The following is a 144,179-nucleotide window of genomic DNA, read 5'->3' as shown; positions in this document are numbered from 1 at the left end:
ACACTGAAGACAAAGTTAACACAGCGCCACGAGAGAGAGTGAGAGAGAAAGAGAGAGCATCAAATGTTGACGGATGTCACTTCTAAAAGTTTGTTTGTGTGTGCTTATGTGCATCTGTACAGTCATGGTTTGTGACAAAACAACAAAGGTTATAGGTGCCATATTGTATGAAAGGTACAAACTAAATGCTACTATAGTATATCAGAGTTTACAATATCAAACATGCTCTTTTTCTCTTGCATTTTTAAAGCCAAAATATTTATGTTCAAATCATTTCCATCCATATGTCCATTCACCCATCCATCACTTGAGGGTTATGGGGGAGCTGAAGCAAATTAAGAAAGGTAAAATAAAATAAAATCACATTATCTCATTTCAGTTGGCTGCTAACAAGTAATCTGGCCACCTTCTGCTGCTGTGATGGGGAGGATGCAGGGCATTCAATCTGCTCTGAAACATAAAGGAACTCTTTACATGTGCTACTGAACTATGTCCTCACCTCAGCCCCATAAAGTATATGTATACACAGGGGTGAGGTAGAGCCTAAAAGCCAGAGGATGAGTAAGGTGGTGGAGAAACACTCAGAGGAGAGGGTGTGTGGGTGGGTGTAAGATAACACGGGAGACGGAAACCAGATTGCGCCCAAATTGTGACAGTGTGTGGGTGAATCTGTCACAGATAGGCAGAGAGGCTGAAGCAAGGGTGAGAGAACAGGCACAGGCCTCAACCAGATACACCTGTAGGCATCAGGGGTGTGATTGGCAAACCCCAACCCTAACCTTTAATTCATCATTGCAGTCCTACTGGTTCTACTGTTCCTACTGTTCAACGAATATAACCTGATCATAAAAATCATAAAAAAACGACTTATGATATATAATGCTGGGTACCATAAGGCGTTAACGTTAAAGCAGGACGCAATTCCATGGCAACTGACCGGAAAAAGACACACGTGACCTGCAACCCCTCACCACCCCCCCCCCCCCAAAAAAAACCCTACGGCTCATTTTCAGGCCAAAAAAAAAAAGGAAAAATAAAACCCCTGAGGCTTGGAAAAGTAGCTGCATCAGTCTTCTGTGCATAACACATAGAAGCACACACAGGTTTGTGCACCTATTCTACTTAGGACACTGCATTGTCTTCCAGCATGACAGCCTAAACAAAGCCTTATCCATAAAATTAACCATAACCATTAATGCCTCACCCAAATCCTAACCAAACCACATTTCACATCTTAAGCCTAACTAGGTCAGCGCTTATGCCAGAAAAGGTCCTAAAACGGTATCAAATACAATAACACAAAGTATACCAAATACATACCTGAACTAGTAAAGTATAAATAATTTGACTTGGCTTTATTAGCAGCAAATGGTTACTTTAAGTGTTGTGTAAGAGCAATGCTTCACTTTGATTTTTAGCATCTACATACAACTACTTTAACTACTAGAACTCTGCTTTAACGTAAAACACGATACCCACACAAGAGCACAATATCCGCCCAAAACGTGTTAGATACAGAATAGCAAGTGGTACAATACCAAATGATTTGGGTTTTAATTGTCAAAATGTGTGAGAGCATTTCAGAAGTGAGAGTGTTTCCAAATACACCTCAGTAGTGTATGTCAGAATGCATTTCAGTAGTGGGAGAGTGTAAGAGTAGTGTGCGTGGAAGTGTTTCAGTACTGTCTGAGAGCGTTTCAGTAGCATGTGTGTTGGAGTGTTTCAGTAATGTGTGTGAGAGCATTTCAGTGGTGTGTGAGTGTGTTTCAGTGGTGTGTGAGAGAGTGTTACAGTAGTGCATTGGTTCTCAAAGTGCGGCCCGGGGGCCAATGGCGGCCCGCAGAAACATTTCTGGTGGCCCGCAATGAATTACAGTTGATAGTTTTAATCCAGGAGCAACTAAGCTTATTAAATGTTTATTGGACATTACTGGATACAGATCATTACAGGGTCTCTGCAGGTTTCAACAAGTCAAATTTAAGACTTTTATAAGATCATAATGAATACAATTCAAGACCCATTTCAAATCCATACTGGCAAAAAAGTACAAAAGTCATGAAGGAAAATTGGAGCCACAAATCGTTGAACTTGCAATTCGGCTTAGCTGTGGGCTTTCATTAAGTTTTCTCCGCTGCTATGCTAAGCTGTAACACACCGCGGCGCGCGCACAGCACGCTAGCTAGTGGTGCTCGATAAATTGTCCCCGGGCAGCACAGGTGACCTACTTTAGTTCCGTGTTGTAGTTCTGTTATCACAACGCGAGACTTAAGTTTATACATGTTTTAAATAAAAGTAACGTTGATAGATCTATCTGACCTTTCAAAATTTTATTTAACACCTTTTATGAGATTTTAGGAGAATTTAAGACATTTTAAGGCCTTAAATTCAAATTATTGGATTTAAGACTTTTTGAGACCCTGTGGATACCCTGCAATAAGTGTAAACTGTACAACTGCAATCTGGTCATTAAAATTATTACAAATGGGATTTCTTTCTGTTTATTTTCCTTTGGCGGCCCTCAGTCCAACGTTGGGTTCCTAAATTGACCCTCGGGTATCAAAACTTTTAGAATCCCTGCAGTAGTGGGAGCGTTTCCTCTATGCTGGTTTGTTCTCTGGACCCGGGCCCCGAGGCTCATGGCTCTGGCCATGGCCTCGGCATGCGGCCCTCATCCCATGCAGCACGAACTGCCCTTTTTGAAGAAGCCGTGCTAGTTTCACACTCGCTGCCCGAGTGTGAAGCTAGTTTCACACTTACTTGCTAACGATGATAATTGGCTCAAAAGATTTGGGTCAGGAGTGAGCCAGTCAACCCTGAGCCGAGCCATGCCAGCTGTGTGGGACGGAATCATCCGAATGTCATGTTATGATGGATGCCTTATGTAACTTGTGAAGTATAAAGCTGTGTTCCAAAACCGAACCGTTCAAACATTACAACGCTGCCCTAACTTGCAATGGAACTGCTGAGCTGGTCACTGAACGCAATAGACCGGATTTTTTCTACGCGAAAAGCGGGCTCTGATGAACCTGAATGTCCTGGAGGGACATTCCCGGCTGGTTACACTAGAGATGCATGGGGGAAATGGCAAATCTCATGCCTGGCTGCACTAGACATAGAGGATGTCGAAGATGTGTACATATTCACATTCATGATAATTGGAATGTTATCCTTGGCATGTGGAATGTACATCCAGATTCGGAGGCAGAGAAAGGCCTCCATGGAGCAGCTTGAGACGAGGGTGATGGTTCGACAGGGACACATGTACGGCCGTGCATGTAGCCTGTTGACTGCCTTGAGATGAACTGCAGCCTTATGCTATTGTTGCTGCGACGTCCAAAATGTCGAAAGTTAACATGAAAAAAAAAAAAAAAAAAGGAAGAAAAAAAAAAAAGAAGTAATAAAATTGTATGGGTAATGGGGGCGGGACTAGATAAGCTTTGCTTCTCCCGCTGTCCCTTTCGGTCATGTGTATGAATATAAATGATGATGTATGCAGATGTTGATTACTTGTCATGCCCGAAATAAACGATTCATTCATTCATTCATTCATTCATTCATTCATTCATTCATCCAGGTACATCAAATTCCCATACAATGCTGTTAAACAGGCCAACATTAAAGCGCAATTTTCAGCGAGAGCCGGTTTCCGTAATGTAATCGGAGCTATTGACTGCACACACATTGCTATAAAAGCGCTGTCACAGAATTTGTTTACGTTAATGGGAAACATTTTCATTCCATCAATGTTCAAATCATATGTGATGCGCAAATGCAGCAAACATCGTGTAAGGTGGTCTGGTCCAACGCATGATTCATTCACTATGACTAACAGCAGGGTGGAAATAGGCTGGAGGCTGGCACAGTGCGCGATGGGTGGCTTCTGGGTGAGTAAATAGTTTATAATAGTTTATTTTAATTGTCCCTTATGTAAACCAGCGCAATGCACATTTGGGCATGTGCCCATTCAAATATCATGTTTTTGGGTTTCCTTATTTTCTGCTGGTGAAATTAGAGCTACAGAGCTTTCTAACAAGCCCCTGATCGTCTCCCTGTGTTCAGTATTCATGTCAGTAAAAGCGGGCGTAAAGTTGGAAATGTCAGCCGCGGCGCACTTCTGCATTCATTAATAGTGAGAAAAAAAAAAAAAAATTAAACATGAGTCAAAGTGTTTAATATCCTGCCATATTTACGCACGAGCGATGTGTGAGCAGCTGATTGTATGACCTGTTGCGGTCACTTTGCTTCGGCGGTGAGCAGAAACCCTCCGCTTCACCTCCACCTTGAGATCTGACCATTTCTTTATAATCTGTCTGTCTGTGTGTGTGTGTGTGTGTGTGTGTGTGTGTCTTGCTCAGACTGTGTGAAATTCCTTTACTTTACTTTGTTCAGTGCGTTATTTGTTCAAAGAGGTGAACCGCATGGGCCTATTTAAATTGATTTGCATATGTAAATGGGGCGCGGACAGGGAGGAGTTTAGCACCTCTGCATGTGCGCTCAATTCCACGTTGATTTGGGATGTACAAAGGGAACGTGCTTGGATTCCATGCGTACGCACACTTTGATACATCTGAATTTATTCGTGCGTACGACAGTTTCTGGGTTTTGGCGTACACCACGATTTAGTAGGAAATTCACGCAAGTCTTTGTACATGAGGCCCCAGGTGTGGTGCTTGCTCAAACTCACAGTGATGCAGAGCCTATCGAGTTTCAGCTACTGCGCAACCCAGGTTGACAGTCTTCCCGTCCTGTACATTTAGCCCGCATATCAACTGTGATGGACAGAGTGGGTACAGCCACATTGTGGGGGGAGGAACTGGTATTGAAGATGATAATATAGTCCATGGTCTGGAAAATATTGAACTCTCCTTCAAACACTTAGATATATTTTATTTGATATTTGAAGTATGTGTCTATCTTTCACCTTTCTTGTTTCTCATTTTTATTCAAGTGCTTTTTGTAACAGAAGAATTTCCCTCTGGGGATCAATAAAGTAAATTCTGATTCTTATCAGTCCACTGAAGTACTTAAAGGGGAAATAAGTAGTTTATAGTGCCATCTAGAGGAGAGGCTGAAATTTACAACAAAGACCTGCTGCTCTGCTCACCCCCTCCCTTCCCTGAGCGCTACGGTATCCGCAGCTGGTCAAATGTCGTCCTCGTTGTCTTTCTCCGTGTCAGCAGATGAGGTTCGTGAGGCGAGGGAGAGGGCGAGCTACCACGGCCGTAGCAGACGAAGCGGAGAGAGAGGAGGCGGGACTTCCGCTACAAGTAAAGAGACGCTTGTTTTGTTCTCTCGCGTTTGTCCTTACAGGCTCCGGTAGAAACATGGCGTCTCGCTGCTAACAGTGGCTATGCAACCACGGTCCGCGGTCATGTTATTTAACATGACTTTTTGAAACACTACGAAAATGAAACAAAAACTATTATACAGCGACTAGACAATGCAGGAGCACATAATATGTATAAAAAAGTGGATTTTGGGTTATATAAACCCATAAATACTACATATTGTACCTTTAAGGCAAATACCACTACATTGACATGAACTACATTCATTCCTTTGTTTTCAAACTGCTACACTGTTTCTGTCCTGTGGGCTAACAGACATCAGATGTCACTGACAGCTAGACTGGGTGGGGGGTTGTGACCATGTAAATGTGATGCAAATGAGCAGCTATTGGCCTGGCTCCTCAAGTAGGTCAACATCTTTCAAGCTGAATGTCTCCCTTATGCAGTTTGAGGAGTGCCTACATTCAAATGGCCACATCTTCTTCAAAAATTATCAGATTCACATGTGTTTGACATTGTTGGGTTGCTTAGAAATCACACTTTCAGGATGTGTAAATAACTCCAAAAGTCCCGAAGTAGACTTGTGACCGCTTTTGCCATGGCTGGACACAATTATCATTATGCTTTAATGTTCATTGACTTAGATCATCCAATTAGCCTCGGATATTTAATGGTGGTGAATCAAATTGTTAATTGATTCTTGTTATTTGATTTAATAAATTGTTACTTTTGTTCACTTAAAGGAATGGTCTGTGTCTTTTGTACATGAATATTGTGACAAATTGGCTCAGTGCTCGGATTCATACCTTCAATACTGTTCAATTGGCATATCTTTGATATTATAGTCAATTACAGTGATTATTTAGACTGTTTTTAAAGGCATAGATTGATTGTCTTTTCCCAGATTACAGGGTGGTGCCCCAAACTAAAGTTTATTATTAAATCAATTAATTAATATTTATTACTTTTATTTTAACAATCAAATTATTATTTTTCATCCCCAACGTAATTGGTGCACCGTGAGGCTTTTAAGAAAATCATAATTAATTATTACAATTAATTAATAATTCCTATTCATATTTTCTCACCAATTACAACATTAGATCCTAACAGTAGTGTGTGTGAAAGTGTTTGAATAGTGTGTGTGAGAGCATGTCAATAGCATGTGTGAGAGTATTTCATTAGAATGTATGAGAGCGTGGTAATGTTTAGAGAAAACACAGCTATGGTTATTGAATGAGGTAAAAAACAACATATTTGTATATTTGTATAACACCTCAATCAGATTCTCAGAAGACTGAGCTTGAAAACAAAGAACCTCCATTTAGAGCCGATGTGCTGCAACAGAGACACCAGTATATCTAACCCTGAACACAGTATGTGTGCTTTATGAACTGGAAAACCAAGTTTCCCTGTACATAGGAGAAATAAATGGTGAAGTGAAGGAGGTGTGAAGAGGAATTAGATGTCAATGTGACTGCTAAAATAAGAAGACTCAGCAAACCTCCTCAAAACAACACACGTGTTCAAGGGGATTTTCAACAAAACAATGCAATGAGGATTATCTCCTCAAACAAAGGAGTTTTATTGAAGCACTGAGCTGAAGAATTAAACATGGGGACAATATTCCATTGCACATGTTCAACAGTGTTCTGTTGTCTACTTAGTCCAGAGATTTGATTTCATGAACAACACTGCGATCAGGTATTTAGTCTTCAAAGAGTAAGTCCAGCTCATCTGTATTATATTGTATATGTTATGTGGTGTAATTGCAAGTACATGTTTATTTGTATTTTGTATGTGTGTTTGTATGTGTGTACGTCCAGCTACTGTAAATATGTGTGAGTGTCCATGTATGTAAACAACTGAGCAGGTTTGGGGGGTTTTTCACCACCATGTGTATTAAACTATTTCAGCTGTGTATTTGTTGTGACTCCTGTTGGTAGGTGCATTGATAAGAACATGGATTCCTTTAACTCAGGGGTGTCAAACTCAAATACAGAGTGGGCCAAAATTTAAAACTGAACAAAGCCACGGGCCAAGGTTGAACAAATTAACCTTTTAATAGGGACCCAAACAAGTTTTGCATTGAATATTGAACAAGCAAGGCTTATATAACTTTATAGTGACATGCAAAATCGAGTTTCAAATAGTAATAATAATAATAATTAAAAAATATCAATGGCATATCAAATAAAATTTAAATAAAAATTGAATGCACCTTAAATACAGGATAAGCAGTAGATAATGGATGGATAAAAATTGAATGCCTCTTTTCTATTTGCAGCCTTCTGATGTAAATATCAAAATAAACTTTTTCCACAGGCTAATAATAAATTTGAAAACAATATAACAATAATGAATGAATCAAACATTCAAGCCTTGAAGTAGCAAGAGAAAGTGCATGAATAAAACGTTAATTATTGCTCAGTTTGCTCCACTGATTTGCTTTAACACTGAATATGGAACAAGCAACGCTTATATAACTTAATAGTGCAAAATCAACTTTCAAAAAACAAACGAAAAAACATCAATGGCATATTAAATAAAATTTAAATAAAAAATTGAATGCCTCTTTTCTATTTGCAGCCTTCTGAGGTAAATATCAACATGAACTTTTTCCACAAGCTAATAAATTTGAAAATAAAATAACAATGAATACAAAACAACAGCAGAGCATTATGGGATTTGTAGTATTAGCGGTGAATGCGGTGTTACAGCAGCAGTGCCGCTGTATAATACCGGCGGGCCAGCTCTAATGTTAATTTGATATTGCCTCAAGGGCCAAATGAAATTACACGGCGGGCCAAATTTGGCCCGCGGGCCAGAGTTTGACACCCATGCTTTAACTGAAAAAGATGACTGACGGAAAGTGCTTTTTACACCGTGCCACCCTGCAATCGCCTTTCACTCATCACTCGGTTTGTCTTTGTGAGAAATGAATGTGGTGCAAAAGGAGCAGGATGGTTCACACATTTAAAAATCTATTTGAACCTGCTTCTGGGCATAAAGCACAGGGCCTGTTGATCACACATGATCAGAAATCATTGAACGGCATCCTCAGTTTCATTTGGTTAAAGATAAATAATAACCCTTTTAAGCCAGTTTTGGCAATAAAACAAAACAATTAATGTACATAGGAGCAGACCAGTGGCGCAGAAGAGGCCAGGTCTGCTGTTTTCTCCTCTTGTCTTGGTAAATATATTAGTGTGTAAAAGAGAGGGAGGTACAAACAAATTACAACCAATAAAAGATCTACTTAAGATGATATATTGCGGCCAGGGTGAACTGTAACAGACCACAGGAGTAAGGTCGTCTTTAACCTGGAGTAGCTGTGTCTCCGTGGATACAGATACAGATAGCCCAGAGGTCACCAACGTGGTGCCCGTGGGCACCTGGTAGCCCGCAGGTAGCCAATATGGTGCCCTCAGGCTCACGTCACTTCACCTCACTTGCATGTATCCATATGATCACTCAGTAAAATATCATTGATATTATTTATAAAAACCGATAGTCGTTAGGAGTCAGCACTGTAATTAATGTGTATGCAATTGATACTTTTATACTATAATATTAAAGGTCACATAGAGTGGTCCTGTTGCACATATATGTTAGTTATAGAGGTCTACTTACATACATTAACTTGTTTTTATGGTCAAAAACCTCCTAGTTGCAGTGAACTAGCCGATAGAAATCCTCTTTTCTGACAGTGTATTTCTGCTGCGAAATTTCAGAGTGAACTTTCACCCCCAGAAGACAGAGTCTTGTGATTGGCCAGTACTATCCAGCACATCCGTTCTCAGAAGCGCAGCGCCCCCCTCTGGAACGGCGGATGCACTGCTCCTCATTATCAAAACATTGTTTTAACAGTGTTTAAAAATAGCTTCTTCACGACTCCCCGCCACAGTCACTTTTATGACTTTAAACCGGAGTCAGAAGACACTGTCGCTCGTGAAACACCTCCACAACGGACGTTCTTCTTCTTCTGCGGTTCAATGTACGTAACCGGATGTGCCCGGACTAGTGCCCGGAGCAGGACGATCGGTTGTTCAGGAGAACCGCTGCTTACGTAACTATTACGGGATTTTCAGAGATCTCGTTGAGCCCCGAGATTACAATAAAACACAACGTTCTCAGCAATGGCTGAACTGTTTGTTTCGAATCGTCAGGCTTCATAAAAACAAGGTAATGACGCAGATACACACCAAAAAAAACAGCGATTAGGAACTTCCGGTCTAGTTCCGCTTTAATATTTTAAATGGTAAACAAAAAATGGTGCATAAAATGTTTATGTGGTAGCCCTTTCTCTGTCTCAAAAAGGTTGGTGACCCCTGGAGTCTATAGTCTATGGTCATTTGGTCATATGGTCATCATCAAAAGCCCATGCTCCGGGACAAGACACTTAACCCCACATTGCTGCTGATGTCAGTATCAGCTGCATGTGAATGTGTACAAACACAGACCATGTAACTTGGCAGTTACCTCCACTGGACCATATCTAACCCTAAATGATCATTAGGCTTACTCGCTTTGATTTAATTGATTTGCTATTTCAGTTGTGTGAATATATTTGAAAAATTCCTCACTAGATTTACTCAACTAACCTCACATTGACTCAGTGCTGAGTTAACAGCGGATATGACAGCCTCATTATGGCATCAAGGCTTACTTTTGTGAAAATGAGAGAAATTAGAAGTATTTTTTATTTTATTTTTTTATGTTTTTGTTTCTGCTTGAACTGTTGCATAAACAACAAATGGATGTCACACTATGGAAAGACTTAAGAGTGTTAAAGTGTCTGTCCTCATTTCATGTTACCATTGTTATCAGTGTCGGACAGCATATCGGGAATGCTGGGACATTTCCTGAGGGGTTGTTGTGTCCCGTCATCAACAGTCAACCAGCGTTGACAAAACAACAAGCAGGAATCAGGTGACAGACCTCTTGCATCAGACATAGCTCTTACCTTACCTGTGCGTGACCACGCTGGTTCTGCTGCACTTGTTTTTACTAGTACTGGCTTTTCACAATACATTTGAATTGAATAATAATAATAAACAAATCAGAAAATGACAATTCATATTCTTAATTGTTGTGTTACATTTCACATCTAAATATGGTTAATATTGTAGATATTATGGTATACAAATATGTTCTGTGTGTCTGTAAATCGAGAAATAGCTGTTACAAGCTGCTCGCATTAGTGAAATGCACCCGTGCAAGCACACTCTGCAGTTCGCCCCCGGAAATGCATTCTAGTTTTATTTCAAACCGCTATCGTGCCGTGAATTGTTTTCAACAGGAAATAGTCATACTTCGCACATGCACATAACAATTAGGGTTTCCCGTACAAATCGGGTAATAATGATCCACTGTTGATCAGCACGATGAAGAGCTATGACAAAAACAAGACTTTCTATTAAATAGCAGAGCTGGGATCAGGTGAGTTGAGAATTTCTGCCTTTCAAGGTGGTGCATGCATCTAAATATACTCTGAATCAATGTGGTTAAACAAAGAACATGAAGGAGGGTGCTCTATCTTGTTTTCACTATACCAGCTGGAAATCTCTGGCTGCTGGCTTTCAATGCCTCCTGCTGTTACCCCTAGCAGTATATTGATCAAAACACTTGAGTTAGGATTCAAAGGAAACACATTTTTTTATTAGTTTTGTATTGTTTCACCATTTGCGCTATACACTGCATGAAAAGTGGGATTTGCGGCAGTTATCGTCCCTGAGAATTGCCGTGAAACTCCCAGTCAACTGGGTGTTTCAGTCAGCTGCCCATAACTGCCAGGAATTGCCGTAAACTTGCAGTCCAGGTGAGAAAGTCACCCAAGTTACCCAAGCTCCTAGGAGCGGGTAAGGTTTTCACATGTAAATGACCACGCTGTGATCTGTTCAAATGCAAATCCGTGTCTCCATGGAAAAGATAGACAAGTCTCAGGAGCCATTGAGTTTTGCTCAATAGATGCAATTTTTGTACTTAGTTTGTTTCGCTGTAGAAGGAATTTCAGTTTACATTTTAAAGAGGAATTACTTACTTACACTCGGTAACAGCGAGTGACGCCATTTTTACGTGATGTAGCGGCCACCTTTTGCAAACCGGAAGTGGGAGGAGCGTCGCCGTGACAACCGTCACGTCAGAGACCCCTCCTTCTTGTTTACCTTTTGGCTTTGTTTGTTTACAGGAACACACACACACACACACACACACACACACACACACACACACACACACACACACACACACACACACACACACACACACACACACACACACACACACACACACACACACACACACACACACACACAAACACACACAATTCTGCACTCATGTCCATGTCCCTTTCCTGCACATTTGAACACTTCTATCAGTAGTATTGTAGATTAGAGGATTGATGTTTGTTGTTGTTGTTATTGATCACTTTAATACTTTAATAAATGTTAAACCTTTATTTTAAAAGTACTGTTTCTGTATTTTGTGCTTGCTTGTTTGTGACAAAGGGTAATTGAAAGAAGCCAGTGTACGATCTCACACCTTCTTTGTTAATTATTAATTAATATTAATATACTTATTATTAATTAATTATAACTGACAGTCAAGAGACACTTGAAAGTTGTAAAGTGACAGTTTCTCTGTCATTCTCCTCGCCCTAAGAGGAGTGGTGCCCCGAAATTAATAACAAAATTAATTATTAAAATAATCAATCATTTGTATTAATATTTTCCCACCAATTACTTAAGTTGAATCACAACAACAATATAATTTTGACCCCACGGGATGAGATCTTGCGTGATATTGAGATGAACTTTTGTTATGACCAAATACTTATTTTCCACCATAATTTACAAATAAACTCTTTAAAAATCCTACAATGTGATTTCCAGGATTTTTTTTCACATTCTGTCTCTCACATTTGAAGTGTACCTATGATGAAAATTACAGACCTCTGTCATCATTTTAAGTGGGAGAACTTGCACAATCGGTGGCTGACTAAATACTTTTTTGCCCGATTGTATGTTTCCTGTCTGTCAGTAAGTCACATTTGTCAATTGTCTTTCTTAATACATTCATCACTGGACCTAAAAAGTACCATTTTATTATCAAGACTAAACTCAGTGTTTGTGATTTGGTTAAGGACAGTTTGGAGATTAATTAATTTGGGGTATTAGGATTAGGATTTTCCCCCGTATCAAAAACCTTACCCAGTAACTTATTGTAACTGCTTGGTGAAGTGAGTCAAACAGTAGTATCAGTTTATCTTTGCTTATCTATTAAGTAATAACAGTAATAACATGATCACATATGCATCAGCCACTGGCATTGGTTGAGATTGCATCTTCCTTCATGCTTTCTCTGAGTGAGGATCCACAGTCTCAGACTTTACTAGATAATACACAAGTAGCTGTCATATTGTTTTGTGACAGTGGCCTGAAATGGGGTCATTGACAGCCAGAATTGTTATTTCAGTCTGCTCCTGGTTCTTGCTTGTATCTGCAGTGGCTGTTGATTTTATCATGCAAATTGTCATAAATACGTCTTTATATTGCTCTAGGACACATTTATTTTTCCTTCACTCTTATACTCTCAAAACCTCACACTGTCTCTCTTTAACACTGGCTCAATCATAATGGCTGCAGTCGCCCCCTTACACTCGCACATAGGCCCCCTCATCACCGAACACTGAGCTCTCTTTATCTTGCTCTCTCTGTGCACTCCCTCCTTCCCTCCTTATTGCGCTGCCTCACATTCATAGCATGCATACCCACGCCAATGTCAGTCTCCATCCCTCCTCTTTTCCACACATGAACACCGACACGCTTGCTACGGCAGCAGCAGCTTGTTTGATGTTTGATCCACCATGAATGCAAGTGTGGAAATGGAAGCTCATGCCATGTGTGTGTGTGCATGCTCAGTGTTTGTGTGTGTAGAAATAGTGGAGGGATTTAAAGAAAACCTTAATGGTAGAGAGTAATTATACCATACACACAGAAGAAAAAGAGGTAAAAGACATCAGCTCAGGGTGGTAGTGGTTTCAAAGCACATGCATGAAATCACATACAAACAGACTGAGAGAAAGAGTGTGAGAGAGTCAGATATGGAGGACATAACAAACACTATTAGAGCATCACAACTAGAGATGTTCCGATACCATTTTTTCCCTCCCGATTCCGATATTGTGCTGTGGGTATCGGCCGATACCGAGTACCGATGCTGATACCAATATGTTATAATTTTCATTCTTTTCTTTCTTCCTTTGATAAAACTTTAGTGCTGCTGCTAAAGAATACATATTATAGCCTATTTTTACAAGTTAACCAACTTCCCTGGTGTCCTAATGAACATGTCTGTGACATGCCTTGGTCAAAATACCATAAGGATGAAGCACCGTAGCATTTCAATCACCCTGGCAAAATAGCCCTGTTCAGAAAGCTCGCTTTTGAGTGCATGTCTCTTTAAATGCAAATGAGACACAGGGAACTACGTCAGCATCACTGAGGCTGCAGTTAGTCCGTCTTTTCCTTTGTGTTCTTTAGCGTGGCGCGGCTTCAAATGTTTGATTAAGGTGCTGGTGTTAAAATTTGCAACACTCGTCCCACCCCTTGAAATTGCTTCTTTGCATATGTTGCATGTCGCAGTCTTACTGGTGGGAGCATCCAGTGTGAAATACTGCCAAACCGCCGGTATTATGCGCTAACGTTAGCACAGCGCAACTGTTTTAAGAGCGACTAAGAAGAACTGTGTCAGAGCTAACGGAGCTAACCATTAAATGGATTGCTATTTCTAATAAGTTGCGTGGTATCGGATCGGTGCCTGGACTCTAGGACTCACTGATACCGATGCCGGCATTTTCCGTATCTCGAATTATCTGAATTGGAACAACTCTAATCACAACCCCTCTTATCTTTCATCCTCTCTGTTGCTTTGCTCTTCTGTCTGTCTGTCTGTCTGTCTGTCTGTCTGTCTGTCTGTCTGTCTCTGATAACAGAATCCAAACAGTAGAGTACAGGGAGATCTAAGAAGTGTCAGAGTGTATAAAATGCAAAATGTCACACATTACATGCACTCAAAAATATTGGGTCATTTGAAAAATGATATTGTGTTTGTGTTTATTTCTTATCTCTTTTCTGGCCTAAACACTGACCTCATTGGGACTAAAAGTCCTCGTAATTAGGTTTGGGTTAGGCCTAGGCATTAACTGGTTAAGTTGACCAATTAGGCCGATTAATTATTGGAGGATTTTTTTTTTTTAAAAATGGGCATTGGCTGGTTATTATTCATTAATAAGCCAGTTATTACAGATGTTTTGTTCTCAGAAAATTGACAATTGTTGACAAATCACTAAAACAAAATGTTTGATGACCTGTGGCACCTGTGACACATATATAATAATTAGTTTTGAGACAAAAATCAGCATCAGTTATCAGCCACCAGCTGCCCTGATTTCTAAAATTCTGCAACAGCCATAGAAAACCTCATATTGATCAACTTATTAGTGAATTGAAGTCAATGCCTTGGACCTACATCCTGTACCTGTTTAAGCATGTTAGCTATTAATACTGTGTCTAGGAGCAAAATGAGGCAGTATCAGAAAGTTAACATCTCTTGGAATGTGTTTTGTTTGCATCACAGCAGTAGTGAACAGACAAACAGGGCATAGGAGCAGTGGGCAGAACTTATCTGTGCCTGGGGACCAATGGTGGTTGGGTACCTTGATCATCAAATTCCTAATGATAATCACAAACAAGATGGATATTTTACTAACTCGCTTAATTCTCTCATACACACACAGACACACACAGATAGCATGCTGCACTTGTCCAACAGACCAGTGCTAAGCCATTAGGCCGCTTTTGCCACACATACAATCTTAAAAACAGCCTCCAGTTCCAATCTGTCTCTCCCAAACTGCATGAGTCATGCTGTTTTGGTTGCAGTGGCTGTCTGTGTTTTACATGGATGCAAGAGCCGCCTCGTCATCATTATGAAAGATCCATTTATCTGTATCCGTCTTTTTAAGCTCTGCGGGACAAGGTGTAATTGGTTTCTGCCTGGTGCCATCACTCTTTAACCCTCCTAAACGAATGTGTACAAGTTAAGTTTTAGCACGGAGGAAGCAACTTTATATACCGCCTCCAAACAAAGTACTTCCGCAAACTGGATTCATGTGTAATGTCAATTGCCTTGACGCTGAAACGTTGGGGTGGTCCAAGGAAAACAATGACAAAACAGCAATCACAATCAAGCATCGCACTATGGTGAGTTTCGATCTACGTAACGCTTTTTCTTGTTATTGTTATTCACTAACTCAGCACAAACATGTGCTGATGTGCTTGAATCGTGTGTGAATGACACAGCTTTGTGTGTGAGGTATTGACTGTGATGTTAATGATTTGAGTTGAGAGTTAGGACATCTTCAGCTCAATCAGGAACAGACTGATACATCCACACGACACCACAGAGCCACTTCAATGTATTTCATTTCATTTGATATTAGAAATATGTGTCTATCTTTGATCCTTCTGTCTTAAGTATATAGTATATTGTGTTTTCATGAAACAACAAAAACAGATGATGGAAATACAGTGGAATGCAAAAGTTTGGGCACCCCTGTAAATTTTCATGATTTTCCTTTATAAATCATTGGTTATTTGGATAAGAAGTTTCAGTTAAATATATCATATAGGAGACGAACACAGTGATATTTGAGAAGTGAAATAAAGTTTATATGATTTACAGAACGTCTGCAATATCAGCAGATTCTGGAGAACAATGTCCAGGAATCAGTGACAAAGTTGAAGTTGTGCCGGGGCAAACCATCAAACTGAACTGGAGGTGATTTGTAAAGAAGAATGGTCCAAAATACCTTCCTCCAGAATCCAGACTCTAATTGGAAGCTATAGGAAGCGTTAAGAGGCTGTTATTTCTGCAAAAGGAGGATGCACAAATGTTTTCTTTTGTGGTGCCTAAACTACAAGCTGGAATCTCTCCACAAAGCTCAGAAAAACATGAGGGCAGCTGCAGATTTAAGTGAAATTATTATTAAGATGTTGATTCATTTTATATCATCTTATTGTTTTCACCTTGGGATTTTATACATAATTGTGTCGAGAATCCTGGTGCTCTGTTGACTGGATACTTTGTCAGATGTGAATATGAATTGACTAAAGCAAAAATATTTGCTAAGAAGAACCCCTGAAAAAAAAGAAAGAAATGCTGTGAACATAATGTAATGAAATGCTTGCTTTAATTAAACACTGCTACTACTGTAATTAAGAGCACCATCAACTAACATAATTGATTTAGTTTGCTTTCAGATTAGGTGTAAATGCACATTGTTTAAGTTGATTATATTATCAATATATCTAATGACATATACCATAGGCAGTGACGTGCGGTGAGCTCGAGGGTAGGGTAGGCAGACCAAGATGTACACACACTGAATGAGTATTTCATACATTGCAGACAGTGCATCACGCAATCTGAGAATATCAAGATTGTAGTACTGTACTATTACAGAAAACCTTTACATGAAGTAAAGTTATCTGAAATAAAAAAATGAAAAATCTTACCTTACATGAACTCAGCCTCAAATTTTCCCTGACAACCTAGGGTTGGCACTGCCTATCCTGCCTACCCTGACTGCACGTCACTGAATTATATATAATCTTGATTATATATAATTAAACTTCGACAACAATGGAATTAAATTAAATAACCTTTTAATGCTAACTCTCACTTTGCAATGTGCATATGGTTTGTTCCATATCCACAGTAAAAGCTATTTGTTTATGTATGTGGAAGCAAATTCCAGATACTGCACAACAGGAGTGTATCAAAACATGAATGTACTTCCATTCGACTCAGTGGAAACTTGATCACAAACTTGATCCTACTCCTGAATGTATGTGGAATTAGACATCACACTGTTCTAAACTCAGGCTCAGACTTTGACCACCATCTCAAAAGCTTTTAGGATGCAAGTGAGGTGACGATGTCCCTTCATCTATCAGACTCTAGCAGGAGGAGGCATGAAAAATACGACCGTTCCATCGGCAACTTCCTAATGTGAGAGATGTGGTGCACACTCATCAGGACCCCATGCGATTACGCTCACCTCTAATAGATTAAATCTTGCACAACCAGCAACAGGCAGGCACTAAACAGCAGCATGTGTGACTGTTGTGCAGAGCAGACAGGCTTATTATAACACAGCAGATTTTCACTGATTTTCAGCTCAACTTTGAGTTGATTTGTGACAGTGGGATCATATTGTGTTGAATATTAATGAAATTAAGTAAACTGTAATTTTTGTAAATGAAGAGCTGTTAGTTTTTGTTTTTCCAATTTAGAGTTGTTTTGATGACGTTTTTTGGCAGTGGAGCACACACACCAGTCTGATTATTACCTTCCCCAAAGTGGTTGTTTTTTTTTTGTCTGCATTTGTTTGTCTTTAAGCAGCATAACTAAAAATTGAAGAACAGATTTCTGTGTAGATGGTTGATGTAGGTTATGACCCAAGGAGAAAAAATATTACATTTTAGTGGTGATCTGCATCAGGATAAATGTGCTCATGGGGGAAAGTAAAAACATACAGTATACTAACTCTTGTTTATGAATTAAAAACTTTAATTCTCCACATATTACTTCCATGCTTACTTTTCCATTGTTTTCTACACCCATACTTTTAATCATATATTGTTACATACTGTTGCATTCTAGCTATCAACTCTCAGACAGCATGATGTAAATGACTTGAGTGTCGCGAGCACATACTTGTTTAAAATCATATTAAGGATCACGTCAAGTTCAGTCATGTGGCCTGGGTTAACCCATCCATCCATTTTCTACCACTTTATCCTCCTTCACAAGAGGGATGTGGGGGGGTGCTGTGCCAATCTCAGCTGACATAGGGCGATAGGCGGGGTACACCCTGGACATAGAGACAAACAACCATCCATACACTTTCTCACTCACACTTGCGGTCAATTTAGAGTGTCCAATTTAATTAATAAAGACTTAACATATTCTGTCTATGATGGCTACAGTCTGGTTAGTGCTACATGTTGTTTACATGACAACATCTCAAAGAAATTATTTCACTTTAGGGAACAAAACATTAGAAAAGTTAGCTAAGTAAAGCTACAGATGGAGACCATGGCTCCCACAAGTATGGGAGATGTTCAGGATTGTTTGTGTCTGGACAGAGGAAACCATACATCCATCATCCATATTCTAGGGTAGTGGGGGGTACTGGTGCCAATCCCAGCTGACGTAGCCTGAAAGGTGGGGTACACCCAGGGGTCCATCACCTGGCTACAAACAACCATTCACTCTCACACTCACACCTAAGGTCAATTTAGAGTGTCCAATTTGCACGTTTTTGACAGTTGGAGAAACCCAGAGACAACGCATGCATTCTGACCGGCTTGCAAACCCAGGTCTTCTTGCTGCAAAGGTAAGGGTGCTCACCACTATCAGAGGAAACCAGATTGGGCCAAACTCACCATATACCAAAAGATGATCAAAATGGACACCCGTCTATATAAATCATCATCATCCCATTGCAAATAGTGGTCAAAAACAAAATGGGGCATCCTCACCATCATGGTAATAAATAGTCTCAATGTCTAAATGTCTCAATGGTGGACTGACCTAATGACAGTTTAGGTTCATGGAGATTTTTAGAGGAACTGTGGCCAAATAAGAAGATGCACCTAGTAAGCATTAATATTTGACTTCAGAAGTTCACAGTGAAGCACAACTGGGAGTGCTAATTGGGTCTAATATGAGCCAAGAACACATTTCCCACATCATTACCCCACCAGCAGCCTGTACATTTGACAGCAGGAATGTTGGAAGCATTAATGTCCATTTCTCTCATTAGCACATGGCTACATGAGGACAGTGTTGCACCTCTCTAGTCCACTCTCCAGTGCTCAGGATCATGTGCGCAGTGTCATACAGTTCCTATTAAGTGACAGGACCGGAGGCTGATGTGGTGCTCTGCTGCTGGAGCCCGTTCACTGAAAGGTCTGACAACTGTGTTTGAGTCAGTTTTTGCATGTCACTGTCACAATGTTTCAATTGCATACTTGTTAACTTGAATGAGCCTTGCCGCACTGCCTGACATCCTGCGTCAGCATGGCAGTCATGCCCTCAAGACAACTTATCACACCAATCTCAGTAAGTTCTCAACATTGTAGAGCAAGACTGGCAGCTATTTACTGAGAGGGCGAAACCCAGTGATCACATTCAAGATCATTTAATTCACACATTGAACGACACTCTTACAGAGGGCAGTGGATAAAGCAACAAAGTGTGGGGGAGTAACAATGCATGGTTGTTTGAATAGAAACACCAGTTTTAGCGGAATTTCTAGAGTGTGGTTGACCATGTGACTGTTTTTTCTGATGTATTTCAAGGTCAGGTGTGTAAGGCCACTTGGTAAATGAATGAGGAAATCTATCAGCCACAGAATGAGAATCCTTGGTCAATTGATTTCTGGAAGTGTACTGAATAGATTTTGATTCCCATGTGGAATAGATTGTAGGAAAGTAGAGCAATAACACTGTATGTCAAAGGCTCATTGTCCCACATAGTGACTCCCATGTGTGTTCCGTCTATGTCTGCCACACATCCTGAACTTGTATGAGACCCTACTTGTCCAACAGGTACTCTAAATCAGTGATTCTTAACCACCATAGGGCCGCGGCCCAAACTTGGGCCGCCAGCGCCCCCTAGAGGGCCGCAAAAAGTTTTCAGTTTTGCACCTGTGGCCCGCGGGACTACGTAGAATCTACGCTTGATAATCTACGCCGTAGTTTTCGTGGGAAAGCTGGTGGAATATTTTAAGAGGAAGGAAAGTGGGCTGCAGATGCAGAAAAGGTCTGTCGTGTCACTGACAAGCAACTTTAAATGTGCATTGAAAGCCAGCTACCTCGTAGCCAGACGTGTGGCACAGAGTAAGAAAGCATTCACCATAGCGGAGGAGTTGGTTCTACCTGCCACTGTTGATATGTGCCGTGAGATGATCGGAGAGGCTGCTGCAAAAAAGCTGCTGACCATCCCACTCTCAAACGACACTGTGAGTCACCGTATCACGGACATGGCCTCAGATATACAGCATCAACTTATAGAAAGACTAAAAAGTAGCCCTTTTTTTTCGGGGTGTGCAGTGACGGTGCAGCATCAATGACTGGCAGGCATCATGGTGTCATGAGACAGATACTTGACCGTGCACCAGAAGCTAAATGGACGCACTGTTTTCTCCACCGTGAAAGCCTTGCAGCAAAAAAGATGTCACCAGATCTCCACTAGGTGATGGATATAAATGTGAAAACCATACACTTCATTAAAAACAATGCTGTGAACTCCAGATGTTTTGCTAAGCTTTGTGAGGACAGAAGCAAATCATGTCCAGCTGCTATATCACAGTGAAGTGAGATGGCTCTCAAGAGGACTGGTCCTCAATCGTTTGTTTGAACTGAGGAATGAGGTCTTCTCTTTTCTCACTGAGAAAAAAAATCTAATCTTGCACATTACTATGCTGACACAATGTTCACAGCAAAACTTGCCTACCTCTGTGACATTTTTTTCAAACCTCACCTGAACACCTCACTTCAAGGAAGAAACAGCAACATATTTTTTGTTGCAGACACAGTTGAAGCTTTCAGGAGGAAACTTGCTTTGTGGCTACTCTGAGAGTGAGCCTTTCTCCCATTCCACAAGTGTCTCATTAAGAGGTGAAGATAAAAAGGGAGTTGGATTATTGTTGTTAGTATTTGTGTCATTGTTCATTTGTCACAGATATAAAAATTCTTCTGATTCTGCCATGCAAAAATGGAGACTGCTGAAGCAATTTTCAAATGGCTTTGCAGATTCTAAGGCTTTCATTTGCACTTTATTTCAAGTTTATTTATTTAATTATAATAAAGTAGATTTATATTATTTGAATGCATTTATCTTATCATCCCCTTTTGATTGATTGAGTAAAATCCTAATATTGGTCTTTTTTTTAATTATTATTAAAAAGCCTTAGTTTATCCTACTTGAATTATCAGCCTTTTATGTGCCTTGATATTGTGTGTGTGCAGGTTTAGATACACATGTTTAATAAAAGTCTTTGTGATGATCACATTTTATCATGTCATTTTATTTGACAAGGTTTTTGCTTGTTAAACAGTTAACTGGATTTGCTTTATTATTGAAGACAAATCAAACCGAGAGTGAGGTCAGTTAAACCTATAGGACAATAAGTCAACTGTGGCTGAACTTCTTCACAAAGACAGAGAGCACAGAGACTGCAGGTTTGTGGACTGTTAGCATTTTAAGCTAGTGATCTTTATGCTAACGTATTAGCAGACTTCATCGTCACAAAAACAATGAACGGATGATTATTCAGCGGCTGAAAGAGAGCAGGACATACACAGTAGTTGTCTGAGATGATGACGTGACGCCAGCGCCGCTCTATCTCCTTATGGTGAGTTTTCATATACGTAACGTTAGTGTTCAGATACATACAGGGACGTTTTTTCTTGTTATTGTTTTCACTTGCTCACAAACATGTGCTGATGTGCTTGAATCATGTGTGAATGACACAGCTTTGTGTGTGAAGTATTGACTGTGATGCTAATGATTTGAGTTGTGAGTTAGGACATTATCAGCTCATTCAGGAACAGACTGATCCATCCACACTACACCACAGAGCCACTTCAATGTATTTCATTTGATTTGATATTAGAAATAAGTGTGTATCTTTGTCTCCTATATGATATATTTAACTGAAATTTCTTATTCAAACAACCAATGATTTATAAAGAAATGAAGATTTACAGGGGTGCCCAAACTTTTGCATACCACTGTATGACTATACAAATGATAACAGAACAAGACTTGTGATCAGTTTTGCCATGGCTGGACACAATTTAACAGCTTCTGGTCAGTGAATAACGACCAAACACTGGCAGGATAACAGGTGATCAGGAGCTTGCACTTCACTGTGGTGCTAGGTGTTATTAAGACTTATAAACAAGCCTTAACATGGATGCAATATGGAGGCAGGCAATGTTTTTGCGGCAATTCCATGTACAATGTGGCCCTGGCTTCAGGCCATGCAAACGTCTCAGGTAATAAGCTCTGTCAGCAATGATATGAGAAAAAAAATGGGCCATAATCAACCAGACACGCTAGTTGCCTTTCACTGCATTTCAGTCAGTTCTTGTTAGGGAGAACCAGCAGACAGTATTCTATAATTAAAAGGCTTACCTGCAATTCATTTGCCCCTTCCAAAATGGAAATCCTGGCATTGTGCCTGCATCACATGGTTTCACATCTAGTATATTCAGCTGAAAATGTAATTTATATGTTGACTTTAAAATGTTGTAAACAGGTAATTACATTTTGCCGGGAGCATCATGATTTCAACAAGGCAGATCAATCTACAGTATGTGAACATGAGGCTCTATGCTCCTCTCATTGATATTAAAATATAGCTGGTTGCACCAGGGTAGATGGCTACTTTCCAATCAACACCCAGAAAGGAGTCTCCTGTGGTTTTAGAAAAAGGAGGACACTAAATAATAAATATTTACAAATCATTTACATGGGGGGAAGCAGAGCAGTGTTGTTTCATAAATTAAAACATATATAACAGTTTTAGGGAAACCAAAAAAAACAACAACAAAATACTTAATATTTTTGAATTTGCTGGGCCTGCTTTTTTCCTCCTGCAGACACAAGGTTGCACACACACACGCGCGCGCACACACACACACACACACACACACACACACACACACACACACACACACACACACACACACACACACACACACACACACACACACACACACACACACACACACACACACACACACACACACACACACACACACACACACACTTTCACAGCACGGTGCTTGGTGCTGATGAATACAGTAACACCTGCTCAATGAATGATCTAATTGCTCTCAGCAGAGCCCCATTTCCTCACTATTATGCTGTTAAGAAGCACCGATTAACAGGTAAGAAATGTTGCCGCAGAGATCTGTCCCCTATCTTTCACCTCCACTCATTTAACATTCAACAGCACAGAATTCACATCCCTTTTTCTCTTCTGTGTACATTCATGTTCACCATGGTTCGTCCATGGTGAACATGAATGTATGACTTGAGGTGTACACTTTTCTGCAGCTAAAACAACACTTTTCCTGAACTTTTAGAATAATTCCTCACGTAAAACTCTTAACCTATTAACTATGATAGCCTTTATCTTGTGATAATCAATACAGTTTACGACCAAAATAATCTTTAGTTGTAGCCTTAGTTAATTAAATATGAATTAAATAATGGGAAAATAGTCTCTAATCAATCATTTTGTGATGAGGTTAATTGTGAAAATAATTTTTTTTTTTTACCTGCCTTTTACGTGCCTGGGACAGCCCTTTATGAGAGCAGGAAGTATGGCACCAAGAAGACTGAAGTTTCCATTTGTTTTGAGCTGTACTTGCTATTGTCATGGGGCCCATGTTTTGTATTGAACAATAATGTCACTGACGACATCATTCAAAGGTCTCGCTCCAGCTTGACAGGCACTGCACCCGTATATTAAAGCATGAACATCGATGTTAACTTTCCAAGGATTTTTTCTTTCTTTCTTGATTACCCTAGAAGAGTCAAGCTTATTCATGCAAAATAGAAACCTTATTAGGAACTGTTACAGTATTTCTCTCTCTCTCCCTCTGTCTCCTTGTTTGTGTGTACCACTTTTAATTATTTTCTCAATCATATAACAATATTACTATACTAATATTATTGCTTGTGGCTGTTGAGATACACAAAAAGTAAGAAACAAATGTGCTTTACCATTTGAGCTGGCTTCTTTATTGAACAAGAGTTCAATTTAAATCCATGGTGATCGACACATTTATTGCAGAATTGAATATATCTGACCCTTATCTACGGTGGCCCAGAGGTGTCAGGCCAAATACAAAAGCCACAACACAAATACAAAAGCCACAACACAAATACAAATGCCACAATACAAATACAAAAGCCACAAACGCAACAACACAAATACAAAAGCCACAACACAAATACAAAAGCCACAACGGAAGTGACTTACAACGGAAGTGACTTACAACGGAAGTGACCCACAACGGAAGTGAACGGTAACGGATGATGACAATGCGGTGGATTGTTGCCATGGATGTATAACATGAACTGGATAGAGCACCGCCCCCTCTGCCTTGAAGACAATTCTTACATGGTGGCCACTCTGGGTACTGCAACAAACAATCCCATGGGGCCCAAAAAGCAATTTTCCCATTGACGCAATAGTAAAAGAGACGCCTGTAAAACACCTAGAGACATGGAAACGGGCTTTTATAGATCTTTATATTCTATATTTTTAATTCATGGAGTTTCATATTTGAAAAACATTCCTTAAGGCCATAAAAAGCCCAGACAAATCTTATTTCTTAGAGTGACCGTCTCGTGAACGGCGCTACTGTCAGGGAACCGTACGACATGAAAACTTTATGAGAAATGTGAATAAATGAAGACAATGCCGGGCTTTCCTTTACATTTTTAAAAATATTATGATAAAGCAGGTTTTAGTGTGTTGTATTCGTCGCTCATTAAAATTTATTTTCAAATGTATTATCAATGTATTAATGAGCTGCTATGTGGATTAATTGAGGAGAAGAGACTGACATGCTGCACTTTATCAATGTGTTCAGTCCCGGACATTGTGACACTGATGACGGTGTGGACTGTGTAGCTGTGACCGTGTGATGCACTGAGACCTGCGGTCACTTCACCACTGATTCCCGGGGAGGCTGTTCGTCTTATCGTCACTATCAGTTCATGAAGTTACTGTTAAATGTGATGAACATGCGAATTAGAGTTGAATATAAACATGTGAAGAATCGGGAGTTAACTACTTTAACACGTTGTTATTGGTCCTAATAATAATAAGATAATTATATAAGGGAAATCAGTCAAAAAAAACACAATTCCTGTAACACATATAAACTAATAGTCACGGTCCAAACCCAAATAAACCACTTTTATTGATCGTTTTCATCTTTAACTACGTCATTGTACTTTTCAGCTTACTATATTCACTTCACTATCGTTGGTTCTGCATTTATTAACAAATCCATGGTTTAAAGCCGAAGTTAATGTGACGTCAGTGTTCATGAAATCTTGTGTTGTGTCTTTTGTATTTGTGTTGTGGCTTTTGTATTTGTGTTGTGGCTTTTGTGTTTGTGTTGTGGCTTTTGTATTTGTGTTGTGGCTTTTGTATTTGGCCTGACACCTCTGGGCCACTGTACTTTTCAATACCCCTGACAAGGTTAGAAACAGCCAGAGAATACATTATTTTGTACGGTTTGCAGCCAAGTGCGAAGCAGCTGGGATGAGAATCAGCACCTCTAAGTCCGAGGCCATGGTTCTCGACCAGAAAAAGGTGGCTTGTCCCCTCTGTGTCAGTGGAGAAATCCTGCCTCAGGTGGAGGAGTTTAAGTATCTCGGGGTCTTGTTCACGAGTGAGGGAAGGATGGAGCGCGAGATTGACAGGCGGATCGGGGCAGCGGCCGCAGTTATGCGGTCGTTGTATCGGTCTGTTGTGGTGAAGAAGGAGCTGAGCCGAAAGGCAAAGCTCTCGATTTACCGGTCAATCTACATTCCTACCCTCACCTATGGTCATGAACTTTGGGTTATGACCGAAAGAACAAGATCCCGGATACAAGCGGCTGAGATGAGTTTTCTCCGCAGAGCGGCAGGGCGCTCCCTTAGAGATAGGGTGAGGAGCTGCTCCTCCACATCGAAAGGAGCCAGCTGAGGTGGCTCGGGCATCTGTATCGGATGCCCCCTGGATGCCTCCCTCGGCGGGTGTTCCGGGCATGTCCCACCGGAGAGGAGACCCAGAGGAAGACCCAGGACACGTTGGAGTGACTATGTCACTCGGCTGGCCTTGGAACACCTTGGGGTCCCCCCGGAAGAGCTGGAGGAAGTATCCTGCGAGAGGGAGGTCTGGGCATCCCTTCTCTGACTGCTGCCCCCGCGACCCGGCCCTGGATAAGCGGTAGAAAATGGATGGATGGATGGATATATATATATATATATATTTATATTAGTGCTGTCAGTTAAACGCTTTAATTAATGCGTTAACGCGAACCCATTTTAACGGCGTCAATTTTTTTTATCGCGCGATTAACGCTGTTTTTTCCGAGCAAACTTTGTCGTTTTTTTCACATGCTGTTGCAGCAACTAGTAACGTTAGAACAACTACAACACCACACCGGATCTAGCTAGACCAGAAACAAAACAACAGATACGCCGGTCAAAGAGTAGTCGGCTCGCGTAAGTAGGAGTAAACGTTCCGCTGTGCGCTTCTCCGCTAGCTCCTTCGGCTCGGGTTAGCTCGTTACGGCAACAACACATTAAACCACGGGACTTCGTCTGCGTTGAAGAACATTCTTTATTCACAGAACTGCAGGCTGATGCACAGCCTCTCTTATTATTGTGCGGCTCTATCACAATAAGAGGAAATACTCAAAATATGCAGTGACAGTGATATTCACCTGCGGCTCGCTAATGTCAACACACGGAACACATTACTTCCTGCTTCACCTACGTCACACTTGAACGTCTCATAACTCCTAGAGCACACACACACATACATAGCTCCTCACACACTCACACGTTACACACACCAGGTTTAGCCTGTAACATCGATTAGTTTGTTTCTGCCAGGGTGGTTCAGTCTGTAGAATAAGATGTGTAATAATAATTCATCTAAAATTTGATTTTGGCTTGAACAAATATTATATTATAAATATTGTGTCCAATGATTTATAAAGGAAAATCATGACGATTTACAGGACAGGGGTGCACACCACTGTATGACTACACAAATGATTGTGCTGGGGATAGTTTGTGCTGTAATAATGATTTTAAAAAGAGTGAACGCAGTCATTTGACAATAAATGGCTTCAGCCAACCACTAACCATGAGTGAAAGAAAAGTTTTTTGTCTTATCATTCACATTCTCTGAAAAATGGCCAAGAATTCATAAATTCTGCCAGGGTCTGTAAACTTATGAGCACAACTGTATATACTGGACAGCATGTAATATAAACTGCCTAGTTGAATCTGGCATGGGACCTTTGACAATGTTACCATTACCAAATAATTAGAATATTCAGTTTTGAAATTCAAATAGCAAAAATAACAGCTTCAAAATCATGTTGTTGACACACTGAATTATGATTAAAAAAAATAAGCCTGTTTCATTCCCACTCTCTGGTCACAAAAATACAAAAGACTTTGTGAGTGAAACCCATGGGAAATCCAATACATGTACACAATCACTTTTAGCTGATGACTCGGTCCTAAAAAAAACAAGTAAAAAAACAGTGCAAATTCCATTAGTGTTGATGATACAGTATGTAAACAGCATTACTGTTTCAAAGATGTGCTTTATGAAGTGTTCACAGTCATGTGTTCAGAGCAAAGGATTTAGCTGTGAGTAATTATCGCTGCCTTATGTAAATATCTCATATCCATATTGTAATTATACCATCAATCAGAGCCAAGCTGGGATCAGAGTGATAGAATATGCTCTGTCAAAGCTCTCTCTTCTCTCCTCCTCCTCCTCAATCTGTCTTTCAATCTATCACTCCCACTCACTTTCCATGAAACCATGCACTCTCATTCATTCTCTCTATACAACTCACACCAACATCATCATAAATTGACAATAATAGAAATTACTTCATATTAAGACTCAGATCCAAGTGGAACTTGGACTTTTTTGGAGTACTTAATTTTCCACATTATAGCGTAGACACAACATACAATACTAGCATACACACATACAGATCCCTTGTGAATTGTCATGAATTTATGGCATGGTTTTATCTCAGCATCAATTGTTGTTGTTGTCTTTGGATTTATAGTATGCAACTCTGTTCCACACCTCAAAAAAGAGTTTGCAAAAAATATCCAACATTTTGTCAAGTACAAAATTGTTTGAAGGTTTGAAAATCTGGAAGATTGAAAATGTGTTAATACTAATGCTCATCACTGCAAGTGTATGGAGACACTAGGTTTAAATAAACAGTGAGGAAGATTATTTTGCAGTGATAGCATAAACTAAAGCTTACAAACAATGCCATCTCTTTCTCTAGATATTTGCTGTCAAGCTGGGGGCAGGTACACTGACACACACAAACATTAACTCATCACACATAACACACACATTAGCTCTGTCAGTTCTTGTAAACACACACACTCATATGTACAGTGGGCGCATCATTTGAATGGACGGTTAAGTCGTTAATTTAATAAAGAAATATGTTATTATTCAGTATTTCTGTGTGGTTTAGTGAAACAACCCAAGGACAGCAGAGACAGGCTGTTGTGGTCTCTCCGGACATAAGGTAGGAAACAGGGAATTAATTAATTGCTTGATCTGATCTGTGTGTTTGTGAATGGCTCTCATCAAGGACACAAGGAATAGGGCAAGATGGAGGCAGATGAACCGCTGTGGTGACCCCTAAAGGGAGAAGCCGAAAGATGAAGAATATTTTTTATCATTCTGTGATGGAAGTCTGTTTCTGATCTGAGATGCAGCTGACTCGTTCCATTTTAATGTGATGACTAGTTTAATGGTTTTTAGCACCAGCATACAACAGCGCTGTATGTTGTATTTCTTGTGCACTTCATTAAAGGGATACTTCACCGCTGGGAAGTTGAATGTCTATTAAAAAAGGGTCATCTATGGAGTAGAAATGTGAAATAATATTTGAAGAAAGTGCCTTCTTGGCCGAGAAATTAAGAAAAATGTATTGATCGCTCATGTACACAAACGACCACAACTCCCAGAATGCTCTGCGCGCCGTGATCACTTTCGGCTGTAAAATCCCGCGCCGCTGCCTCGCCTCCAGTATCACGGTGAAGCGGAAACAACTCGCGTCTTGATGAATTAGTTGGCGAATACATTACTGACCTGCAAATTACACAGGTTTGTTTTCTATGGTGCTAAGTTGGGTTAGGACTGGAAAATATTCCTTCACACACTTAGATATATTGTATTTGATATTTGAAGTATGTATCTATCTTTCACCTTTCTTGTTTCTCATTTTTATTCAAGTGCTTTTTGTAACAGAAGAATTTCCCTCTGGGGATCAATAAAGTAAATTCTGATTCTTATCAGTCCACTGAAGTACTTAAGGCAACACTACATTGACATGAACTACATTCATTCCTTTTTTCAAACTGCTACACTGTTTCTGTCCTGTGGGCTAACAGACATCAGATGTCACTGACAGCTAGACTGGGTGGGGGGTTGTGACCATGTTAATGTGATGCAAATGAGCAGCTATTGGCCTGGCTCCTCAAGCAGGTCAAAATATTTCAGGCTGAATTTCTCCCTAAAGCAGTTTGAGGAGTGCCTACATTCAAATGGCCAAAATATCAGATTTACATGTGTTTGACATTGTTGGAAAGCTTAGAAATCACACTTTCGGAATATGTAAATAACTCCAAATGTCCCGAAGTAGACTAGTGAACGCTTTTGCCATGGGTGGACACATATGATATATTTAACTGAAATGTCTTATTCAAACAACCAATGATTTATAAAGGAAAATCATGAACATTTACAGGGGTGCCCAGACTTGCATACCACTGTATGACTACACAAGTGTAAGGACAAGAAATGATAACACAATAAGCCACCCCCCCCCCTGTTTTTTTTAAGTTACTTCATTTCAAATCTTAAGAGGATATTATGTCCAATTTTTTAATGTATTGTATTTTAATTGTTCTGTGTAGCAGTTTAGCTCATAACAAAAGTATCTGTGCTCATACAGAGCAGGGTGTGGTTTCACTGACAGCTTAGACCAGGAGGGGGTTGTGCTATATAAATGTGATGATTCCGTCTCTTGGCTCTCAGAAGGTGCAAATCTTTGAGGCTAAATCTCTAACTAAAGCAGTTTGAGGAGTGCCTACATTGAAATGGCCATATCTTCTTCAAATATTATCCGATTTGCATGTGTTGGACATTGTTGGAAAGCTTAGGAAAATCACAGAATCAGAATCTGTAAATAAATCTGTAAATAAATAGAATCAGAATCTGTAAATAATTCAAACTGTCCCGTAGTAGAATTGTGACCGGTTTTGCCACATATGGCAACATATTTAACTTTCTGAAAAAAAATCAGTGGAGACAAACACCCTGGACAATTTGCCATGCACTGATCAAAGGCAGAAGAAATTCCTGACCACGGAAGCCTCGGCAACCCAGATCAAAGTCAGATGAGGAGGAAATAACATCTTCCTTGTCTGGAGTTTGAGAGCCCAGTCATCGTCCTTCTGTCCGGCAGGCTCTACGGTGAGAGACCAACACTGCAAGTTGCATGACTTATTCCTAACCATGTCATTGCAGTGATATCATCAATTATGCAGCTGACTTTGATTATAATAATGATAAAAGGAATGCTTATTTAGTTAACCCATTTTTTGACAATCTGACCTTGGATTTACTGAAATATAAAAGATAGGGCGTAACATCAATATCACGTTTTTCTTTTTACAAATAGGTGATTTTTTTTCAACAGCAAAATAGCCCAGCTAAACTTAACATATTCGACATACAATAGAAGTAGTCATGCCGCGTAGGAGTTCTCGTCTGCTCAGCTTAGGCTACTACAACTCAGATGAAGCTTTGGACCAAAGCAACAAGTCAAAAATAACCTACCGTGAAAAACCTGTCAAAGTTTTCAAACGGAAGCCAAGAACCCTCAGGGCCCGCCCCTTCAGCACCACTTATAGCAATACTCTCTCTCCCAGCCAAGAGCAAGTCATCACCGAAAGTCAGTCTGTTGAACTGACTCAGGCTTCAGTCACCAAATGGACAATGAGGACGTTTGGTCTGTCTCTCATAATCACAGGACTCATAAACATGTTCCTCTTTAATACCGTGTTTACCTTTCCCAATTGCCCCATGTGCCATGGACATAACATGCCACCAGTGGAAAATCCAGCAGATGTGCTTGCTGTTGTAGAAGCGAGGATGCAGCACCTTTTTGCAGAGATGCAGCAGGAGAATAAACAGCTTCTTTCCCAGATGAAGAGAATGGAGATGTGTAAAGATACACGTCCCATGGCTGACAAAATGCCTGATTTTGCCCTGGAGAGTCAAGGTGCCAGAGTGATGACTGACAGGAGTTCAAAGACGTATCATTCAGAGACCTTGTTTGGGTTCCCCATTTGGAACACACGTAATGGCCCATACACTGTTATTCAAGGAGAATCAGTGCTGCTCCCGGGGAAATGTTGGGCATTTAATGGCTCCCAAGGAACTCTTGTCATCTCTCTCTCCCACCCTGTGCAGATAACTCACGTGACACTGGACCACCTGCCGCGCTTCCTCTCCCCCAATGGCCACATCCACTCTGCACCCAAAGACTTTGAAGTTTATGGAATAAAAAGTGACTCAGAAGAAAGAACACTGCTGGGGATATTCACCTACGATGAGAACGGAGATTCGACGCAGACGTATAAGCTTCCTGACCCCACAAATGACTTTTATAAACTTGTGGAGCTGCGTGTCCTCAGTAACTGGGGACATGTCCAATATACCTGCCTTTACCGTTTCCGTGTACATGGAGAGATTGACACAAGCACATTTCCACTGAATGAAAGCAGCTCATATTACTTTTAACATGAAGCCCCAACCACATCTTTTCCTCACCTTAATGATTTTAAGGGACTCAAAATCACTTTAACTTGCATGTATCCAAATCAATTCTTAACTCGTTTGTTCATTAAATTGTTGTTGAACATTATTACTACATGTAGCCGGTTTGGTTCCCTGCTGGTATGTATGGGAGTTGTTGTCCCAGGTGCAGCAAGCTCCGAGTGTACAGTTTTATAAAATTACAAAATTTGCATTTAAAACACAGCTCACAGCATTGCCTTCTGACCCATATGTGATTGGTCAAATTGGAGCGAAAGTGAGTGGCAGTTGAGAGAAAACATCTACAACTGGATGAATTCCACAACTAGCAAGTATAGGCTAATCTGCATTAAAAACTGTCCATCTTGCCCCATCCATTTTGTCCTCTTCTGTCCTCATGTCATCCTTTACAACATCCATGAACCTCAATGCCAATACCCCATGCATTTTTGTCAATGTATTCCACATCTTTTGCTCTCCACACGGACCATGTCTGCATAAGTCAACCATATTGTCAACATTTAGCTTATGTTTGTGTGAGTGAAAGTGTTTCGGGGGCAGACTTTGCTTTGTAAGAGTTCAGAACGAGTCTGTGACAACTGACACTGAGTGAGATGTATTAATCGTGCAGGTTTGCATCACGACCTGAAAGTGTGCTACGCCTGTCTTGTGCTGTGTGCCTCAGGCGAACTAACAGCTGGCAGCAACTGCTCAGTCGCAAGAGCTGCAAGACGTGATTACCCCAGTCCCATTAGACAGCTTTGCATTACCATATTTTATTTGCAGCTATAGCATTTGGAAGATTTTCCCTGTGGTGACTGCATTAGGTTATGATCGTCTGTAATTGTTGTAAGGTTCTATGAGAAGCCGTTTTGCAAATAATTCAGTCTTGCGCTCAAATACTCTCTCACAAACACTACTATAGTCATGCACACTCTCTCACAAACTACTATAATCACGCACACATACTATAGTTATGCACACATACTACTATAGTCACGCACACATACTACTATAGTCACGCACACATACTATCGTACTCTCCCACAAACACTACTATAGTCACACACAGATACTATCGTACTCTCTCACAAACACTACTATAGTCACGCACACTTACTATCATACTCTCTCACAAAGACTCCTATAGTCACACACACTTACTATCATACTCTCTCACAGGCTATTATGAATGCAACAGCATGATAGTGAATGTATGAGAGAATGATATGCAATGTGTGCGAATATAGTAGTATGTGTAAGAGAGTTTGAATGAAACGGAAGTCAGCTTGAATTTTCAGTTTCTAATTAGCTTATCCGGATGTGTCCCTCCAGCCTGATCTCAAGGACAATGTCCCACCTCCTCTGGATGTAGTATTGTGAAAATGGTTGACCGGGTCCATGTCATTGAGGCAATTGGACTTTTAAATTACATTTTAACCTCTTCCGATGTGATAACAACAATGTCGGAAATTTCAAAACGTAATCAACAGCCCTCACAATGAGGAAATGCGGCAGATCTTCAGCCCTTGAGCAACAGGTGTATCAGGGCGGAGCGGATTCTCTCAAGCTAACCTTAATGGCAACCAAGCATATCAACCTCGATTTCAAACACAACAGTACAGTTACGCGAGAGCAAGACTGAATTATTTCCTCAAACGGCCTCTCATAAAATTCTGCATGCATTTGGTAAATGTAAATCTCTGTATATATTCAGCACATTTTCTGTCACTCATCATTCATATGCATTCACATGCTGCCGGCACAACCATCAGTAACAACGGTATTAAGTGTATTGCCCAAGGACTCATCAACATGTAGACTAGCAGAGCAGGGAATCAAACCCACAACCTTGTAGTTTAAAGTTGACTGACTCTTTCACTGATACCATCACCCTGTGCTTGATTTGCTTGGAGGAAATTGTTGTTGTGTTGTGCTTTTACTGTTGTGGTGTGATGTTAAACCATCAGTAACACACATTTCAGTTACATACGCCACAGGGGAAAAATCAATAGCTGTTATTCTGTCATCTTAATTTCTTATTTTGGTCACCTGCTACAAACACTGCAGCCCCCCAGTCACAATTCTCTGGCAGCTCTGCTGACTGTAATACATGTACATAAAGATTTATTAATGTTGAATGTAAAACAAGCCATCATTCCAGGCTAATCAAACTCATTATGTTGTGAAGTGTGCCGTATAACTGCATGTTTGTATGAGGAAGGGAGTTTATGTTTGTGTGGAACACACAAAGCGCAGTCTGCCCAGTCATTCGGGGCTGGGGCATCAATATGCTCACAAGCAACCGCAACAGGAACACTTCTCACCACTCTGTCCCATATGAGATGAATATAATATCAGTTCCACAGACGTGAAAAAAACCCTTTAACACTAGTGACATTTTGACAAGGCACTCAATTCCAGATCTCTCCTTCAGCTGCAGGATCTGTGCACGTCAGCCCACTGTCATTCTGCCATTTATTTTCTGACGCACACAGCCATCATTAATGTTAATGACTTCCTCTTCACTTCGACTACATTGACTTACAAAATGTCTTTCCGAAGACAAGGTCGACCATGTTCTGGGATTGTTTGAAAGTCAGTCAGTTATGATACTCTCAAATGTCTAAATCCACATCTGTACAAATTGAGCTGAAAACGGGACATGTGTGTGGTTTATTTGGTACCAATTCAAACTGAGGCCACAGGAGGTTCCCACTGTTTTTGAGTGCTATCTTCGGCTTTCAAAGCTGTCAAACTTGTATTAACCACAAAAGAAAAAAAAATGGCTGTGTAGACCCACCAACTCTGATGACTGTTTAATCACCTCTCCTTTAATGCCTCTTCTGCACTAGAACAGAAAAGTGAACAAAGAGAGATTGAGTACATTTTGTATCTTATTTTCCTGTCAATAATAAAACAAACCCAAAGCTGGAACATCTCTGGAAAATCAATTAATTCAGCAGAAAAGAGTTTCAAGTGGGCAAAAACCAAAACAGGCCTTTACAGAGGGGATGCCCCATTTATTTATTACTTTCCCATTTGACAAATTTACTTTGAAATGAAATGACAAAATTTCAGAAATGCCACAGCCTCAGCTGTTGTGTTAATGGCCCCCAGTATTTTAAATGTTTGTGCTGACGCCTGCTCATTCAATATTTATCGAAGGCCTTTTTCAAATTGCCGAAGAGAAGAATAGCAAGTGAAAACACAACAGGGTAACATGCCGTGACTTGTGAACTGCTGAGTTTGACTTGTTTTTGAAGGAACGAGCAAACAAAAGTGTGCGCTGAAGCGTTTTCAGGTGAGCTTTTTTCCCCACCAGTGCTTCTGCTACCTTGCAGCCTTCTATGGAATTCATTTTTCACATGCAAGACAGTTTTGCAAGGGGCCATTTTACACCCTCTTTTCCATTTGTTTAGTTTTACTTCACAATTTAAGGGCAACACACACAAGTGCAACCACATTATGTAAAGAAGGAGAGAGCTTAGCAGGGAGTAAGTTCTGGCAATCTGTGTGTCATTTTCAGTGACAGCAAGGGAAGCTCAGCTTCCTCTAAAATTACATCAGATATGTACTGTTTCACATTTCAATACTAAATGTGTGGTAGAACACAGTTAGAAGATGTAACTGGTTTGTTCCGAATCAGCTGTTTTTTTTGTGATTTTCTTATTCCAGTAGCAGCCTCCACGTTAAAACCACTTGAAGCTCAGCTTCAACTGTTCTCTGAAAATAATAGTTTTTTTTCCCTGGCGTGAGCTTTACAATGATTGAACAAATGCAGCAACAATGTCACTTCCGCAGAAGCTCAACTTCTCTTGGATTCAATGAAGCAGCAATGATGATTGAAGGAACCGTCTGAAAGGCGGAACCAGTTTTTGATTGATTATACGACACATGAGCCTTTTCTGCCTCAGTCCTATGTGGATTTTGCGAGAGAAGTCTGTAGACCACTTACCACTACAACCCACTGGTCATTTAATTCAAGGTATTGTTAACACTGCTGTTGGTTGTGGATTAGCACTTGCATCAGCCTCAGTTTAGTTGTCAGCAGTTGTTAAATTGACATATGCCTTCTTTGCACCAGTTGATGTTTCCCTTTCAAAATAAAGTGTGGTCAGCATTATTTTGAGCCCTTATAATACTTAAATTATAAGGAAAAGATGTTGGATCTGACTATATGTGACCCTTTTTTTCAAAATTAGGGATTTCCGTTTTTTTTCAAAATTACACAAGTTGAAGTTTTGAAGAAGCCCCTACATGCTTCAAATCACAGTATTGTGGGTCTTAAAACCATAAACTTTGTGTTTGAATTAAGGTTGTTTTATCGCTGTGAATCGCTCCTAGTTTGGGTGTGGCGATCTCACATTCCAGAGCCTTTGTTGCTTTTTCAGCCAATCAGCTGACGATCACGGAGAATACACATGGCTAATTAATATGCACGCACAAACAGAGAGAGAGAGGGAGGGGAGGGGGAGAGATAGAGTGCCTGGGCTGCGTGTATGTGTGTGTGTGTGTGTGTGTGTGTGTGTGTGTGTGCAGTGCGAAATTAAAGCGTGATTATCATCAAAGCAGTCGTCATTAAAGCTTTGTTGAACAAAGGAAGGCAAGGAGAACAGGACAATATCTGAACTGTGGCTGAACGTCTTCACATGGACAGAGAAAGCACAGAGACTGCTGGTGTGTGGACTGTTAGCATTTTAAGCTAGCGATCTTTATGCTAACGTGTTAGCAGACTTCATTGTCACAAAAACAACAAACAGATGATTATTCAGCGGCTGAAAGAGAGCAGGACACACACGGTAGTTGTCTGAGATGATGACGTGACGCCAGCACCGCGCTATAGTTTTATGGGTGAGTTTTCATATACGTAACGTTAGTGTTCAGTTACAGACAGGGACGTTTTTTCTTGTTATTGTTTCACTAGCTCTAGCACAAACGTGCTGAAGTGCTTGAATCATGTGTGAATGACACAGCTTTGTGTGTGAAGTATTGACTGTGATGCTAATGATTTGAGTTGTGAGTTAGGACATTATCAGCTCATTCAGTGACAGACCACACTCCACCACAGAGCCACTTCACGTCTCTTGGCTCTCGGAAGGTGTACATTTTTGAGGCTAAAATTCTCCCTAAAGCAGTTTGAGGAGTGCCTACATTCAAATGGCCACATCTTCTTCAACAATGATCAGATGGACATGTGTTTGACATTGTTGAAAAGCTTAGAAATCACACTTTCAGAATCTGTAAATAACTCCAAATGTCCCGAAGTAGACTTGTGAACGCTTTTGCCGTGCCTGGACACATATGGTAAAACCTGTGTGGTTTTCTGGGGAACAAGGTACATTGTCATGACAGATCAGGCCAAAAGGGATAACTCTGGCAGCTTTGCACACGTGAAAATGTGTGGGTTAATACAACATGAGCCAAAAAAGACAAGTCTATGTCAGGGTGGAATGATGGTGAATAGTGACCTACTGGTCGATGAGGATGAGATAAGTAGCAGACACAAGGCAAAAATATATATTTTGTCCTCGCTCGCAGTGGAGCCAGGCAGTTTTACGTAAAATGACTGAGTGCTTATTAATATGGACATGTCACTGAACAGTTCTCAACCATTTCCTGCTATTTAAAAATATCCCAGTTCGGGTGCTGACATCTTGTAATACTGTTTTTTTATTTATTTATTTACAACCAGAGCCTGTGCAGTAATGGTCAGATAATGAGCATCAGAGTCCTGTCTGCACATCAGCCTGGCCAGTCAATCATGATGACACATGATGATAGCTTAATATTCACTTAAATAAAAGTCCATACACTACGAAACATTTTGCCAACTGCATAATATTTTGTATATTATGAGGACTGTTAGGCTTTCACAAAATGGCAGGTGAGAACCCAATAGCACGACACACCAGATGGGGACAGAGCAGTCAGATGTAGCAGGTCATATTTTTTCGGCAAAGTTAAAACCAGGAAGTCAGTCCGCATGGCAAACAAATCCGACAAGGAGACGACAGGCAGGGATCAAAACCAGGAAATCAGTCCACGAAGCAAACAATTCCGATAAGGGGCAGGCAAACGGGAAGGTTCACAGGTCAAAAGCAGGTTCAGGCGAGATCAAGGCAGAGAGAATATAACGCTGGACTACTAGGGTTTGAAGCTAGACAATCTGGCAGAGAATAAGGGGAAATGGGCCAGTATATATGGGAGTAGGGTGATTAGCTGATGAGGGACATGGGTGTGACATCGGTGGAGCAGATCAGGTGACTGGGAGTGGCAGGAGGAGTGAGTGACAGGGTCTGAAATGACATGAGAGTTAGTGAACATGTTTAAACAGACAATGAAATGTTATTATATAGGTTGAAACTGTGAGAGAGGATATTTTTTACTTTAATATAGTGACTTGGAAGCAACTTCCACCATGATGCAGTGAAGTGTGAGAGAACCAAAATGCACTGAAATACCACTCCAAGTTGAACTACGTCTCATGTACTCAAATCCATTTATCTTGACTTATAAGGAGCAGCTGCTGCCATCACACAACGGGAAAAGTATACCTTTATGCAGACCATCAATAACACAAACATTCCCATCATGATATGCTGGAAAACATTTACCATCCTATCACAGAGCCATTTTACTATTTGCATGTCATTACAGGTGAAACATTATGAGATCAGAACTTTTTTTATTTCACATCCGATGTATCCAAAATCAGAGGAACGTGGCAGCTGTACCAAGTCATAGATCCATCTATCCATCCATTGTCAACCACTTAGCTGAGATTGGGTCACTGGGATAGCAGTCAGATTTCCCCTATCCCTGGCCACATTGTAATTTTTATATCTCTATTAACAAAGAAAATACTTAATTTGTATCGCACTCGCTTCGCTGCTTTCGACGCCATCTTTCTTATGTGAAAACACGCAATGCATTCCGGGTAGCCCTTGCTTCCAAGGGTGGTCTTGGAAAATCTCAATATTGAGGGCGATACAGCTCTTAAACTCGCCCCTCAACTAAATTTTTCTGAGAATCGGGACAGCACTTGCACTAGCGGGAGCGCGCATTTTTGAGATTGAGGGTTAAGCAAGGAATTGGAATTCACCCATAATCTCTCCACCTAGTCCCTGGTCTGCCCTGAGTTCTCCTCCGAGTTGGGAACACCTCCCTAGGGAGGAGACCCAGTGGCATCCTGAACCCGAATCACATTAACTGGCTCCTTTCCATGCAAAGGAACAGCAGCTCTACTCGAAGTCTCTCCCAGATGACTGAGATTCTCATCCTTTAAGTCTCTCAGACCCCAGTCTCCCTTCTGAGAAAACCCATCTTGTTCTTTTGTCATGAGCGTTGGGTCATAGATGAAGGTAGGATTCAAAAATCAACCAGTAGATCATGAGCTTTGCCTTTTGGCACAGTTCCCTTTTTCGCTACGACTGTACGGCACAGCAAACGCAATATCACTCCCACTGCTCCGATTCTCCGGGCTAATCTCACGCTCCATTGTTCCTTCACTCATGAACAAGACCCTGAGATAATAAAACTCCTTCACTTGGGGTAAAGACTAAAATGAAGGAGTTTAACTATCACTGTCATAGATGCAACAGCAACTCAGTTTTGTCTGATTTGTGTGAAGTTTAACCTGCAGTTAAACCCTGAGCGATGCAAACATCAACAATATTAGCAAACAAGCTAACGAACGTAGCTTCTAAATGACTGCTGTCTGCTGCTACAAGCCGTAAACAGATAATAGGTATAAAAGTGTGAACTCCGTGGCACTGGTAAAACTATGCGCACTTATCAGTTAGTGCTGGGACCAGTTAAATGAGCACAATCCTCTGTGTATTTTTAAAACAGTGAGCTTCGCGGGGGGGCGCCGGGAGCAGAAAGGCAAACAACTTATCAGGAGACGTGACTTGATCTAGTCTAAGTATGACGCAAGTACATTTAGGTGAGTCCTCATTGAAAATGCATTGGAGAGTCATTTTTCGGAAAATAAAAGTTTAAACATTGGAGAATGCTGGGGCGATTCTGCTCATTTAAAACATGACTTGAATCTGACGATTCTGATTGGACAATGACAGATAATATAGTATGTCTAGAACACTGATGATAACTACTTTTGCTGGCAGAGATGGCTGAAAGGAATGTTAGTACTAAGGATCTTTGGAATTGGTTAGGAAAAAAAAAAATCTTTCTCATCCTAGTTGTTAGGGCTTCGCCCAAATCACCCCTATACACCGTCCGTCCACCCATGCATAGATGTATACTCAAAATGCACTTATCAACTGACCATAAAATAAGTCACAGTGAGCATGTTTTGTCAGTCCTCTCTGCTGCTCCACCATGACAGTGAAGACACATTATATAAACTAGTGTCCATGTTTCTTATACAGGCAGAAAACACTGTAGGTGTATACTCACCACAAACCCATACAGAACATTTTCTGACTGTAGCACAGCCAAGAGCTTCAGGACATTTCGCTTGGCATGCTCAACATAAAAGCACTCAAAGGGTGCAAACACACATACGCATAAAGCCGCTGTGTGTGTACAGTGGTGATGAGCCTGAAGATATTCCTGCTCACATGACATGAACATATGACACACTAAACCCACACACAGCGAATTACACACAAAACACAGCTGCTAAGAAGACACCACTAAGCCTCCGTATGTCAGATCACGTTATTCGATCAGACGGCATACTCAAGTATTTCCTGGAGTGCATTTGGTGGATTCATAATTCTTCATTCTTAATGTGGATAGCAGGTCACTCACACACACACACACACACACACACACACACACACACACACACACACACACACACACACACACACACACACACACACACACACACACACACACACACACACACACACACACACACACACACACACACACACACACACACACACACACACACACACACACACACACGCAGAGGTTAAGCGCTGACTATAATGAGATGAGCAATCCTTTTTCTCCTCCTTCTCTTCCTTTTCTCAATTTCCCTCCTCTTACTTCATCTCTCAGTTATTTTGATGAAGGAGAAAACGAGTATGGAACATTGTTTCCCCCCCAGGGAAACAGAGCAGAGAAGAGCCTTCTTCCCAGATATCACACCTCCTCTCCATTCTGCCCTCCTTTCTTCAATGTTACATCTGGGAGGGACATCTCCTCATCTGTATCCAGAAGAGACAGATGAGGGGAATTGTCTGCTCAGTGCACATTTGACAGACAGCAGCAAATACACGATGTGCTCATGTCCAAACTCTTCTGGGCTATCATGATGTGTGGTTTCACTTTTGAGCCAGAGAAGCAGAAAATATCCAAAATATGATATTGTGGTTAGAAAAGTCACATTCAAACAGTAAAAGCGATTCAAAACCTCTACAGCTGGATAATCACAAGAATGAAAAAAAAAAAACCTCTGTGAATAAATGAGGTTAGTGACACCTGCTCTCCTCAATAGATGCTTCAGTGGGGACCGTACCAATGTTCCCCGGGTCCTATGTTCCCCGCTTTGTATGTGACCGGGGAACATAGGACCCTTTCTCTAACCCTAATCCTAACCCTACCCTTTTTCAAAAAAAGGGTCCTATGTTCCCCTGTCACATACAAAGTGGACCTTTTTTGGGAAAAACGGGGAACATAGGACCCGGGGAACATAGGTACGACCCCCTTCAGTGTCATGTTTTTAAAATATATTTCACAAATTCTCCAGTGAAGTAGCAGCTGCAGCACAAATGGTCATATTGCCAGGATTTCATTTGATGCTGTTATCACATTCCAGAGCTTTTGTTGTTTTTTCGGCCAATCAGCTGACGGTCATGGAGAACACACATGGCTACTTAACATGCACAGATCCACGCTGGCTCTCTGTGTGTGTGTGTGTGTGTATGTGTGAGAGAGAGAAGAGAAGAAGAATATTGATAATATTTAGTGCCACCCAGGTTTCAAAGTCCTTGGCCTGACCTGCACAAACAAGCTAAAGAAGTAAATTGCTCAGAGATATTTCACCTCTGAAATTATCCAATTATCCGTTAAAAACTAGAGAACCCACTTCCTAGCAAAGCATATTGATGAGTCTTTTAATTATTTATGATCATATGGTAGAAATGATTTAACTATGTCAGAAAATGACATCATATGAGTATAGTGTAGCAATGTATCAAATGTTGCACCCAAGGTGATTAGAGACACAATCTATAACTTGTTTGGTTTAAGTCATCAGTCATCATAAAACTCACATTATATATGAAATGGCATTATTATGGCTGAAATATGTTTTCTGATTCTGATTTCACCTCCTAAATTGTGATTGTTTTTCTTTTCTATGAGAGTAAACTGCATTTGAGTATGTTGTAATTGTGCAATTAAGTAAAACACTGATCAAACTTTCTCTGATGTTTCATTGACCAAACAAGTTATAAGTGAAGTTAGTTGTGGAGCTTTCTAACAGTTATTGAGCATGTGCAGTGTGAAATCAACGCGTGAATGTCATCAAAGCAGTCGTCATCAAAGCTTTATTGACCAAAGGAAGTCAAGGAAAACCGGACAATAACTAAACTGTGGCTGTACTTCATAACAAAGACAGAGACAGACACAGATCTCACTTCTGCTATGTGAGTGGACTCGTTAGCATTTTAAGCTAGCGATCTTTATGCTAATGTGTTAGCAGAGTTCATCGTCACAAAAACAACAAACAGATGGATTATTCAGCGGCCGAAAGAGACCAGGGGTCCTTTTCACAAAGCAGGTTCAACGAAACTCTGAGTCTAACCCTGAACTCTGAGTTGATCTACTAGGAAACTCTTGAGTTTTCAGTTTCAGAACAGCTGATTTGAGTTAGTTTGATCAACTCAGAGTAGTTTCACCTCGAGTTAAGCGCGTGCACCACAAGTATAAAAAGACAGCATGAATGGAGCCCCGTTTCGACGAGTCACCATGACAACGGGGAAGCGGAGGGCGACGTTATTCACCCACTGGAGTTGGAAAATATTAATGCGTGAGTTTGAGCATGTTTTTAGAAGGAAGTGTAACACAGCAGCAAAAGAGAGGGAGACGGCGCCGGAGAGAACACTGCTGCTGATGCGGAAGTTTAAATGTTGTCCTTTGCACAATCACAATAATATTACAGAGGGAAACTGCTTGAGTTGTAGACTATTAATTTATTTCATTTAGGTGTAATCCAGAAGCGCACTTGACAGCAGTTTAAGATGAAACATAAAAACATTGTTCAAACAGGTAAGACCTCGGCATAATCTCATGGGATTACCTCATTTCGATCACGTTTTACATAAAGTAAATATGAAGTGGCTGTTTGACTGTACACTGTAAAAAATGTCCGTAGATTTTACAGTTAAAAACTGTCAATCCATGACAGAAAAAGACCGTAAACTTAAAAAGACTATAATACAGTTTTTGTAACAGTGAATTACCGTAAATATATGTATTTCCCCAAAATTTTTTGCATATTTTTTCCTTATATAACAGTATTATTCTACTGTTTTTTATTCTAATCTTGCACTGTAGTAATTATGGAAATATCCCGTAATATTTTTAAGAGCCAAAACTGTATCTTTTGCAGGTTTTTTTTTGTAAAAAATACATTTTATTACTGTTAAACTTGTTAACCATTGTGTTAATTACGCAAAACCTTTACTTATACAGTACTTTTACATTAAATATATGGCCAGGCATAGTTATGGTAGAATATGGAAAAATTCTCCAACCTTTACGGTGATAGAAGAAACTATTTTACCGTATCATGGTAAAATTCTGGCAACCATAGCTGCCAGTTTTTTACCGTTAAAAATACGTGTTATTTTTTTTATTTTTTTTAATGAATAAAGTGGTATTTTATGTTAATACAGGCTGTTTATTTCACATTACACATTATTTCATGGAGAAATGCTTTACTTATACAATATTTTCATGTTAAATATATGGGAAAAACACTGTTACTTTCAATGAAAAAAAAAGTTATTTATATGGTAGAATATTGAAAAAATCAACAACCTTTACCGTAACATCAGCAGTAGTTCTTCAGACTCAGAGTTTTCACTAAACCTGCTTTGTGAAACAGGCCCCTGGTCTATGGTAGCTTTAAATCTGGAAAACCTCACCCACTGTACACAAGGTAGAGCGAGCATTATAGCTGGTTAACATAAAAGTGCACTCAACTTGAAATGCTGCTCAGACTCTTCACATGGCCAAACTGCTATGTTTCCATTGCATTGAGTTACTCACACTGTATCTTGTACACGGTAAAGCAAGCAACAGGCAATGAAATCATGTGATGCAAATAGGCACAAGCCAGTAAAATCCTGTTCATGCCAAAAGTGAAAAACATGTTGCCAATTACTAACAGAAACTCTTGAAAGCTCCCGAAAGGCTACACATTATGTTCATGTTCTTTGTAACTGTAGCATTTAGCAGATAAATAGATTTGCACACCTTTTCAAAAAGTGTATGGCGTGAGAGGAAGTGGGAATTCTTGAGTTTGAATGAGGAAAAACTAAGAGGATGGAGAATGAAAAAAAATGGTACAGCAAAGTGTGTTTTGTATTTTTTATCATATCACTCGTCCACCTCCTCCTTAATATCCCTGCATGGATTTGTAATTCCCACAGATGGCAAACAAAGAAATGGTTCAGCTGAGTTGAAAGAAAGAAAGGAAGAAATGGAATGATTTGAAGATGAAAAGGGAGGAGCAGGAGAAGCAAAGGATTTCAGTCAGGCCTACTGCCTTAGCATGACAGGTGACATAGAAAGAAATAAAGAAATAAAAAGAAGAGTTGTTGGGGGGAGTAACAGAAGGATAGAAAAACCTGAGAACAATGGGAAAGAAAGTGGGAGAAAGAGATATGAGAAAAATAGAAAGGAGAGATGAGGGATAAGAAAAATGAAATGCAGGCAACAGAGAGAAAGATGGAAATGGAGAAATCATGTAATGATGGAAGAAGAGAATAATTCTTCTGTCAGAGAAATTAACATCTGCTCTGCTAGTGAAAAGACTGCACATAAACCCACACAAACAAAAGCACACACACGCACACATTCATGCAGGGTTTCACCTAGATGTTTTCAGCTTTCTGCAAACACTGGCCCTGCTGGGCGCAGACTTGAAAATGAGTTGTTACATTTTTGAGCACAGAGGTCACGACAAACAACATATGATTTTCTTTCCAACTTGCAAGATAGAGAAGCAACTGTAAATGTGGGGAGAAGAAAAATAGAATGTCACTGCAGAAAGAAAATATGAATTGTATGTTGTGTGGAGGAGGTAACCAGACAACATCAGAAAGAGACAGAGACACGGGTCACTTCAGCAAAGGCTGCATTTTACCTTGAAAGCTGGCTCATGTTTTTTTTTTTTTTTTTAAGATGCAAGATTTGTATTTGCCATTTAAAGTCTATGAATTATTGTGCAGGCTTTTAGAGACAAAAGAGATAATAAGCAGAATTAAAAAAAAAAAAAAAAAAATAGAATAAATAGATATAGCTATAAAATCTACACATAAACATTACACATTAATCTACACATAAACATTACACATTCATTTACTCAATCAGTATAATCAAATACACTTGCAGCTACAGCAGCAGTTAAGCGTACTGCATCATTTTCAGTTGTATCACAATTATTTTCATCTGATATAGAGATTATATGCTGAGAAATCACCCTGTCGGCCCTGCTTTCACATCATTGCCTCTTGACTGGAATCCCGAGAAGGGAAATTTTTCCTTGAATTGCTGTTAATTTTGGACCTAGACCTTGTTTAATATCTGATTAATGTGTCTTTTACAGCAGAGAACAACACCACATGGTTTAGTGTGCACTCTGGGCCTAGTCATGATCCACCACTGCTCCATTCAAAGGCATATTGTATTCCAATACAATCCCATTGACTAGGCAGGCCACTTCAATTACTTAAAGGAGCTATGTGATAATCTGGGTAAAGATAAATAGATTTTCCCTTTATATGGTCACTGCTCTGCACGGGGTACCAAGGGGGCAAGGGGGAATAAATGAGGGAAGAGAACCAGAGAAAGGGGGTGGGTGAGTGTGCGAGTAAAGAGCAATGGTACACATTCACACTCATGCCAGAGGGGGGAAAAGGGGACAAAGTGTGAAATTCAATAAAAGTCTCTAAAAAGCAAAAAAAGAAAAGGGGACACATCAATGACTATTCAGCACAGCATCAATCACTTGATTGCTAGTCAGGCTGGATTACAGAGTATAGTTTACAATTATTTTATATGGACCAGACTGGACTCGTACACACACACACACACACACACAACCAGAAATGATTGTTTTAGCCAATTACAATCATCATTTTGAACTATTTCCCTTCTTTATTGGGATCAGAATTTCTCATGAACATCAAGCCATTTGCTCTGTCAAATCAGCAGTCAGACACTATTGGCCTGGCAGCAAGCCAATCACAATGTCGCACTGCAGCCACTCAGCATGCCGCGGTCACCTACTCAGCACCTTAAGGCCACCGTTTACCTTATTTTGCCAGCTCACCTGTTGTCACCAGTTGCCGAATCATTAATTGTGTCATGCAGGCTTGTCAGTCCTAATGTTATCTACCAATTAACTAATTCTTCTTGTTGGTCACCTTGCAACGAATGTCAAGGTCAGACTTTGTGATCTTTTGGTCTTTGAGTCACTGTGTCACATTAGGAGAGGGGAAGGATACAGAAAGCTATCTCAGATATTTGAGCTAACTGTGAGATACATGTGAGGAATTGGAAGACCACAGGCACAGTTCTACTAAAGGCCCAATTGGCAGATGAGGAAGAATCTCATATAAGCAGAGGCGAAGGACGGTGAGAGCAGTCACAGTCAACCCACAGACCAGCTCCAAAGACCTACATCATCTTGCTGCAGATGGTGTCACTGTGCATCGTTCAACTATTCAGCGCACTTTACACAAGGAGATGCTGTATGGAAGAGTAATGCAGAAAAAGCCTTTTCTCAGCCCCCGTCACAAACGAAGTCGCTTGAGGTATGCTAAAGCACATTTGGAATATGGTGCTGTGGACTGATGAAACTAAAATGGAGTTATTTGGGCTAAACAAGGGGCGTTATGCATGGCGGAAAAAGAACACAGCATTCCAAGAAAAACACTTGCTACCTACAGTAAAATTTGGTGGCAGTTCCATCATGCTGTGGGGCTGTGTGGCCAGTGCATGGACTGGGGATCTTGTTAAAATGGGGGTTGCATGGATTCCACTCAATATCAGCAGATTCTGGAGAACAATGTCCAGGAATCAGTGACAAAGGGGAAGTTGTGTCGGGGCTGGATCTTTCAACAAGACAATGTCCCTAAACACTGCTCAAAATCTACTAAGGCATTCATGCAGAGGAACAAATACAATGTTCTGGAATGGCCATCTCAGTCCCCAGACCTGAATATTATTAGGTTGTGGTGTGATTTAAAGCGGACTGTCCATGCTCAGAAACCATCAAACCTGACTGAACTGGAGATGTTGTAAAGAAGAATGGTCCAAAATACCTTCCGCCAGAATCCAGACTGTAATTGGAAGCTATAGGAAGCGTTTAGAGGCTGTTATTTCTGCAAAAGGAGGATGCACAAAATTGTTATTTTGTGGTGCATATGCCTAATTGTGTTTAAATAATTCTTGCACACTTTCTGTAAATCATATAAACTTCATTTCACTTCTCAAATATCACTGTGTTTTTCTCCAATATGTATTTAACTGGAATTTCTTATCCAAAAGACCAATGATTTCTAAAGGAAAATCATGAACATTTACAGAGGTGCCCAAACTTTGCATACCACTGTATATTGTGACACGACCGCGTGAGACTTGACAAACTACATGTTGGTCAGGTTGTACCTGACCTGACCATGGGACAGGGTTAGATAACACCTGGAAAGAAGATGGTAAATTCTCTGTATTCACAGTATATAGGGTTTTTTTGTCTTGATGATCAGTGAAAGCTGATTTACGGTCTGAGCTGGAGGCTGTGCCCACAGGTGCAGGAAGTCTCACCCTTTGTGACTCATCATCTTCCTTCTTACCATAATAAATGTCCTTTAGACTTGCTGAGGGCTGGACTTATGACTCATAATACTCATTCATGCCATCTTGACCACCCTCATAGTCTGCATAAACCTTTATCTTGGCATCTGAAGCAGAAATCTTGGCTTCCAGCTCCAACTCCTCTTTGAGTGCCTTTAAGCGTGCTTCCTCCAGCTCAATGTCTTGCTTTTTCCTTAAAAACGCAGCACGTATCAACAGCTCTTCACGTTCTGCCTCTAGCTTCAAACGAGCAGAACTTGTACTGGAGGCCGGGGGCCCCGCTAGAGTCGCTCCCCGGTGAGGTGGGGGGGGGGGGGTGCTCGCTGCGGCGCCCCGGCAGTGCCCTGGGGTGGACCGGCGCGTCTCTTTTCCCCTGGGCGGGTATAGCGGTGGAGGCGGGTGGGCTTCCTGGCATGGGGGGACCTGGGGCCTCAGGGCCTGCCTCGGCGTGTGGTGGGCTGGTCTGTGCCCGTGGTGCTGTCGCCTCCTGCCCCCTCGGGACGGGCTCTGGGCAGGGGGGCAGGGGGGCAGGGGGGCTCCGGCCCTGCGGCTCCCTGCCCTGGTCTCGTGCGTGGTGGACTTGCAGCTGGCCCTGGGTCGGGCGGTTGCGGGTCTCTCCTGGCCCGGGGGGCCGGTGGACGCTCCATGGGCCTGGGTTACTGCCGGTCAGACTCTACCTGTTGAGGAGACTGAGGTCTTTTGGAGTGCAGGGAGAACTCCTGAAGACCTTCTAAGACTCGGTAGTGGCATCAGCCATTTTTTACGCAGTGGTCTGCTGGGGCAGTGGCATCACAGCCGCAGACAGGAAGAGGCTGGACAGGCTGATTAAAAAAGCCAGCTCTGTCCTTGGATGTCCCCTGGAACCAGTGGAGGTGGTGGGAGAGAGGAGAATGGCTACCAAGCTATCATCTCTGATGGACAATCTCTTCCACCCCCTGCAGAACACCATCGCAGCACTGGGCAGCTCCTTCAGTCACAGACTAAAACATCCAAAATGTCTGAAGGAGCGTTATCGCAGGTCGTTCCTCCCTGCAGCTGTTAGACTGTACAACAAGTACTGCTCTCGGTAGACCACACACACACACACACCCCCCCCCACACACACACACAACCACTCTCCATGTGCAATATATTGTCATTTTTCATACTGTCAAATGTTTTATACTGTAGTTTTTCTCATCAGTGCAATATCCATAACCTTATTTAATATCCTTATTTAATAGCTCAGCCTTGTTTCCTTACACTGTAAATACCATGTGCATACTGTGTATATTCTCAGTTATAATGTACATTCTACATTCTATTTTTAAACCTATTTTTATAGTCAGTGTTAATATCTTTATATATTGTACTTTATATATTCTATTTCATTTTGGTAATGCATGTTTATTATTTATTATCCTTATCTTTATTGTCTTGCTGCTGTAACACTGGAAATGTCCCCACTGCGGGACTAATAAAGGACTATCTTATCTTATCTTATCTTAATTGTTTTACTTTGTCATGTCTCCTTTGGAGTCGGTCATCATATGATCAAAGTGTTTGTCAAGTCATTAAGTCACCTTCTCAGAAATCAAATCATCATCAGTCACTACCTAGGTATTCATGGGGAACTCTGGTCAGAAATTCCACCCGCGGCCTCTTGCCCAATCAGTAATCTTGGCATCTACAGTTGTCATGCATGCTGCACTATAGGTCAGTTATCAAGTCTATTAAGTAACTGTACAGGTCACATAGTCATTGTTAATTAATATTAATTGTTCCTTCAACCATGACTTGGCTTCTCGACAGGTTGCACATAAAGCTATATAGTAAGCAATTCACATGGTCAGTGATTTAGTCACCCGATGAGACATCTATCCAATCAGTTTCTCTGTAATTAAGTCAAAAAGTCATTTACCAAGTCATTTTCAAAATAGCCATTAGAGGACAGGCTTTTGCAAAGTGATGTGATTGCATTCACAACCACATTATCTCAACATACAACTTTATGTATCCACATCTGGCAACCTTGAACAAATGAATACTGGATATTTTCTTCATGGCAGGTTGTGATAGTGCATGCATGTGTTACACCTGTATTCTATATTTGTGTTTTATATGCTGTGTTCATCTATTCCAAGTCACTTTCACCTTGGCTTAAAGTGTAATGCATCTCTGAAACATCCTTTATATCAAACCCCTTCAGGTCCAACGTGTGATTTGGACAAAATGTAGCATAACAGCCACAAAGAACAATGATTATTATGAAAATGTATACACGCACATGGTGCATGGGAAAGAAAATCTAAAGACATTGTTGAAGATGTGTGAGTGTGCCCTGTGGTTCTTTTGAAGTGTATGGTTTATGTCTTAAGTTCATGTCTCCAGTTGAGAGTGTCTCTGTGTGAGCTTGGCTGAGAAACGACACAAGTGGCACCATTAAGCCACTTCTAATAACATCATGTTCACCATGGAGTCTTTAAGACCACAATGGTCTCAGTGGTGTATTTATGTGTGTGTGTGTGTGTGCGTCCGCGTGTGTGTGCGCGCGCGGTGTGTGTGCATTTATGTTCATTAATTTATTATCTGTACATTCCTGTACGCATATCTACACATCCAGGAGCCTGAATGTACCTGTGTCAGTTGTTCTTTGGGTGAGACAATGAGTGAGAGTGACTGTAAGTCAATGATTTTATTTTAGAATATTTTGACGGTACACTGGTATGCATTGCCTGCATTGGCACAATGTAACTTCTGGTTTCAAGACCATATCACAAAAAAAGCTACACCATTCTACTTTGAAGCATAATTTAGGCAAATTTAGGCGAAGCAACAAGGTTACACCAGTGGAACTACTCATTCATGGCGGAAGCAGCACAAAAAATATAGAGGGTTAAGATCAGGGAGAATATTGGTCCGGTTTTTCCTTGCTGGCATTCGCTGTCGCAAATAGTTTGCTTCTCATCTATATTTAGAGACTTTGAGCTTGTTGTGTGTCAGGTCGTGTTATTGAAGTCATCTCATCCTTCTCGTTCATAAATAAAGTGATTCAAACAATGAGTAATTGGTTATAAAAGACGTGTTCAAAACACAAGCTACACAAACTAAGGGACTATTTGTTCTTTTGTCATTTTTTTCCGTGTTAGTTTTCATTACTATCTTGCAAAAATAAATCAATATAATCATATTTGTATAAAATGCTCTAACATAGGCTACAGTACCTGGTCTGAAGATATAGTTGTGATCCTGCTTTGGAGTTCACTGGTATCGTTGCCTCAACAAATGCATGTTACTACTGGGGGGAGACCAGGAGCAAATCTTACATTGTGTTGCTTTAAAACCTACATTTGAAAACAAGAACTAATTACGAAGATGCTGTTTACAGTGGCTGTAAAGAAAAGTGACTGCATTACTATGACACTGAAGAAAACTTTCAACCTGGTGATTGTCTGAAAAGATTTAAATCATCTTTTTTAAATGGTTTGTCACTGAATTTGTGGGTCTCTATTGCTGATGTATACACATCATAGATAATGATCTGCACTTTTGAGCCAGACTGAATATTAATATCTGTTTCATGTCATTGTGTTAAGACTTGAGTGAGTTTTCACTCAATTATTTCTTTTATTTCAGGTCTGTACCAGATGTTCTCTGCTTGGGGGCAGCACACAATGGAAGTTATCGAGGGTTAGGCACGGCCAAATGAAATATTCAGCAATATTCTTTCATTTAAATGGATACATTCTTCCTGCAGGTGTGAGTTACGTCATCACAGTCTCATTGTAAGAACCAAGTGCTATGCAGATGGTTCAGACGATTTTAACTTGATACCAGCGACAAGCGGTTGGATACTTGAGAGTGATGGTTTTAACATGCATTTTCTTCTACATGATCATACTATATAGTTTTTGCACTCATCTGTGGCTGTTAAACACAGTGATGTTGCTGCACACCTGGGTCTTAACTGGTGCATACTTTTTCCAATGCAAATGTAATATTAAAGCAAGTTTGGAAAAGTACATTTGAAATGCCTACTCTTGCATTGTCAGTGATGTCTGTGAATTTTTCCAAAAAGGATACACATAAGCAGTGGAGGTGTCAACTGGAACACTTTTTGTTTGCTTTAGACATCACATAATTGAAAACTTTAGCAATTAGAGCAACATAGTGATGTCATCATGTGCATCCCACGGCATGCAATGCTATGGTAAACGATTTTTCACCATAGCCATTTATTGTAGATCCAAGTGAGACCCAAAATCCCCAATTCCCAAATCTTTGATGCACATGCGCACTAGTTACCAGGAGCAGAACGAGAAGCAACAGGAGGGAGGCGGCTGAAGCGACGCTATTGGTCTGGAAACGTGATGTTCATAATCCGACGACTCGTCGACTATTTAAATATGCATTAGTTGCAGCCCTCTGGAGTGAAAGACCAAGCTGCATCCAGATTCCAAAAACCAAGGAATTCACAAGAAAAGAAAATCAATTATGAAAAACAACGATGTGGGATATGATGAAGACAATAGCAGATGGAACATGTGAACTACGTAGAGGTTGCAGAATTGAGATTTCACATAGACCATTATGTCCTCATCAATACAACACTGATTCATAAAACATGCACACACACAGTTTGCAAAATGACACATGCGGCTGCACAAGCACGCATGTCCACACAATTGGACATCAGGGCAACACACATACACACACACTCACACAGTTTAGCTGGTGTAATGGCCCATTTGGCATTGAGCAGCATCTGTTTAGCAAATGAAGACGTGTAGCTGGGATGTTAGTAATTTTCTCCCTGACAGTGAGCAAACAGGGAAGGCGCAATCATATTTAGCACCAAGATCCAATGGCCTGTCCTGTTCCACCACCACTGCAGTGTCATTCCTCTCGTCACTAACTGCTCCAACAAACAAAGAGAGAGAGCAGGGAACATGTTTTTTTTATTTTTGTTTGTTTCGTTTTTTATATGCACTTAAACATTTACAAAATGCACTCAAACCTTTACACCAAGGCACCGAAAGGTGTAATAAAAGTCACGACAATGGGGAAAAAATGATTTTCTACACTAATAAAAAAAAGAAAACACATCTTCCCAAATTATCCTTTCAGTCATGTTGCTTTTTATATTTTCCCTTCCCCTCTTGCACTTCTCGGGGGAGTATCAGGCAGTGACAGCCTGTAGTTTCTGCCCTGTCATTATCAACCAGGAAGCAGTCTGAAGAGAAGGATGGCAACCTCCTCCTGAGAAAGAAGGCTCCACAGCTTTTCTCTCCACCATTACAAAGTTATAAATACAAAGAATATACAGTACGAGCGAAAGGTATAATGATGTAGACCCAGCAGGTGAGAGGAGCAGGGCTCATTTAATGAATGTAAAGCACACACAATCCATTTATTATTTTTTTGTAATTTCTTTGCAGTGCTCTGTTGGTGACATTATTCTTTCATTACCCTTTATTACCCTTTACCATTTTCTGCTGTATTTTCTTACTTATTTGCCCAAAGGAATAATATATGGTTTACACATATAATGTTAAAATAAATGTCACACTAAATAAGTGTGCAGTTCTACCTCTCTGTGTCCCTGAGTCTGATTGGTTGTTGAGTCCTTTTGACACTGGAAGTCTATAGGTATAACTTATAAATCATTTTATAAGGTTGCTTTGCAGTGTGAACAGTTGTTATCAGTGCAATCTTATGAAGCTGCTTAGTTAAACAGCCAATAGGAATTCCCCTTCTCTCTGAACTGCCCTGTGATTGGTCAATGTTTGTCACTGGCCAGATTTCCCCAACACTGGAAACAGAACTCCGAGCAGTTTATGGATTTCTACTGAATTATTGGTAAAGAACAAAAACATATTGCATACTCCAACATAAGGAACATTTAAAAACAGCAAATCTGTAGTGAGTATTCTTGTAAGGACTATATAAGAGGTCAATTGCTATAAAATAAACTGCCGTGAATTGAACTAAGAGATGTTTAAGATTTAGTTATCCCTATTTCTTCATAAAACAACTGGGATCACTTGGTCAACTGAGTGTGTAAGAAATGTCTGATTGATGTAGTCGCCTCAACACTTTTGATAATTTTCGCCCCACAAATCTAAAGGAATAGATTTCGATTAATGCTCCAGTTTTAATCATCTCCATGTTGACCAACCAACACGATCCTCCAGCAGACTCATCCTGATCAGTTTATCCTTACACTTGTGTATTTATGTCTATTTCTAGGTTATGTGCTGATAATGGCTCTATTTGATAAAGTTGTTTGATGAAGATTTTGAATTTACCTTTGCTGAGTGCAAAAAACGGAGGTGGTCAGTGTGTCACCAAAACTATCAAGAGAGAAGAGAGAGATAGTTCAAACACACACACACACACACATTCTTGTACTTACTGCATACTGAGGACCAGCATTTCCACTTTATAAATCAACACAATTACAAATATCTACATCATGAATGACATCTACAAAGAACTACTGCTTGCAGTACCTAAAAATGTCTGCAGGTGGAGCCCCAGAGCAAAAAGGGGTGGAAAACTTATTTGATTTTTTTTTTTTTTTTTGGTCCAACATTTTACAAAAACTTAACTTATACCGTGTCGACCAAATTATTATTATTTTTTTAAATAGACCAAAAATGTTTGGTCCAAAATTTGAAAAAAAAATTTGACCCAAAATTTAAAAAAAATGTTTTACCCAAAATTTGAAATAAAAAATTGACCCAAATTTTTTGGCCAAAAATTTGACTAAAACGTCCTTTGTCGTCCAAATTATTATTATTATTATTTTTTTGACAAATTGAGTATAGCATGTTAAAGCAACCTCAGGAAGGGATTTCAATGAAAACAAAGTGAGGACCGGCCAAAATGTCCTCACTCTGTAAAAATGACCTCACTTTGTTGGTTAAAAACCCTCACTGGTCCTCAGTATGCTGCAAGTACAAGAACACACACACACACACACACACACACACACACACACACACACACACACACACACACACACACACACACACACACACACACACACACACACACACACACACACACACACACACACACACACACACACAATATACTAAATGACCCCTCAAGTAATTCTACATATCCTGTCCCTCTGCGCCTTCCATCTTTTCTTTCTATCTTCCTTTAAGAGACTGTGTAGAGCTCCACTTGTCATCACACTGATTTCACCCTCTCCATCCAATTCTCTTCTTCTCCCCCTGTCTTTTCCTTTCTCCGCGTGTAATGTTTAATCGCTGTAAATCTACACGTTTCTCTGACAACACGAGACGTTCATGACTAATAAATGGCTGCTCTGCCACGTCCCATTACTTTGTGACGTCTTATGTTGTCTTAGGAGATATGAATATGGACTCTCGGGGCGTCACAATGATCATGCCATGTTCTGGTTGTGCAAGCATGTTTGTTTTATATTCGCATAAATCGGGGAGACGTCGAGTTCCTATTTGCCAGTTACTTGTTACGCGACCCACTGACTGATTATGTCAACCACCTAACGGACATTTGTAAAGCTCCTTGTGGGACAATGTGTTGTTAGTAAAACAAATATTGAGGCAGACACTGAGAACTGACAATGTTATCATGTATAGTGTGCAATGAATTGAGATGAAACTTTGAAATTTTTCTCTTGCTTAAGAATTAAAAAAAGATACCTGCCAAACCTTATGCATATATATATATATATATATATATATATATATATATATATATATATATATATATACACACACACATATATATCTTTCACAAACGTTTCCTCCATGTTCCCCAATGTCTAAACACAATACCCTTTTCTAAAGCTACATAAGCACAACCACACCTTCTCACTTCAAAACTCAAATGCAGCTCGAAGCTTTCAAAAATGTAAACACTATACACATCATTACACACTACAGCAAAACCATTTAAAACACAATGCTCAATTTGTGAGAAGGTTCTTTGTTTCATAACTGCCAATGCATATTTTTTTAAAAACTTTAGAGTAACGGATCTTCTTAGATCTCTGCAGAGGATTAGGCATTTAGAGTTGTGAGTTTCATATGAAGAGTACAGAAAATTCTGCAAGTACACTACTGTAACACAACTCAATGCAAAAAACAGAATCTATTGCACACAACAGTACTCCTGAAAACATGATCAGGGTGTGAAGTTTTTTTTATTTTCTTCATTCACACCGCAGGCTATATTGTCTCTTGCTAGGCACCGCGGGAAAAACGCCCGCTTTTATAGGTGTGGTCACAGCATTAGCAACGAATGTCTTAATTTTGGAGTTGTGTGTAATAAATGATGCCAGGTGTGTTCATTGTGTTCAATTATTGCTGACTGTGAAAAAGAGGAGAGTACGCAAAACAAAAGTTATTACTGGATTTACCGTTTTTCATATAGTGTTTTTCCAATTACATTACATTATGGTTCATTATAGGCACTGCTTCTCAGGACTAGGATATTAATAAACTGCTGGGGAGTCAATGCTCCTGTTGGGATTTGAATTTGAATATAGATGTGTCACTTATATATTGGATTTATTGTAGGAGCCTCTTGGTGGTGCAGGTGTCATTTTCACTAAGGATGGTGAGGGTTTGGTAAAAAAAAAATGATGAAAGAAAAGTGAAAACACTTATCTGAACCTAATTATATTATTATTTATGGGGTAGGGGTTGACACAGCATCCCCTCGCCTTCCTATCCCAGGAAAGGAGACTATTTGAACCGCAAGAGTCCATATTCAAAAAAAGCTTATTGTCTTAAAACAGAAACAAAAAATACAATATATAATAATAATAATAATAATAATAAGAAGAAGAAGAAGGATACATGAGTGAAGTTCATTCAAATAAACGTTTCTTTATAAACCTTGCTAGTTTTGGTTTGAATTAACTCAATATAAGTCATTTTATTTATGTTTGTCATTATTGTGTTTTTTTAGTGTCTGTAGTAAAGTTACAAAAACAAAATATTGATGATAACGTATCAAGTATTATGTTTTCGTTTACTTATTTGTGCCCCCTCCTCCTATAATTCTGAAACAAGGACACAGTACACATTAAAAGTAAAAAATTTAAAGAAAAACTAAAACTAAAAAATATTTTCCCTTCATGTTTGCCACAGTTACACACAGCAGAGTTCATTAGATCCAGAGCTACCCCAAATCATGAAGTAGAAACTATGATAACGGAGAGCTTTCTGGTTCTGACCATAGCTCGTGCCAGTGTGGAGACTGAGGTGCAGCTCAGCATTATAATGTTCCAGCTGCAACCAACACAGTGTAGCTATGCAGATAAAGTTGCATTTTCTCCAGTCATGCAGCCTTTACCTTATGTCTAAACTAAACCAGTATGCTTGAAAATGCCATTCATCAAAGTCTTTACATCTGCTCATTCATCTCATTAATCCCTTTGACAGATTATATTGTGATCCACTGTATGTTGCACTTCTCCCCCTCTTTCCATTAGTAAAGTCATGGCTGATGTGATGAGGCTGACAGAGATAAATGGAGAGAGTGTAAAGAAAGAGCAGAAAGAGGAAGGGAGGGAAGGAAGGAAACATGAGATCAAGAGCAAGACACCAGGGGGATGAAAGAAACATAAATTCTTTATATTCACACACAGGTCCCTGCACTCACACACACATGCTCACACAATGCCTACTGCAAGTTCTAAATCACACTACTTTGGAAATGATAAACAAATTAAAAGGTGCAGTGCATAACTTTTAGTGATTTTTTGTTGTTGTTGATCTTCATGAAAAGAAATGATGTAACATTATATTTATGCTGCATCATTCATCTGAAAACAGGCTCTGATAAGCAATACTTTTCAGGCTTGACTGAGAAAGCGTTTGTCTGAATACACCACCAACAATGCAGGGGCGGGCGAGGACAAGAGGCATTTATCCCCTCAAAGTGTTGACAGGTTTTTCGAGCAGCAGAATTCCCTTCTGAAACCTTCCAATGGGCACTTTCTTTGTTGTTGGCTCCGTTTGTCTTGACATGGAACAAATCACTTCCTTTGTGCAGCATGGGAATGTGACCAGGTGACACAAGATCTAAACAGTTGTATGGCACCGACCAAATTGATCAGCATCGTGTGAACTCATTTGATGTTGATTTGAATCTCACAGATGTCCATCCGTCCATCCATTGTCTACCATTGTCTATCATTATAAAATTCCAGCTGACCTAGGGCGAAAGGCGAGATACACACTGGACAGGACACAACATTCAGAGACAAACAACCATTCACTCGCACATTATCCAATTCACTCCTGCATGTTGTTGGACTGTGGGAGACCCTGTTGCTGCAAGGCTTACTACTTTGCCCTGGTCTTGCAGATGTCGATTTATATTTAAAGCAAACCTAGACTGGAAGCTCCAATTAACCCTGTTTTTTAGTGTGTATCTGCGTCATTACCTTGTTTTAGAAGCCCTGAAGGTTCAAAACAAACAGTTCAGCCACTGCTGAGAACGCTGTGTTTTATTGTAATCTCAGGCTCAGCGAGATCTCTGAAAAAACCCGGTCCGGTTACGTAAACACCGGTTCTCCAGAACAGCAGATCGTCCTGCTCCGGGCACTAGTCCGGGCACATCCGGTTGCGTACATTGAACCACAGAAGAAGAATAACTTCCAATGTGGAGGTGTTTCACGAGCGACAGTGTCTTCTGACTCCGAGTCAAAGTCATAAAAGGGACTGCGGCTGGGAGTCGTGAAGAAGCTATTTTTAAACATTGTTAAAACAATGTTTTGATAATGAGTAGCAGTGCATCCACCGTTCCAGAGGGGGGAGCTGCGCTTCTGAGAGCGGGTGTAGTTCCGGGTACTGGCCAATCACAAGACTCTGTCTTCTGGGTGAGAGAGTTGAGTCTCAAATCTCGCGGTTGGGAAACAGCGTCAGAAAAGAGGATTTTTATCGGCTCGTTTACAGCAACTAGGAGGTTTTTGACCATAAAAAACAAGTTAATGTATGTAAGTAGACCTCCATAACTCACATATATGTGCAACAGGATCACTCTATGTGAGCTTTAAAGGTCACATACAGTTTTTGATGAAAAACTATCAGGAGGTACAAAGGACATAACTTTAACACCTTATTTCCACAATTTACGGACTCCTGTGTCCTGGTGACCAACACACAGGAAAGCATTTCTTTTCTGATTGATAAAGATTAGTGACTCGTGGAGAATAAAGCGGTAGGCAATAGACGAATGCATGGACATCCATGAGCTTTAAATCATCAGAGCATTATGTTTTTTGTTGCCTTATGATGAGTAACATTAAAAATATCACACTGTTTAGTTTATATTCAATTATCCAATTGCAGAGTTTGACATTCACCATGCCAAACTGAATTGAATAAAATAGCATATCAGGTACTTTTTTTTTGGTAACTTCCTGTGAGACATATGCGTAAAGTCTGTCTGAAATCTTTTTAACATACAGGACAAGAGGAAAGATATGAGGGCAGTTCTGCAACACGTCTGAGATCATGGAGGTTGCCATAGGAACAACAGCACTTGACAGACTTGCATATGGATAAAGGGCTGCATGTGGAAACAAGGCACACATAAGTACATGCACCAACACTTGTCGGATAGCTGGGCTCACACTGGTTCTCGCAGTGATTGTGTCAGGCCTTTTGGCTTGAATTACCCCTTTATCAACCAACTGTGATTTGTATAGTGCACTCCCTGCTGTGTAGCTGTGTTTAATCAGAGTTACTGAAACAGCTGGGAAAGGTATGAGAGGACGTACAAGATCTGCTGAGTCAAGTTTTGTCAAAGTACTGGTATGTTAATTTTCACACAGAATTCAGGGACTTCCAAAAGAGACACACATCACAAAATTAAATTATATGTATATATTATACAATATGTGAAATAATTTCTTAACTTCTGCTCTTAATTCAGCAAAATAATGTGTCGCAACGTAAGATGCATGTAGCAAACTGTGAAAATGGTTTCAGAGGCAGCATTTAAATACAATGGATTCGTTGATAAAAATCCAATGACAAATGAAAAACTAGCTTTTTAATCATGACAATTCATAATCTAATGTTAAAACCAGCAGGAACCATCACAGCTCTTGGCATGAGACTTGACTCAGCCAGGACTTGGCTTACTTGTAATTAGCAAAACAATACTTTTTTTTTTCCACATGCAACTCATAGTGTCAACCCAAATATAAACCTTATGGGCCCACGTGGCTGGGAGGTAGACAAAAACATTACCCAGCATAATCTTGTCAGGTCTGCACAGCTATAAGCAGTACAGTGACACGTTTAACATTGTTAACAGGGTTAACCAAAGTGGCTGTACATGTGTTGCCCATTTTATAACAATTTCACCAAACATTTGCCAAACAAAGCATGGCACAACTTTGTAATTGGTGTCCTACCTTCCAGGCAGCCTGTACTGTGGAAATCCACACTCAGACGAAAACCTCCTCAAGTTTTAAAATCCATAAAAGTGTAGGTCTTGCATCATGTTACGACCACATGGTCGTGACTGCTTTTTCCTTCTGTGCATGTGTCTGAATGCGAGTGTTAGATGGGTTGCAGGTGTGCAAGTTTGAGTGAATGATGTGTGAGTGAGTCTAGGTGGATCCTGGGAGATGATTGGTCCTGCACAGGAGTATTCTGAATCTCAGCTGCAGTTGGACTTCCTCACACCTCTCACAGCCAGACAGCCAGCAGACATTTTGTGCTAGGTTTTAATAAACCTTTAAAATGGTTTGTTTGATGTGTTGCTGGTGGTTTCTTGGGAGTTGGGTAGAGGGAGTCTCATTATTCTTGTTGCGATCAGGTTTTACCCTAGGCCTAGTCGTAACACATCAGAATTTAATTATTTGTGCATGACAATGGTGTTGTAGGAGACTGAAGACAATTCCCTTCCTGTTGGTGTGGTCAGGGACATTCTGGCACTTTCAGTTTTGATTGTATCACCCTGTTTTATTTGCAATTGTGAATGTAAACAAATTGAAAAGTCAAAATTATAACATTTAATGTAATAAAAAATGTGGCCCGCCACTGCAAAAGAGGGTGGTAGTCAGCCCAGCACAAAACGAGTAAAACATGAAAAAAGAAAAATATATTATTTTTTTCAAATTGAGGGATTTTCGTTTTTTTCAAAATTGTTCAACTTGAAGTTTGTAAGAAGCCACAACATACTTCAAATCACAGTATTGTGGGTCTTAAAACCAAAAACTTTCTATTTGAATTAAGGTTGTTTGATCGCTGTGAATCATTCCTAGTATGGGTGTGCCGATCTCACATTCCAGAGCTTTTTCTTTTTTTTTCGGCCAATCAGCTGGAATGTGTGTCACAGAGAATACACATGGCTACTTAATATGCACGCACAGAGAGAGAAAGAGAGTAGCACTTTCTAGCAGTTATTGAGTGTGTGCAGTGCATCAAAGCATGATTGTCATTAAAGCAGTCATCATCGGGGCTCCCCGTCGCGTGAGAGCCAATCAGATCGCGTATCGCTACGAAGAATGCTACCACGAATTGACCAATCAGACGCAGCCCTGCTACCAAGAATGGCGAGAGCCAATCAGCTCTCGCCGTCGGCTACCACGATATGACCAATCATAATCGCTATTGCTACCAAGATTTGAGCCGCTGCTTCATTCAGGACAGACATCCATGGGACAGACCGAGAGTTTGCTGCATTTACGTTTGTTTACGTATAAACCCAGTGATTTTGATCTCCTGAACTGTGCTACCTTTAAATAAAAAAATAACAGCCGGGTGACATTATGTTTGTTATTTTTTAGATATATTAGATATGGATATACTGGATATGTTCGTTTTTGAATACCTACCTATTAAGGGCCAATACCAATTCCTATCTTAACCCTCAATCTTAACCCTCAAGCTCAAACCTTAATCTTAACTGGCCCTCAAAGTGGGTTATTTTGTGACTTAGAAATGGGACACCCCTTACATGCAGATACGTCTTCAGACTGTGGGGGGCAGAATAACGCCAAAGCTGCGTCCAGTCTGTCAACTCCAAAAAGGAAGAAGAAGAACACATTTACGTCACGATTATTAATTACGATCCGTTTGTCAGTCAAGTTATTAGGTTGTCAGTTAGTTATAAGATGATACTTAATACAATTACCACAACCAGGGACATATTCAGCTGACAGTTACCACACACCACGGCTTATTGAAAAGTAAACGATAGCAAACGATCGCTTGTGCGCACAGTGGTAGCCCTTGCTCCCAAGTGTGTTCTCGGAAAATCTCAATATTGAGATACAGCCCTTAATCTTGCCCCCTCAACTTCATTTTTCTGAGAATCGGGACAGCACTTGCACTAGCGGGAGCACGCATTTTTGAGATTGAGGGTTAAGCAAGGAATTGTAATTCACCCCTAAAACTTGTTATGAGAAATTATGAGAGATGAGAGAATCACTGACTGCAACTGCGTTATCATAGCACGATTCCTGAAGCAGAATCGTTGATCCCCACCAAGCATTAAAACTGGATTGAATTGAACTAGAGAAAGCCCCTGCAGTGGGCTCCATGTGTGTTACCTGTAACACACACCATGACTCTGTAACCACTTTAAAAGAAATTGTGTGCAGCGATGAAGAATCAGCAGATAAACGGGTCGAATCAGTTTTGCAGGACGCTGATCTTGGCCATATTATGGCTGCTGTTGTAGCAGGCTAGGGCTGCACTGTTGCTGCTGTGTACACTATTGCTCTATTTGATCAGAATCCATAGGGATTGACCTGTCAGAACGTGTTAAGTCAACTAAGGATCAGCTACACACACTGGTAGATGTGCTGAGGGGTGAACTCGAGTCACAGTGAGGTGGAGGAGGGGAGAGCCATGAAAAGAAGAAGAGAAGAAAAAGAGGCATGCTGAGAAAAAAGTGAAACAGATGCCCACGGTTTATTGCTGTACTTGTTATTCTACATACATTTCTTGTGTAATTCAACTCACATATGCTTTGGCAGTGTTTGAATAAGCTGCATACTTAAAATTCAACAGAACTGAGCAGTGACAAATACTGGAGTGTAAGCAACACAGAGGGGGTGGGATAGAGAAGGATGTTGGCATTATTAATAGAAAGAGGAGGATGATGAAACAGAAAGGGAGTGTGTAAGGCTTAATGGCAATACATTTGTCACAAAGATAAATGATTAAATGGTAAAGACTAACTAGGCCAATGTGTATAAAGTGTCTCTATCCAAATTCCTGCAGATGAAAATTAAACCAAGTATAGCTAATTATGACCTTATAAATATATAAATAAAACCGTAAAGTAGCTATTTTTAATTTTTCATTAATTCATTTAAAAAAACAGTTTGCCTGCTGCAAATGCAAATATCTGCTGTATTTGAGGCAGACTGTGTATAGGGACGATTTGGGCGACTATATGTTCCCCGATGTTCCCCGTTTTTCCCGAAAAGGTCCTATGTTCCCCACTTTGTATGTGACAGGGGAACATAGGACCCTTTTTTCAAAGGGGATTCCTTTGTTCCCCGCTTTTCTTTAACAGGTCGAAGCGCAGGCGGCGCAGTGATAGTTTGGCTGACCAGTGCGCACTTCACCAAAACCTCACAGGCAGGTTTCCAAAGTTCCAGGCACATTTAACTGCAATACATAATCTCAACAGCCACTATTTATTGTAACTATCTGAATAAGCACATAGATTTATCTATATCGATTGTCCCGTCGCATCTGATGTCTGATCAAAGGCTGTTGGCACACGTAATGGATACTCGGCCTGACTGAATTAACACAGATGAAATCAGGGACGGTTGCTTTATTTATTTATTTATTTACTTATTTATTCATTTGCGGGCGACCCTATAATCTCTCTCAGCCAACCACAAACAGCCTCGGCATCAGATAGGGAATAGATGGGGAGTATTTTTTATTATTATTTTTCATTCATAGGTCAATACAAAATAATTATCTATATCAAAGCATATTACTGCTTTCTCTTCCCCATCTCTCACGCGCGCGGCTGCTGAAAGGAAAGCAGCTTGATTTGTTAACCGTGTCTGGTTTAGCCTTTTCCCCAGGCGTGATGGTCACAGCTGTGTGGACAGTGATCAAAATGCAGACATTTTTTTTTGTTTTGCCCTGGTTGACAGTGAGTGATGCGTTGTCACTGTTCAGCACCTGTGTGGTGAACAGCGGCATTTGCGTATTTACACACGGTAGAAGCTCTCTTCTGACTCTACCAACCAGGCCTGTTTTCTTGGGCTTGTGATGTTTTTGCCAACTGAAGTGAAGTAAAAAAGTTATGTCCCTGCCCTTTCCTGTGTAAAGCTCCACCATGCAATACCAACACCACACTGTCTCCAAGCCCCTGAAGATGTGCGTAACCATTGTCTTCGTGCGGCGCAGAGTGTAAATGTTCTCTCTCCACGACAATTTACATTTTGGGGTCATCAGGTGCTGCAGCACCCCAGCACCCTTACTTTCCGTGGTACTGGTTATAACAGGTAAAAACAGCAATAAAAACAGTTTTCTTTTTGTTGTGCTATAATTTCATAAATGCAACAAACTATAGTTCGTTTACAGTGGATGACAAAAAAAAACTTGGAAACGAAAATTGTATTAGTATCTTGTATGACAATCCTTTTGCATTAAAAAGCTGTCAAACATACTACAAATAAGCTTTTTAAGGGTCAAAAGGTTTGGGGCTCCAGACGAATTGTATTTAGGGGAGAGAGGCCAAAAATGTCTCTTTTGACAGTAAAGGTTGCTGACCCCTGGTCTAGTCACTAGTTTGCTCCTAAATACTGGCTTTATACACATTTTGTTTTCTTTTCTATTTTGACGAGTCTAGAAAATAATTTCTGCGCTGTGAGTTGGTGTGTGAAGTAGCCAGACTAGACAGGTTAAGAGCGCAGCAAGCCCAATAATGTCTTTTTTGAGTTGTTTGAGGCGACGCTTTTATTGTGAAACATTTGCACGGACTTCATCGTGGAAAACTCGTTGACTTGCGAGGGCCCCATAGGCACTTTAAATGTAGCTACTGCCACCTTGTGGGGCTTGTACGTTACAAAATTGCCTGAAACACCTGCAGTGACTGAAATGGGTCACTAACACTTTAGATCACAACAAGGTATTAAAATAGCATGATTATATTAGGAATTTGTATGGGTAATTTTGGGGGACATATAAGTGATACACATCCTATAGGTGGGGGTGTTTTACAACTGCTATTACTAGAAATAGTAGTTACAATAACACTAATAATAATTGTTAACCATTATTATTCTTGAATACAGCTGAAATGTTAGTAGTCAATGGGTTAGATAGTTTTAGTTGGATATTTCATCTTTCTTTGTCTTTATTTGCATATGCGGTAATCCAAAAGTAACTTAAAGTAATCAAGTTACATTACTTTAATATTGAGGTACTTAGATTACGTTACTGACTACAATTTTTAACAGGTAATTAGTAACTGTATCAGACTACATTGTTATAGTAAACCTCCCAACCCTGTACATATATATATATATATATATACATATATAATTGTGCATGCATTGTTGATTCCACATCCAGGGCCCTGCTCCCGTCACTTCTGATGTGCGTCTCGGTCTTGATGAGGGCAGAGCACCTAACCCCCGCCCCCCTCCTCCCCCCATTTATGTTGTCTTGATCAACCTAAATCAGAGCTCACACAAGCATGTGGAAGTTCGCGACGTGGAGGGAAGCAACCTTGAACTGAGTGGTCGTGGTTCAAACCTTCATGTCAGCAGGCATGCACTCTGCCCACCACTGTGAGCAAGACTCTGAATCACTGAGTCCTCGTCAGCTGCGGGACTTCAATCTGAACTGAGTGAGGCTGACCTCCACTCAAATTTGACTGACCTACAGGCACCAAAACACTTCCACAACAACATGCATCACTACCATTTGTTCCAGAAAGATATGTGGTTGTGAAAGACATCTAAGCATTAAGCCTGAGTATTTCATATAGATTCAGCACTGAATGAAATCATTTGAATCCAAGCCTGTATCAATACACGTCATAGACAATGGTTGAGTATGTTTGAATGTTCTAAAATATGTCAATAAAAATGTATCGAAGAAATCCTTAAAAAAAAACATATTGCAAAAACATCCATTTTTGTTTGGTCTAAGGCTACATTTACACTAGCATGGGTATTTTAAAAAACGGAGACTTTCCCCTGCGTTTGTGCCTTTCGTTTACACAAAAACTGCGTTTTCACCTCTGAAAACGATTCTTTCTAAAATCTCCGGCAAAAGTGGAGATTTTGGAAAACTCAGTTTTTGCGTTTGCATGTAAACGGAAGAAAAACAGAGTTTTAGGCAATCTACGCTCCAAAAATGCGACCATTTTACATTTGGTTGTGATCATTTTTACATATTTGCATTAAAAGAAAAATATCAGTTTTTAAAAAATATCCAGCTAGTGTAAACGTAGCCTTAATCAAGTAAAAGAAGCCGACGTACAAACTGCAGTACTGTTGTCAGAAAAGAAAACAAGCGCGAAAGTTACAGGGATAACCAACTTTTGGCCTGATGAAGACTGACAGCAGGTACAAAAAGTGCAGAACCGCAGCATGAGCCATCTCACCGTCCATCTGGCTATTCACTCTTTGTTTTTCTTTGACGTAATGGTCAACAGGAAACTGATTCAATACTCGCTAGCTTATGGCTAGTGGCCAATTAATCAATTTTCTTCTCCACACATAGTGGGACTCCACAAGTTGTCCGATTGCCTGTCTTATTTGGACTATGGCCTTAGCTTGATCAAAGTGTGTATGTAATCTTACTGAGTGTAACATTATTTGTAAACTGTTTCCTTTATCTGACACAGGCTCTGACAGGTATTACTATCAGTACTATTTTAGCCCTAACAGGATAAAGGTGTTGCTGGTCAATTGCTGCCTCCTTTTAAAGTTTGGGTCACTTAAGTAGAAGTAGACAAAAAAAACACATTATAAACTTTCTGAAGGAGACAGCAGTGAACCAACAACTCATCCGTGCCATCATGTAAGATCAGCAATATTCTCTCCATGGGGAGCAAGATAACCCATCCTGAAGATATTGTAGACTTAAGCAGATGTAGTTTGTCTTTTGTTAAGTTGCTAAAATAGATTTCACTTAAACAGCTTTGCCACTTCCAGGCAGTCAAGCCAAAGCACACTTGCCTTTTTTCTAGATATTCAAAATGCAATTACTCCCCGCATAGTTAAATTGTCTCGTTTACTCTTTTGTTTCACTTCTGGTAAGATGTTTAGTAAAAGCAAACACTGAGGTTCAATTAAAATCCACACATGAAAAAATATGTGATGAGTGAAATGTGTCAAACACACACATTCCATCCAAAAAAAAGGAAAATATCTGGAGGACCAGGAAAAAGTTTTGGCACCCCTGTTTCATAATTTTCCTTTATAAATCATTGGTTGTTTGAATAAGAAATTTCAGATTAACATTTATAGGAGACAAACTGTGATATTTGAGAAGTGAAATAAAGTTTATATGATTTACAGAAAGTGTGCAAGAATTATTTAAAGAAAATTAGGAATGTGCATAAATGTAGGCACCCTTGTCATTTTATTGATTTCAATACCTTTAGCACTAATTATTGGAACTCAAATGAGTTTGGTAACATCAGTGACCCTTGACCTCCATACACAGGTATGGAAAGGGTATTTAAGGAGGCCAATTGTAAGTGTTTCTCCTGTTCAACATCATGGTTTAGGGGAAGGATACAGAAAGCTATCTCAGAGACGTAAGCTCTCACTCTCAACTGTGAGGAACATTTTGAGGAATTGGAAGACCACAGGCACAAAGTTAAGGCCTGAAGTGGCAGACGAAGAAAAATCTCAGATAAGCAGAAGCGAAGGATGGTGAGAACAGTCACAGTCAACTCACAGACCAACTCCAAAGACCTACAACATCATCTTGCTGCAGATGGTGTCACTGTGCATTGTTCAACTATTCAGCGCACTTTACACGAGGAGATGCTGTATGGAAGAGCAATGCAGAAAAAAGCCTTTTCGCTGCACACGGCACAAACAGTCGCTTCTCGCATCTCAGTCCCCAGACCTGAATATTATTGAACATGTGTGGTGTGATTTAAAGCAGACTGTCCATGCTCGGAAAACATCAAACCTGACTGAACTGGAGATTAGGGATCGACCAGACAGATATTCGGCATTTTGACGAAAATCGGCATTGGCCTATTTTTAATCCGACGGCCGATTATAAATCAATTTAAAACTGGGTTATTTTGGCTCCGCTACAGCCGCTCCTCTCTGCCTGCAGTCACCGCTGTGTCTCCAGCATTTTCCCGCCCACACCACCATCTGATTGGTTACACACAGAGCCACGGTAACAGCCAATCAGCAGCCGTGAAAGCTCTGCATGCACAGTGCTCACACAGAGCGAAGAGGAGATAAAAAAGAGAAGCTGCTGAGAGCAAATATATGTTTTGAAGGTAAGCAGGAAGCAGACTCTCCCGAAATTGTAACAAAAATCACAGTCCTCTACAACTCAGCGCTACTAGTAACGTTACTGTGAGCAAACGTTAAACATAAGCGCCAGCTATGTTTGAGGGACATAACATAGCATCATAAAGCCTACATGAACTGCATGATGTTCAGGGATGAATAGTCTCTCCTATTGCTATTCTACTATGTTTTTTCAGCTACACCAAATTTGTGATTAATGTAGCAGCTTAGTTTTTAATGACAGGGTCCCTGCTATCACATGTTGTTAAAATATAACATTTACTAAATAAAATCAACTATAGGCTTCCCGAATGCTGTAATAAACTAAGCATGATGAGTTGAGCATATGTCAGCATGTGACTCTTTCAATCTGACGCTGCTTAATTGAGACTCACATTTCTGTGCAAATGTTATTTAACTTAGTTTTATTTATTTTATAAAACTTCAGGAAGTTATTCAATTATTTATTTATTTAATCATTCACTATTTATTTAATTAATTAATTAATTCATTAATTCATTACAATTTCTGATAAATCTATAAGAGATGCTGCTGAGCCTGGGAGCTTCCTGCACTTTTTGTGACAGTTTTAAAATAAAGATCCTAAAAGATATGGTCAATAAACACATGCTTAAAGGCATTTGATTGATGTCAAGAAGTGTTGGCGTTTGTATTATCCGAAATTTTGATGCCAATATTTTAACTTTTACTGCAAATGAATATCGGCTACACCAATATTACTGGTTATTGGCCTCCTTGACTACTAATAATCGGGATTGGTATCGGCCCTGAAAAAAACCTCCCTCAGTCTCTCTCTCTCCTTTTGCCCTCATTCTTCCCGTTGTCGTCTCGGCCAGTCTTCCTCCTCTCGTATATTTCCTATGCTTCTTTACGCTTCGTCATCCCTCCCACAATTTATGGATCGCTCTCTCCTCTCTCCTGTCCTCATATCTTAAAATCTATCCTCCCCTCTCAATTCACTTGCTCCTCTCCTCCTTGTCTACCACACTACTCCCACTACACACTTATTATTTCCTTGTTCCAACCTACATTCCCTAGCCTCCTCTGTACCTTATTATTGTTGTTATCTCTTTATGTAATTGTATTATTTCAGCTAAACTGTTTGGTTTTTTTCAAAACCGATGTTAACTTCAGTGGGCCACACAGCAGCATACTGGTGTCACAGCAAGAAGGTCACAGGTTCCAATCCTGGTTTGACCTATAGGGCATTTCTGCATTTCTCAGTTTTCATTCTGCCCGTGTGTGTGCAGGTTTTCTCCCAATTTCTTCCCACAGTCTAAAAAACATGCAGATTAGATTATTTGGACACCTATTTGACTGCAGGTGTGAGTGTGAGAGTGAATGGTTATTGGTCTCTGTGTGTTTGCCCTATGACGGACTAGTGACAATCCTTTTACTCTACGTCAGCCGGGATTGGCTCCAGCTACCTGTGAGCCTCAAGTGGAGGATAAAGCAGTAGAAAATGAGTGAATGTTAACTTCAGCTCCCTCTGTGTTGATGTATCTGATCACATGGCCCGAGGGTAAAAAGCATTTTGAAAAAGCTTCTATGACTTATTACATTTGGTTAATTTCCTTCAGTAACTCAGAGTGTGGCTCTAATATAATAATAAGGCACCTGATGACAAAATGAATTTGTTTCAAAATGGAGCAGTTATAATGGAGAAAACAGCAGTAACTCCCTCGGTTTTATACCTTCCTCTCATCTCCTCTCCCTATCCCAGTGACAAAAGGTAGATTAGTGAGTATGTAAATTCAAGTACCGTTTGAGTATTTCCATTTTATTCTACTTTATACTGTTAATCCACTACATTTACTCAATGGCTGTATAGTGACAGTTTGCATTTCAGATTTTGATTTTATGAACAGTGTCTTCTTGGCAACCACTGCTCTACTAAATAAAACTGTCTCGTTGTGCTTCCTTGTCACGTTGCAGGTGTCTGTAATAGAACTGAAATTCCTCCTCCAGACTTCGCAGATGGTTTGATTTAAGGGACAGTTCAAGGCTTGAAGAGGTCATATTATACCATATCTCACAGGAGCCGAGCAACACAGGTTTTGTGTGATATAATTGTGTATTTCTTTCTTTTCTCTCTCATTAATCATATCAGTCCTTCAGTTTGTCATTATATGGTTTGGTAATGATTTGGTTTGGAAAAGTAAACCATTAATCTGGCTTGTGTTTCCACTGCTGGGTTGTGTAGGCTGGTTGACAATAGCTGTTAATAATGTCATAAGTAGTTCAACATCAAATGAACGCAACAATTCAGAGAAGAACAACACAATGGACTGAACTGAAAGGGCAACAATGGAGGACATCTAGGATTCCATTTTCTTTCTGCTTGGAATGCCCTCTGTGTTGTAATGCACAACTTGTTTAAAAATGATAAATTTTATGCTTTTCCCACTCCATTCCTGTTGTATAGTGTGTCAAACTACACCCTTGAGGTACCGGACAATTGTGTTACAGGTAACAGGTAACATAGGGGTTTCACATCGGGAAACTGCATTGAATAATGCTCAAAATGCTTACACATCTATCAGACTATAACTGTCACGTGTTACTATTTCACTTGCTTTCCTTTTGAATATTTTGTGCTTTTACTCAACTTTTTATTTGAATACAATGTATTTTTCGACGTAAGGAAATTCTCATTTGAGCACTTGCCTTTTCTGTCTCACACTAGAGCTGTCCCAAACGATTATTTTTCAAACGACTAATCTAGCGATTATTTTTCCGATTAGTCGACTAATCTAACAACTAATTTTACGATTAATCTAATGATTAGTTTTTCAGTTACCGATTATTTCACATTACTTCATCAATAGTAACTTTTCACACAATATGGATATCAAAACATTTGTTGTTAAAATATCAACATTTATTAAATATTTCTTAAATATGGCACTTTTTTTTGTGCAATTACATTGTGCAAACTGAAAAATATTGCATTCTGATGGCAGATGTAGCATCCAACAACTGAGCTAAAATAAATAAGTCACCCAGGAGAAACATCTTTGGTTTTCTACTGCGACTGCTTGATAAAGCAGGGCTGGGAAGGGGGGAAATCAACAGCGCATACGGAGTTCTGCTGCCATCCTGAAACAGCTCCAGGGTTTTTTCATTTCAAATGCTCCTGCGTCGCTGCTGTACTGCTGTGGTCTGCCAAAGTAAATTTGCATAGTCTGCAAACAACCGCATTGTTAGAAGAGTTAAGGGTAAAAAAAAATTCCCACACTTTTGAAGACTGTAAATGTGTTTTTTTGCTGTTTGTTCCTCGGTGCTTCCGCTACTACATGCCGCTGCTATTGTTATGAATTCTTCTTCTTCTGTTTTAAAGCGGACCTAGACCGGAAGTTCCAACTAACGCTGTTTCTTAGTGTGCATCTGCGTCATTACCTTGTTTACGAAGCCCTGAAGTTTCAAAACAAACAGTTCAGCCATTGCTGAGAACGCTGTGTTTTATTGTAATCTCGGGGCTCAGCGAGATCTCTGAAAAAACGCGGTAGGGTTATGTAAACAGCAGTTCTCCTGAATAGCAGATCCTCCTGCTCCGGGCACTAGTCCGGGCACATCCGGTTGCGTACATTGAACCGCAGAAGAAGAATAACGTCCATTGTGGAGGTGTTTCACAAGCGATAGTGTCTTCTGACTCTGGGTCTGACTCTGGGTCAAAGTTATAAAAGGGACGAAGCTATTTTTAAACATTGTTAAAACAATGTTTTGATAATGACTAGCAGTGCATCCACCGTTCCAGAGGGAGGAGCTGCGCTTCTGAAAGCGAGTGTGCTGATTATGTCAGTTCCGGGTATTGGCCAATCACAAGACAGTTTGGAAGGCTCTACGGTGGCTGGGCAATCACAACACACTCGTCTTCGGGGTGTGAGAGTTCAGTCTGAAATGTCGCGGCCTGAGGACAGCATTAAAAAAGATAGATTTCTATCGGCTCGCTTACAGCAACTACCATAAAAACAAGTTAATGTATGTAAGTAGACCTCCATAACTCACATATATGTGCAACAGGACCACTCTATGTGAGCTTTAAACTCTAAGCGTCTCTGCGAGTGGTGAAGAGCGGTGTAGTGCATATTTACCGCCACCACTGGACTGGAGGGAGAGTTCATCTAGTAGTTCGTTTGGAACGGGGCTACAACAGAAAAAAAGGGCGGGGGGAACCATCGACGCAAAATATTCGTGTCGACGAATTTTTGAAGTCGACTATCACACACACACACACACACACACACACACACCAGTAATACATGACTAGCATTGGTTGGTTTGACGGAGTCATTCTGCTACCAGTCCACCTACCCACTACTCTGATCCAGTGGCGTGCACAGGTAAACACTAGGTGGTGCTAAAGCACCTGCCCTTTGCCCTCAAGACCGTCGATTAAAAGCGTGTGATAATAATGCCCCAATTAATATTCCCTCCACCCCCCACCACACCCGCACACACTTCTGTCAACGTGAACGCGCAGAGTTCACATGAATCGAGTCGAGTGTGTTGTTTGCCCCCTATGCCTCAGTTGCCAAGCTATAACTTGCATTAATTTGTCTCTGCTTTGAAGGAGCCTCTCTCAACGCCACACAGCTGGGCATAAATTAGTCGACTGCTCACCTGCTTAACAAGCTAGACGCTACCCAAAATCAATAAAAGATATGGCGTGATGATGACCACCGCTAGAGTTTGTCATTGGTATCCTACAGCATGTGAATCTATCAGTATACTTACTTAAAGGTACAATATGTAGTATTTATGGGTTTATATAACCCAAAATCCACTTTTTCATACATATTATGTGCTCCTGCATTGTCTAGTCGCTGTATAATAGTTTTTGTTTCATTTTCGTAGTGTTTCAAAAAGTCATGTTTAATAACATGACCGCGGACCGCGGTTGCATAGCCACTGTTAGCAGCGAGACGCCATGTTTCTACCGGAGCCTGTAAGGACAAACGCGAGAGAACAAAACAAGCGTCTCTTTACTTTTAGCGGAAGTCCCGCCTCCTCTCTCTCCGCTTCGTGTGCTACGGCCCCTCTCCCTCGCCTCACGAACCAGGTCTGCTGACACGGAGAAAGACGACGAGGACAACATTTGACCAGCTGCGGATACCGTAGCGCTCAGCGAAGGGAGGGGGTGAGCAGAGCAGCAGGTCTTTGTTGTAAATTTCAGCCTCTCCTCTAGATGGCACTATAAACTACTTATTTCCCCTTTAAGATGAATATTTAGTAGGCTATTGTATAGGTTTACATTAGGCTACATAATTAACACTTATAATTATTATTATTATAAATGTATTTGCTAAATGACAAACAGAAACAGTAGCCCTGTGCTTTGTTGAAATATAACCAAAGAGTCTTATTCATATTGTTGGTCTATTTTCAATTGCAGCATAATGCCTAGAAAGGAGAGGGTAAGAAAGGAAAAACAAAGGGAGTTACAGCAGGCAGCCCAGGGGAGCAGCTCTCTGTTCTCCTGGGTAAAAACACCCACCAGCAGCAAGGAGGAAGATGAAGATGAAAGGTCAGAGTCAAGAGTCATGTTCACTGTTTAGGGCATTTTAACGTTGAACTGTTCCTCTAATTTTACTGAAATATCTTAAAAGCTGTCCACATTTTATTTTAACTACAAAAAGTGGTTTGGAGAAAGTGTAGAGATCATTTTCAAAGCTGTAAAAATTATCAAAAACAAACTCAGAAGTCTGTGTGGAGAAGAACGACTCTCTGTCCTTCTCCTGTAAAGACATGGCACCAAGGAGGATGCTGCTTTAGAGAGTGGTCACGTTCACAATAAATAAATATGTAATTATGTTCAACATGTGCCTGTAATGTTTATTTATTTTTTTAATCTCACACTGCTATAATAAGGCAGCCGTCAGTTCTACATGCCGCATAAAGTGCCCTTATTTTTCACTGAGCACCTGCCCCCCAAAATGTCTGTGCACGCCACTGCTCTGATCTATACAACATCAACTTCAAACTATGAATCACAGACACACACACACACACACACTTACACATACACATACACTTACACATACACTAGACACACACACAGCAGTCTCAGATGGATGCTTTGTTGCTAAACGGCTGAGATAATTAAACCCTGCATCTCTCCCTTGTGTGTGTAGGTGTGTGTGACTGCCCTGCTGTTGCATTGTGGCATGCACACATACGATTAGGCGGCACACATCCAAACAGTCTTCTCTCTCTCTCTCTCTCTCTCTCTCTCTCTCTCTCTCTCTCTCTCTCTATCTCTCTCTCTCTCTCTCTCTCTCTCTCTCTCTCTCTCTCCTCACACTAACACACTCACACACCAAAATGGAGATAGAGAGAGAGGGAGGGAGAGTATGCACCTGCTGGGCTGTAAAGCACTCAGACAAACAGTGTCTTGTGTTCGGGAGGACTTGAACAAATGGGAAAATTATACAGTGAAATCAGAGCGGCACACTTTCACCAAAAGATGCATCACACAAAGTGGCCAAAGGGAATTCATGGAGTGTCTTTCCACAGCTTTTCTTTTACCGATGGGGTTTATCAGGCACAGGCACAAGGGCCTCACCTAAACTTGAGCCAAGGTTAATATCACTATGTATATAATGATCACTCAAACACAAAGGAAAAATCACACACATGGTGCAAACACATAAATGAATCCGAAGAAACATCATATAACCACAAATAAACCCAAGCCACCACTAAGACAAGGCAGAGACATGTCATGGCCAAAAACGTGTGAAAAGGAGATGGAACACAGGGTTTATGTTATGTGGAATAACTGAAGGTGATGCAAAACCTCTTTCACACTGCAAGTCCAGAAGTCTATTCTCTAGTAACAACATAAAGCATTATCACCACAAAAAAAAAAACACACGTTTAAAAATCACGAAAAACACATTTTCTGCAGTTTGTGTGACGTGAGGTGTGTTTATTCTGACGTGCCGTGGTTGACTGCTCCTGCTCTTATTCTGATGGGAATGTCTGACTGTCACCCATGCTGTAATTCGCATGGACACGCGCGCACAATTGGATGAATGAATGATGAGAGACCTAATGGTGCGTAACGGAGCAAAAACAAATATTTGATTTTCTGTAAGTGGACGTTTAGCTTTGCGCGTGGATTCTGCATGCGCTCTCTCCCCCTCTCTCTCACACACTCACACGTTCGTGCGTAAAACGCTCTCTGCCCTTCGGTTTCTCGCCTTTTCTCCCATACACCCACGGAGCAGGCGCGCGCAACTACATTTGTGAAACACCTCGCTCTCTCTCTCTCTCTCTCTCTCTCTCTCTCGCTCCTCTAATCCTGAACCTCGCTTTCCCTCCACATACACACATTCACGCACATGAAACACGAAGTTAACGCATCACACACGTGCGCAAACACGCGTAAAAATCGCGCGTGAAATCCACTTACCTGGTGTTTTTCGAGAAAGAAATCCCTTGCGCTGATGACACAATTTTGACCAGAGGAAAATGTTGAAATAATCCCACCTCAGGCTATCTCCTCTGCCACCAACACGACCAGCGCTGCCAAAGTACTCCTCTTCAAAAAGTCAGTGGGCGGAAGACGGATTAACAAACTGATTAAGGAGGTCGTTTCCTCCCTTTAACCTTTAATAAGCAGCCTTTTCTGGCTGCATAAAAACAACAACACAAGCCTCTCCTCTTCTCTCTCTCCTTCTCCAAGTGGTTAGACGACTAAAGTGTGCTCCAGTTAACCGCAGTTACGCATCATCTCTTCTCCTTCCTCTCTCTCTCTCTCCTCCACCTTCTGTCTATCCCACTCGTTTCTTTCAGGGCAAGATGTTAAAGCAGAGAGAAGTAGGCGCACCTCAGTGTTCAGTCTGTCTCTGCCTCTGTCCGGACACTGGTGTGAAAGAGTCGCTCCACTTTGCGCATCCAAAAATAACTTCCAATCTCCAAACTGGAATCCCGGTAAACTCGCTCCAGTAATTTCTTACAAAACTCAATTATTACTTTATACCCATTCTTACAACTTCTAAATCTGCTGTATCGTGTGATGTAGAAGACCTCAGGTGGTGACATTTGATGGCATTTAAACATGTACAACAGAAAAGCTTTATGTTTGATTTACAGCTAATGATGAGGTGGTCAATCACCAAGGTTCCACTTTAAAGCTTGGCGTCGTCAATATATTGATTTATCTATAAGTCAATTCAGGACTGTTGAAGAAACGGGATGAAGAGAGACAGAGGATCTGCAGTGAAGGGTTCACTTTTCCGTTTTAAATCAAAGTCCAAGTTTGTTGGGTGATAATGTCCGACTGACCAACCAATGCGCTAATCAATTAGAGCAATCAGTCCATATTCAGGCAGCAGTCAATGAAACAAAACGGATGAAAGGAAAGGATGCAAAGAAAAGTCTCTCCTCTTTTCTCCTCTTGTGTTCTAATACAAACCTCAAAAGACAATTTAGGGAATAAAAGAGCGCGTCCTTTACTCTTCCTTTTGAATCACTCCTCTTTTCTATATCTTTTTTTTTTCACTTTTCTCTCTCCAGAAAAGAGTGCGTCAACCTGCCTCTCCTTCCTGGATGCACTGTACCTCACTACCAAAATCCACCAAAGTCCACTTGGGCAGATTTTTGGAAGCGCGCAAACCCTCGCGCGCCGCTTCTTTGGATTATCCTCCGAGTGGAGAATGAAGAGGAACAGATGCGAGCTGAATTTCTTCGCCCCTCAGATACGAAGGTGAGAATAGAGGGACCGATCTAAGCAGTGGGGGGGCTGTCCGTTTCTCACTTTGGAGTTGGTGGCCGAAATAACTGGAGAGAATAGATTAGATGCGCCCCTTTTTACCTTCTTGCAGAAAACAAAACTCTTCCTCTCAATATTAGTTTCCCTCTGATACTTCATCACCTGTCCACACAGGGACTGATAAGAAACGTAAAAGACATTGTTTGCGGCAGCTTTTATCCAAAGTGCCTCGAGTCCACAGGAGAAAGAGAGCGCAGAGCAGCCAGAGTGGGAGAGGGTCCTTCCTCTCGTGTTTATATCCAAACCTCCAGATATTTTCCAGATAGACGCCAGTTTTTTTTGTCCTCTATGTAGAAGACACCAACAGGAATGAATGGGAGAATCAGCCGCGCTCCTTCATTGTGTTCAGTCGGCCGATCACATTCCATGCAAAGTGTGGAGGGCGCTGTCCCCTCAGCACCACGAGATGTGCGCACGAGTGTGCGTGTACTCTTACACTTACAGTTCTATAACTGTCTTGTATTTGTTTCATATTTAGGTCCTTTTATTTTAATTATTTTATTCATATAAACACGGACCTTGTCGAGACCAGTATTCCTCATGGAGACCAACACCTGGTCCAGATGAGGCAACACCTAATTTCTGAGAAACTGGTATAGTTCTAAAATGTTAATTGTGATTAGGTTAAAGTTAGGGTTAGTCATGTGGTTCAGGTTATAGGGATAACATTTTGTCGCCGCTTTCGGAATTAATCTGTCTTGTTCATCTTTTGTATCAGCACATATTTTATTGACATTTTATTGAAAATATGATTAAAAGAGTGCAGAGAGGTTAAAGAATAAATGTAAGAGGTGAGATTGGTAACAATGACACTGTGTAAAACAGGGAGGGAGAGTAAAATAAACATAGGGTTTTTGGTTTATCAGGATGGTGAAAAATGCCACTTTGTTGCCCCCTTTTGGTAATGGAGAGAAATGATCAGGGGGATGGGGAGGGAGGAGGATTAAAGCTGCAGTATGTGAGGATGAAAGGAAGACCAGTTGGGGGGGAAAGTAAGATATATAGATTGACTGTTAAGAATGAAGTGGGCTTGCAGAGGTATATTGGAGCTGATACAAAGACATCCAACCCTGAGGTTAATGGTTCTGCAGACAGTGGCGGAGCTAGACTTTTATCTTTTTGGGTGGCAAAGGGGGGGCCAAGGCTATTTCAGGGGGTCCACAGACTATGACAATGAATTTGTTTCTCGAGCAATGAATTGCAATCAGAGTCTCTTAATGTTCAAATGTACATACTAAGCACACAGGAGATCAGATTTGTGTGTATAATTTGCAGTTTATTAACAATTACAAAATTAATATATTTCCAAAATGTTTCAATAATGACATAATTTTTTAGAAAAATTATGAAAATGCTCTCTCTCTGGTACTCACTCACTTAATGTTAACGTTGTTAACTTTATACCCGTGGATTCTAGCAAAACAAACTTTTATCTGAACACAAAAGTGATTTTAAACAGCGACTCATTAGGACTAGTGCTGTCTAGTGCTTGACTAAGCGATTAAAAAAATTTGTGCGATTAATTAATCTAATTAATAAAATCTAATAAACCTAAAAATTGCTGATAAAAGCCCTCAACTTGAGGTATTTTCATTTAAATGCATTACTACATTATTGTGGCAGATCAAAAGCTTCATATATAACAAGAAAGTGGCTTTATAAAGTCATTTATTGTTTTGACAAAGCCATTTACATTATGCTGTGTTATTGTCAAACTCTGAATAATTAGAAAATACAAATAAAAATCAGGTCCATATAATGTGGAAAGTGTAGTTCTTCATTAGGGGGAGTAACGAATTACATGTAACGACGTTACGTAATTTAATTACAAAATTTACGTAATTGTAATCAGTTACATTACTGGGAGAAAATATGTAATTAAATTACAGTTGCTTTTGGAAATTTCAATGATTACAACTTAAGTTACATTTGAAAAAAAAATCGCCACAAAAGCTCGGATTTATCAGTTTTTTCTTCCCCGTGGATTCATGTTTGTTTTTAGTTTTTTTCAAGTCAACATCCTCCTTCCAAAACTGACGCTTGTGATTGGCTCTCTTTGGTCATGCAGCGCACAAGATGTTCCTGGGCTGGAAATACAAAAATCACTCCATACAGTAGAACCTGGTCCCGACCAGTTTAATCATAACATCGGCTATAAAAGCGCCGCTGTTTCAAAGTCCAGTGGAGCTGGATCAGAACGGAGCATTTGTACGGAGGGAGAGATCGCGCTGATCCGCTGCTGTTTACTTTCTCTGTGAGCATGTCCGCCCACAGATGTTCAGCTGAGAGGATACGCTGCTCAGCGTCAGGAGGTCATTTATTAGGCTATAGACTATTTACCTTTATATACAGTCACCACTGAAAGAAGTTGTGCACTCGCAGCAGGACAGATAATTTAACTTAATGTGGCCATGAATAAATTAATTGTTTTGCCTGTTATGTGTTGCCCAAACACAAGTCTTGAGTAGGTCTTGTACAGAGACAACATGAGATTTGCTTGTAGCTACAGCACCTAAAAAACACCGTAACCAGGCTGTGATCAGGCTTTTTTGTATCGCTCATACTCTCTCCATTAAAACAACCTGCTCTTCTTGGCTGAAATCAGCCCATTGTCGCCCCATTTAGTGAGGAAGTGAGCCTCCTTCACAGTACAGGCCCAAGGTCAGACTCATAATATATGGTTAAAAAAAGAGTAAAAAAAAGTACTGCTGAAAGGTTTGTCACACTATAGGTCTTAAAATGTGAAAATGGTTAACAGTTGAGAGATTTCATTCGAAATTAAGAAAAGTAATCAAAATGTAATCAAATGTAATTAGTTACATTACTTTGACAAAGTAATTGAAATAGTTACACTACTATTACATTTTCAACAGGGTAACTTGTAATTGTAACCAACTACATTTCCAAAGTAATCTTCCCAACACTGTCTTAGGCCATACAAAGTTAGGCATTACAGCAAATATTAGCTTAATATCTGTTTTATTTCTCTGTCTGTGAGGTCTGTAATCGCGAAAAAAAGGTATTTTGGCCCACTTTTGTGGAAATTTGCAGTCACAGCAGGGGTTCACAAGCATTTCTAATCACAACACGAACTATAGTATTTTTAAAGAATGATGCAAAAGTAAAGATTCTTATTTTTATCGTGAAACATGTACTTTTTTTCTAAATCAGAGGAGTGTGTTACGTAATTGTATGCTATGAGATAGGGTTGCCATGTCCGCGGTATTCCTACGGAATTGAAGTGCCGCGGGTTGAAGTTTTTTTCCGCTGGCTGGGGTAGACCTATTTTGCATTCACATTGTATGGAAACTATAGAAACCCATATGTTAAGTGATATACTTAATTTATTTCTAAATCATACCAAACTAACTTTAGATCAGCACATACACACATGGACTTTCTGTGGCTTCCCGGCTGGTTCTGTCTTAGACCTGGCAACCCTGATCCAGCGTCCCATTGCTGTTCCCCCCTTGGTAAGTACACCGATGAATTCATTAGACAGGTGACATATAGATATAAAATGTGTCAGGTCAAGAAAAGAAGTTGTTGTTAGCATCTTTAGGAGAGCAGGGTACTAATTTCGTGTGACTGTGAATTATTTAAGACATTTAAGTATAACTTTCTGCACCAAATGCACGTAGGTTAGCTAACACTTGATGCTGTAAGCCAGTAGTTAGCACGTGGCACTTTTTTCCGTGCTCAATTCAACTTTACGTTATTCGCGTATCACCTACGTAGGTGGTAGTCCTACCACTTAATTTGAAGGGCTGTATAAGACTGACATGAAACTGTCATAACCATTTGCGCACTGGCTTACTGGGTCAAAGTTTTGATTGATTGATTGATTGATTGATTGATTGATTGATTGATTGATTGATTGATTGATTGATTTTATTTGACCATATTGATATAGTATGAAACAAGCACTCTGTGTCACAGATTAAATAACAAAATAGTCAGGGATGACACAATAAAGCCCATAGGCTCATTTCCATTGTGGTCCCTAACATGAAATCAAATCATCCTGGGCACAGTCATAGTTAAATAGTAAATCAGTATCAGACAATACAATACAATACAATGTAAATATAGTATACTATAGGCTATACATAATTGGTATATAACTTTGCAGTCCAGCATATAAAAAATGGAGAGGGAGAGTAGTGATTAATTGTTATTATGCATGCCTATGAAGCCCATTTGAATTGAATTGAATTGAATTGAGTAGTGTGAACAGTGAGTACGTTGGTAGTTTTAAGTATGATGTAAACATTCTGATGAGGAGAACACTGATGTAAAATGGCTGTTCAATTCTGAATAGTTTGTTAAAATTGTTTTCTCTCCCAACAGGTCCTGCACTTCTTTTCCTCCATCTGTCCCTCCTTCTCAAACCATCGTTTCTAAAACGCAAACCAAAGGCACTTTTTAGAGCCACGTCTGTCTGTCTTGTTATCCTGTACGTGCTGTAGTGTACTTGTCAGTCTATCTCTTGCTGTCTTGTGTATCTTTCTGTCAGTATTTTATTCTTGTCTGTAAAAAAAATATCCCGTTGTCTGTGTTGTTTTTGTTTATATCCGTGTGTGTCATGACACGTCCCAAATTCAGGCCATGTCCATCTTGCCAGACACTCGATGCTGCAAGCCTAAAAACTTGCAGCAGGTGCTATGTGAGCCTGTCAACGAAGAAGAAGTTGGAGGAAAAGACAGCATCACTAGACAGCAAGTGGGGTCAAGGTATCGTCCGAAACCGGAATGTTGGGCGCATCATTGATTCAGCCCGTATTGCAGTAAGTGAAAAAGCTCATATTAATTAAATTGATCTAAATTAAACAAGTTGCGGCTCATTTTCTTCCACTGCACTCCATTAACTACCCTTAAATGCCCACAGCCCTGACGAGGAGCAACGTGACCCCACCGAGGAGACTGTATTTGTCCTGAACCTTGTCCCTTGTACTTTGTTGCTCCCATCCTCTTCTACGTCTCTCTCTTCTTCTTCTTCTTCTTCCCCTGCCACTGTGGCAGCAATGAAGATGAGGAAGAGAGGGACAGACTCCCAGTCCCAGAAAAAGGAGGGGCTCAAGAAGAAAAAGGGTAAGTTTTGTTTTGCACGCATTAATAAATTTGCTCCCAGACTAATTTGACTTTGGGCAAAGCCAGGTTTCATTCGGGTCATTGAATCAGGAGGCAGTACACAATATTCTATTCTTTGTTTAATAACCTGAGTGTTGGTTGCCACTCTGAAGCAGCCGAGTCCAAGGGACAAGCTTAATGTTGATTTCTGACTTGCTAGCTTGCAGTGGTCAGTAGTGAAGCCACATACAGTCTGCATTACCAAAATACATCTTGTCCAAACAGTTAATCTCACCTCTCAAACTACCAAAACATTTAATGCGTCAAAATCAGCTTGTTGGACAAAGACACTGACAACAATTCTAAGCCAGAAAACACACACTGCCATGCATAACACATTGAGCTAAAAAGCACTAACAACAAGCAGAAATATGAATCAGAAATTAAGTAAGGTACGCACCAAGGAAACAAACCAACATGTGTAGTATAATGATTTATACTGTACAGGAATGTGAGGGTTCTAATCCTTCCTCTCTCCTGTGTTTGGCCACAAGTTCCAATCAGCAGTTATGAATGATTATTTCGTTTTATCTTAAATCTAAGATTTTCTACAAATATATTTCAATATGGTTACTGCAGAAATTCAAGAAATGTAACTGTTTTGATTACGTTTTAACAGTTATGAAAACAGTGTTTGAGTGTGCTGTAAACATTAAGTGTATGAAGAGTTTTGACACTGTGACTTTAGTTCTGATCAACGCGTGTTAACTATAAAAACAAAACAACTTAAAGCTAAGAGGCCTTTGTTAAACCTAGTGCGGTTCATCTTGCAGTGTGGCGAAAACAAAAGTGCAAATTCACTTTGACAAAAAATAATACAGATCACCTTCATATTTACACTTCTTGACTAAAAACTCTGTACTCTGTATTCGATTAAGCTACAAAGCATTGTATTCATGGCTTACTAAACTGTTCTTCTCTTTTCCTCATATTAGGTTGTCGAAAATGTAGCAGACAAAAGATTTTCCAGTTTCGCTCCATTTTTGGGAGAAGGATACATGAGGTAAGATGTTATAACCATGTTCATTTTCTTTATTCTTCAATTAGTTTCTTGCTCGTCTCATTGACTCATTCTTGCCTTTCAAAGATACAACTATCCAGGGATTGTATGAAAAGCTACAATTATTGTTCCTTATCTGTGAGTGTGTGTGTGTGTGTGTGTGTGTGTGTGTGTGTGTGTGTGTGTGTGTGTGTGTGTGTGTGTGTGTGTGTGTGTGTGAAAAGGGGGGGTGTCACTTTGGCAGCTGGTAACAGCAGGGGAAAACAGGAAGTAAACAAAACAAAGCCAAAGTAAACAAGAAGGAGGAGGAAGAGAAAGGAAGTTGTGGAGGGGTCTCTGATGTGACGATGGTCACGGCGACACTCCTCCCACTTCCGGATTAACAAAATGGCTGCTTCGTCACGTAACAATGGTGTCACTCGCGGTTACCGTGAGGTAACGCGAGATGGCGTACTGGTCTTTCACCAGCAGGGGCGCTGAGTCAGAGAGGAGAGTTGAGAGAGAAAATGGAGTCGGCGGTGACGATGAGAATTTTAAGCGAGGTAGAAAAGGAGAACGTGTCTAACCACAAAACTTCTGCAGATCACACAGTTTATCCGGCGATGACCGACTTAAACTGCGTTTTTTACAGATCACGGAAGTTTTCCTCTCAATAATGCCGATTCACGCGGTTCGATCCGTCCTTCGGTCAATGCCGGTATCGGAAAAGAGAGCGGGCGCCTCGTTGCGCGGCTCTGGAGCTGTGTGATACATAGTCCAACGACTCACGACAGGGACAGCTGGTCGACAGTGATTTAGGAGCGTGGGTAAATCACGGTCTCCTCTTCTGCAGGAATAACGGGTAATAACTCGCAGGGAGTTTTTCACGGGGTCTCTGATCAAAAATAAAAAAAAACAAAAAGGGGAAAAACCAAAAATGGGGTAGGAATGGACAAAGAAAGAATCTTCACAGCTCAGCCAGCAAGAATGCAGTTCTTCCAGGTGTTGATTCTCTCCTAAAACACATACGTCTGCTCCCGCAGACAAATATGGTTGGAAGAGGAGGAGTTTGGTGTTTTCCACAGTTTTGATACCTTTGCTGCGGCGGCGGAGCATTCCGTGATGTCCACCAATAGGTCAATAGTTGCCTGTTGTTGACGTCATCTGCCGCACTGGTTTGTGGGTAATGAGTCCATCACAGGCTAGATCCCCTGGTGGGATAGATTCTTTTCTTTGTCTATACCATGTGGCTTCTGAGGCCTTTACGACCGCCATTCTAAAGTCCAGGCTGCAGTCAGGCTTCCAAAAGGACAGTGAGGCCTCACAGTCATGCTGGGCCCAACAGGTGCATAGCTGTGGAAACAAAAATTGCACCTTTTTTCTTGAAGAAAATAGATACTTAAAAATAAATAAATAGATAATTTCGCTTTATATTATGTACCAAATTATTTGTTATTGTTGGAGGTGTTGTTGTATCTCCTGATTGTAAAAAAGGGGTAACAGCTATGACCAAAACCAACATGTCAGTCAAGCATGTCCATTAGTAGTCAGGAAACCAGGCGGCCAGATCTGTAGTTGGTCACTCAGTCAGCCTGTCAGCAGGTATTAAGGCTCTCTGTTGCTGATGGGGTTTGAGTGTCCGGCGTCCAGTCTTATCTTTGGCATCAGAAGCCTCTCCTGTGCTGTTATCACTGCCCTGCTTTTCCTTCTTCCCTCTCTACCTCTAAATGGACTTTATCTCATCTCTCTGTGTTGACATCAGCAGTCTGTCCCGTCCTCCCTGCATCTCTCTCCGATTCCATTTAAAAAGGCTCTTCAGCTCTGCACTTCAACCCATTACTGGCCTATCAACACGCACTTGCATACAGATAAAACCTGCTACTCAGACAGACACACACACACTGACACACACATATACACACAGTCATGCAAAAATAGCACACATAGTAAATGGCTTCAAACATTCAGGTTTATGTGGCTCCACAGAGACTGGCGACAATTCCCTGCAGCTATTTTCACATCCTGTCACTCTTTGCCTACTTTCAAATTACCAGCCACTTTCTTCAAATAGGAATTATTACAGATCAGATTTGACAGTTTACATTCATAACTACAGGTGTCTTGCATCAGAACACGATTGTCATCTCAAACAACACCAGAAAAATATCATATTTGTTAGACCGCTCGGTACTGAAGTGGGAGATGGGTCAGATAAGATGAATCTTTGTTGATTCCCATAGAGTACATTCAGAAATTGAAGCTATCACAGTGAATTTGTGAAGTTGACTCTATCCATTGCTCGATTTTGCCATGCTGCCGTAGTGCAGGTCAATGCTCAGTGCATATGTATAGGCAATAAGACACATGGATTCTGACATAACCTTTCTCATTCCAGTTCAATCAATCTTCACTGTGAAGTCCCGTGAGACAAACTATGTTTTGTAAACTGTGGGCTATACAAATAAAGATGGATTGATTGATTGATTGATGGGAGAAAACCCTTGTAACAGGGAAAAGGGTAGAAACCTTATGGAGAACCACAGGTGAGGGATCCACTCCCTGGATGGACAGATGTGCAGTAGATGTTACCCAAAACATACAATACACAATGACAAAGAATAAAAAGTAAAAAGTCTTTAAATGCCAGGATCCATCTGGATCACTGGGTTTGTCGCAACCTGTAGCGAAGGCTGTTGTGGTCATAGACTTGGGAATAACGGTAAGTAAGTACTGTAAGAGAGTAAAAATCAGTTAGTAAAATACAGCCATACAAATAAATATATATATATATATATATATATATATATATATATATAAATAGATTACATAGTATATTTCAAAACAAAAAGTATTTATTTACAAAACTAACAACAAAAAGCGACTTCCAAAAATAAGGAAGCGATAGGGGATAGACAAAGAGACAGGAGGAAAAATGTCCTTGCAACTATTGCAGGGGTGGCTCGGCAGGATGGCAGTGTTCCAGCGAGGAACAAACTCACGAGTTCAGAGACCAGGATCCCAGGAGCGTAGGGAAGCAGGAAACAACCAGTGAGTTTGTGGAGCGGCAGGAGACGTGGCAACCTGGAGCGAAGACAGGCAGGTGAATATCCAGAGTAGGTAAGTTTCAGCGAGAGAGCGAAAAGCATGTCTGTTACCATGTACGTGAGAAAACGATCTGACGCCGGTGAAGAGGAAAGGCTCCGCTTTTAAGCCCAGTTGATTGCTCATCTGGAGCAGGTGAGGCGGAGCCGCGCAGGTGTAGACAATCACCGGCGTCAAGGAGGAAGTAGGTTAACCACGCCCCCTGCTGAGTCAGAGTGAGGAGAAACAGCAGCAGCCACACAATAACACAAATAATAAAAATAGTGAGGAAGGTGCATGTGAGATCGTGACACCAAGATTATTAACATATGGTTTAAAAAAGGGTGCGAGAGTGCCAGAGTTCGTAGTTAAAACATTTGAAATAGAAGGCGCCGAACAAAATACATTCAGTTTTGCTGTCGTTCAAGTGCAAGAAGTTCAGAGCCAGCCACTGTTTTACATCGGTGATACAGTCCAGTAACTGAGTAAAAGCAGTGTTCTCGTTCGGTCGTGTACGCAACCTTTGTACATGAGGCCCCTGGTCTTTTGGGCCCTTTCCCAAAAACTGGATATAGATGTCACTTAGGACATCCAATATGTTGATATTCAAGATCAGTATCCAAGCTTGGAAGATGGTTGTTATTTGGACATTTTGGACTCTACTTTCTTTTCTAATATTTGGAAGGAGTTTACTTAAAAAATAAATAAACATTGGTAACTTTTCTTGGACATGAAAAGAAATAAACAGAATATTGTCCAAACGTGTATAAAGTGTTCCAGACTCCATGAAGACTCTCTGCTGGTACATCTCATCATAAAAACATATTTTTGAATGTATCATATGAAGTTAATAAATGACTGCTTCTAAGAAAAGACTGAATGTAAGTTTTGAATAGTCTAATACAGAAATCCACTTAGGCATCAACTGGAGCTTTAACACACGGTCAGCATCTTCAGGTACACCTCTTACACTTGAAAAGAAACGCACAGACACCTCAACTCACCATGAACCCCCCCCAACTTTATCTCACTCTCTCTCCCTGCCCCTCATCCTCCCTCTCAAGCAAGAGCTGGGTGTTTTTTCCCCTCTCACTGCCAGCTCAGCTGTCCGACCGTGTGTCGTGCTGTTATAGTTAGCGGCCAACTTTGCCTCGTCATCCATTTTCTAGTTTTCTTCCCTTTCGTATTTATTAAGCCTCCTGACTGACCTCAAGCAAGCCTTCAAAAGTGGAGGTGACCAGAGAGGCAAGAGATCGAGAGAGAGAGCGCGTGTCGACTTCATCGCAAACGGCAGACAGTAATCAAATCTCATTATTATTACACTGTTATCGTTACTGCCAAGAAATGTGTTGCGTTACTATATTGAAGGCAGTTGTTTTACATCAGACCTCTGAGCCGAGCGACAGAGAAACGTCTTGTTCCTTTCTTGTCCTTGGTGAGGACAGAGACAACCGCAAAAGTGATGACGATTGGCTGAGGTCGAATAAAATTCTCACAAATACTCACGCCGTGCGCAGCAAAGGTGTGCAGTAGAAACAGGAATGGCAAGCCCAAGTAATTTTCGGACTAAAAGCTGCTACTTTTTTTTTAGACGATTTGAACCCTGCGGCTTATATAATGATGTGGCTAATCTCTACGGGGCGCTCTAGCAGGAAGCGCAAGAGCGAGACAGACAGGTGGAGACAGGAGATAATGCGCCGAAGAAGACACTAGTGCGAAGAGCAACTTTTGCTCAAGCCTGCCAGTGTGAAAAAATCCCCGATCACCAATGGGTTTCGAAAGGCTGGACTGCTGCATGATGAAGAGAACGGCACACGCGCAAATTCGCTATGAGATGAATGTGACAGTGAGAGCGACAACAAAAGAGAGACTGTCGGATAAAATAATTCTGAGGCTGTTCAATTCCGACACTGAAGAAGACCACTTCAGTGGTTTTAGTGTGCAGGACAAGGATGAAGTGGCGATCAATTACTTTTCTGTTAGGCTGGATATTTTTTTAACCAGCTGTGGTTCTGCTGTGTCACTGCCGTGTTACAGGCACTTTTTGGAAAAAAGCTTTTATTTACAGTAAAAAATTATGTTAAATAAAGTATTAACCACCACAAAGTGCTTATATTATGTAAAAACAAGCTTACAGTGTGTCTACTGTTTGTTCTTTCTAATTTACATTAAAGAGTTAAAGGGGAAATAAGTAGTTTATAGTGCCATCTAGAGGAGAGGCTGAAATTTACAACAAAGACCTGCTGCTCTGCTCACCCCCTCCCTTCCCTGAGCGCTACGGTATCCGCAGCTGGTCAAATGTCGTCCTCGTCGTCTTTCTCCGTGTCAGCAGATGAGGTTCGTGAGGCGAGGGAGAGGGCGAGCTACAGCGGCCGTAACAGACGAAGCGGAGAGAGAGGAGGCGGGACTTCCGCTGCAAGTAAAGAGATGCTTGTTTTGTTCTCTCGCGTTTGTCCTTACAGGCTCCGGTAGAAACATGGCGTCTCGCTGCTAACAGTGGCAATGCAACCGCGGTCCGCGGTCATGTTATTTTACATGACTTTTTGAAACACTACGAAAATAAAACAAAAAATATTATACAGCGACTAGACAATGCAGGAGCACATAATATGTATAAAAAAGTGGATTTTGGGTTATATAAACCCATAAATACTACATATTGTACCTTTAATCTATTTATTATTCATTTTTGGTACATTGCTTAACAAGCATAATTTAATTTTGCTTAGTTTTGGCCTGTTGAGGTGCAATAAATAAGTTCAAAAGTTCCAAAACAGATATTGTGTTATATTTATCAATCCACTCTATAAGCATAGTGTAGCACCATTAGTCCTGGCTTGGAAAATCAATGGGTACTCACATCTCTCTAGGTTCGGTAGGAGTTGGGTAAGTGACTCAAAAGAGGAGTGGTTTGAACAGGTGATATTTTAATATCAATGAGAAACAAAATAAAAGAACATCCACAGCTGGGTTGTGCACTGTTACCCAAAATAAGGTGCCGAAATAACAATAAAATACCAAAAAAAAAAGAAGAAAATAAGAATCCTGGGACACTGAGCTCTCCTGCTCAATGTTCTGATGGGTCGGTTCAGGGGGATCCAATGTGTATGTTCTGTGTCTCAATGTCAATTGAGCTTCTTTGTTCTCAGTGTCTTTTTGTTACTACTGCCCGGGTAGGTGAGTGTGAGATTCAGATGTTCCAGAGTCGTCGAGGTAAGTAGGTTCTGCAGCTGGCCACATTGCTTCTCCAACTCTCTCTCTCTCTCTCTCAGAAGTGTTGGGCTGATCCTCTCCGGCCCAGCTGCGACTCATTCTCTCACTCGTACAGTTCATACTTACTTCCGGTATTAGCTGTTTGTTCACATAGGCTAATAAATACTTTTAAAACCACCTTCTGTGTCCTGTCTGCATTCGAGTCCACCATTCTAGCTCCTAGTCGTTTTCCCATAAGGAAAACGTAACATTACAAACTGACCAGAATGGACTCGGCAGACAGAGAGGCAGTTAGACGAGCGTTTAGCAGCTCATGGCGAGGTAATCGGTAGACATGACACACTACTATCGGAGGTCGCGTCATCTGTGAAAGAACTAGCTGCTAACTTCAACTCACTGCTTCATCCACCTTCGTCCATTTCACCACCAGTTAACACCACTCCTCCCAGTACTACCCCTGTCGTTTCGGCACAGGAACCTTTCGTTCCCACACCTGAACGTTTCTCCGAATGTGCTAGGTTTCTCTTTCAGTGCTCTCTCGTCTTCGACTTACAGCCCGCTACGTATCCTTCCAATCACGCAAGGATTGCGTTCCTTGTAAACTTACTCACTGGTAGAGCCGCACAATGGGCGGCAGCAGTATTTAGCAACTCACACACTAGACCTGCTTCTTACGCCGCATTCTCAAAAGAGTTACGTCGAGTTTTGATCACTCGTTTCAAGGTAATGACATTGCCAATCGTTTAATCATCATCAAGGTAATTTGTCGGTCGCTGATTTCTCGGTATCTATGCCGCAGAGAGCGGCTGAAACGACACTGCTCTTCGAGCATTATGTTTGTGTAACTTGAATGACGATTTGAAGGATGAGTTAGCAACGTGTGACGAGTCACTCAACCTAGACTCATTTATCGAACTCGCTATACGCTTGGACTGTAGGTTACGGGAGAGACGGCGCAAGAGGCGAGGCACTTCACTTCCGCGTTCCGTCGTCAATCACCAACCTCCGAGTAACCGTCAGCCTACACCTTCACCCACCGCCGTTAGTAACACCGCTATACTTGAATGCCGTTACTCCCAACTGCACGTGAGAACCCTGCCATATTTCAGCCCACTCCGACATACGACAGTCATAAAAGCCTGTGTGCAAATGTAGTATTAATTCAACACACACACTTAACTCAAAACACACACAGCTGTCCTTGTATTTTTGGTTTTGCATTCATGATAAAGAGCCCGAGGAAGTACATGTGCAGATTAATGGACCTGGACAGCAACAAGCTGTGATTACAGATGTAGCACTGATCCTTTACACCTTCACGCTTTAGTAGTGTTAGTGTCTTTAGCCTCCTTAAACCAATCACAGCTGTTCTCAGCCTACTTAGAGAAAGAGGAGTCATTGATTTTGCATATTTATGGACAACTGATCATACTACAATGATGGACAACTTCTTGACCCGCCTCCCCATTGACCTGTGAACTTGCACAGTTTCATGATCAATGATTGGTCGGGGTTATACTTTTAGTGTTGTCAGCCCCCCCAACAAGACATGGCCATAATCTGTGCCACTGTGACTGACACGGTGACTCATCGTGAGTCTGACCCCCATCATAACATTTGCAATTTCTTTTGCGCGCACACGTACACTCACGCCCACATATGTAATGGGAGATTAATTAATTCATGCATGGAACAGAATCATCACACATACACCTGAACACTCTTCCTGAGTCACAGAGGGAGAAAGGAAGCCAGAGCCACTATTAAACTTCTCCTCTTAACTTGCTCCGATAAGAAGCTGCTTTATTAAATGTCCTCCCATTTAAGCTGCCATTGATTCATTTAAGGAGGCACTTCACAAAAATCTATTCCCTTACCTCAAACAATGGTTCATCTCTCGCAGCTTAGAGGGACTTCTGATCTGGTCCTTTTTGCTCTTTTCCTCTCTTTAATTTATTGTCCAGCACTTTCCTCATTTCCTCTGCCACATTTGTGTGAGATGCTGTCTGGGAAAATAACATCTTCCTGTGCACATTTGTCATCACACATACACATGTACATACATACATTCCTGCAAGCACAATTCCCCCACATACCATATAATTACATTCCACACCCTACATTCACATAATGACCTTAATGCACATAAGATTCTCCCTTTTGACACATTTACAGCTTGAAGCTTGACATCTAGGCATATTTACATATTTACACAGGCAGGCAGGAACCTGGGAGCCAAGGTCAAGCAGCTGCAAACACCTCTCAGAGCCACAACACTACAACTGTACAGGATGTTCTTATCATCCTCAGGGCCATCTTAGACTTGCCTCTGAGATGTTGTCTTCTGTTGACTCTCTTTGCAAAGAATAAACCAATGCTTCAGCAAGTTGCTTTTGCTCCAACTGTATTTCCACATCAGACATCATACAACAAAATTGCCAATAGGGTCTACTAGCCTCTCTCAAGGAGTTGGGTTCCAGAGCCCAGACTGTGCGTGGAGGTGAGCCCGACTATTTCTAGTCGGTACCGCTCCACCTCCCGCACAAGCTCAGGCTCTTCCCCCCCAGCGAGGTGACATTCCATGTCCCCATAGCTAGAGTTGTTGTCCCGCGATTGGTCTCAGGGCCCGCCCACGACTGCCACTCGAATCACACTGCACCCACCCCTTATGGCCCTCCATGCAGGTGGTGAGCCCACTTGGAGAGGCGCCCACATCGCTCGTTCGGGCTGAGCCCGGCCGGGTCCCGCGAGCAGACCCGGCCACCATTTGCTTGAAAGTATATTAGGGTTTAAACAGACAGAATTTAAAAAAAAAAAGTCCTAAAATCTCTGAGACCATAAAGAGAAATCAATGTCATTGGCCACAAGGAGGGTAACTGTACTGGTTGGAAAACAAAAATCAGTATTATAGAATGATCATTCTACAGAACATCACTCTCCGTCTTAATTTTCTGATGCATCCAAAGTGGATCTAAGGACAAACTGTGCTGGACCAACCTCAGATTGAATGATGGGCTTCTAAGCTGTATATTTTGAACTCAAACAGAATGGTGCTGTCCAAAATACTAAAATACTAAATCTACTAAAATACTAAATTGCACTTACACTGTCCTTGGATGGATAAAATGTTATACAACACAAGTGATCAACCAAATACGACTCCAATACTAATCGTTATGGCTTCATCTAATTTCAGGACCTTGGCACTCACTGACATCCCTTGTACAGGGAAACATTAGTAAATTAATCAAGCAAAGCATTTTAAGTGGAGCTAAACATAATATCAAAATCCTGCTCAGCTTGATGTGTGTAAACTTGATGAAACCCTCAGCTTGCTGTGCCAAACCCATGAGGGCTCCATGGCTTTGATCACAAGTGAAAAACATGAAATACAGTGTGTGGGTCACAGACTAAATGAACAAAGCAGAGAGGAAGTGCTGAGAGACTCAGCTCTTCTATCAAGAGATTTATGATCAATGGTGGTGCTTATTATATAAGTATGTTTTTCTTTTGCAGTAATTTAAAAGGTGCAAGGGACTCGTCACTATAAAATACAAAGGTATACATCTGAGACGCTATCCACCTCCCACATTTTTATTCTTAGGGAGTATCTGGTAGAACACTAATTGTGTCTCATTGGAATATGTGGGAGGAGTGAAAGAGAGAGGTACAAAGAGGAGCAAATTAATACTTTGGGGGGGGGGGGTAAAGTCACCATTCTTTATTTTTTACTTATTTATTTTTTACCTGTCCTGTCCAGTACCTTGGGCATGCACTATGGTTGACTGCATGTCTGTTCACTGTTTGCAGGGCGAGTAATTACAGGACTGTAATGCCCGTCCTGCTATTTATGTATTTTTTTTTATTGATTTATATATTTATTAGGTGGTGTGGGAGGACCGGGCCGGACAGGGGGGTGGGGGTGAGGGTGGGTAGACAGACAAGGGAGGTGTGAGAGAGATGGGGCGAAAGAGAGATAGACACTAGATAGAAGTTAGTAGCATAACACACTAAGGCAATAATGATAACATTACAACATTAACAACACTGATATGCATTTACCAAGTACAGTACCATTAGAATTTGTTAACAACCACATATAGAAAAGGTGATCTTATTTATCGGCTGTAGTTTATATTGGTTCTATCATGAACCAGAGTATGTCTGTGTATTCGTGCATCCATGTATATCAGGGGTGGGCAATTAATTTTTTTCCAAGGGGCCACATGAGAGACAGAAAACTTTGTGGAGGGCCGGACCAAAAGGCTGAACTCAATCCTGCATAATATTAATTGTATTTCTTTATAAAAAGCAGTAAATAGCATTGTTTTGACAAGCTAGTAAGAGTATATTTTATAGTTAATCAATGAAAAACTGAGGTTGCCTTACAAAAAAAATTCAAATTAACCAAAACAATGGTAATATTTTTTTTACATTAACATTTTAGGTTCGATAAGTTATATAAGACGATAAGTTTCACTCGCTAGAGTGACAGCTAGCACAAACATGTGCTAAAGTGCTTGAATCATGTGTGAATGACAAAGCTTTGTGTGTGAAATATTGACTGTGATGCTAATGATTTGAGTTGTGAGTTAGGACATTATCAGCTCATTCAGTAACAGACTGATCCACTCACACTACACCACAGAGCCACTTCAATGTATTTCATTAGTGTTCATTAGTGTCTGATTTGATATTAGAAATATGCGTCTATCTTTGATCCTTCTCTCTTAAGTATATATAGTATATTTTGTTTTCATGTAACATCAAAAACAAATGATGGAAATACAGTGGTATGCATGGTATGGTAGTGGCACCCCTGTAAATGTTCATGATTTTACTTTATAAATCATACATTTTCTTTGAATAATTCTTGCACACTTTCTGTAAATCATATAAACTTTATTTCACATCTCAATTATCACTGTGTTTGTCTTTTTCAAAAAACCAATGATTTATAAAGGAAAATCATGAAGATTTACAGGGGTGTCCAAACGTTTGCATACCACTGTATGACTACACGAGTGTAAGGACAAGAAATTATAACATAATAAGCCACCCCTCCTACATTTTTCATCTTGTATATGTATTGTTCTGTGTAGCAGTGTAGCTCACAACAAAAGCATCTGTGCTCAGAGAGGTGTGGTTTCACTGACAGCTTAGACCAGGGGGTGGGGTTGGGGGGGGGGCTTTGTGCTATATAAATGTGATGATTATGTCTCTTGGCTCCCAGAAGGTGTAAATCTTTGAGGCTAAAATACTCCCTAAAGCAGTTTGAGGAGTGCCTACATTCAAATGGCCATATCTTGGACATTGTTGGAAAGCTTAGAGATCACACTTTCAGAATCTGTAAATAACTCCAAATGTGACCAGTTTCGCCATGGCTGGACACATTTACACTTATTTATACTGAGTCATAACACTATGAGAGACTATAGTCGTAATAGTCCACTAGACTTGGTACGATTGGGGTTGCAAAATGCAAAATGAACTGAACCTTTTAAAACGTAACCTCCTCGACTGAGGTGGCGCTGCATCAAGAATTACTGCAGGAGAAGACGAGACAAAAAATACACAAGAAAAATTTCCTTCACATGAGACTGTTTCCTCCACATGAGAGCAAAACATGGAGCTGCATCAAATCCTATGGATTTATGTGGACACATATACACTGCAACAATGTACTCAGACATTTCTGCCAGCTATTGTTCTACCTGCGTGTATGTTTTGGTTGTGTTTACCCACAATGCCCTGCGCTGTAGTCTGCTTCCTGCAGTTGGTTCGCTTGAAACGAGTTGAGTCATTGGCATGTTTGGACCCTCTGACTTAAGGGAATCTATGACTTTGAAACTCTTTGCTACTCGGCTTGAATAAGAATCTTGAAAAAGTGATGACACCATCATTTTGTAAGACTTTTCCAAATTTCCCCAGAGTCACAGAAGATATTATACAAATGTTTTCATAGCCTGAGCATTACTCAGATGACAAATACACTGCTGTTAAATCAGTGCACCTCTTTAAATCTAATGTCCAATTACCACAATAAATCACTTGCATACCTGCTCTACTTCACACTAATTATGAATCAGGTATTGCTTTCGAATAAATTATGCAAAGCGATGCAAATGTGATGCACGGCTGTCATATAAATCTATGCATTCTCAATTTAATATAAAAAATGTAATTACTCGGTGAAATTGCTTCTATGTAAATACACCCTGTAACTACAAGCTGGATTCTTACATTCTGTTCACAACCATCATCACTCCTCATCAGGCTCTAGTTTTTATTTTTTTCCTCTAAAGTTGATGTCGCCCTTTTGTTTTTGTCATTGGGCTTTGTTGATAATGTTATTGGTGTTGTCATTGTGTTATTCTTTTTATCTGTTCTCCTCATTGTTTGTGTGTGTGAGAGAGATAGAGGCGTAGAAGCGGGCTGTTTGAACCCCTGTACCAGTTCCCAGAGAAAATGAGACGCATTCATCACAAACACATACAGAGAGTTGAAAAGAAGGAGCTCAACAATATCATCATCGACTCTTCAGTCTCTTCATTTCCTGCTGTGGTATATTGTACATGTAAACCAGTGCTGCTTTCACACCAAGCCAATGAGAGCTTGTGTGTTTGTGTGTGTTGGCAGCAAGCTCTGTGTGATGCAAACGCCTCTGTGCGTGTATATGTGCATGTGATTACACTCCTGTGTTTGTGTGTGTGTGTGTGTGTGTACTTGGCAAAGCATGTAAGCCCATTTCCCAGAGCTGAATTGGATACACTAACACCATCCAAATACTTCCTGGAGCCCATCCAATGAAAGGACCCATTGGCTGTAGATCAGGAAGAGCTGGTTTATCAGGCGAGATTGACTCATGACAGCTTTATTTGTCCAGTGCATCCCTCTAGATGGCTGGATTATAGAGAGCTGGAGAAGGGAGATGAGAGCAGAGTGAGAATTAGAGACAAACAGGAGTGAGAGGATAAAAGCAGATCGACAGAGAAAAGGAGGTCGGAATTCGTTACATTTATGGAAGACATGAAAAAGCTCTCTCTGACCTGCAGAGAAGATTGCTGTGTAGCACTTTCGCTCCCGCTCCTATTCCCCCCATTTAAATGAAAAACTACCTTTTTACTTAACTTAAACTTTATTTTTGAGCGTGTAGCAAACATCCATTTAAACATCCATACTGTGAGATGCCGACGCTAAGAAAGTCGGCCAAGTCACCGTGTCGGTCCTCCGGCAACTGGTAACCGAGGTCCTCGGACGCTAATGTGCAAGATGCTCCGCTTCACCGACCGGGACAAAATACTCCAAGCTTCGCGGAAAACGCTGGTCAAGCTCCAGGACCGAGGGATTCGCTTTTTCACTGACTTCAGCAGCTACACGGTTATGCGGCAACTGGCTTTCTCCTTGGCCATGGAGAAAGCGAGGAAGCAAGGTTTCTAAGCATTTCTACTCTACCCGGCCAGATTGAAGCTCATCCGTGGGCAGGACCAACACATTTTCGACTCAAACGCCGAAGCCGAGGACTTTCTCAACGCGACACGGGCGAATGGGAATGACGAATTGACTGCTGGTCAGTAGTTTGCTGGACCAACATGCCCAGGACTGATGACAGATCCCACCTGTTCAACTTTTACTGGGTCATCTATCAAAGTGTAAGTTCATGGACACTGACGTATGTTACTTGGTATAACCATCGCTCTATTTTTTATTTTTTTTTTATTTTTCCTTTTAATGGCCTTCTTTCCTGCTCACTGCCAGTACACAGTGTATGCAGATTGTTTACTTATTTCTGTCTGACAGTGTTATGTAACTTAACTTTTAAAAATGAAGCGAACTATTGTTGCGGATTCGACAGGTAGTTGCCCGCTCTCTCAGTGCCAAGTGCCTGATGTTTTTTGGGACGGGTGTTTTTCTTTTTGTAATATTTTGGTTCATAACTCACCTGATTCTTTTAGGGAGTTGTGGGGTTGTTGGCGGTTGTTTTTTTGGGGGGGGGGGGGTAGGTCTTCTAATCTTTATTATACAACAACCACCATCATCTCTATACAAATAGAGATGATATATGATGTATAGATAATACAGGCCTACATGTTCAGACTCGATTGCTTAATACATTGCACATTGCTCAGCCCATTTGAGCCCTACAACTGAACCATGACAACTTTGCAGTTAGCTAGTTGGAACACAAACGGATTGAACGGGCCAGTTAAATGGACGGCTTGCTTGGATTTACTCCGCAGAAATCATATAGACATAGGCATTTATCCAGGAGTCCCATCTCAAAGCAACTGATGTACAGCGATTTGCTAATAGACAATATTATGTGGCAGCATCAGTGTCTGTTGACTCTAAAACACGTGGCTCTCTTATCGTTTTGAAGCACTCTCTTTCCATAACCATACCTGGTAAATTTGGCAGTGAAGATGGCCGCATTTCTTATATAAAAACTATTATTGCCGGTCGTAATTTAGCCTTTATGTCAGTGTATGCACTGTAGCCAAAATAAATAATCTGGAATCTAAACTTACTTCCCTAGAGCATCAACAGCAACTCTCTTTCTCTGAAGCCAGGAAACAAATCGTAGATGTGACAAAAATTGAGCTAAACTCTCTGCTCAGACAAAGGGCTGAATTTTTAATTCACAAGACCAGAAGGACATACTATTTTCTCAGCCCTAGGCCTAGTCACCTTCTGTCGATCAGACTCAAGCAGAGTGAGAAATTTGCCAACATAACTAACATCCGCTCTGGGTCATCACAGAATTTTAACTGAGCCCAAAGCTATTAACACAGAGTTTCGCAACTTCTATTCAAACCTCTACACTTCCGAGGTCAATTTGGACAGTGACAGATGTCGTAATTTTATACGGAAGGCAAATCTTCCAACCTTAAACCAAGAGGAGACCGATGACCTGCAGAAGCCTATTTCACTGATAGAACTAAAGGAGGCCATTCGGAAGATGAAAAGGGGGAAATCGCCAGGGTGGGATGGAATACCCCCTGAATTTTATTTGTTTTTCTGGGAGGAGCTAGGTCAATTCTGTCCCTTTTAAATTCAGAAATTAAAATATATGCTAAAGTCCTGGTGCTGTGTATTTTGGGTTATAATAGGACCTGTAGCTGGCATGCACCCGGTGCATGATGGGTAACCTTCGTTCTGTTGTTGATGTTATTGTTGGCAGCATAACCTATTAGCAACAGCTAATAGGTTATGCTGCCAACAATAAACCTTTAACATTACATCGTGGTCCGAATAATCATTGTTACATTCAGTAACACAACGACCAAAGATATAACAAAAAGTGGCGATGAGGATGACTGGACTGAAGCGGCAGTAGAGAGTTTTGTACCGTTTTTTTTTTCTTTTCATCCTGCCGATGCCTCGCGCTGACCAGGTGTTAGATGTCGCCGGTGTGTGAGTGTGTCGCCCTGTGTGCTGCGGTGGATGCTACGGCTTTCAGCTAGGAAAACGACAAGGACAAACTCCGTGAGTAACGCTGGAAAAAGGACATTACGGGAAGGAACAGTTTGTTAGGGGAAGAGCGCCATTCAACTAGGAGCCGAGTAATGGCGGGAGTTATTGCTCAATTGGTCCCTTCGACGAAAGCAAGGAGCAATGGAGCTCCTATACAGAGCGTTTTGGATATTTCGTCGCGGCTAATGGAATACAGGATGATAAGTTGGTGCCCAGTTTTTTGATTGTGATTGGTCCAAAGACTTTTAACCTGCTACACGCCTTATACAACCAGCAAAGCCGGGCAGTAAAAGTTTTACAGAAATTGTAAAGAAACCTGACTCGGACACTGTTTAGATCCTCTACTTCAGGGAGGTAGAGAAAGCACCTGTTTCAGCAGTGCAGGTGAAAAGGGCGACCAGAAATGACCCTGTGTTGTCAGCAGTGATGGACTTGATCATTAAGGGTTTTCCTGCAGGTGAGGATGCAACTGTGAAGCCCTTCCTTGGAAAGCGGGCGAAGCTTTCTGTTCAGTCGGGATGTTTGCTGTGGGGGAGGAGAGTTATTATTCCCCTGTCACTTCAAACAAAGGTTTTACAGCAACTTCATGCAGGACACAGTGGAACAGTGAGAATGAAGGAAATAGCAAGAAGCTATTTTTGGTGGCCAAATATGGACAAACAGATTGAAGAGATAGCTAAAAGCTGTTCATCTTGTCACAAGGTCCGAAACAACCCGCCACTAGCTCCTCTCCATCCTTGGGAGTCCCCACAGGACCCATGGCATTGTGTGCAAATTGACTTTGCAGGTCCATATGAGGACAGAATGTTTCTTGTTGCTGTTGATGCGCACAGTAAATGGCCTGAAGTGACTATCATGAAATCAGCCACCACAGAGAAGACCATAGAAGCACTAGGAGAAATGCTCAGTAGGTTTGGATCTCCTACGCTGTGTAGGAGATCCAAACCTTGCATCAGAGACTGCACAAATTTCTGCTTGACTACCGTAACAGTCCACATGCAACCACAAAGACATCTCCCACCAACATGATGTTTAAGAGAGATCTGCGCACGACCTTTGATCTTCTGAAACCCTCAACCGTGAAGGACACAAAAGGTGCAAAAACAACAAGAGAAACAAACCGAGGCGAACCTAAGTGGGTTCCTGCAACTGTTATCGCACAAACTGGACCAGTTTCATATACAGTACAAGTTGCTGACAACTCCTACAGACATCACCAGTGTCTGCAGAACAGTCTTTTGAAGATGCACTCAACTCATCAGTTTATCCACCAGTGCAAGTACAGAACTCCACCACATCAGGGACAATGGTTCCAGCTGTAGATGTGACTGGAAGAGAGACTGAGACATCTTCTGTTGTATCACTGCCAGAAGCAGACGCTCCACCAGAGAACACAGAGACTAATGTTCCCGCAGACCACCGATACCCTAACAGAGAGCGGCGGCCTCCTGCTCGTCTGAGTTATTAGATAGTACTTGACCCAAGTCAATGGGGCAGAATAATCCCCATGGGTCATGGGGGATTTATGTAGTCTACCCTCACTCCCAAGTAAGCATAATTGTAAAAATGTTGATGTTGTCAAATTAGCTGTATGCTAATAGGTTACGCTGCCAACAATAAACCTTTAACATTACGTCGTGGTCCGAATAATCATTGTTACATTCAGTAACACAACGGCCAAAGATATAACACCTGGCTTCTCGGATAGAGATACTCATGACTAAATTGGTACATCACGACCAAACTGGATTTATAAAAAAGCGCCACGCAGCAGATAACTTACGTAGACTTCTCCATATGATATATTTATCTAAAGATATTGAGTCCCCATGTGCTATTCTATCATTGGACACTGAAAAAGCCTTTGATAGCCTAGAATGGAACCATCTCTGGCTGGTTTTGGAAGCTTTTGGTCTTGGTACTAATTATATTAAGATGATTAAGGTACTCTATGTTAACCCTTCCTCACCCTTTCCAGTCTCAAGAGGCTACGTCAAGGCTGTCCTCTATCTCCTCTTCTGTTTGCTCTCTCCCTTGAGCCTCTTGCTCAGACAATTAGGCGGCACCCTTCTCTCTCGCCCATATCCTTTTGTGACACTTCGCACCATATATCATTATTCGCGGATGACATTCTGTTATACATAAATTATGCGCCAGTTTGTATTCCGATAGTATTGGAGGTGTTTGAGGAGTTCAGCATTCTCTCGGGATATAAAATTAACTGGACTAAATCTTCGCTGATGCCCCTTAACCCATCTTTCGACGCTTCCACGTTACCAACACACATACCAGTAGTTGGGAGCTTCAAATACTTGGGCGTGGATATTTTCTCCTCCTTTTTCTCTATCTCTAGCAAAAAAATCGGTTTTATGAAACGGGTGGAGGGAGACTTAGAAAGGTGGACACGGCTACCAAACGCCTTACAAACACGTGTGTCCATAATCAAAATGGACGTCCTTCCTAGAGTGAACTATCATTCTAATATGATTCCTCTTCCCACTTAAAGGCTATTGTGACAAGATACACAGTATAATATCGAAATTTATCTGGGGTGGGAAACATCCACGCATCAAGCTAACTACTCTTCAGCGGAATAAACGGGTTGCTGTCCCTAACTTCAAATTTTATTCTTGGGCTTATGTGCTGCGTCCGCTTTCAAATTGGCTAGACCCAAAGTCCTAAGAGTAGTAACTACTCTTTGCTCACTGGCGGGGTACCTTTCTATTTCAGGGAGTGGAGTGAGAGACGGGTTAACGTCTTGTCTGATATCTGTGATGATGGGGGTCTGAGATTGTTTACTGATCTGCGATTTAATTATGATATACCAGGTGCATCTTTCTTCCTTTTTTTGCGACTAAGATCTGCAATGCGAGCATATGGTGTGCCCTGGGGTACTCCCCTCCTCACTCACAAGTTACACATGTTGTTAGATGTGGGAGTGAGGTCGAGAGGCCTGCTATTGACTCTTTTTTACTAACATCCTTTTGTGGACCTTTGGCTGTCCATCAAGTATGGACTGGTGACCTTGGTCTACCCAGTGGCGAAATATGTTGGTTGACTGTCTGGAAAAAATTAGACAAAACATCAAATAACCTTAACCATAAACTTATACACTTCAAACTCATACATAGAATGTTTCTAACACCAGGAAAGAGCTGCTTCATGAAGCTCATACATGTGTATATTTGTGATCTGTGCTCTCTGGGCTGTGTGGGATCATTCTTACATATGTACTGGAATTGTCCTGATTTGGCATCCTTTTGGAAATAAGTATGTCCCACTTTATCAGGTCTATTCGAGGTAGACATACCGTGTTCTCCTAAAATACTGCTTCTAAATGACACCTCATCACTGAACCTGTCCTTCACTCAGACCCGCACTCTGTTAGTGGGGCTGACTGCAGCTACAAGAATGCTGGCCTTGCGCTGGAAGCCCCCCCCCACACTCACACTCACCCAGTGGTTGCAATCATTTTTGAGCATGCTCTACATGGAGTTGTCTGTAGCAAGAATGCATGGGGCTTGTCAGAAAACAATCCTAACTTGGACCTCTGCGGCAGAAATGGTTAAAGAAATATTGAGTTGAGAAATATGTCTTTATTTGTATTTGTAATTTATATAAAGTTTTGCTTATCTCTGTACACTTACTTTGGCCTGTATGATTGATGTGTTATGTGTTATGTGATAGGTCACTATTTGTATGTAATATTTGAAGATCTTGCTGGGATATGTAGGGAGGGTGGTTGTCGCCTTTTTGGGGAGGGTATTTTGGAGGGGTGGATAGAGGGAAGTGGTCACTATTTGTTGTATCAATATGTTGAAATTGTGTCATGCACTTCTCTTTTGGAAATAAAAAAAATAATTGGTCACCAAAAAAAAGCTTTCTCTGGCTTTTATTTGCAAATATGGAGTCCCTAGATATGTTTATTTGTCCTTAAAATTAGCAAGTATTTGTTTTACATTTAATGACCACAGTTGTGACATTATATACATATACATATATATAACTATACAAAAGTCTCTGATTCCTCCACCAACATTAGCAGAACTTTGCATGTTTTTTTTAATATGGGTCAAGAAAAAAACTTATTTTCCATTGCCTGTAGAAAGAATGTGTTTTTATTTCCTCCAGTGAGTCATGTCATCCTAACTGATGTTAGGATGGCTCTACATGATGCTTTCTTCAGTTCATGACTCTGGTCGTGAAGCCTGCATCTGTAGTAGTTTGATAACTACTACAGATGCAGGCTTCATGACCAGAGTCATTTGACTCAGAAATGAACAGCATTTATATTTATCAACATGGCAAACAAAAGCCGAGAGAGTGTCAAAACTCACACACAGATGGACAACTCAAGAGCAGAAAGTTCAGTTTAGATCAAAAGCCTTATGGCACACAGAAGGGTTCTCGAGCAGGCAAACTATCCAACAAGCCGAGTCAAAGTATAAAACACACTCCAGTATGGGGAAATCAGCAGCATGGTCCTGAAAGGAAAAAAAAATTACAATTTTCTCTAGGTTTCTGTAATATATATGTCTATTCATTGTGAATCAAATGTTTTTTGTAATCAACTACTTTTTTCACCTGACACCTACTGCACATCTGTCCATCTGGGAAAAGCGATTCCTCCTCTCCTTTCTGAGGTTTCTCCCAGGGTTTCTTTCCCCTGTCATGTTTTTTTTTTTTTTTTTTTTTTTTCCTCAGTAGATGTGAGGGTCTGAGGATAGAACTGCCACTGTTGCACATAACAGTGATGACATATCAATTACCAGGTAGGTCCAGAGAGGCACAGAGGGAGCAATATGCAGGCCACATTGCTGCCTCGTGATTACTCTGGCAGCTCTGTTACTGGAAGGTTGAAAGTTCTGCCCCTTCCATGACCTTTCCGCCTGTAGAAATGTCTGAGGCCACAGTACTGGCAGTTTACTATTTGTCAGAGGAGAAATATTTCAGCTGGCTGAGGAAATGTCTGACAAACAGACAGACTGCTGAAAAGGAAATTAAAGTGCAGATAGAATGATTAAAGTCTTCAAAATGTTTGTTGTCACTGAAGATCACGAACAGAGCAAACAGCAGGGGTTATTCTGGTGGCAGGTGGCTTTTTGAGACCTATTTGCTGTATAATTATTCATAATGGCTGGATTTTCATCGCTGCTGTCATTCAAGCACAATGATTTCTTCAGTTGTTTTCAACCTGAGGTCAGAGGCAAGGTGAAAAGCAGAGGCAATAACAAATGCAATTATCCTATTCCAACTTTTCCTTGGGTTTTATTTAAAAGGTATCATTGAAGGAATTTTTCAACCCCAATTAGTGCTGCTCAGACTTGAGCTTTAAATCATGTCATGAGTATAATATGGTGGAGTTATTTTCATCCAAGTGTTACTATTTCTTCTTGATGCATTATGTGTGACAATTACTAGCACATCCACAGTGTTGTGTTCAGTCTGTGGAGTGGATCAAGGTTGGAAGTTAGATCTCTGGCTCCACTAGTCTACATGCCAAAGTGTCCCTTGGAAAGACACATAATGCTCCTGGTGGTTGTGCGACAGTGTGAAAAGGAGAATGACACCGTGCTGGGGAGCATGAACAAACATTTATCACAAAATGTCAACAGGTTTATGGTATACAATTTTTTATGGCATATTTTTTATGCATATTCGTATTGAGTGAGTGGTCGAGTGAGAGAGAGGAAGCAGCAGAGTTCAACTGTTAAAGCGGACCTAGAGTGGTCCTGTTGCACATATATGTTAGTTATGGAGGTCTACTTACATACATCAACTTGTTTTTATGGTCAAAAACCTCCTAGTTGCTGTAAACGAGCTGATTCAACTAAGCCTTTAGCATGTGTGGTGTTTTGCTGTGCCACATTCTGTTTGTATTTATATTAGAGCTGTCCCAAACGATAATCTAGTGATTATTTTTTCGATTAGTCGACTAATCTAACGACTAATTTTACGATTAATCTAATGATTATTTTTTCATTTAGGGATTATTTCACATTATTCATCAATGTAACTTTTAACACAATATGGATATCAAAACATTTCTTGTTAAAATATATTTTATGTCAACATATGTTGATATTATCAAAACTGAAGAGTGAAGTGAAAAGCATGGACTTACCATGAGGCAGCTGGAGGCTGACAGAGAGTTAAGAAAGCAAACGATTGTCACACCACGGACTGGGATTCATATTTGCAGCGCCATCTGTGGTCCTCACGAGCCAAGGTGAACAAAAAAAAAAGTTTAATTGGTCAGCTTGAAGAACGTATAAAATTAGACCAAGCGAGTGTCCTTGCTGTGACGCTAAAGTGAAATGCTCAGGATCAGAAGACATAAAAGGACAAGCTCAAATCTCACCAGCTGGCTGTCAACCCATAAATACACCTTTGACGTCCCCTTGCTGTCAAGACCCGCCCCAGGAGAGCGTGAGACTGAGTGGAGCTGAATCTATTTTACCATCTTATATTTTATTGTAGGCATTTGTGTAGATGAAACTCTAACAAGACCAGTGCGGGAACTGCATAAAAACAAATCAAATCTCGGTAAAATTTTCTTTGACATGCTCAAGGGCTGCTCGATTATGGAAAAACTAATAACCACGATTATCAATCTATACATTTTTTACCACTTTATCCTCCACATGGGGAGGGGGGGGGTGCTGTGTCAATCTCAGCTGACATAGGGCAAAAGGCGGGGTTCACCCTGAACAGATCGCCAGTCCATCACAGCCTTCGCTACAGGCTGCGACAAACCCTGGCATTTAAAGACTTTTCCCTTTTTATTCTTTGTCATTGTGTATTGTATGTTTTGGGTTACAACTACTGCACGTCTGTCCTGTTAAGGAAATTTTGTATGTGTATTAAATGAATGTAATAGTATGACCTGTAGTGACCTAAGATCAAGGGACCATTTGCTATTGTTTTACTACAGTTGGCAACACAATGGTTGATTCGTAAAACGCCTCACCTCCCACCTTTCCCTGTCAGTGATCTTCCTGATTTCCCCCTCTCCCTGAGGGTGGGGGGAGGTTCCTACTTTGTCTGTGGGGGGGTCGTGAAGTCAGAGAACACACCCACAGTCTTCACTGGTAACAGTTCCTGCATGTTGCTCTGGTGGATTCTCCTCTTGTACAAGATTAAACTCTTGTTTGATTCCTGAGCTGGCTCCAACTTCCTTCCTTTTTACTAAATTATGTTGACATGTCCATCCAGGGAGTGGATCCCTCACCTGTGGTTCTCCCTGAGGTTTCTACCTTTTTTCTCTGTTATAAGGGTTTTTTTCCCTGGTAGTTTTTCCTTACCCTGGTCGAAGGTCTAAGGACAGAGGATGTTACCAACTCTGTGAAGTCCCGTGAGACAAACTAGGTTTTGTAAACTGTGGGCTATACAAATAAAGATTGATTGATTGATTGATTGATTGAAGGATCACAGGGTCACATAAAGTAGAGACAAACAACCATCCACACTCACGCCTACGGCCAATTTAGAGTGTACAATTCATCCAATCCCCATGTTGCATGTTTTTGGACTGTGGGAAGAAACAGAATTTGCAGAGCAACTGTGGTGTTGTGACTACTAATGTGTGTGCATGTGTGTGCATGTGTGTACAGTACACCCACAACCCATTTACTGTGAGAAAATGAGAGTCATCAATATTACATATAGCACTTCTCCATTTTGTGAGCGTGTGTGTGTTCTTGTGCATCTTGTCTTGCATTGATTCAGACTGCAGGCTACAACCCAGTCAGCTAACATGCATCTGAATGAAATAAATCTGACTGCAGAGGCTCCTGACACAGAGCTGTCATATCCTCTTACAATCATGCACGCACACATGCACACTTACAAACATGCACAAACTCACAGACAGTGACACACACACTGTTCATCTACCCAGTGGTGCAATATGAGGCAGAGAATGATTAATGACACCTGAGTTGAGGCACCTGTGTGTGTGTTTGTGTGTCTAACATAGACAGAGAATACAAGACAAAGATATATATATAAAGTGTGTTTCAACTCTCAACATGACCGACATCCCTCAAAGATCCAATGGTCTTCTCAAAGCAAAGATTGCAAAACATCTGAACAGATACATGTGTCATCAGCTCTGTGATTTACAGTATGATCTGAGGCTCAATCCACATGTTGGGATTTTCATCCACGTGCACATTGTGGATTTGGTCTGTGAAATTGCACATTTTTGAGCTAAGATTCTCACCTGCTGAACTGAGCTCAGGTCCACTCACTCACACACACTGTCCACCTTCATGTGGACACCAGAAGCTGCCGATTGTCCCTGGTCTGTCCTGCCGTCCTTCTGTGTCTGATCTGAGGACACAGAGTCACGTCCTCATACCTTCAGAGTCAAAGTGACGACGTCAGAACCGGTCCAACGAGCCACGGCTGGATTCAGGTCTGTTCTCGCTCCTGATTGGCCGATTGCGATGGCGCTGGAATTTCATGTGAAGCAGCCGCCTGGTTGTGGGTCACAGATGATGTAGGCGTGCTATCTGTCCACTAGGAGGCGCTAAGTCAAGCAGCAGGAGCAGCTGCTGTCAGTTCCATGTGATGACCAGCAGGAGTCAGCAGATGTTCCTGATCTGTGCATCAACAACACAGATGTAAGTTCTCTGACGTTTACGTTTGTTTATCATTGAACATTTTTAATGTATAGAGTTAGGATTGTTTGTGTTTGTATGAAAATATTCAAAGTTACTGTGGAATATTTTTGATCAATGAAAGTGAAAAGAGTTTAGTGTTAAATGTTGTGATCGTTTACATGTGAACCTCTGTGTTTCAGGCTGGTTCTCAGCAGCAGGGGGCGCTCACAGCACAGTCAGTACCTCCATAGGTAGGCGGGTCAGTTAATGACAGACAATCATTCTTTATGTTTATTTCACACATACAAGTTTGTTTTTTCTCTTTATTTATTGATGGTCATCAGGACGTGAAGAGAATTCAAAAGTGTTTCAACAATGAATTACTGAGCCGAGCTTTAACATCAGATTATACACAGACCTCGTCCACCACACGACTGAAGCTGCTGTCTCTTCATGTTCTACAGAGAACACAGAGACACTGAGGAACCAAACCAGACCCAGAACCCAGGATAAAGTGGTTCAGTGAATGTGATCCTGAAGGTGTGGAGGTGGATCAGTGAGTCAGAGGAGACGCTGTAGAAGGACAAAGTCCCAGCAGGACAGTCCACATACACTGATACTCTGTGAGAGACAGACGATGATGTGATGGATGTTATTGTCTCACAGTGACGGGCAGAGTAACCATCATCATCAGAGCAGATCAGACTCCAGGACTGATTATTATTTCCAAAACAACAGTCAGAACTGTTGCCTTTCCTCTTGATTCCTCTGTAACTCAGTGATATATAAACATCTCCTCTCCACTCGACCTCCCAGTAACAGCGACCAGTCAGACCAGATCTACACAGCAGCTGAGGCCAAGCGTCAAATCTGTCTGGATGATCAGGATATGAGTGATTTTTTTTCACATAAGTCACTTTCCTGTTGTTGTCAGACAGTTTGAGTCTTCTGTACATTGTGTTTGTGTCCAGTTCCAGTTCACATGAATCTGATGAAGACAACAAGACACAGCAGCAGTTTATTGACAATCAGCTGATATGTTGTTATTTCCTGTAAATCCATACTTACACTTCCTGAGACCTGGTTTTAGCCTCAGCTCTCCAGCATGGTCCATCCTGGAGGAAGAAACAGTCTGAATGAGTTTGTGTCCAACATTTGCCGAAACTGTTGTCTTAATGACGCACTCTGGTGGACAGAATTATGAATTACACTCTGGTGTCAGATGAAGGACAGGTGTGTTTCAAAGAGAAGACGGTGTCTGCAGAACCAGAGACCACAGTTTCAGACGGCTACGCATTTGCTGAACAGCGCCACCGTGTGGACAACACAGGAGACAGCACTTCAATTGTCTCCTGCAGTTTAGACCAGACGACACCATAGATGTTTAAATGTGAGTATAGCACTGAATTTTAAATTAATTCAAACAATGATGAATGTTTGTTTGATTCCAGTTCATATAAATCATTTTGAGTTGGATTTTGTTTATACTGCAGAAACTAATACATGTTCCAAAACAACTTGTTGTCAACGTCTATAAACCCTGCTTACAAGTTTAAATACTGCCGTTGAAACAGAAGATGAAGAGGAGGAGAATACCTGAGAGTGTCCAGGCTCCAGTGTGGACTCTTCAGTCCATCAGACAGCAGCTTCTTCCCTGAGTCTCCTGGATGATTGTAGTTCAGGTCCAGTTCTCTCAGATTGGAGGGGTTGGAGTTCAGAGCTGAGGTCAGTGAAGAACATCCTTCCTCTGTGACCAGACATCCCGACAGACTGGAGATAGGAAGATAAGATGATTCAGAAAACCCTGTAGATGTTGAACATCTTAATCGAAAAGAACCCGAAGAAGCGAAATCAGGATTCAATAGATCAACTGTCAAATAAAAGGATTTGTGACCTGAGAGTCTCCAGAGAACAGTGAGGACTCTTCAGTCCATCACACAGCAGCTTCACTCCTGAATCCTGAAGGCCATTGTTACTCAGGTCCAGGTTTTCGAGGAAGGAGGATTCGAAGTTCAGAGCTGATGTCAGAGAAGAACATCCTTCCTCTGTGACCAGACAACCTGACAGACTGGAGTTAAGAAGATATGATGAACTCAGGGGTTTAGACATTGTCAACAACAAGAACCTGAAGTATGGAAATCAGGATGTAGAAGCTCAACTGTCATACAGAGTTCTGACCTGAGAGTCTCCAGAGAACAGAAAGGACTCTTCAGTCCATCACACAGCAGCTTCACTCCTGAATCCTGAAGGTCATTGTTACTCAGGTCCAGGTTTTTCAGGAAGGAGGGGTTGGAGTTCAGAGTTGAGGTCAGAGAAGAACATCCTTCCTCTGTGACCTGACAACCTGACAGACTGGAGTTAGGAATACCGGATGAACTCAGTTATTCAGAAAACCCTGTAGATGTTGAATATCTTAAAGGTCACATAGAGTGGTCCTGTTGCACATATATGTGAGTTATGGAGGTCTACTTACATATATTAAGTTGTTTTTATGGTCAAAATCCTCCTAGTTGATGTAAACGAGCCGATTGAAATCTGTCCTTTTCGAAGCGCTTGTCAGTCGAGCTATTTTTAGCCATAAATCTCGCCCGAGAAGACAGAGTGTGTTGTGATTGGCCAGCCAGCGTAGAGCCTTCCCACCTGTGTTGTGATTGGCCAGGTATCTGGAAGTGACGTAATCTATCACGTCAGCTCTCAGAAGCGCAGCTCCCTCTCTGGAGCGGTGGATGCACTGCTCCTCATTATCAAAACATTGTTTTAACAGTGTTTAAAAATAGCTTCGTCACGACTCCCCGCCACAGTCCCTTTATGACTTTAAACCGGAGTCAGACCCAGAGTCAGAAGACACTGTTGCTCGTGAAACACCTCCACAACGGACGTTATTCTTCTTCTGCGGTTCAATGTACGCAACCGGATGTGCCCGGACTACCGCCCGGAGCAGGACGATCGGTTGTTCAGGAGAACCGCTGCTTACGTAACGTTAACGGGATTTTCAGTGATCTCGTTGAGCCCCGAGATTACAATAAAACACAACTTTCTCAGCAATGGCTGAACTGTTTGTTTCGAAACGTCAGGCTTCATAAACAAGGTAATGACGCAGATACACACCAAAAAAAACAGCGATAATAGGAACTTCCGGTCTAGTTCCGCTTTAATCAAAAAGAACCCGAAGAAGCAAAATCTGGATTCAATAGATCAACTGTCAAATAAACGGATTTCTGACCTGAGAGTCTCCAGAGAACAGTGAGGACTCTTCAGTCCATCACACAGCAGCTTCACTCCTGAATCCTGAAGGTTATTGTTACTCAGGTCCAGGTTTTTCAGGAAGGAAGATTTGGAGTTCAGAGCTGAGTTCAGAGAAGAACATCCTTCCTCTGTGACCAGACAACCTGACAGACTGGAGTTAAGAAGACATGATGAACTCAGTGAAGAACCCGAAGAAGCAAAATCAGGATTCAATAGATCAACTGTCAAATAAACGGATTTCTGACCTGAGAGTCTCCAGAGAACAGTGAGGACTCTTCAGTCCATCACACAGCAGCTTCACTCCTGAATCCTTTAGGTCATTGTTACGCAGATCCAGTTCTCTCAGATGGGAGGGGTTGGAGTTCAGAGCTGAGGTCAGAGAAGAACATCCTTCCTCTGTGACCAGACAACCTGACAGACTGGAGTTAAGAAGACATGATGAACTCAGTGGTTTAGAAAATCCTGAAGATGTTGAACATCTTCATCAACAACAACATAAATTAAAGTCAAACAGATTTCTGACCTGAGAGCCTCCAGAGAACAGTGAGGACTCTTCAGTCCATCACACAGCAGCTTCACTCCTGAATCCTGAAGGTCATTGTTACTCAGGTCCAGGTGTCTCAGACTAGGGGACACAGAGCTGAGGACTGAGGACAGAGCGTCACAGCTTCTCTCTGAGAGGTTACAGTCACTCAGTCTGAGGAAGAAAACAGTGATGAACAAAAGGTTAAACATGTTTCTCTTGTGGTCTTTAGAATATGTCTTATTAATATTTATATATTGATCCACTTACAGAGCTTTGTTGAAGGCTTTGACCACCGGCAGCAGCTTCAGAAGAGCCTCCTCTGAAGCAGAGTACTTCTTCAGGTCAAACTCATCCAGATCTTTTCCCGATGACAGTAAGATGAAGACCAGAGCTGACCACTGAGCAGGAGACAGTGTCTCTGTGGACAGACGTCCAGATTTCAATGACTCTTGGATCTCCTCCACGAGAGAACAATCATTCAGTTCATTCAGACAGTGGAACAGGTTGATGCTTCTCTCTGCTGACAGATTTTTGCTGATCTTCTTCTTGATGTACTCGACTATTTTCTGATTGGTCCGTGAACCACTTTCTGTTTGTGTCAGTAGACCTCTTAAGACCTTCTGATTGGTCTTCAGTGAAAGACCCAGAAGGTAGCGGAGGAACAAGTTCAGGTGTCCATTTGGACTCAGTAAGGCCTTGTCCACAGCACTCTGGTGCAGATGATTCAGTTCAGGTTTGTTTCCAAACAATTTGGAGCTCTGGGATGTTGATGGTTCCTCTGAAAAAAGATTTCTTCGAGCAGTGATGAAGGTCAGATGAACATGTAGAGCAGCCAGAAACTCCTGAACACTCAGATGGACAAAGCAGAAGACCTTGTCCTGGTACAGGCCTCTCTCCTCTTTGAAGATCTGAGTGAAGACTCCTGAGTAAACTGAAGCTGCTGTGATATCGATGCCACACTCTGTCAGGTCTGATTCATGGAAGATCAGGTTTCCTTTCTGCAGCTGCTCAAAGGCCAGTTTCCCCAGAGACTCAATCATCTTCCTGTTCTCTGGACTCCAGTGTGGATCTGTCTCAGCTCCTCCATCATATTTGACCTTCTTCACTTTGGACTGAACCACCAGGAAGTGGACGTACATCTCAGTCAGGGTCTTGGGCAGTTCTCCTCCATCTCTGGTTTTCAACATGTTCTCCAGAACTGTTGCAGTGATCCAGCAGAAGACTGGGATGTGGCACATGATGTGGAGGCTTCGTGATGTCTGGATGTGGGAGATGATCCTCCTGGCCTGCTTCTCATCTCTGAACCTCTTCCTAAAGTAGTCCTCCTTCTGTGGGTCTGTGAACCCTCTGACCTCTGTCACGATGTCAACACAGTCAGGAGCGATCTGATTGGCTGCTGCAGGTCGTGTGGTTATCCAGAGGCGAGCAGAGGGAAGCAGTTTCCCCCTGATGAGGTTTGTCAGCAGCACGTCCACTGAGGTGGACGCTGTGACATCAGTCAGGATCTCAGTGTTGTGGAAGTCCAGAGGAAGTCGACACTCGTCCAGACCATCAAAGATGAAGACCACCTTCAAGTCTTCAAACCTGCAGATTCCTGCTTCTTTGGTTTCAGTGAAGAAGTGATGGATGAGTTCCACCAAACTGTACTTCTTCTCTTTCAGCACATTCAGCTCTCTGAAGGTGAAGGGAAATGTGAACTCTATGTCCTGGTTGCTTTTGTCTTCAGCCCAGTCCAGAGTGAACTTCTGTGTTAACACTGTTTTCCCAATGCCAGCCACTCCCTTTGTCATCACTCTTCTGATTGGTTCATCTCTTCCAGCTGAGTCTTTAAAGATGTCTTCTTGTCTGATGGTTGTTTCTGCTCTGTCTGGTTTCCAGGAAGCTGTTTCAATCTGTCTGATCTCATGTTCTTCATTGACCTCTCCAGTCCCTCCCTCTGTGATGTAGAGCTCTGTGAAGATCTCATTCAGAAGGGTGGGGTTTCCTGCTTTAGCCACGCCCTCAAACAAACATTGGAACTTCTTCTTCAGGTTTGATTTGAGTTCACGTCGACAAGCTGGAGCTCTGGTTTCTGAAAGAACACAAGAAAATAAATCAGTGAGTGGATCATTGAGAAAATAAGATGTTCTTCCTTTCACATTAAAAGTCCTCTTACTGCTCTGCAGACAGTCAGCTAGCTTCTCCTGCTTCATCCTCCTCAGGAAGTTCTCTGTGATCTTCAGAAAGGCCTCTCTGCTCCTCCTCTGCTCCTCATCTTCACCATCCAACACCTCCTCATCCTCCCTCTGACCCAGAAACTTCTGGATCTTCTTCAGCTCGTTCGTCACAAAGCAGATGATGTTCTCCTCCAGCAGCTGGAACAGAACAACGTGTAGTGTAATGAGATCCTGCAGGTCCACAGAACAGCATCCAGACTGTCAGGACCAGGACTCTGCTTCAATATTAACAGTAGTGTCATGTTTGTACATTTACACACCTTAAATATGGAGTCCAGGTCTGCTCCATGCTGCTGGACAGACTGACCACTGAGAACCTCTGTCCTCTGCTGATCAACTCTGAGGAGAAAACATTCAGTGTCATTTACTAAACAATCACTTATTTATTTACAACAAACTACTCATTTTGTTTTCTCACCTCTGACTCTCTCTGAAGGTAATAATTTGGTTTTTGGACCAGTCACTCTTCATAGACACACCACTGGGACCAGGTCCAGGAGAGTCTGTTTTTTCATGCTGGTTCCTAATGAAATAAACATATTCTTTAAATGCTGTTTTACAGAAAACAACAAACAACCAGCTTTGTTTTCTCACCTCTGACTCTCTCTGAAGATAATAATTTGGTTTTTGGACCAGTCACTCTTCATGGACACACCGCTGGGACCAGGTCCAGGAGAGTCTGGTTTTTCACGCTGGTTCCTAATTAAGAGTAAGAAATTCATAGAATTATGTTTTACAGAAAACAATAAACTACTAATTTTGTTTTCTCACCTCTGACTCTCTCTGAAGGTAATAATTTGGTTTTTGGACCAGTCACTCGTCATAGACACACCACTGGGACCAGGTCCAGGAGAGTCTGTTTTTTCATGCTGGTTCCTAATCAAGAGAAATAAATCCATAAAAGGATTTTTTACTGAAAACAACATACTTATTTTTCTTTTTACCTCTGAAAATTTCTGAAGTTATCAAGAAGATCCTCTGGTGATACTCTCTTCATTCTCTTCTCTCCAGGTCCAGATTCGGTAGAGTCCGGTCCCTGTTGATGGATTCTCCTACAAATACAACGTAAAAAGCAATAGAAACATCTTTACAATATAAAGACTGTATAATTATTCGATTGGTGTGTTCACTGATGGTGTGGGAGTTTGTTTTTATTAACTTATGTGTTGTAATTCCACCTAGGAGCCTGTAGGGGGGCTCCCACCATTCCTTGCTGTAAAGTTGACCTGTTGTTGTCTCTCCGCCATTTTGTTTAGCTCACCTTAGCTTTGCTAGCCGCGCAAACAGGTTCTGTGTTGATTGTGAGTAAAATCACGTATATTCCTGTTCGTATGGGAGACGCAGGGTTTCGCGGTGAGTAAAGAGAAATCTGTCGTTTTCTTTGTTCGTGACGAAATAGTTGGAAACGGAGTCGCGGCAAAAGTCCGCTAACCGCTAAGCTAACGAACTCAATGTAAAGTCCCATAGGCGTATGCTAACAATGTTAGCCTATTGTGTGAGGGGGAAACGTGGTTAACAGGCGGGATTTGTGACTAAATATGAACGTGTGAGTGTGAAATGTCACTGCTGAGACGCATTTTGTTGTGTTTAGTGTTGAGGAAATTTAGACAAAACCCTGCTGTGAGATTTATTTCATATAATTAATGTAAATAACTGCTAAGTTGTTCTATTAGTTTGTCCAGTTCACAATATAGTACTTCTGTAGCTTGTGTGAAATCATTGCTGCCACACTAGTAAAATAAAAACAACAGTATCACATTACAACGTGATAAGATAAGTGTTAAAACAATATACGTATAATGTTTTTGTTATTTATATGTTTTTTTAACTGACAAATGAGAGTAAAACACTTGCACTGTCGAGCCCTGGTTTTTGAAACAGAGGTTTTGTTGTGTATAAATACAAATACTGTGAAGAAATACTCTTTTTCTTGTTTTGTTAGGCTTACATCACGATATATCACAAATTAAATAGTCTTGCAATGAAATTGGTGAAGTTCTCAGAATCACTGTATCATCATAGCATCGTTATCATGGACACAACTGTATTGCAGTGTCGTCCACGTCCAAGCAACTGAACTTTTAATCACTGAACTGGGGGAATTTTCTAATGTGTTATTGTACAGTTTATCAGTTAAATATATGGTGTAATGTACTTACTATACCTTTTTTTTTAATCTTAACTCATTATTAATCAGATCTGGGCTCCAGTTGTTGTAAATCTTTCAGATTATAGTCCAGAGCTTATGTTTTCATTGACATTGTTTTTTATTTCTGTAAGTTTCTCCTAATGTTAGCAACTTCCTGTCCAGAGTTTTTGACGAATGGATCTGAATGTTTTTGTGATGGGTTGGTGATCACCCAAATATGACATTTTGGTAATAATCTACCCACAGATCTTTGTCCAAACTGAAATTTGGTACAGGATCAGACTTATCATGTAACATAGTAATAAGTTCCGATGTTTATATCTCAGATCTGGATGAATTTTGTCATGTTCTTCTCAAGATGTTCCATATTTTCATGGGCCCAGATCCAAGCTTTGGAGGAAGAGATGGGTGTTTTTGGGACATGTGTCCAGAATGTCTCAGTTTTGCATGGGTCTGGGTTTGAATGTCCCAATATTAGGCGTCTCTGATGTTACATGGTGGATCATTTGTGTTGTTGACCTGTGAAGACCTCCAACATCTGACCTCTGTTCTTGTTTGAAGTACATAGGTCGACCCATGGACCGGTCACTCATCATGGAGACATAGCTGGGTCCAGGTCCAGCAGAGTCTGGTCTCTGTTGATGGATCCTCCTACAAACACAGGACATGGCATGTAAATAAAACACTGAACTTTCACATGGAGATGAGTCACATGGTCCATGAGATCCTCATCTCACCTCTGACCCTCATGTTCCTCACACAGAGTGGTTTTAGAGGACGGAGCTTCCTCATCACTGTCTTTGATCTGATTCATTGCAGAGCGCCACCTGCTGGGAGAGTAAAACTCACACATTACAAGTTCTGCTAACATGGGTGGACCTCAGGCTTCTCACATCATCATCATCATCATCATCATCAGGTCCTGCAGGAGCAAGAAGAGCCAGCAACACCAGATGGACCAGATGAAAGGAACCACAGGTATGTTAGTGTGAGCAGAACACCAACACAAATGTCCGAGAACAAGTAAAACGTACGTGGAGGTCTTTTTGTTATTGGGATGAAAATCGAGAACTGGTTCTGTTTTGGTACCAGTTTCTAACGAGTTAGAACCAAAGTATCAATAATCATCTGAACAAATAGTTCCTTCTATAAATAGTTATCTTACTTTCATACTAACTTCACAGGAATAGTAAAATAATGCTCGCTTAGGTCTCTTCACAACCATCTGGTAATGATGATGAAACTGCTGCCGTCACATGACGACGTTTGACGTTGTGCTGTGTCTTAACCAAGCTAACATTTGTGCTGCTGCTAACAGAAGTGCACCATCCTCGGTGCAGCCTGATACAAGTCTGAAGATAAAACTACTAGAGCTGGGATTTATGGCTCTTTGAAGGGAGCCGGATCTCGAGGAGCCGTTCCCTTCAGAGAGCCGTTCAAAAAAACTTTGCTCGTTCTTATATTTCATTATATTTTAGAATCCAAACGGGTAAAAACTAATTTTTATCAAGAAAATAATCACTGGTTGTAAATTATAAGGTAAGATTTGGATCAGAATGATTCAAACGTAAACATCTCACCAATATATACTTTATTGGCGCTGTGTGCTTGGCTCCTCCCCCAAGTTCATACAGAAGACGTCAGAAGACCTCACCTGAAGACAGCGTGTACGATTTGCGTATAAAAAGAAACGGTTTGCAACTGCGACTCGGTTCTCATCGTTTTGATTCGACTCGTTCGTGAACGTCACAGCTCTGAAAAACGACTCGCTCAAGACGCCGACACCATCGCACTTTACAGCCCTTCACTACAGGTAAGTCCATTGGTTTAAACAGAAGAGCCCGCCCTCTGGTGGTCAGGTAAGAAGCTGTTCAACTTACCTCTGTGTTCAGGCTTCCTCAGCAACAAATCGTAGACTCATAGTATCATTATTATCAAATAGATGTGGCAGTAACCTGTACATTTGTTGACAAACCAATGATAGTGATGAACTGTGAATCAGGACTTCTAATGTCCAAACAACCATGTCCTCAGACCAGGTACAGTCCACTGTGTTAGAGCGTTTTAGACGTTGTGTCGCTTTAAATTTCTTTATCACAAACTCAAGAACAGATTTGTTAAATCTTTGACCAGAGAAAGAAACGCGATCGTGTGATTTCTAACGTGGTTTAATATTGAAACAGTGCAGACGTGACAGAGACTTATGAAGCGTAAAAAAGTGGCTCAGAGTTGATTTGTGGATGGAAGCTGTCAGACCAGTTCAGACGCTTCATGCAGGAATGTTGAAAAGACAAAGTCAGGTTGTAAAGATTCAGCAGTGATTTTATTTATTCTCACCTGCTGAACTGAGCTCAGGTCCACTCACACACACACTGTACACCTTCATGTGGACACCAGACGCTGACGATTGTCCCTGGTCTGTCCTGACGTCAGAACCGGTCCAACGAGCCGCGGCTGGATTGAGGTCTGTTCTCTCTCCTGATTGGCCGATTGCGATGGCGCTGGAATTTCATGTGAAGCAGCCGCCTGGTAGTGGGTCACAGATGATGTAGGTGTGCTATCTGTCCACTAGGAGGAGCTAAGTCAAGCAGCAGGAGCAGCTGCTGTCAGTTCCATGTGATGACCAGCAGGAGTCAGCAGATGCAGGCAGCAGGGGGCGCTCACAGCACAGTCAGTACCTCCATAGGTAGGCGGGTCAGTTAATGACAGACAATCATTCTTTATGTTTATTTCACACATACAAGTTTGTTTTTTCTCTTTATTTATTGACGGTCATCAGGACGTGAAGAGAATTCAAAAGTGTTTCAACAATGAATTACTGAGGCGAGCTTTAAAGGAATACTTCACTGATTAGCATGTGGCTTTGTATTGCTTGAATAGCATTATTATTTTTTAGAAATGTTGCTTCCCTCTCTCATTTTCCCCCTGATTTCTAAAAAAAAGTATTTTTGCTCACCTCATCTGACGCAATATGACGCGTTACGCGTCATATTGCGTCAGATGAGGTGAAGCACAACGTCAAGATTAGAACTACAACACTAGTTCTGCAATTTTTGGACTCACCCACAGGGGGACGAGACTTCCCAGAATGGACGAGACTTCATTCCCAGAATGTAAACACAGTGTCCGCCATCTTTGCTGAAAGCTACCACCGGCTCTCGCTCTCTTTAATTTGGCCTTGTAAACTGAGAAGACGATGACAGAATGTAGTTTTCAAACTCATATGGCTGCGAGGGAAAGGACCTGCTTTTTGGCGTTGCCCGCGGCCGGAACCGGGTACCTGGAGAACTTTTTGTGGGCACTTGAATGTGCCGCCGCGGGCTCTGGCTGCCGCAGCGGAGCGGAGCTGCACACACTTCGGCCTGGCACTGGCCGGACCTGGAGCAGCTCGCTCCAACTCGGCCGGGCGGGCATCCGGTGGATGAAGGAAACGGGATAAACGGCCGCCTCAATATAAAGTGAGTATTTTGTTTTAGATTTATTTTTACCACCGCATTTATCCATGTTTATATGTGACGCCAGCTGAACTAACGTTAGCATATTTACAGGTTATTTACATGTAAGACCAGCTACTTTGATAAGCTATAATCATTGTTTTACAGACAGTCATATCACCTAACACCTTACCATCACTGGAGTGGATCCACAGACTGGGGAAAGATGATCATCTTGTTTTACCTGCCTGTGTTGTTCAGAAGAACATACGCAGCTCCTGAAAACAGTACTGTGTCTATGAAGACTGTTGATAATAAGTCTGATTTTTCTTTTTATGACTATTAATATTAAAAATGTAAATTCATATATGTTGTAGTTTATTTTCTAGCCCTTAGTGTTCCTCCATTACAGTATTATTAGATGAAAAGTGATTTAATTTGGAGAAAAGGGTTGATAAACATTTCAGAATTAATAAAATCAGTAACTATTCAGCCTCCTTCCTCAAGTCTTTACTTTACACAAGCGTACACATGCATGCAGGGTGTGAAGGTGAAAAAAATAACTTTATTATTCACAAAGGAAAATGTTTTACCATCATATTCAAGAGTACACATTAAAATAATCAAGGAGCCATATCTAAAAGAATGTCTAACACAATATGCAAACAAAAAATAAATAATGAAACATGTAGAGCGGTGTCAGAATCAGATGTGGGATAGCTGAAGGAGTCACAGTGGTGAAGAGGAGCAGAGCTGGATGCTGTGAAGAGTTTCTCCAAGACTTGATTAAACCAGGCTTCAGCTGTAAAGGACAAGGAATATAATTACACATAAAATATGAACGAAGATTTTACTTCATTTCAGGAAAACAAACATTTCAGCTAAATATACCAACTGGGTGAGCTGTGAGCATTATACTGTTGTCTATATAGGCGTCTTGAACAAACATGAACAACAATAAAACATTTGAATAACACTGACATTATTCTCCAGCGAAAGCAAGGTGACTTTACTTTGCTAACAGATTACGTGTATATAACGTGTGTGTAATTGTCTATCAAACGTTACGTTTACAAAGTTGTTGCTTCACTGCCGACAACTATATCACATCGAATACTATGATCAGAAATAGAATGGCATATTATCGCCAGTCTTACCTCTCAGTTACGTCTTCCTGCTGGAACTGTAGACTGTGAACCCCGATAGCTTCCAGGTTTTATTCTTTCGATTTCTTCACTCCAAACAAGCTTAGCATAGCTTAGCTTTCAAGCTTTAGCACTGCTCTGAATCTCTGACTGGCAAATAATGGGAACTTACTGCTTGTCCTTTCCTTGTTTTTACTGCCCGTCCCGGTATAATTTAGCACAGTAGAGAACAATCCTGTGTAACGTGCAGGTCCGTTATGTATCCAGAATGTATATGTAGCTTTTCCCCTCTGGGATTTGTGTCCGTGTGTCAGGCTGTCTGCTAATGGACGCGTCTGTGTCTCTCGGGAGCAACAATGGCAGTGTGTGAACTCTCGCTGTGCATTCTGGGAGTTGGTGTCTTTCGTGTACATGAGCGATAAATACATTTTTCTGCTTTTCTCAGACAAGAAGGCACTTGCTGTCTCTTCATGTCCTACAGAGAACACAGAGACACTGAGGAACCATAAGAGACACAGAACCCAGGATAAAGTGGTTCAGTGAATGTGGTCCTGAAGGTGTGGAGGTGGATCAGTGAGTCAGAGGAGACTCTGTAGAAGGACATAGTCCCAGCAGGACAGTCCACATACACTGATACTCTGTGAGAGACAGAGAATGATCTGATGGGTGTTTCTGTCCCACAGTGAAGGACAGAGTAACCATCATCATCAGAGCACCTCAGACTCCAGGACTGATTATTATTTCCAAAACAACAGTCATAACTATTGCCTTTCCTCTTGATTCCTCTGTAACTCAGTGATATATAAACATCTCCTCTCCACTCGACCTCCCAGTAACAGCGACCAGTCAGACCAGATCTACACAGCATCTGATAATAGTAGTCAAATCTGTCTGGATGATCAGGATACGACTGATCTTCTGTCACATTGGTCACCTTCCTGTTGTTGTCAGACAGTTTGAGTTCTCTGTTCATTGTGTTTGTGTCCAGTTCCAGTTCACATGAATCTGATGAAGACAACAAGACACAGCAGCAGTTTATTGACAATCAGCTGATATGTTGTTATTTCCTGTAAATCCATACTTACACTTCCTGAGACTTGGTTTTAACCACTGCTCTCCAGCATGGTCCATCCTGGAGGAAGAAACAGTCTGAATGAGTTTGTGTCCAACATTTGTCCAAACTGTTGTCTTAATGACACACTCTGGTGGACAGAACTATGAACTACACTCTGGTGTGTGAGAGATTATATGTAATTATACATTTCAGTTGTTCAGTGATTCCTTTGCCTTTTCTTATGTAATACTTTGTAATGCTCTTGTTGTGGTTTTATTTTGAAAGGAATCGTCAAAGGTTTGGGTTCTGGACTCATGAGACTAGAGACCTGATCCAGGGAACCCTTCAGCCAATATCTATGGTTCTAAGACAGAGTTGTGTCACTGAGGAAGCTCACAGGTGGATAATGTCCAGGAATCTTAATGTTTTTATTTATTGTTTTGGATGATCTTTTATCGTGAAACATGAAGCAGAAGAGGAAGAGGAGGAGAATACCTGAGAGTGTCCAGTCTCCAGTGTGGACTCTTCAGTCCATCAGACAGAAGCTTTTTTCCTGAGTCTCCTGGATGATTGTAGCTCAGGTCTAGGTGTCTCAGATGGGAGGGGTTGGAGTTCAGAGCTGAGGTCAGAGAAGAACATCCTTCCTCTGTGACCAGACAACCTGACAGACTGGAGTTAAGAAGACATGATGAATTCAGTGATTCAGAAAATCCTGAAGATATTGAACATCTACATTAACAAGAACCTGAAGAAGCAAAATCAGAATTTAAAAGATCAACTGTCAAATAAATGGAGATCTGACCTGAGAGTCTCCAGAGGACAGTGAGGACTCTTCAGTCCATCACACAGCAGCTTCACTCCTGAATCCTGAAGGTCATTGTTACTCAGGTCCAGGTTTTTCAGGAAGGAGGATTTGAAGTTCAGCGCTGAGGACAGAGAAGAACATCCTTCCTCTGTGACCAGACAACCTGACAGACTGAAGTTAAGAAGACATGATGAACACAGTGGTTTAGAAAATTATGCAGACATTAAACATTGTCAACAACAATAACCTAAAGTAGGGAAATCAGGATTTAAAAGATCAACTGTCAAATAAACAGTTCTGACCTGAGAGTCTCCAGAGAACAGTGAGGACTCTTCAGTCCATCACACAGCAGCTTCACTCCTGAATCCTGAAGGTCATTGTTACTCAGGTCCAGGTGTCTCAGATGGGAGGATTTGGAGTTCTGAGCTGAGGTCAGAGAAGAACATCCTTCCTCTGTGACCAGACAACCTGACAGACTGGAGTTACGAAGACATGATGAACTCAGTGATTTAGAAAATCCTGAAGATGCTGAACATCTTCATCAACAACAACATAAAGTAAAGTCAAACAGATTTCTGACCTGAGAGTCTCCAGAGAACAGTGAGGACTCTTCAGTCCATCACACAGCAGCTTCACTCCTGAGTCCTGAAGGTCATTGTTACTCAGGTCCAGGTGTCTCAGACTAGAGGACACAGAGCTGAGGACTGAGGAAAGAGCTTCACAGCTTCTCTCTGAGAGGTTACAGTCACTCAGTCTGAGGTAGAAAACAGTGATGAACAAAAGGTTAAACATGTTTCTCTTGTGGTCTTTAGAATATGTCTAATTAATATTTATATATTGATCCACTTACAGAGCTTTGTTGGAGGCTTTGACCACCGACAGAAGCTTCTGAAGAGCCTCCTCTGAAGCAGAGTACTTCTTCAGGTCAAACTCGTCCAGATCTTTTCCTGATGACAGTAAGATGAAGACCAGAGCTGACCACTGAGCAGGAGACAGTGTCTCTGTGGACAGACGTCCAGATTTCAATGACTCTTGGATCTCCTCCACGAGAGAACAATCATTCAGTTCATTCAGACAGTGGAACAGGTTGATGCTTCTCTCTGCTGACAGATTTTTACTGATCTTCTTCTTGATGTACTCGACTGTTTTCTGATTGGTCCGTGAACCACTTCCTGTTTGTGTCAGTAGACCTCTTAAGACCTTCTGATTGGTCTTCAGTGAAAGACCCAGAAGGAAGCGGAGGAACAAGTCCAGGTGTCCATTTGGACTCAGTAAGGCCTTGTCCACAGCACTCTGGTGCAGATGATTCAGTTCAGGTTTGTTTCCAAACAATTTGGACCTCTGGGATGTTGGTGGATCCTCTGAAAGCAGATTTTTTCGAGCAGTGATGAAGGTCAGATGAACATGTAGAGCAGCCAGAAACTCCTGAACACTCAGATGGACAAAGCAGAAGACCTTGTCCTGGTACAGGCCTCTCTCCTCTTTAAAGATCTGAGTGAAGACTCCTGAGTAAACTGAAGCTGCTGTGATATCGATGCCACACTCTGTCAGGTCTGATTCATAGAAGATCAGGTTTCCTTTCTGCAGCTGCTCAAAGGCCAGTTTCCCCAGAGACTCAATCATCTTCCTGTTCTCTGGACTCCAGTGTGGATCTGTCTCAGCTCCTCCATCATATTTGACCTTCTTCACTTTGGACTGAACCACCAGGAAGTGGACGTACATCTCAGTCAGGGTCTTGGGCAGTTCTCCTCCATCTCTGGTTTTCAACATGTTCTCCAGAACTGTTGCAGTGATCCAGCAGAAGACTGGGATGTGGCACATGATGTGGAGGCTTCGCGATGTCTGGATGTGGGAGATGATCCTCCTGGCCTGCTCCTCATCTCTGAACCTCTTCCTGAAGTAGTCCTCCTTCTGTGGGTCTGTGAACCCTCTGACCTCTGTCACCATGTCAACACAGTCAGGAGGGATCTGATTGGCTGCTGCAGGTCGTGTGGTTATCCAGAGGCGAGCAGAGGGAAGCAGTTTCCCCCTGATGAGGTTTGTCAGCAGCACATCCACTGAGGTGGACGCTGTGACATCAGTCAGGATCTCAGTCTTGTGGAAGTCCAGAGGAAGTCGACACTCGTCCAGACCATCAAAGATGAAGACCACCTTCAAGTCTTCAAACCTGCAGATTCCTGCTTCTTTGGTTTCAGTGAAGAAGTGATGGATGAGTTCCACCAAACTGTACTTCTTCTCTTTCAGCACATTCAGCTCTCTGAAGGTGAAGGGAAATGTGAACTCTATGTCCTGGTTGCTTTTGTCTTCAGCCCAGTCCAGAGTGAACTTCTGTGTTAAGACTGTTTTCCCAATGCCAGCCACTCCCTTTGTCATCACTCTTCTGATTGGTCCGTCTCTTCCAGCTGAGGCTTTAAAGATGTCTTCTTGTCTGATGGTTGCTTCTGCTCTGTCTGGTTTCCAGGAAGTTCTTTCAATCTGCCTGACCTCATGTTCTTCATTCACCTCTCCAGTCCCTCCCTCTGTGATGTAGAGCTCTGTGAAGATCTCATTCAAAAGGGTGGGGTTTCCTGCTTTAGCCACGCCCTCAAACAAACACTGGAACTTCTTCTTCAGGTTTGATTTGAGTTCACGTTGACAAACTGGAGCTCTGGTTTCTGAAAGAACACATGAAAATAAATCAGTGAGTGGATCATTGAGAAAATAAGAAGTTCTTCCTTTCACATTAAAAGTCATCTTACTGCTCTGCAGACAGTCAGCTATTTTCTCCTGCTTCATCCTCCTCAGGAAGTTCTCTGTGATCTTCAGAAAGGCCTCTCTGCTCCTCCTCTGCTCCTCATCTTCACCATCCAACACCTCCTCATCCTCCCTCTGACCCAGAACCTTCTGGATCTTCTTCAGCTCGTTCTTCACAAAGCAGATGATGTTCTCCTCCAGCAGCTGGAACAGAACAACATGAAGTGAAATGAGATCCTGCAGGTCCACAGAGCAGCATCCAGACTGTCAGGACCAGGACTCTGCTTCAATATTAACAGTAGTGTCATGTTTGTACATTTACACACCTTAAATATGGAGTCCAGGTCTGCTCCATTCTGCTGGACAGACTGACCACTGAGAACCTCTGTCCTCTGCTGTTTAACTCTGAGGAGAAAAGATCCAGTGTCATTTACTAAACTATCATTTATTCTGACACGGTTTTCACTCAGCTGCACCTACGTTTCTTCTTCAGCCAAGTTCACACGACATGAGTTTGACAACTTGAAGACAAATGTCCCTGAAGGACAGTCTCTAGTTTGTATGTGTGAAGTCTCAAAGACAAAATCAGAGTGTCTTGTCGATATGTCCCTCACCAATCACAGACTCTGACCAGATTTACTGCTGGACATTTGTCCAGAGACGAGGACAGGCTGAAGACATTTAGTGGAACCTCAAACAGAGATGCAAGATTGGTCCACCAAAGTGTTTAGATGAGACAGGCTCCCCCTGGTGGAGGATCATGTCAGTGTGTGAATATGTGTGAAATTCTTACATCTGTTCACCATGTTGCTCTCCATCCTTGAAGTTCATATAACGGCCTGTAGATGCTTCGCTCATCATACACACACCACTAGGACCAGGACCAGGAGAGTCTGGTTTATCATGCTGGTTTCTAATGAAATAAACATATTCTTAAAATGCTGTTTTACTGAAAACAACAAACCTATTTTTCTTTTTACCTCTGATAATTTCTGAGGTTATCAAGAAGATCCTCTGGTGATACTCTCTTCATTCTCTTCTCTCCAGGTCCAGGTCCGGTAGGGTCCAGTCCCTGTTGATGGATTCTCCTACAAATACAATGTAAAAAGCAATATAAACATCTTTACAATATAAGGACTGTATAATATAGCATTTAATATATATCTATCTATCTATCTATATATAATATATATATATAGATGTGTATATATATATACTGTATAATAGCAACTTCCTGTCTGAGTTTTTGACGAATGGATCTGAATGATTTTGTGATGGGTTGGTGATCACCCAAATATTATATATAAGACATTTTGGTAAGAATCTACCCACAAATCTTTCCAAATTGAAATTTGGTACAGGATCAGACTTATCATGTAACATGGTTCAGTCCTGTTAATAACTTCAGATGTTTATATCTAGGATCTGGATGAGTTTTTTTCATGTTTTTCTCATGATGTTCCATATTTACATGGGCCCAGATCCAAGCTTTGGAGGAAGAGATGGGTGTTTTTGTGTCCAGAATGTCTCAGTTTTACATGAGTCTGGGTTTGAATGTCCAAATATTAGGTGTCTCTGGCGTTACATGGTGGATCATTTTGTGTTGTTGACCTGTGAAGACCTCCATCATCTAACCTCTGTTCTTGTTTGAAGTCCATAGGTCGACCCATGGACCAGTCACTGTTCATGGAGACACAGCTGGGTCCAGGTCCAGCAGAGTCTGGTCTCTGTTGATGGATCTTCCTACAAACACAGGACATGACATGTAAATAAAACACTGAGCTGAGACATGGTGATCAGTCACATGGTCATTGAAATCCTCATCTCACCTCTGACCCTCATGTTCCTCACACAGAGTGGTTTTAGAGGGCGGAGCTTCATCTTCACTGTCCATGATCGGATTCATTGCAGAGCGCAATCTGCTGGGAGAGTAAAACTCACACATTACAAGTTCTGCTAACATGGATGGACCTCAGGCTTCTCACAACAACATCGTCAGGTCCCGCAGGAGCAAGAAGAGCCAGCAACACCAGATGGACCAGATGAAAGGAACCACAGGTATGTTTGTCTGAGCAGAACACCAACACAAATGTCAGAGAACAAGTAAAACGTACGTGGAGGTCTTTTTGTTATTGGGATGAAAATCGAGAACTGGTTCTGTTTTGGTACCAGTTTTTCACGAGTTAGAACCAAAGTATCAATAATCATCTGAACAAATAGTTCCTTCTATAAATAGTTATCTTACTTTCATACTAACTTCACAGGAATAGTAAAATAATGCTCGCTTAGGTCTCTTCCCAACCGTCTGGTAATGATGATGAAACTGCTGCCGTCACATGACGACGTTTGACGTTGTGCTGTGTCTTAACCACGCTAACATTTGTGCTGCTGCTAACAGAAGTGCACCATCCTCGGTGCAGCCTGATACAAGTCTGAAGATAAAACTACTAGAGCTGGGATTTATGGCTCTTTGAAGGGAGCCGGATCTCGAGGAGCCGTTCCCTTCAGAGAGCCGTTCAAAACACTTTGCTCGTTCTTATATTTCATTATTTTTTAGAATCCAAACGGGTAAAAACTAATTTTTATCAAGAAAATAATCACTGGTTGTAAATTATAAGGTAAGATTTGGATCAGAATGATTCAAACGTAAACATCTCACCAATATATACTTTATTGGCGCTGTGTGCTTGGCTCCTCCCCCAAGTTCATACAGAAGACGTCAGAAGACCTTACCTGAAGACAGCGTGGACGATTTGCGTATAAAAAGTTTGCAACTGCGACTCGGTTCTCATCGTTTTGATTCGACTCGTTCGTGAACGTCACAGCTCTGAAAAACGACTCGCTCAAGACGCCAACACCATCGCACTTTACAGCCCTTCACTACAGGTGAGTCCATTGGTTTAAACAGAAGAGCCCGCCCTCTGGTGGTCAGGTAAGAAGCTGTTCAACTTACCTCTGTGTTCAGGCTTCCTCAGCAACAAATCGTAGACTCATAGTATCATTATTATCAAATAGATGTGGCAGTAACCTGTACATTTGTTGACAAACCAATGATAGTGATGAACTGTGAATCAGGACTTCTAATGTCCAAACAACCATGTCCTCAGACCAGGTACAGTCCACTGTGTTAGAGTGTTTTAGAGGTTGTGTCGCTTTAAATTTCTTTATCACAAACTCAAAGAACAGATTTGTTAAATCTTTGACCAGAGAAAGAAACGCGATCGTGTGATTTCTAACGTGGTTTAATATTGAAACAGTGCAGACGTGACAGAGACTTATGAAGCGTAATAAAGTGGCTCAGAGTTGATTTGTGGATGGAAGCTGTCAGACCAGTTCAGACGCTTCATGCAGGAATGTTGAAAAGACAAAGTCAGGTTGTAAAGATTCAGCAGTGATTTTATTTATTCTCACCTGCTGAACTGAGCTCAGGTCCACTCACACACACACTGTACACCTTCATGTGGACACCAGACGCTGACGATTGTCCCTGGTCTGTCCTGCCGTCCTTCTGTGTCTGATCTGAGGACACAGAGTCACGTCCTCATACCTTCAGAGTCAAAGTGACGACGTCAGAACCGGTCCAACGATCCACGGCTGGATTCAGGTCTGTTCTCTCTCCTGATTGGCCGATTGCGATGGCGCTGGAATTTCATGTGAAGCAGCCACCTGGTAGTGGGTCACAGATGATGTAGGTGTGCTATCTGTCCACTAGGAGGCGCTAAGTCAAGCAGCAGAGCAGCTGCTGTCAGTTCCATGTGATGACCAGCAGGAGTCAGCAGATGCAGGCAGCAGGGGGCGCTCACAGCACAGTCAGTACCTCCATAGGTAGGCGGGTCAGTTAATGACAGACAATCATTCTTTATGTTTATTTCACACATACAAGTTTGTTTTTTCTCTTTATTTATTGATGGTCATCAGGACGTGAAGAGAATTCAAAAGTGTTTCAACAATGAATTACTGAGCCGAGCTTTAACATCAGATTATAAACAGTGAGACCTCGTCCACCACACGACTGAAGCTGCTGTCTCTTCATGTTCTACAGAGAACACAGAGACACTGAGGAACCAAACCAGACCCAGAACCCAGGATAAAGTGGTTCAGTGAATGTGGTCCTGAAGGTGTGGAGGTGGATCAGTGAGTCAGAGGAGACGCTGTAGAAGGACATAGTCCCAGCAGGACAGTCCACATACACTGATACTCTGTGAGAGACAGACGATGATGTGATGGATGTTATTGTCTCACAGTGACGGACAGAGTAACCATCATCATCAGAGCAGATCAGACTCCAGGACTGATTATTATTTCCAAAACAACAGTCAGAACTGTTGCCCTTCCTCTTGATTCCTCTGTAACTGTAACTGTATATAAACATCTCCTCTCCACTCGACCTCCCAGTAACAGCGACCAGTCAGACCAGATCTACACAGCAGCTGAGGCCAAGCGTCAAATCTGTCTGGATGATCAGGATATGAGTGATTTTTTTTCACATAAGTCACTTTCCTGTTGTTGTCAGACAGTTTGAGTCTTCTGTACATTGTGTTTGTGTCCAGTTCCAGTTCACATGAATCTGATGAAGGACAACAAGACACAGCTGCAGTTTATTGATGATCAGCTGATATGTTATTTCCTGTAAATCCATACTTACACTTCCTGAGACCTGGTTTTAGCCTCAGCTCTCCAGCATGGTCCATCCTGGAGGAAGAAACAGTCTGAATGAGTTTGTGTCCAACATTTGCCGAAACTGTTGTCTTAATGACGCACTCTGATGGACAGAATTATGAATTACACTCTGTGTCAGATCAAGGACAGTGTTTCAAAGAGAAGACGGTGTCTGCAGAACCAGAGACCACAGTTTCAGATGGCTATGCATTTTCTGAACAGCGCCACCGTGTGGACAACACAGGAGACAGCACTTCAATTGTCTCCTGCAGTTTAGACCAGACGACACCATAGATGTTTAAATGTGAGTATAGCACTGAATTTTAAATTAATTCAAACAATGATGAATGTTTGTTTGATTCCAGTTCATATAAATCATTTTGAGTTGGATTTTGTTTATACTGCAGAAACTAATACATGTTCCAAAACAACTTGTTGTCAACGTCTATTTTTATTCGGCTGAAAAATTCAACCTAAACCCTGCTTACAAGTTTAAATACTGCTGTTGAAACAGAAGATGAAGAGGAGGAGAATACCTGAGAGTGTCCAGGCTCCAGTGTGGACTCTTCAGTCCATCAGACAGCAGCTTCTTCCCTGAGTCTCCTGGATGATTGTAGTTCAGGTCCAGTTCTCTCAGATTGGAGGGGTTGGAGTTCAGAGCTGAGGTCAGTGAAGAACATCCTTCCTCTGTGACCAGACAACCCGACAGACTGGAGATAGGAAGATAAGATGATTCAGAAAACCCTGTAGATGTTGAACATCATAATCGAAAAGAACCTGAAGAAGCGAAATCAGGATTCAATAGATCAACTGTCAAATAAAAGGATTTGTGACCTGAGAGTCTCCAGAGAACAGTGAGGACTCTTCAGTCCATCACACAGCAGCTTCACTCCTGAATCCTGAAGGCCATTGTTACTCAGGTCCAGGTTTTTCAGGAAGGAGGATTCGAAGTTCAGAGCTGATGTCAGAGAAGAACATCCTTCCTCTGTGACCAGACAACCTGACAGACTGGAGTTAAGAAGATATGATGAACTCAGGGGTTTAGACATTGTCAACAACAAGAACCTGAAGTATGGAAATCAGGATGTAGAAGCTCAACTGTCATACAGAGTTCTGGCCTGAGAGTCTCCAGAGAACAGAAAGGACTCTTCAGTCCATCACACAGCAGCTTCACTCCTGAATCCTGAAGGTCATTGTTACTCAGGTCCAGGTTTTTCAGGAAGGAGGGGTTGGAGTTCAGAGTTGAGGTCAGAGAAGAACATCCTTCCTCTGTGAACAGACAACTTGACAGACTGGAGTTAGGAAGACCGGATGAACTCAGTTATTCAGAAAACCCTGTAGATGTTGAATATCTTAATCAAAAAGAACCCGAAGAAGCAAAATCTGGATTCAATAGATCAACTGTCAAATAAACGGATTTCTGACCTGAGAGTCTCCAGAGAACAGTGAGGACTCTTCAGTCCATCACACAGCAGCTTCACTCCTGAATCCTGAAGGTTATTGTTACTCAGGTCCAGGTTTTTCAGGAAGGAAGATTTGGAGTTCAGAGCTGAGTTCAGAGAAGAACATCCTTCCTCTGTGACCAGACAACCTGACAGACTGGAGTTAAGAAGACATGATGAACTCAGTGAAGAACCCGAAGAAGCAAAATCAGGATTCAATAGATCAACTGTCAAATAAATGGATTTCTGACCTGAGAGTCTCCAGAGAACAGTGAGGACTCTTCAGTCCATCACACAGCAGCTTCACTCCTGAATCCTTTAGGTCATTGTTACGCAGATCCAGTTCTCTCAGATGGGAGGGGTTGGAGTTCAGAGCTGAGGTCAGAGAAGAACATCCTTCCTCTGTGACCAGACAACCTGACAGACTGGAGTTAAGAAGACATGATGAACTCAGTGGTTTAGAAAATCCTGAAGATGTTGAACATCTTCATCAACAACAACATGAATTAAAGTCAAACAGATTTCTGACCTGAGAGTCTCCAGAGAACAGTGAGGACTCTTCAGTCCATCACACAGCAGCTTCACTCCTGAATCCTGAAGGTCATTGTTACTCAGGTCCAGGTGTCTCAGACTAGAGGACACAGAGCTGAGGACTGAGGACAGAGCTTCACAGCTTCTCTCTGAGAGGTTACAGTCACTCAGTCTGAGGAAGAAAACAGTGATGAACAAAAGGTTAAACATGTTTCTCTTGTGGTCTTTAGAATATGTCTTATTAATATTTATATATTGATCCACCTACAGAGCTTTGTTGAAGGCTTTGACCACCGGCAGCAGCTTCAGAAGAGCCTCCTCTGAAGCAGAGCACTTCTTCAGGTCAAACTCGTCCAGATCTTTTCCCGATGACAGTAAGATGAAGACCAGAGCTGACCACTGAGCAGGAGACAGTGTCTCTGTGGACAGACGTCCAGATTTCAAGGACTCTTGGATCTCCTCCACAAGAGAACAATCATTCAGTTCATTCAGACAGTGGAACAGGTTGATGCTTCTCTCTGCTGACAGATTTTTGCTGATCTTCTTCTTGATGTACTCGACTATTTTCTGATTGGTCCGTGAACCACTTCCTGTTTGTGTAGTAGACCTCTTAAGACCTTCTGATTGGTCTTCAGTGAAAGACCCAGAAGGTAGCGGAGGAACAAGTCCAGGTGTCCATTTGGACTCAGTAAGGCCTTGTCCACAGCACTCTGGTGCAGATGATTCAGTTCAGGTTTGTTTCCAAACAATTTGGACCTCTGGGATGTTGATGGTACAGCCCGAACATGATAAAAAACTACAGCTCGAAACCTTCCGCGGCGAAAAACCTCCTATTTCCAACTCATAAAGACAACGAGCACGACGATTCAACGCCGAGACAGCTAACGCTAGCAACAATAAAAGAATGTCTACAACCCCTGCAAATACTCCCGAAAAATCACACACGGAGAAGAAACCGAAAGGTACGTCTCAGGAAAACAAATCCAACACATCTACTGACACCATTCTGAAAGCTATCGACTCCCTTGGAAACTTCGGTAAAGTTGGAAAGATATTCACAGATTCGGACTTTCGGGTTCAATAGCTTGTAAACGAAACGTTCTATAAACACAAGCGTAGTCTCTTCCGAATCAAAATTGTGTACTCAATGAGCTACAGTAACATTTTCATCCGACAGACCTGAATTCCGGGCTGGAAGAGAAACATTATTCTCTATGCGCAGCGGCAGCGAGACGAGTGTGAGGCGAGTGCCCAGGGACCGTCTACAAATTGCAACACAAGAGCAAGATGCTGCAATCAAAAATCAAGAACTCCACTGTTATACACTACAGAGACTCCAAAATCACTACACAAACCAAGGGTCTTCCAATAGTTATACTACACCAGCTGTTTTGCCAAAATGTGCCTTTTTAGAATTTTAGTGATTTTTTTATTGGTATAAATTGTTAATATCTACCAATATTAATCAATAATATTGGTAGATATTAATTTTAATGGTATTTTTTTTTAATGGTATAAATCAGTAATATCTAACAATAATAATCAATAACTCCACTGTTATACAGTACAGAGACTCCAAAATCACTACGCACACCAAGGGTCTCCCCATGGTCATACTACAACAGCTGTTTTGTCAAAATGTGCATTTTTAAAATTTTAGTGATTTTTTATTGGTATTAATCAGTAATATCTACCAATATTAATCAATAACTCCACTGTTATACAGTACAGAGACTCCAAAATCAGTACACACACCAAGGGTCTCCTCATGGTCATACTACAACAGTTGGTTTGTAAAAATGTGCCTTTTTTGAATATTGGTGATTTTTTAATGGTATAAATCAGTAATATCCAACAATAATAATCAATAACTCCACTGTTGTACAGTACAGAGACTCCACAATCACTACACACACCAATGGTCTCCTCATGGTCATACTACAACAGCTGTTTTGTCAAAATGTGCCTTTTTTAAATTTTTGTGATTTTTTATTTGTATAAATCATTAATATCTCCTAATATTAATCAATAACTCCACTGTTATTCAGTGCAGAGACTCCAAAATCACTACACACACCAAGGGTCTCTTCATGGTCATACCACAACAGTTGTTTTGTCAAAATGTGCCTTTTTTGAATATTGGTGATATTTTATTTGTATAAATCAGTAATATCTTCCTATAATAATAAATAACTCCACTGTTACACAGACTCCAAAATCACTACACACATCTATGGCCTCCCTATCAACATACTACACCTGCTAATTATGGAAATGATGACTTGGCCTATTTACAATATATATTTTATTGGGGGAAAAAATCAATAGGTTAACTCCTCTTAATCGTAGTGTTTTAAAAATCAGCACAGACAAAATATGTCCTCACCATGGTCTCACTACACCTCTTATTTTGGACAAAATTGCTTTGAAACAATTTTGCTGAATTTTTCTGTGAAATAATTTTCAATAACTTTGCCACTGTACATTATAGAGTCACCAAACGCACCTCGGTCAAAGATGACCTTCCCATGGTCACACTACACCTCTTATTTTGGACAAAATTAATTCTAAACAATTTAGGTGAATTTTTATGTATGAACTAATATAACCAAATTACATTGAACGAGCAGTCATCATATCACATCAAAAAACTGTAAATGGCTTTTTAGGGATGGGGTGGTCAATATTCAGGTTGTTAAAAGAGGACCATTACAAATTACCAGTTGAGTGGCAACATGTAATCATTACAGGGTTGACAGACAGCTTAACCAGCTTTGTAATTAACAGTTTATGACTGTACTAAGTTAAATGCATATACAAATATAGTTCTGTGCTTATAGATACAAAAGACCCATGGTGGCAACTACATTATCTGTACTTACAGTATATTACACCAACAACCACACTGAACTTGGATAGAGACAAAAACACTTTTATAGACTAATAATGGTTTTGGCAATGCATTTCATGATTTTTAATGCATGGGATTGCAAGTCCAAAAGGCTGTAATAGATTGGGGCACAACCTCTGCCATCTCTTCACTGCATTATTTATGCAGGACCCATGCATGCTGCCCAGACCACAGGCCAAATTTTAAACAAAATTGTTTAGAATTAATTTTGTCCAAAATAAGAGGTGTAGTGTGACCATGGTGAGGACATATTGTGTCTGTGCTGATATTTAAAACACTACTATTAAGAGTTAACCTATTGATTTTTCCCCCAATAAAATACATATTAGGCCAAGTCATCATTTCCATAATTAGCAGGTGTAGTATGTTGATAGGGAGGCCATAGATGTGTGTAGTGATTTTGGAGTCTGTATAACAGTGGAGTTATTGATTATTATAGGAAGATATTACTGATTTATACCAATAAAAAATCACCAATATTCAAAAAAGGCACATTTTGACAAAACAACTGTTGTAGTATGACCATGAGTAGACCCTTGGTGTGTGGAGTGATTTTGAAATCTCTGTACTGTATAACAGTGGAGTTCTTGATTATTATTGTTAGATATTACTGATTTATACCAATAACAAATCACTAAAATTTAAAAAAGGCACATTTTGACAAAACAGCTGTTGTAGTATGACCATGAGGAGACCCTTGGTGTGTGTAGTGATTGTGGAGTCTCTGTATTGTATAACAGTGGAGTTATTGATTAATATTGGTAGATATTAACAATTTATACCAATAAAAAAATCACAAAAATTTAAAAAAGGCACATTTTGACAAAACAGCTGTTGTAGTATGACCATGAGAAGACCATTGATGTGTGTAGTGATTTTGGACTCTCTGTACTGTATAACAGTGGAGTTATTGATTATTATTGTTAGATATTACTGATTAATACCAATAACAAATCACTAAAATTTAAAAAAGGCACATTTTGACAAAACAGCTGTTGTAGTATGACCATGAGGAGACCCTTGGTGTGTGTAGTGATTGTGGAGTCTCTGTATTGTATAACAGTGGAGTTATTGATTATTATTGTTAGATATTACTGATTAATACCAATAAAAAAATCACCAATATTCAAAAAAGGCACATTTTGACAAAACAGCTGTTTTAGTAGGACCATGAGGAGACTCTTGGTGTGTGTACTGATTTGGGGGTCTCTGTACTGTATAACAGTTGAGTTATTGATTAATATTAGGAGATATTAATGATTTATACAAATAAAAAATCACTAAAATTTAAAAAATCCCACTATGACTATTAAAATACGCCGAACCATGTGTTCTGTATCACAGCTACATGTATGACGTTTGCAGCAAAAAAAAAACCCCTGTGAAAATAAGTTTTGAATTCAGAGTTACGATTGATAAAGTGCGCATTGAGCTGTCAAACAGATAGACAGAGTGGAGCGGGCGACCTGTCCAAGATGGCGGCCCCACGGCTCGTCAGTGCCAATAGGCAGTAGCGGTCGATGTGGCGTCTACTGTTATATGTCTATGCGTGCTCCGGGCACTAGTCCGGGCACATCCGGTTGGGTACATTGAACCGCAGAAGAAGAATAACGTCTGTTGTGGAGGTGTTTCACGAGCAACAGTGTCTTCTGACTCTGGGTCTGACTCCGGGTCAAAGTCATAAAAGGGACTGCGGCGGGGAGTCGTGAAGAAGCTATTTTTAAACATTGTTAAAACAATGTTTTGATAATGAGTAGCAGTGCATCCACCGTTACAGAAGGGGGAGCTGTACTTCTGAGAGTGGGTGTGCTGAATAGTACTGGCCAATCACAAGACTCTGTCTCCTGGGGTGAAAGTTCACTCTGAAACATCGCGGCTGACAGAACAGCGTCAGAAAAGAGGATTTCTATCGTTCGTTTACAGCAACTAGGAGGTTTTTGACAACTCACTTTTCCGACGTTTTAACGTTCTCCCGTCCTCCATCAGATTCAAATGGTGTCGCAGGAGTATGAGGTCCACCTGCAGGACATCGGGAAGATCCTCCATTTCATCGTCAAGGGCACGTACAAAGTCCGCGGGCTCAACGCCATCAGAGAGGAGCTGCAGGACGCCACGGGTTCCGCATGACCCCCACCTACTGCCACCTCCTGGCCGTAAAAGAGAATTATTTTTATTGTTTTTAATCAGTATTTTTAATTCACTGTTGCTGTAATTAAATGTCTAAGATGTTTCTGGTACACACAGGGAGCAGCACTTTATATATGTGCGTTGCGTGGTTAACGGGTATATATTTGATTGACTACCAGTTGAATTAGTCGGAAAAATCAGCTTCGTCTTTCATATCGCTTCACCTCGATGTTTTATTTCCCGACTACTGTTTTTGAATTGTAACAGAATTGTCATTTGTTCAGTTTAATCCGAGAAGAAAACACAAAACAGATTTTTTGAAAGTACAATTTGAGTCATTTGTCCTTTTCAAACGTGTTGCCAGAACTAAATTGTGTCTTTTTGATAAAGTTTCTGAAAAATCCAAACGGATGTTTGTTCATACCCTGCTCGTTTTACACCTCCAAAAAAAGTTGTGTCAATCAATAAATAAGCACTACCTCATTTTTTATGTTGCGAGTACAATGAAATGTATTTTTCCTGATTCTGGTTAATTTATTTAAATAAACACTGTGTGGAAAAATCCAGAAATAGACAATAAGAGTATAAACTGAGCACATATTTCTTTGTAATGTATGATCAATTCTTTAAATAGGTCTTTTTAAAGTATTTAAATGAGATGAATATGAACAATAATAACATGAATCTCAAATGCTCTCCTGTTTTTTTTACTTTTACACATCTGTCTTTCTGTGGAGCCTAAATTCCATCTTTTTTTATGTCAAATTTCTCCATAAAAAGTGATCAAAGTCCAGCAGAGACAGCGTTAATGTGGGTTTTGCAGTGTTGAATTAAAACCATTTGTAATCGATGTTTAAATGTGACTTTGTGTTTGTTTATTTCTCATTTCTCAGATGAAGATCACTGTAAACTGACCACATACATTTCAAAAGCTGTATTTTGGAAGCAGCGGAATAAAAAGTCTTATACTTTCTACACAGTGAATGAACTATTTAAACAATAACATATACATTTTAAATATAGTGATAGGAGGTAGAGTTAATATTGTTGTTTAGAAGTAGTTTTAGTATGAAAGACAAAAACGACTGTTTTAAAAAGAGAAGCACGCGAGGTCACATGGAGCAGAGACCACGCCCCCCAGCGGCCAGGTATCACAGGTGACGTAAATGAGCAGGTGATTAGGCCAACCACTGACACCTGTGTGTGTGTGTGTGTATGTATATAAGCCAACTCCTTCAAATGCTTCATTCTCCGCTGAACCTCAGTGAATCATCACCTGAGCAGCTGAGCCTGAACTGAAGGTGAAGTAAAAACGCTCAGTCGATCCTTTTGTCTTTAATCTTGTTCACATTTGAACGCGTTGTTTCTTTCTAACGTGTCTTGGTTTTTTTCTCCCTTTTTTTTTTTTTTACAGACTCTGAGGCTGAAATACTGCTCATCCACCCGCCGTGATGTCTGTTCGGTGAGTGCCAGAAACCAAACCCCGTTCAACTTTCTGCCATTTTTGTGAACTAACGCTTTGATAAGTGACTTTCTTTCCAAAACCCTTGTATCTAGGACTTGTTCCGGCTCCGTTGGATCAAGCTGAACAATTCGTCTCATTGACATTTGCGAAACATTCCCACCTTTCACTAAACTTTTGTTTTCATCCATTTGTAGGTTCCAGCGGTAACACCGAGACACACGAAGGAGGTGTGTAGATAATGACTTTTGATAGAAAACTAGTGGAATTCCTTTTGTGTACGTGTGGGTTTTTTTTTCCCGTTAACTTGCATCATTATTCATCACCAGGTGAAAGAAGACGCCATGACTCACGGCCTGCAGACCGGCCGGTTCTTAGAAAAGTACATCCATTGAAGTCCATGCAGCCAGAGGTACGAGCTGCAAGACTGATTTATTTTTTATTTTTTAAATGTTATATTCCCCCTTGCTCGGTGCATTTCTTTTTCAGGATTCTGGCCTGTGTGCGACTTCCTGCAGCAGTGGAAGCTTTTGTCCACAATCTGCCAGAGAAGCAGGTTAATCCCATCCACTATCTGTTCTGTTTCGCCACAAGATGGCGCCCAGAGGGTGGACTTTAATCTTCTGATTTCCTTTTATTGGACTTTTACAAATGTGCTTGACCCTTTCGTCTTTATTTCAGACTCTGGGGATATCTGAAGGAGTCATGCAGGAAGTCAACCCCTTCAAGTAATCTGCACAGGTACATTTCATGGAAACTGTTTGCAGTTGTGTTGAATAAACATATGCTCAAAGGCATTTAAACAAAGTTACTTGTTTGATTTGAGGTGAAGCATTTTGCTTTTATTTAATCTGGACTCTGTTTTTTCCACTCACTACCATAGTGCTTCCTGTTGGCCACATTCATGCAACAAGCTGCTAATTTGTAAGATGTTGAGCTTTGAATACTTCTCATGTTGGTGACATCTGGAGATGTTTTTTAAATTTCTTCCATCCTCTCCTGCTTAATTTGGAGTAAATTCCCTCACGCTGTAGTCTTCACTACTATAGTCCTTGTGTCCTTACTGTTAGCCACATTCCAAAAAAGCTATCGCACTCTTTCCGAAGACATGGAGCCATGAAAACTTGTTCTAATGTTGTAGGCTAATGTTATTTTTAAATGTCTTCCATTGTCCCCTTGCTTAAACCTAGAGTAACTGACTAAAAGTTTGGTTTAAATTGCCTTGATGTGTATCAAGCTTTAGTTTTGCATCTCCTTGATGCCCATGTCTAACTTTCAGTGCTTTAGATATTGTCCTCAAGTAGGAGTGACTTGTGCCCTTCCTGTTACCCACAATCCAAAAAGGCTTTAGGATTCATGCAACAAACTGCTAATTTGGAGGACCTTGATCTTTAAATACTTGTGCTAATGTCAAATTTGTTTGAATGCAGATGCATTGTGTCTTCATGAATTGGGTTTAAATTACCCTAAAATTTATTGGTGTACTGCTAAGCAAGGGTCCATTTGTCATTTATGTCCAACTTGGAGTCTTGTCTTCTGCAGGATATCTATTGTCTTCAGTAGATAATGACTTTTAGAAAAAGAAAACTAGTGGAATTTGTGCGTTTTGCCATTAACTTGCATCATTATTCATCACCAGGTGAAGGAAAAAGCCATCACACACGGCCTGAATCCAGCCTCTTCACTTCCGGTTCTTCTTATTCCGCTTCTGCCCGGAGTCGGCATCACTTCCTGTTCAGAGTCACTCGGACAAGGAACAGAAGCTCCATCCTGAGTCCCTGCAGCAGACTTACATCAGGTAATTTTTTTTTTTGTAACCACATCCTCAAATGTGCTCACTTGCTCACAGCAATTGTAGCAAATGGGGATAATGGCATCTTAAACTTAGTCCCTGCACCATTTTCTATAGAGAAATGTTGTTTTTTTAACATCATGGCACACATGCATTAAGCCAGTGCTGCCTTGACTAGTGACTTAAATGTTTGATTCCCTTAACCAAATTAACCATTTAATGTTCTTTAAATTTCACATTCTCCTCTTGCTCTTTATTCTTATAAACCTGTATTTTTTTTTCAGGATTCCTGACTTCCTGCAGCAGTTGAAGCTTGGACAATCTGCTAGAGAAGCAGGTACATCTCCAGCGTCACTGTTTGACCACAAGATGGCGCCAGAGGGCAGATGACAATCTGCAGTTTTCCTTTATTGACCTCTTACAAATGTGCTTGACCCTTTTTTCTTGTCTTTACTTCAGACTCTGGGAATGTTTGAAGGTGTAATGCAGGATGTGAACCACCTCAGGTACACTTCACAGAAACTGTTTGCAGTTGTGTTTAATAAACATGCTCAAAGGCATTTAAACAAAGTTACTTGTTGGTGTTTGATTTGAGGTCAAGCATTTTGCTCTTATTCAATCTGGCATTGGTTTTTTCACTCGCATAGTCCTTCCTGTTGGCCACAAATGCAATTCATACAAGCTGCTAATTTGGAAGATGCCAACATCTGAAGATGTCATTTATAAACTTCCTTCTTTGTCCCCTTGCTTAATTTGGAGTAACTGACTAAAAGTTGGGTTTACATTGCTTTAGTGTCACAGCTCCTTGACTCATGTCTAACTTTAACTGATTTAGAAATTGCCCATGTCCTCAAGTTAGAGTGGCTTATGTTGCGTCTTTTAACCACTATAGTCGTGTCCTTCCTGTTACCCACAATCCAAAAGGGCTGTTAGATTTGAGTCATTCATGCAACAAGCTACTAATCTGCAAGACCTTGATCTTTAAATACTTGTGCTAATGCTGTAGGCTAACGCCTGAAGATGTAATTTTTAAAGGTCTTCCATTGTGCCCTTACTAAATTGGGAGTATCTGACTGAAAGTTTGGTTTAAATGACCTAGATGTGTTAGTGACTTATGTTGCGTCTTCACTGCTATAGTCCGCGTGTCCTTCCTGTTAGCCACAATCCAAATTATTGTGAATACCCAGCCTTATGTTTGTCATTGTGTCTCACATGGACAATCTTTATTAGTGTTCTGCTAAACAAGGGTCCATTTGTCTATGTGTAACTTGGTGTCTTGTGTTCTGCAGGATGCTGTTGAGATGATGCTCCACTTGGCTGAGAAACCAGAAGCTCCTTGAAGAGACAACTGCACCATCATGTGAGTATGTTGTCTTGCAGCATGTCACCACTTCTGTGGTGTTTGTGTTGAAGTTGTTGTGCTTTGTCTTCCAGAATGAAGATGGACTCTTGCAAGAACTTCAGTTTTGTCTATTTGCTGCCATTTGGAAGTAGAGTGTTCAAGAATCCCTTGAGCATTCAAAGTCCAGAGAGAAACATGCGTTTAGATAGTGCAATGCAGGGATTGTTGTGTTTCAAAATAAAAACTTGAACTATACATCTTTTCAAAAATGTTTCAAGCATACTTTTTTTCATGTGTATCTTTATTATAAGGAACAGAAGAAGCAAAACACATTTACTAAGTACATTCAATGAACCAGTAAACACTGGACCTAAGGACAAAATATTATAACAAAGTACAACAACCAGAGAAGCTGCTGAATGAAGTAAAGTTAAACACATTAAAACATGGAGAAAATATTACTAAGTATAAATGTAGAGTGACACAATCTGCACAGAGAATAATTATAACAAACAAGACTATCAGAGGAGCTGCTGAACTAAGTTAAACATTAACAAGATTAAATCTAGAGTTAAAGTCAAATAATCTGACTAAGTATAAACAATATAACAAAAAAACACCTAACAGCCAAAATAAAATGCTAAGTTAACAGCTAACAATTGTCACAGAAACATGTTCAACAGCTCTGTCAGTAATCAGTGACACAACTGCAGAGACAGTGGAGACTTGCACTTATCATTAAAGAAGTTCTCTTCAGTGATAAGTTTAAGACTCAAACACTGTCTCTGCAGTTGTGTCACTGATCACTGACAGAGCTGCTGAACATGTCTCTGTGAAAATGTACAAGTGTTAGTTTGCAGTTAACTGAGTATTTTCTTTGGCTGAGAGAGAGAGGTGGTCTTCACCTGCTGAGACACACTGACATTATGGTTTAGACTGGATGGGCAATGTAATTGTGTGGTTATTTTGAATTAATCTGAGTTGGAAAAATAAATTGGTCTAAAAATAGATGCTAAAGGGACTTGATTAGATCATTTAATAAATAGACAGTACACTTTATTTAATGCTGTAACTTTATTTTCACTCTTTACATTTACAGTTTACTGTTAAATTACTCAATGATTATTGATTGAAATCTTAACATAAGTCACTGAAGAAATGATAATATTTAGTTTTGGTCTAATAATCAGTTAAAGTAAATCTATTTTTATGGTGAGCATGGGATTAAAGTAGCATTTTTTTTAAACAAATTTTTGATTATTTTTGTATGCAAGATTGTATAATTACATAATGATTTTATGCATTTCCAAAATTGTACTCCTTTAACAACCCATTACATTCGTTTTACATTTATTTTGTGAACACTGGGTTTATTTATATTATAGAAACTGCACGAAAAAAGCAGCACGGTTTTCAAAAGACGACATTATTATATGTTTGATTGTTGTAAAATTATATATATAGAAACATAGTACAATTAAGATTTTTTTTATTTGGACACACATTGTACAAAGTGACTATTCAGTTATTTAAAATATAAAGATACTATACAGAAAGATTAGTTTAATCATTTTATTTGGCAGGTTGAGCAGGAGAATTCAAAGTCTCTAGTGACAAAGACGATCAATTAGTTTTAGCTATTAATAAAAACAGGAATTTAAAGTTTATTTGAGGAGATTGTGAGAGTAATATCTTTAATGCAGTTAAAAGTTTAAGACTTAATAATTCTAGTCATTCTATTGACAGGTCACTGATAAAATTAGAGCAAGTAAATATTAAAAGACATTTGTTGGTTTTTTTTCCCCACAGAAGGTTTATTTTAAAAGTGGACAATATTAGCTGTTATTTAGACAAATCAGGATTCATATGAGAAGACACTGATCTGTTATCTTACTAAAATGGATTAAAATTATCATCACGTTATATTTAAGAGCTTAAATTACATTTTAATCAAGTGAGAAGTAGCTAATTTTCTCATAGACTTACATTACATTTGAATCGAGTTAATTTTCAGAATTATCAGAATATGTCTACGTAATACAGTCTGTTTTTTTTTTGTTTTTTTTTAAATAGAATTAATCAATATAAATGGGTAGAAACTACATTGATATGATGTCTCAGTGTGGTAGAAGAAGCCGCTCACCGAGTCTTCATGGCGGCTCGTCTTCTTCATCCAGCGTGGCTTCTCCAGCAGAACATCCGGGAACTCTTGGCTTTGGCCGACACGAAACGACAGCTTCCTAAACAAAACGGTCACGGTCAGCGTCATAGTATAAAGTATGTCTTCAACATTAAAAACAATCATTTTTCAGCAGCAGTTACCACCACATGTTTGTCACCGCTGCTCCTCGTCCTTCCGGGTGTCTCCTCCTGCACCTGCGTGCGCGGAAGTTCTGAATGACAAACAGGAAGTGGAAGATTCCAAAAATAGTCTTATCTAAACTTCCATCCGGTGGACAAATGTGATAGTATTGCTACTCAAAAGTTGACACTGCCCTCCGGTGGACAAACGTAATATTACTGCTGCTCAACTCTTCAATCTTACACATACAGGTAGATTGATTCCAAGTCGAGGGATAATTAATTCACAGTTGCTCAACTCTTAAAACTGCCCTCCGGTGGACACACGTGATATTACGTGTAGATGAATTGATTCACGGCTGCTCAGATGTTAAAGCTGCCCTCCGGTGGACAAACGTGATATTACGTGTAGATGAATTAATTCACGGC

General features: G+C 40.9%; 1 protein-coding gene across 1 annotated transcript; it reads right to left on the bottom strand.

The window, feature by feature from the left end:
- Positions 1 to 48,150: 48,150 nt before the first annotated feature.
- On the bottom strand, positions 48,151 to 127,077 carry LOC310941012 (uncharacterized protein; the record flags this gene model as incomplete). The annotated part of the gene is made up of 14 exons (XM_083906083.1): positions 48,151 to 48,307; positions 109,472 to 109,645; positions 111,099 to 111,272; positions 111,367 to 111,540; positions 111,645 to 111,818; positions 122,141 to 122,314; positions 122,448 to 122,621; positions 122,753 to 122,926; positions 123,031 to 123,204; positions 123,301 to 125,104; positions 125,189 to 125,387; positions 125,510 to 125,588; positions 126,164 to 126,271; positions 127,013 to 127,077. 14 exons carry the CDS (start codon positions 127,075 to 127,077, stop codon positions 48,151 to 48,153), a joined length of 3,804 nt encoding a protein of 1,267 aa, XP_083762209.1.
- Positions 127,078 to 144,179: the final 17,102 nt, after the last annotated feature.

Source organism: Microchirus variegatus, assembly GCF_963457635.1.
Source record: "Microchirus variegatus genome assembly, chromosome: 19".
In the NCBI taxonomy this organism is placed as follows: Eukaryota; Metazoa; Chordata; class Actinopteri; order Pleuronectiformes; family Soleidae; genus Microchirus; species Microchirus variegatus.
Note: the sequence above shows the minus strand (reverse complement) of the source record. Positions and strands in the feature narration are given on the sequence as shown.